Raw genomic sequence first — 104778 nt, 5'->3', positions numbered from 1 at the left:
GTACGGGCTCCTGTCAGGTATATATTATTGTAGATATAGACTGTACGGGCTCCTGTCAGATATATATTATTGTAGATATAGACTGTACGGACTCCTGTCAGGTATATATTATTGTAGATACAGACTGTACGGGCTCCTGTCAGGTATATATTATTGTAGATACAGACTGTACGGGCTCCTGTCAGGTATATATTATTGTAGATATAGACTGTACGGGCTCCTGTCAGGTATATATTATTGTAGATACAGACTGTACGGACTCCTGTCAGGTATATATTATTGTAGATATAGACTGTACAGGCTCCTGTCATGTGTATATTATTGTAGATATAGACTGTATGGGCTCCTGTCAGGTATATATTATTGTAGATTCAGACTGTACGGGCTCCTGTCAGGTATATATTATTGTAGATACAGACTGTACAGGCTCCTGTCAGGTATATATTATTGTAGATATAGACTGTACGGACTCCTGTCAGGTATATATTATTGTAGATACAGACTGTACGGGCTCCTGTCAGGTATATATTATTGTAGATACAGACTGTACGGGCTCCTGTCAGGTATATATTATTGTAGATACAGACTGTACGGGCTCCTGTCAGGTATATATTATTGTAGATACAGACTGTACGGGCTCCTGTCAGGTATATATTATTGTAGATACAGACTGTACAGGCTCCTGTCAGGTATATATTATTGTAGATATAGACTGTACGGGCTCCTGTCAGGTATATATTATTGTAGATATAGACTGTACGGGCTCCTGTCAGGTATATATTATTGTAGATACAGACTGTACGGGCTCCTGTCAGGTATATATTATTGTAGATACAGACTGTACGGGCTCCTGTCAGGTATATATTATTGTAGATACAGACTGTACGGGCTCCTGTCAGGTATATATTATTGTAGATACAGACTGTACGGGCTCCTGTCAGGTATATATTATTGTAGATATAGACTGTACGGGCTCCTGTCAGGTATATATTATTGTAGATATAGACTGTACGGGCTCCTGTCAGGTATATATTATTGTAGATATAGACTGTACGGGCTCCTGTCAGGTATATATTATTGTAGATACAGACTGTACGGGCTCCTGTCAGGTATATATTATTGTAGATACAGACTGTACAGGCTCCTGTCAGGTATATATTATTGTAGATATAGACTGTACGGCCTCCTGTCAGGTATATATTATTGTAGATACAGACTGTACGGGCTCCTGTCAGGTATATATTATTGTAGATACAGACTGTACGGGCTCCTGTCAGGTATATATTATTGTAGATACAGACTGTACGGGCTCCTGTCAGATATATATTATTGTAGATATAGACTGTATGGGCTCCTGTCAGGTATATATTATTGTAGATACAGACTGTACGGGCTCCTGTCAGGTATATATTATTGTAGATATAGACTGTACGGGCTCCTGTCAGGTATATATTATTGTAGATATAGACTGTACGGCCTCCTGTCAGGTATATATTATTGTAGATACAGACTGTACGGGCTCCTGTCAGGTATATATTATTGTAGATACAGACTGTACGGGCTCCTGTCAGGTATATATTATTGTAGATACAGACTGTACGGGCTCCTGTCAGATATATATTATTGTAGATATAGACTGTATGGGCTCCTGTCAGGTATATATTATTGTAGATACAGACTGTACGGGCTCCTGTCAGGTATATATTATTGTAGATATAGACTGTACGGGCTCCTGTCAGGTATATATTATTGTAGATATAGACTGTACGGGCTCCTGTCAGGTATATATTATTGTAGATATAGACTGTACGGGCTCCTGTCAGGTATATATTATTGTAGATATAGACTGTACAGACTCCTGTCAGGTATATATTATTGTAGATACAGACTGTACGGGCTCCTGTCAGGTATATATTATTGTAGATATAGACTGTACGGGCTCCTGTCAGGTATATATTATTGTAGATATAGACTGTACAGACTCCTGTCAGGTATATATTATTGTAGATATAGACTGTACGGGCTCCTGTCAGGTATATATTATTGTAGATACAGAATGTACGGACTCCTGTCAGGTATATATTATTGTAGATACAGACTGTACGGGCTCCTGTCAGGTATATATTATTGTAGATATAGACTGTACAGACTCCTGTCAGGTATATATTATTGTAGATACAGACTGTACAGACTCCTGTCAGGTATATATTATTGTAGATATAGACTGTACGGGCTCCTGTCAGGTGTATATTATTGTAGATACAGACTGTACGGGCTCCTGTCAGGTATATATTATTGTAGATATAGACTGTACGGACTCCTGTCAGGTATATATTATTGTAGATACGGACTGTACGGACTCCTGTCAGGTATATATTATTGTAGATACAGACTGTACGGGCTCCTGTCAGGTATATATTATTGTAGATACAGACTGTACGGGCTCCTGTCAGGTATATATTATTGTAGATATAGACTGTACGGGCTCCTGTCAGGTATATATTATTGTAGATATAGACTGTACGGACTCCTGTCAGGTATATATTATTGTAGATACGGACTGTACGGACTCCTGTCAGGTATATATTATTGTAGATACAGACTGTACGGGCTCCTGTCAGGTATATATTATTGTAGATACAGACTGTACGGGCTCCTGTCAGGTATATATTATTGTAGATATAGACTGTACAGGCTCCTGTCAGGTATATATTATTGTAGATGTAGACTGTACGGGCTCCTGTCAGGTATATATTATTGTAGATACAGACTGTACGGACTCCTGTCAGGTATATATTATTGTAGATATAGACTGTACGGGCTCCTGTCAGGTATATATTATTGTAGATACGGACTGTACGGACTCCTGTCAGGTATATATTATTGTAGATACAGACTGTACGGGCTCCTGTCAGGTATATATTATTGTAGATACAGACTGTACGGGCTCCTGTCAGGTATATATTATTGTAGATACAGACTGTACGGACTCCTGTCAGGTATATATTATTGTAGATATAGACTGTACGGGCTCCTGTCAGGTATATATTATTGTAGATACGGACTGTACGGACTCCTGTCAGGTATATATTATTGTAGATACAGACTGTACGGGCTCCTGTCAGGTATATATTATTGTAGATATAGACTGTACGGGCTCCTGTCAGGTATATATTATTGTAGATATAGACTGTACGGGCCCCTGTCAGGTATATATTATTGTAGATACAGACTGTACGGGCTCCTGTCAGGTATATATTATTGTAGATATAGACTGTACGGGCTCCTGTCAGGTATATATTATTGTAGATATAGACTGTACGGGCTCCTGTCAGGTATATATTATTGTAGATATAGACTGTACGGGCTCCTGTCAGGTATATATTATTGTAGATATAGACTGTACGGGCTCCTGTCAGGTATATATTATTGTGTATACAGACTGTACGGACTCCTGTCAGGTATATATTATTGTAGATACAGACTGTACAGGCTCCTGTCAGGTATATATTATTGTAGATATAGACTGTACGGGCTCCTGTCAGGTATATATTATTGTAGATATAGACTGTACGGACTCCTGTCAGGTATATATTATTGTAGATATAGACTGTACGGGCTCCTGTCAGATATATATTATTGTAGATATAGACTGTACGGACTCCTGTCAGGTATATATTATTGTAGATACAGACTGTACGGGCTCCTGTCAGGTATATATTATTGTAGATATAGACTGTACGGGCTCCTGTCAGGTATATATTATTGTAGATATAGACTGTACGGGCTCCTGTCAGGTATATATTATTGTAGATACAGACTGTACGGGCTCCTGTCAGGTATATATTATTGTAGATACAGACTGTACGGGCCCCTGTCAGGTATATATTATTGTAGATACAGACTGTACGGGCTCCTGTCAGGTATATATTATTGTAGATATAGACTGTACGGGCTCCTGTCAGGTATATATTATTGTAGATATAGACTGTACGGGCTCCTGTCAGGTATATATTATTGTAGATATAGACTGTACGGACTCCTGTCAGGTATATATTATTGTAGATACAGACTGTACGGGCTCCTGTCAGGTATATATTATTGTAGATACAGACTGTACGGGCTCCTGTCAGGTATATATTATTGTAGATATAGACTGTACGGGCTCCTGTCAGGTATATATTATTGTAGATATAGACTGTACGGGCCCCTGTCAGGTATATATTATTGTAGATACAGACTGTACGGGCTCCTGTCAGGTATATATTATTGTAGATATAGACTGTACGGGCTCCTGTCAGGTATATATTATTGTAGATACAGACTGTACGGGCTCCTGTCAGGTATATATTATTGTAGATACAGACTGTACGGGCTCCTGTCAGGTATATATTATTGTAGATACAGACTGTACGGGCTCCTGTCAGGTATATATTATTGTAGATATAGACTGTACGGGCCCCTGTCAGGTATATATTATTGTAGATACAGACTGTACGGGCTCCTGTCAGGTATATATTATTGTAGATATAGACTGTACGGGCTCCTGTCAGGTATATATTATTGTAGATATAGACTGTACGGGCTCCTGTCAGATATATATTATTGTAGATATAGACTGTACGGACTCCTGTCAGGTATATATTATTGTAGATACAGACTGTACGGGCTCCTGTCAGGTATATATTATTGTAGATACAGACTGTACGGGCTCCTGTCAGGTATATATTATTGTAGATATAGACTGTACGGGCTCCTGTCAGGTATATATTATTGTAGATACAGACTGTACGGACTCCTGTCAGGTATATATTATTGTAGATATAGACTGTACAGGCTCCTGTCATGTGTATATTATTGTAGATATAGACTGTATGGGCTCCTGTCAGGTATATATTATTGTAGATTCAGACTGTACGGGCTCCTGTCAGGTATATATTATTGTAGATACAGACTGTACAGGCTCCTGTCAGGTATATATTATTGTAGATATAGACTGTACGGACTCCTGTCAGGTATATATTATTGTAGATACAGACTGTACGGGCTCCTGTCAGGTATATATTATTGTAGATACAGACTGTACGGGCTCCTGTCAGGTATATATTATTGTAGATACAGACTGTACGGGCTCCTGTCAGGTATATATTATTGTAGATACAGACTGTACGGGCTCCTGTCAGGTATATATTATTGTAGATACAGACTGTACAGGCTCCTGTCAGGTATATATTATTGTAGATATAGACTGTACGGGCTCCTGTCAGGTATATATTATTGTAGATATAGACTGTACGGGCTCCTGTCAGGTATATATTATTGTAGATACAGACTGTACGGGCTCCTGTCAGGTATATATTATTGTAGATACAGACTGTACGGGCTCCTGTCAGGTATATATTATTGTAGATACAGACTGTACGGGCTCCTGTCAGGTATATATTATTGTAGATACAGACTGTACGGGCTCCTGTCAGGTATATATTATTGTAGATATAGACTGTACGGGCTCCTGTCAGGTATATATTATTGTAGATATAGACTGTACGGGCTCCTGTCAGGTATATATTATTGTAGATATAGACTGTACGGGCTCCTGTCAGGTATATATTATTGTAGATACAGACTGTACGGGCTCCTGTCAGGTATATATTATTGTAGATACAGACTGTACAGGCTCCTGTCAGGTATATATTATTGTAGATATAGACTGTACGGCCTCCTGTCAGGTATATATTATTGTAGATACAGACTGTACGGGCTCCTGTCAGGTATATATTATTGTAGATACAGACTGTACGGGCTCCTGTCAGGTATATATTATTGTAGATACAGACTGTACGGGCTCCTGTCAGATATATATTATTGTAGATATAGACTGTATGGGCTCCTGTCAGGTATATATTATTGTAGATACAGACTGTACGGGCTCCTGTCAGGTATATATTACTGTAGATACAGACTGTACGGCCTCCTGTCAGGTATATATTACTGTAGATACAGACTGTACGGACTCCTGTCAGGTATATATTATTGTAGATATAGACTGTATGGACTCCTGTCAGGTATATATTATTGTAGATATAGACTGTACGGACTCCTGTCAGGTATATATTATTGTAGATACAGACTGTACAGGCTCCTGTCAGGTATATATTATTGTAGATATAGACTGTACGGGCTCCTGTCAGGTATATATTATTGTAGATATAGACTGTACGGACTCCTGTCAGGTATATATTATTGTAGATACAGACTGTACGGGCTCCTGTCAGGTATATATTATTGTAGATACAGACTGTACGGGCTCCTGTCAGGTATATATTATTGTAGATATAGACTGTACGGGCTCCTGTCAGGTATATATTATTGTAGATATAGACTGTACGGGCTCCTGTCAGGTATATATTATTGTAGATACAGACTGTACGGGCTCCTGTCAGGTATATATTATTGTAGATACAGACTGTACGGGCTCCTGTCAGGTATATATTATTGTAGATACAGACTGTACGGGCTCCTGTCAGGTATATATTATTGTAGATATAGACTGTACGGGCTCCTGTCAGGTATATATTATTGTAGATACAGACTGTACGGGCTCCTGTCAGGTATATATTATTGTAGATATAGACTGTACGGGCTCCTGTCAGGTATATATTATTGTAGATATAGACTGTACGGGCTCCTGTCAGGTATATATTATTGTAGATATAGACTGTACGGGCTCCTGTCAGGTATATATTATTGTAGATACAGACTGTACGGGCTCCTGTCAGGTATATATTATTGTAGATATAGACTGTACGGGCTCCTGTCAGGTATATATTATTGTAGATACAGACTGTACGGGCTCCTGTCAGGTATATATTATTGTAGATACAGACTGTACGGGCTCCTGTCAGGTATATATTATTGTAGATACGGACTGTACGGGCTCCTGTCAGGTATATATTATTGTAGATACAGACTGTACGGGCTCCTGTCAGGTATATATTATTGTAGATACAGACTGTACGGGCTCCTGTCAGGTATATATTATTGTAGATACGGACTGTACGGGCTCCTGTCAGGTATATATTATTGTAGATACAGACTGTACGGGCTCCTGTCAGGTATATATTATTGTAGATACGGACTGTACGGGCTCCTGTCAGATATATATTATTGTAGATACAGACTGTACGGGCTCCTGTCAGGTATATATTATTGTAGATACAGACTGTACGGGCTCCTGTCAGGTATATATTAGTGATGATATCAGAATGTATGGGCTCCTATCAGGTATATATATCAGTGACGGTATCAGAATGTGTGGGCTCCTGTCAGGTGTATATTAGTGATAATATCAGAATGTATGGGCCTCTGTGAGGTATATATTACAGTAGTGATGATATCAGAATGTATGGGCCCCTGTCAGGTATATATTAGTGATGATATCAGAATGTATGGGCCCCCGTCAGGTATATATTAGTGATAATATCAGAATGTATGGGCTCCTGTCAGGTATATATTAGTGATGGTATCAGAATGTGTGGGCTCCTGTCAGGTATATATTAGTGATGGTATCAGAATGCTTGGGCTCCTGTCAGGTATATATTAGTGATGGTATCAGAATGTAAGGGCCCCTGTCAGGTATATATTAGTGATGGTATCAGAATGTATGGGCCCCTGTCAGGTATATATTAGTGATGATATCAGAATGTATGGGCCCCTGTCAGGTATATATGCTGCGATTGTTCTCGTATGCTGATTCAGCATGAAAAAATAATCACAGATGTGATCTGCCCCATAGATTAACACTGGTCCGAGTGCCATGCGATGCTTTCTCACATAGCGCTCGTCCGTATTCTACGCTAGTGTGACCCTGGCCTTAAACTTATGAAGCGACACAGACCACCTGCAGTTCAGCCATCAATATTTAAATTACAAGTTTTTCACCATCCAAAAAAATGCTAATTTTAACCTAGTTCCATAGGTTTCTTAAAGGGAACCTGTCACCAGGTTTTCCCCATATGTAGTACCACCAGCACCTATATGCCCTTATACACACCCTTCTAGAGTGCTGTTCATACCGTATATACTCAAATATAAGCCAACATTTTCAGCCCACTTTTTTGGGCAGAAAGTGACCCTCTCGGCTTATACTCGAGTCATTGTTGGCAGAGGGGTCAGCGGGGGAGCGGCGGCTGTCACATACTCACCTGCTCCTGGCGCGGTCCCTGCATGTCCGATGGTCTCCGGGCAGCTTTTCCTGTGTTCAGCGGTCACGTGGTTCCGCTCATTAAAGTAATGAATATGGACGCATATTCATTACCTTAATGAGCGGAACATGACCGCTGAACATAGGAAGACACTGCTGGCTCCCGGAGACCATATGACTGACAGTGAGAAGCTGCCAGGGACCGCGCCGGGAGCAGGTGAGTATGACGGGGGGAGGTGAGCATTGCGCAATACTCACCTCTCCCTGTTCCACCGCAGGGCGCCGCTCTGTCTTCCGTCCTCTGGCTATGGCTGTTCAGGTCAGAGGGCGCAATGACATAGTGTGCACGCCACCCTCTGCCTGAACAGTCAGTGCAGAGGATGGAAGACAGAGCAGCGCGCAGCGGTGGAATGTGGAAGGTGACTATCGCAAGTGCCGGGGGCCTGAGCGAAGAGAGGTATGTGATTTTTTTATTTTAATCGCAGCTTCAGCATATGGAGAATAATGTGTAGAGCATCTCATAGGGCATAATCAGTGGAGCATCTCATGGGGCATAATCTGTAGAGCAGCTTATGGGGCCATCAACCTTTATGCAGCATTGTACGGGGCAAAAGTTTCTATGGAGCATCTCATGGGGCTATTAACATTTGTGCAGCATTATATGGGGCATATTTTAATATGGAGCATCTTATGGGGCCATCATGAACTGTATGGAGCATTATATGGGGCTCCTGATTCAATATGGATATTCAAAAACACAACCTACTGCTGTCTCAATTAATTTTACTTTTATTGGTATCTATTTTATTTTTGACATTTACCGGTAGCTGCTGCATTTTCCACCCTAGGCTTACACTCGATAAGTTTTCCCAGTTTTTTGTGGCAAAATTAGGGGGGGGGGGGGGTCGGCTTATACTCGGGTCGGCTTATACTCGAGTATATACGGTACTTAGTTAACACGTTTTTTTGATTAAAAAAAATTGCAAAAGCAATCCCACCACTTCATGGTGAACCTAATTGTGACAGTCCTAACTAATATTAAAAACCTTAATATACACTGCTCAAAAATATAAAGGGAACACTAAAATCCCGCATCCTAGATATCACAGAATGAAATATTCTAGTTCTAAATCTTTATTCATTACATAGTGGAATGTGTTGAGAACAATAAAAGCTCAAAAAGAACAATGTAAATCACAACTAATATAGCACGGAGGTCTGGAGTTGGAATGATGCTCAAATCAAAGTGGAAAATGAAGTTATAGGCTGATCCAACTTCAGCGGAAATATCTCAAGACAAGGAAATGATGCTCAGTAATGTGTGTGGCCTCCGCGTGCGTGCATGATCTCCCTACAATGCCTGGGCATTCTCCTAATGAGGCGGTGGATGTTATCCTGAGGGATGTCCTCAGACATGGAATAAAGCATCTGCCAACCCCTGGCCAGTCTGTGGTGCAACGTGACATTGGTGGATGGAGCAAGACATGATGTCAAAGATGTGCTCGATAGGATTAAGGGCTAGTGGATGGGCGGGCCAGTCCTTAGCATCAATGCCTTCATCTTGCAGGAACTGCTGACACACTCCAGCCACATGAGGTCTGGCATTGTCATGCATCAGAAGGAACCCAGGGCCCAATGCACCAGCATGTGGTCTCACAAGGGATCTGAGGATCTCATCTCGGTACCTAATGGCAGTCAGGCTACCTCTGGCGAGCACATGGAGGACTGTGCGGCCCTCCAAAGAAATGCCACCTCACACCATTACTGACCCACTGCCAAACCGGTCATGCTGAAGGATGTTGCAGGCAGATCTCTCTCCATGGTGTCTCCAGACTCTGTCACGTCTATCACATGTGCTCAGTGTGAACCTGCTTTCATCTGTGAAGAGCACAGGGCGTCGGTAGTGAATTTGCCAATCCTGGTGTTCTGTGGCAAATGTGAAGCATCCTGCACGGTGTTGGGCTGTGAGCACAACTCCCATCTGTGGTCATCGGGCACTCAGACCATCCTCATGGAGTCGGTTTCTAACCGTTTGGGCAGACACATGCAGACAGACACATGTTAAAACGCATGCGGAGGCATCCGCTTGGCCTGCCTACCCAATATTAAAGATAGGGTATGCAGGACGCATGCAGACGTAGGCAGAACTGAATGAAGAGTTGTGGCAGTGAGCGGGGCTTAGGCTACTTTCACACTAGTCCGTCGGTACGGGCAGTCGCAAACCGTCGGCTCGACGGACAGTGTGTTTCATGTAGAACAACGTGGGCAGCATAGGCAGTTTTACAACGCATCCGTGGCCCATTGTGAGTTCCGGGGAGGAGGGGGCGGAGTTTCGGCCGCGCATGCGCGGTCGAAAATGGCGGACTCGATGCACAAAAAAAGCGTTACATGGAACGTTGTTTTGTGCCGACGGTCCGCCAAAACACGACGCATCCATCGCACGACGGATGCGACGTGTGGCAATCCATCGCTAATGAAAGTCTATGGAGAAAAAACGCATCATGCAGGCAACTTTACAGGATGCGTTTTTTTCTCCAAAACGACGCATTGAGACGTGCGTCACACGACGCTAGTGTGAAGGTAGCCTTAACGGAGGAAGAAGGCTGCCGTCCGCAGCCCTGCCGAACACTGGTGTGAAACCAGCCCAAGGCTGTTATGGCACCTTCCATGTGTTACACAGATACATCATGGGCTTGTCCTACCCTACGCATGAAATGAAAGGCTAAAATACAATGTGGAGACTTAATCAGAGCAATGTTTTATTTACATTCAGAACTGGTTTAAGAGGAACAAATGACCATTTCCCACAGAAATCTCAGACTTTTACTTAGATATAGAAACATTTCTAATTTTATAAAACTGCATTTTTTTGCATTGAATAACTATGCCTTTGCTTGTTTCATTTTATGCATTTCTAAAGTATTGTAAAACTGTAACATGCTGTTGGTGCCTGCGGACAGGACTGTTGGTTTGGTATGTGGCTCTGCCTCCCCAGGCCTGCCTCCGGTGTGTGAGGTTTCAGTGTCCCAGACCAGAGATCATAATACCGGCCTTGAATAGTGAAGGACACGGCAGCCGACCCTGAGAAACATCCAAGATGGGAAAGCCCCATCATGTTGAAGAGAGTCTGCTAGATCCAGGCCTAGCAGACCAGTGCTGGTGGGTTCATGGATGCCAGGAGGGGGCTGGCCTAAAGGAAGGTCTCGTCTTTCCTGGCGGGTCGGAGAGTTGTCCAGTCGGTTTTTTGGACAGAACATTTCCAAAACAACCAAAATTGAACAGCAGATCTCTTGGGAGGCAGACTTTAGTCCTCTGCGCCTATCAGTTTAAGAGTACTTCGCTTGTGCAACAGAGTAGGACGCACTAGAAAGTTGGCGTGCATGATTGTTCAGGGCGCTGGCGGTGTGGACCGGCCACCACCAGAGAAGGCCTAGGCCGAAGCCTGGATATTTTAAGAGCAGGGTCACAGGAGCCTCTGGAAAACATGGAGGCTGCATGAATAGGAAGGTTTCCCCAGTAGATGTCCATATTGCTCTGGGGCAAACTAGGACATATTTGTCCTGTCCTTTCCATTTTTTTTTCTTTTTTTTTTTAAAGTAGCCCCCTCACTGCCTGGTAGGATATACCTGTCCTGAAGATCACAAATCCTTCTTCGCAGACCAATGATGAAGATGGGCATGGAATAACCTGGATGCAGACCTTTCGGCGGCTGGCACATAACGGATTCGTCTTCCCTCCCTACTCTATCTGGCTCTATGGGGGCGAGAGGGTAGGGGGATTCGTGGCATGGTCCGTCCTCTGGGAAACCACAAACAATCTTGATGTGTTAGGGCCTTGCCTCGTAGACCACAGATGATACGGTAGTGACAATTCTAGGTGGGAGATTAGAGCGACAATTGCACTGTCGCCCTCAAAAGCAAGTCAGAAACTGGGCTGGGCGGTCCAGACCCATGTCTGCCTCCTACTGACATTAAGCTAAAACGGATTAGCTTCGTGCCAGTTGGTGGTGTAGCCTACTCTACAGGGAAATACCTAAATTTTATTTTTGCATAGCATAAGCAGCATACACTCATTTTTTTTGTGTACCCCAATGAAGCATTAGCCCCCCACATCAACCAGATGGCCACACAGCATAACCTCGCTCCCCCAGTCAGAAACCTCCACCTCACATTAACCAGCGGACCCCACAGGATAAATCCAAAGCCCACCAGACATTCCCTCCCCTCAAGTGTAAATCCAAATATGACGCCCCCTGCCCCAACCATAAATCCCATCAGACACCCCCCCAATCGAACGCCACCCCAGCTTAAACTCTCATCGGACGTGAAACCCCCATCGGACGTCAAACCCCCATCGGACGTCCAACCCCCACAAACCCCCATCGGACGTCCAACCCCCACAAACCCCCATCAGACGTCCAACCCCCCACCCAGCACAAACCCCTATCAGACGTGGACCCCCCCACCCAGCACACACCCCAATCGGACGTGGACCCCCCCACCCAGCACACACCCCCTTCGGACGTCCAACCCCCACAAACCCCCATCGGACTTCCAACCCCCATCGGACATCCAACCCCCCCACCCAGCAGACACCCCCTTCGATGTCCACCCCACACCCAGCTTAAACCCTCTTCAGCCCCCCCAAACCCAACCCATAAGCAGGTCGCCCCCCAATAAAAGGGATCCCCCAGTAAGCAGCAGGTCACCCCCCAATAAAAGGGTTCCATCTGTAAGCAGAAGGTCGTCCCCAAATCCCACCACGGGATCCCCCCCAATAGCCAGCAGCAGATCGCCTCCCCACATTCCACGACAAGCAGGTCGCCTCCCCACATTCCACGGCAAGCAGGTCGCCTCCCCACATTCCACGACAAGCAGGTCGCCTCCCCACATTCCACGACAAGCAGGTCGCCTCCCCACATTCCACGACAAGCAGGTCGCCTCCCCACATTCCACGACAAGCAGGTCGCCTCCCCACATTCCACGACAAGCAGGTCGCCTCCCCACATTCAACGACAAGCAGGTCGCCTCCCCACATTCAACAACAAGCAGGTCGCCTCCCCACATTCAACGACAAGCAGGTCGTCTCCCCACATTCAACGACAAGCAGGTCGTCTCCCCACATTCAATGACAAGCAGGTCGCCTCCCCACATTCAACGACAAGCAGGTCGCCTCCCCACATTCAACGACAAGCAGGTCGCCTCCCCACATTCAACGACAAACAGGTCGCCTCCCCACATTCAACGACAAGCAGGTCGCACCCCACAAGCAGGTCGCCCTCAAATCTCACCACAGAGGTCCCCCCAATAGCCTGCAGCAGGTCACCCCTCACATGCAGGTCACCTCCCCACATCCCACCACAAGCAGGTCACCCCCACATCCCACCACAGGGGTCACCCAATAGCTTGCAGCAGGTCTCCCCCTACATCCACCACAAGGGTCCCCCCCAATAGACAGCAGGTCACGCCCTCCCAAAACCCGACCACAAGCATGTCGCCCTCAAACCCCACCACCAGGGTCTCCCCAATAGCCAGCAGCAGGTCGCCCCCACTAAAAGGGGTCCACCCCGTAAGCAGCACGTCACCTCCACACCCCACCACAGGGGTCCCCCCCAATAGCCAGCAGGTCACCCCCAAACCCCACCACAGGGGCCCATCAATAGCCATCAGCAGGTCACCCCTCCACAAGCAGGTCGCCCCCAATAAAAGGAGTCCCGCAACAAGCAGGTCGCCTCCCCAAACCCAACCATAAGCATGTCACCCTCACTAAAAGGGTTCCCCCGCACTCAGGTCGCCCCCACATCACACCACAGGGGTCCCACCATAGGGGTCACCCCAATAGCCAGCAGCAGGTCTCCCACCCCAAACAGGTCACCCCATAAGCAGCGGAGCCCCCCAAAATCCCACCGCAGGGGTCCCCCACAATAGCCAGCAGCAGCGGAGCCCCCCAAAATCCCACCGCAGGGGTCACCCACAATAGCCAGCAGCAGCGGAGCCCCCCAAAATCCCACCACAGGGGTCACCCACAATAGCCAGCAGCAGCAGAGCCCCCCCAAATCCCACCGCAGGGGTCCCCCACAATAGCCAGCAGCAGCGGAGCCCCCAAAATCCCACCACAGGGGTCACCCACAATAGCCAGCAGCAGCGGAGCCCCCCAAAATCCCACCACAGGGGTCACCCACAATAGCCAGCAGCAGCGGAGCCCCCCCAAATCCCACCGCAGCGGTCCCCCACAATAGCCAGCAGCAGCGGAGCCCCCCAAAATCCCACCGCAGGGGTCCCCCACAATAGCCAGCAGCAGCGGAGCCCCCCAAAATCCCACCGCAGGGATCCCCCACAATAGCCAGCAGCAGCGGAGCCCACCAAAATCCCACCACAGGGGTCCCCCACAATAGCCAGCAGCAGCGGAGCCCCCCAAAATCCCACCGCAGGGATCCCCCACAATAGCCAGCAGCAGCGGAGCCCCCCAAAATCCCACCGCAGGGGTCCCCCACAATAGCCAGCAGCAGCGGAGCCCCCCAAAATCCCACCGCAGGGATCCCCCACAATAGCCAGCAGCAGCGGAGCCCACCAAAATCCCACTGCAGGGGTCCCCCACAATAGCCAGCAGCAGCGGAGCCCCCCAAAATCCCACCGCAGGGATCCCCCACAATAGCCAGCAGCAGCGGAGCCCACTAAAATCCCACCGCAGGGGTCCCCCACAATAGCCAGCAGCAGCGGAGCCCCCCAAAATCCCACCGCAGGGATCCCCCACAATAGCCAGCAGCAGCGGAGCCCCCCAAAATCCCACCGCAGGGATCCCCCATAATAGCCAGCAGCTGCGGAGCCCCCCAAAATCCCACCGCAGGGGTCCCCCACAATAGCCAGCAGCAGCGGAGCCCCCCAAAATCCCACCGCAGGGATCCCCCACAATAGCCAGCAGCAGCGGAGCCCCCCAAAATCCCACCGCAGGGATCCCCCATAATAGCCAGCAGCTGCGGAGCCCCCCAAAATCCCACCGCAGGGGTCCACCACAATAGCCAGCAGCAGCGGAGCCCCCCAAAATCCCACCACGGGTCACTCCCCACACAGACAGGTCGACCACCACAGGGCCTCCCCCCAATAGCGAATAGCGATCGGCAAGTAGCATTTTTCACCCTGAAACCACTGACCTCCATGGCATCCACAAGCTGTCATGCTGTTTTCCTTTGCCGCCTTGGAGAACACGCCCCCCTCCCGATAGGACACGCCCCCGGAAATGACATCACACCTGGAAGGAGCCCATACACTCTAGCATCTACCCCCTCGCTACTGGCACAATCACCTCGCGCCGCCTTTTCTACACAATGTTCTGTGTGGAATGTAACGTGTGATTTCTCTGGAGACAAATAGACCCCACACATGAGGGAATTATCACCGGTTACCGGACGTCTAGTATATGGCGGCATATGATTGTGCTATCGCCTCCACACCAGGAGCTAAAATGCTGAAATCTCGCTTATTCACCCCCTTCCAGTGTCCGGCTAAGGGTCATATACGGCCATGCCCCTCTCCAGTCGCTGTGGGGGTTTTGGTAATAGGATGGAGGGCGGCGTCCATGCTTGGACCTCAGAGAGAGTAATAAAATCACAGCTCACCTTCCCTGTCCTTTACCCCTTACACCTGACCTGTTTAGCCAATGACCTGGAGATAAATGGTTTTACAGACGTAACGTGAGAGGGGCATATAACCTTATACGTATCGCCATGGTGACGGATGGAAGACCGCACACAATACACCTGAGGGGCAGATTGAACATTTGATGCTGCCATTCAGGGTAACCAATGCTCCGGCAGTCTGTGAAAATGTCATTAATTATATTTTTTCTCACTGATTGGTAGATTTCTGGTAATTTTCCTGGATGATATATTGAGTTCCTCACGTACTCTGGAGGAGCATGGTGAGCATGTCAGACAGGTTCTCCAGGTTCTACGTGACAACTATTTATTTGTTAACCTGGAGAAATGGCAATTTGTGGTACAGCAGGTCCAGTTCTCAGGACATTTGGCTTCTGCATTGGGCTTTCAGATGGACCCCGTTAAGGTCCAAGCAGTCCTTGATTGCTTCTAACCAAGTAACCTGAAAGTGTTAAGGTACCATCACACTAAGCAACGTCGCAGCGATATAGCCAGCGATGCGACTGAAACGAGATTGCTAGAGCGTCGCTGTTTAGGTCGCTGTAGAGACGTCAAACACACCAACGCCAGAGCGATGCAGGAGCGATCCAGTGACGTAGCGGCAACCAATTTATCGCTGTCGCTGGTTGCTCGCTCCATGTCAAACAGCCAGAGTGTATTGACTTGACACACCCAAAGGGGCGTTGTAGTGTAGCCAGATAGGCGTGTTTTAGTATAGGGAGACCCCCAGGATGTGACGCGTCGGCGTCCTGTAATATAAACCGCGACTCTGCAGCGATGCAGAACTTGTATATTTGCAAGCGTTATCGTCCCGTTGCACCTTTCAGCGTTCACAGTGACACGACGTCACTGACCCATATTAACGCCGAGCCATCATCAATAGATTTTGCTGTAAGTTCCCTCTCAGGTCGTCGCGGATGAGGGCGTCTCCTTTTTTAATAAAACACGCCTCTCTATCCTTTTATGTCAAACACGGCGATACACGGCGACCTAGCGACCAAATAAAGTTCAGACCTTCCAGCAGCGACCAGCAATTTCACAGCGGGATCCAGATCGCTGCTGCGTGTCAAACACAGCGATATCGCTACCTAGCACGCTGCAACGTCACAGATCGCTGGCTATATCGCTGCGACGTTGCTTAGTGTGACGGTACCTTTACAGAGATTTCTTGTAGTCGAGATACTGAGGAACAAACAAGCGAAAAATAGGGTCTTATCTGATAACAAGATCTAATGAGAATAGAGGAATATTACACTCACCTGATAGAGCGGCACCTCAGCAACATGTTCAATGCATAAATCAGCTGCTGCAGGACACGGGGCCAAAGACCGAGCAGAAGAGCTGATCCGGGTATAATGTGTCTGTACCTGCACTGCTCATGAAGACTATCAGATATGGAGAGTTCCTTAAAATCGTTTATTCAAATAGGTTTTCAAAGTCAACGCGCTTCACAGTCAAGCAGGACCTCTTCCTCAGGACAAAACCTGATAGCGGATGAACAGGTCAAGCTTGGAACATTTTATATGCTGTCTTTTGAAAAAAAAAAAAAAAAAGCCAAACAAAGCACGATATGTCAAAGTTCATGAGAAAGTCCATCAAACAAAGATAATGGGGAGATGGGGAAATCAGGGACCACCTTGATATATTCTTATAATTCACACATACACTCACTGGCCACTTTATTAGGTACACCTGTCCAACTTCTTGTTAACACTTAATTTCTAATCAGCCAATCACATGGCGGCAACTCAGTGCATTTAGGCATGTAGACATGGTCAAGACAATCTCCTGCAGTTCAAACCGAGCATCAGTATGGGGAAGAAAGGGGATTTGAGTGCCTTTGAACGTGGCATGGTTGTTGGTGCCAGAAGGGCTGGTCTGAGTATTTCAGAAACTGCTGATCTACTGGGATTTTCATGCACAACCATCTCTAGGGTTTACAGAGAATGGTCCGAAAAAGAAAAAAAATCCAGTGAGCGGCAGTTCTGTGGGCGGAAATGCCTTGTTGATGCCAGAGGTCAGAGGAGAATGGGCAGACTGGTTCGAGCTGATAGAAAGGCAACAGTGACTCAAATCGCCACCCGTTACAACCAAGGTAGGCCTAAGAGCATCTCTGAACGCACAGTGCGTCGAACTTTGAGGCAGATGGGCTACAGCAGCAGAAGACCACACCGGGTACCACTCCTTTCAGCTAAGAACAGGAAACTGAGGCTACAATTTGCACAAGCTCATCGAAATTGGACAGTAGAAGATTGGAAAAACGTTGCTTGGTCTGATGAGTCTCGATTTCTGCTGCGACATTCGGATGGTAGGGTCAGAATTTGGCGTAAACAACATGAAATCTTTGGGATGTGGTGGAACGGGAGATTCGCATCAGGGATGTGCAGCCGACAAATCTGCGGCAACTGTGTGATGCCATCATGTCAATATGGACCAAAATCTCTGAGGAATGCTTCCAGCACCTTGTTGAATCTATGCCACGAAGAATTGAGGCAGTTCTGAAGGCAAAAGGGGGTCCAACCCGTTACTAGCATGGTGTACCTAATAAAGTGGCCAGTGAGTGTATATATATATATACTTTTTATCTAGCAGGATATATCCAGACATGTCCAGCTTTGCTAAGTTATTCTGCTGACAAGGGAGAGGCTAATCAAGATGTACCTTTGGGTCCTTGCAAAACAACATATCTGTCGACAGTGCACTTCTTATGTAAAAATCCCCTGATGAATCAGGAATGATCTCATGTAATAAACAGCTGATTCGCGCACAACATAATGTATACACCTACTCAAAAGAGTATATAACTGATTGCAACCATTAAACTTTATGGCATCTGAAACAGATTACGTCTGTCTCTGTCCATCATTGCTCGAGCATCCTCATATCTGGCAACCATCCAATATTCCTGAGGGTCTGACTTGCAGACCACCCTAACATCTTGGCATCCCTGGATGGGCTGGCTGAAACTGAAGACCCTCCAATATCTGGAACTCGGCAGCAAACAGACCTGAAGGTCAGAGGGAAGCACAGACAATATTACCGGTGAAGGCAAGCACCTTAGCTTCTTACAATCTCTCTGTGTCTCCATTTGTCTCACAGTCTTCAGACCGGATTCTAGGTATGCTATAGTCAAGTCTTCTTACATGGCCAGCTCAAATTATTTGACAAAGAACTGAAGAATATGCTAAGTGATACTTAAAAGGCATATTGGTTTGGTCAATTTCATGTGCTGCTATCCCTGTTATATGTTCTGTTATATGTCTAGCACATGACTGAAGTGTGTGAGTCAACCTTGAGGAGACGTCCTCTTGGAGTGTGATAGAGATACGGTGTAAAAAGCCGATCAAATCGGGATAGGGCCTCTGCAGTTCCCTCCGGTGACTCCTTGGGGCACCCTGGGTCAGTCTGTCTGTGTCTATCTGTCCTGCCTTGTATGTACGCACAATCTGCCCCACCCAGCTGGTGCTAGTAGATCGGGAGAGAATTTTGATCACATTAATCTGCCTGCTGCCAGTTAGCTTTGTTCTCTGGTTAATATATAGGGTTTCTGTGTATGCCATATTACATCTAAAGGAGGTGCCATTGTCAGACTAGGAGGCCTGAGTGGGATTAGTGAAGTGACGCTGCGGCGGTCACAAGGGAGGAATCCCCCACATGGAGGGTGACGAGGACTGCGCAGACTCCACCTGCAGAGCCGCACACCGGATTCAAGGAGGAGATGACGTCACGGGAACGGGCGGGGTCTCGCTCACCCTGTGCTTGATGCCCAATCGCAGCATAGATCTCGTTCCCTGAGGCCCCTGATCATGTGACCCCTGACTCCTCCCCCTGTGACCTCATCACAGGTCCTGTGCGCACAGAGCAGCCATATCTGTGGAGTGCGGCTCTGCAGGTGGAGGTATGTGGAGATTCCCCAGTACTGAGCGCAGCCGGGGACATTAACCCCTTCTGCACGGAGGAGACTCTTTTGGGGTTGTTGTTGCCCCTTTATAAGAACCATAACGTTGTTGTTCTGTTTCCTGTAATAGATACATACGAGCCAACTATGGAGGACAGGAAGTGAGGGAGCGGAGTGTTCTCCTAGTACAGGGCCCCTTTCTTGGCCCCACACAGTGTAATGCCCCCATTATGCCCTGTAAGCAGGTTCTGCCCCACACCCAGCTGCCTCGGGCACTTTACCAGGAGCTGGTACCTCAGATTCTTCCCCGCACCCCTTTCCTTTGTTGGCGCCAAATCTGTTCTGCCTTTGGGGCTCCGGCCTTTATAATATCAGTAACTGCGCCATCAAGGCCTCCTGACCAGGTGCACCCTCTAGACTCTTCCCTCCGGAAACCCTCCCTCTCCCCATTGGTGTCACATGGTCCCGTCTGGACGGCAGATAGCAGTCTGTACAAATGCAGCACAGCCCTGAGGAGGCTTTTTTATGACTCTCCTTCTTACACCCCTTATGTAATATATATGATGGCGCTCACACAGTATAATGTTCCCACAGTACTGGCATCTCTCGTAAAAAAGGTATTTTCACACTACCGCCATTCCCCCCCACATAGTATAATGTTCTCATAGTACCGCCATACCCCCACACAGTATAATGTTCCTACAGTACCTCCATCCCACCACACACAGTATAATGTTCCTACAGTACTTCCATCTCACCACACACGGTATAATCTTCTCATAGTACCGCCATACCCCCACACACAGTATAATGTTCTCATAGTACCCACACAGGGTCTAATGTTCTCATAGTACTGCCATACCCCCACACACAGTATAATGTTCTCACAGTACTGCCATACCCCCACACACAGTATTATCTTCCCATAGTACCACCATACCCCCGCACACAGTATAATCTTCCCATAGTACCGCTAAACCCCCCACACACAGTATAATCTTCCCAGAGTACCGCCAAACCCCCACACACAGTATAATCTTCCCATAGTACCGCCATACCCCCACACACAGTATAATGTTCTCATAGTACCATCCTCCCACCACACACAGTATAATCTTCTCATAGTACCGCCATACCACCACACACAGTATAATCTTCTCATAGTACCACCATACCACCACTCACAGTATAATGTTCTCACAGAACCGCTATACCCCCACACACAGTATAATGTTCCTACAGTACTGCCATCCCACTACACACAGGATAATCTTCTCATAGTACCACGATACCCCCACACAATTATAATGTTCCTACAGTACCACCATACCCCCCACACAGTATAATGTTCCTACAGTACCGCCATACCCCCACACACAGTATAATGTTCTCATAGTACCGCCATACCCCCACACACAGTATAATGTTCCTACAGTACTGCCATACCCCCACACACAGTATAATGTTCTCATAGTACCGCCATACCCCCACACACAGTATAATGTTCTCATAGTACCGCCATACCCCCACACACAGTATAATGTTCCTATAGTACCGCCATACCCCCACACACAGTATAATGTTCCTACAGTACCTCCATCCCACCACACACAGTATAATATTCTCATAGTACCGCCATCCCACCACACACAGTATAATCTTCTCATAGTATCGCAATACCCCCACACACAGTATAATGTTCTCACAGTGCCGCCATACCCCCAAACACACAGTATAATGTTCCTACAGTACTTCTATCCCACCACACACAGTATAATGTTCTCACAATACCGCCAAACCCCACACACAGTATAAAGTTCTTACAGTTCCTCCATCCCACCACACACAGTATAATCTTCTCATACTACTACCATACCCCCACACACAGTATAATCTTCTCGCAATACTTCCATCCCACCACACACAGTATAATCTTCTACAGAAGAAAAAAAAGAGACAAAACCAGCTCACCTACTAGGCATTTGTTGTGGGGAAGCCCGGATGACGTGCAGTCTTCACGTGAGGCAATAGAACAAATAGAGGAGAAAATCCAGCTTCCAAAAATATCAAAATTTATTAAAGATAAAATCCAAAGTCCAAAAACATGGTTCACAGGAGAAGAAATAGCAGCAAGCTACATGTTTCGAACAATAAGTTCTTTTTCAAATGCTTTGAAAAAGAACTTATTGTTCGAAACATGTAGCTTGCTGCTATTTCTTCTCCTGTGAACCATGTTTTTGGACTTTGGATTTTATCTTTAATAAATTTTGATATTTTTGGAAGCTGGATTTTCTCCTCTATTAGTATAATCTTCTCATAGTACCGCCATACCCACCACACAGTGTAATGTTCTCATAGTACCGCCATACCCCCACACACAGTATAATGTTCTCATAGTACCGCCATACCCCCACACACAGTATAATGTTCTTACAATACCTCCATCCCACCACACACATTATAATCTTCTCATAGTACCGCTACACCCCATACACAGTATGATGTTCCTATAGTACCGCTATACTCCCACACACACAGTATAATGTTCCTACAGTACCTCCATCCCACCACACACAGTATAATCTTCTCATAGTACCACCATACCCCCACACACAGTATATTGATCTCACAGTACCTCCATCCCACCACACAGTATCATCTCATAGTACCGCCATACCCCCACACAGTATAATGTTCTCAGTACCGCCATACCCCCCGACACAGTATAATATTCTTACAGTACCTCCATCCCACCACGCACAGTATAATCTTCTCATAGTACCGCCATACCCCAACACACAATATAATGTTCTCACAGTACCTCCATCCCACCACACTCAGTATAATGTTCTCACAGTACCTCCATCCCACCACACACAGTATCATCTCATAGTACCGCCATACCCCAACACAGTATAATGTTCTCAGTACCGCCATACCCCCACACACAGTATAATATTCTTACAGTACCTCCATCCCACCACGCACAGTATAATCTTCTCATAGTACCGCCATACCCACCACGCAGTGTATTGTTCCCATAGTACCGCCATACCCCCACACACAGTATAATGTTCTCACAGTACTGCCATACCCACCACAGGGTAATGTTCTCATAGTACCTCCATCCCACCACACACATTATAATCTTCACATAGTACCGCCATACCCCTACACACAGTATAATCTTCTGTCACGGGGTCCTTCTCCGGTATCAAACAATCAACAGAGCTAGAAAATAGTGAGCAACTCCAAGACCTTAATTTAGGCAAAAATACGAAAAGTCCATATACGATCCACCACACAAAGGATTAAACAGTCCAGAAAACGAATGCAGTTCGGTAACAGGATAAAAGTCCTACAATCCAGCAGACAGAGGATAGCATAGTTCATATACTCTTCTTTCTCTCTGATATGCTGTATCCACATCATTCCACACAAGACTGATTTGTGTCACCTCCCTGATATTTACAAGTCCCTCTCCTCATTCACAGGTTAGGGGTGTGGGTCGCAGGGGCTCATTGTTTGAACAAGCTAGTTCAGTATGTCATTAGCATATTAGCAAACAACATTATTTACTGACCCTGTGGAGAGATAACAGTACAGGACTGTGGGGGCTGATATCAATTGGCAAATAACTCATCCTACAAGAGAACACCATGATAATAAGTAAAATATAAATATACACAAAATGATACCCACATAACATATCCCACCATCACACTTCTCACAGTACCGCCATACCCCCACAGAGAGTATAATGTTCCTACAGTACCTCAACCCCACCTCACACAGTGTAATATTCCTACAGTACCTGCATCCCACCTCACACAGTATAATCTTATCATAGTACCGCAATTCCCCCACACAATATAATGTTCATACAGTACCTGCATACCCCCACACACAGTATTATGCTCCTACAGTACCTCCATCCCACCACACACAGTATAATCTCATAGTACCGCTATACCCCCCCCACACAGTATAATGTTCTCACAGTACCACCATACCCCCACACACAGTATAAAGTTGCCCCAGTACCAGCATCCCACCACACACAGTATTTTGTTCCTACAATAGTGGCCTCCCACAGACACAGGATGTTTCCACAGGACTGGCATCCCCCTCACACACAGTATGATGTCCCCACAGTACTGCCATCCCCCCACTTTTTAATGTTCCCACAGTACTGCCCACTACACGCACAATATGGTACCATCCACTTCACTGACTACCACTGACCGTTAATTAATAAATACTCACTTAGCCTCATTCTTGGTGCAAATACAATTGAACCCAGGATCTATGAGATATTTGCCATACGATAGTGGGATAGGCAGGAGTGTATCATCCAAAATGGTAGCCCACTCGGTTGCTATGATGCCTATGAATGGACAGGGCTTGGTGGGGTGTGGTATTGGTCACCGTGTCCTTCCCATCATCATAATTTCAGCGATATCCACTAAAGGGCAATTGGGAAGAGAGATGCTAAGTGCCAGAATTGGCTGGTTATTAAGTATAGGGGGACCCTACATCACTTTTTTGGGTGCTCCCCCATTTTAATAGCCTGGGAAGCTCCACGGTTATTACCCCCTTCCTATGCTATAAGTAAACTTCTGTGTGAATCAGCGCTGAGATCTAACGTGCTAGAAGATTACAGTGCGGGGAAGACGGGAAACCTTCACATAGACGGCCGGTGGTGATGGATTCAGTGACCGACTCTGGCCACATATGTCTCTAGAGCCGTAGTAGAAGATGAAGATGTCGTCCTCATCATGAAGTAGTTATTTCTTATGTCGCGTGTAATGAATATCTCCTGCAGTATTGCTAATGCCGATTCCAGGGTCGGTAAATAAGACGAGAATTAGCGTTATGGAAGATGAGTCTATGAGAAACGTATTCAGCTGCCGACTCCGAGGAAGAAACTGCTTGTTGTCTGTGGCCTAAATATATAGGTTTTATTAGTAGATGTAAAGAAGGAAACTAAATACTGTAAAATAATAAATCTCCTCATATGTTTCCCTTATTATCTCCAGTAATTGTATTATTACACAGGATTCTTATGATGTTACATCGGCTCATCTTCTCATTCAGGTCTCTACAATATTGGATCCTCTCAGTGAAGATCTTCCACAAAACAAAATTTTCCTGATTTACCGATCAAAGATGGATATGGACAGAGACAAGATGGCGGAGAGGATATTACACCTCACCCTAGAGATCCTCTTCCGGCTTACTGGAGAGGTGAGAGATTCTGATGACGTCACATTACATCATTCTTATCTATGGGAATAACAGATGGACAGAACTGGAGAGGTGAGGACTCTGGAAATGTCTGTAGTGAGATTTATTAATGTGTCTCTCCATTACCAGGATTACACAGTGGTGAAGAAGACCTCTAGTGATCGCTGTCAGGACCCTATGTCTGAGGGATGGGGAAGACCCCTGAGCCCAATCACGGGGCCTCCACCTCACCCCCTGATCCATGAGGACATCAATGACCAGAAGATCCTAGAACTCATCTACAAGATGATTGAGCTGCTGACTGGAGAGGTGACAGTGCTGGGAATGCTGGGACATTATACAGTAACACTATGAAGGGATCGGGGGGATGACGGTATCATTGTATGTGTCAGGTTCCTATAAGGTGTCAGGATGTCGCTGTCTATTTCTCCATGGAGGAGTGGGAGTATTTAGAAGGACGCAGAGATCTGTACAAGAACGTCATGATGGAGGTTCCCCAGCCCCTCACATCTCCAGGTAATAGGACTAAATACACACGGCCTATAATTATCTGTATGTAAAGAATGAATTCACTCCCTGTATGTGTTTCCTCCAGATCTATCCAGTAAGAGGACAACACCAGAGAGATGTCCCCGTCCTCGTCTTCCACAGGACTGTAACCAAGAAGATCCCAATGCTCCTCAGGATCATCAGGTAGATGGAGAGAAGGTGTCAGGAGATCTCCCCTATGATGTGTAGACGCCGGTGAAGGTCTTGTGCTCAGTCTTGTTTTATCCACCAGTATTATATGTTTTATATTTGTGTAATGAGAACGGTGGAGATGGCAGGATTAGAGCTGATCATAGATGTGACTTCTCCATCTGTCGGTGACTTTTATAATATTTGTTTCAGGGTGAAGACCTGACCCATATTAATACTACAGAGACATATGTGAGGGATGATGAGTGGTGTAAAGAGGAGATTCCCACATATGACTACCCAGGTGAGTAGTAATCACTAAATGCAGAGAGGTCACAGATTCTTCTCAGTCACCGGCTGTGGCTGCTTTATGGGTGGTGTAGTCCGGCTGTATTACCATGATCACCATTTTGCCTCTAGACCACAACATTCTCCTTCTATACACTGACCTGAGAGACTTCCTGATCATCACTGCGCATGAGAGGAAGCCTCTCAGGTCTGGAGAACCGGATGTCGTCATGACTACATCGGGTCTCCATGGCAGCGATCGAGACCACGCGTCATGCCACAGGGTCTAGGATCCAAAGGCAGAGGGGCTGTCGGCCCATATAGTGAGGGATCAGCGACCTGTCATAAGCCAATACAGATGAATATGTAATCAGAGCCCCACATAAAGCCCCGCCCACAGCCCCGCCCCAGAGCACCACATAAAGTCCCACCCACAGCCCCGCCTCAGAGCACGAGAATCTCATTAACTTAAAACTACAAATACAGATTAAACAACAACCACAAGACGGATTTCATCACCATGTATCAGCGTAATCAGTATAACGGCACCGACCTGACAGTGTCTGTAGGTTACTGAGCATAATCCTGCTGACAGGTTCCCTATAAGACATCTCCGCTCTGCACTATTATACACAGTTCTCTTTAAATGTGTAATATTTCGTCTTGAAACTCATCTGACAGAAAATATTGGAGCTTCCGATAGTTTAGATTGTGAAGTCACCGAGCCCCGTGCTCTAATTACCCAGAGAGGTTTCACCACTAGCTCCTCATTTATTACTGATGGAGACTGTTCAGTTTGAGCATTTCAGTAGATGTTATTGTCTATAGTCAGTTTTTGATTACAGTAGTGTCCAGAATACTCTGATTTATCCTCTTCCCGCAGTCCAGTTCTGTGTTCTTAATCAGGCCCCATTTTTACAATCTGACGTGTGTCACTTTATGTGGGGATAACTTTGGAATTCTTCACAAAGGATAATAGAAAACAAATGGCTCTTACAAATTATTTTCCAACTTCTCACAATACCCTACATACGATTGTACACTACTCTCTGGGCACATGGCAGTGTTCAGAAGGGAAGGCGCGCCATTTAGCTGTTTGAATGCAGATCTAGCTGGAATAGTTTGCAGATACAATGTATTGGGAGCACTGTTTGTGGTCTACTGGCAGCTCAAAAGATCTCCACCATGAACATGCTTGGCACTATCTTCTCTGCTTTCCATATCCCAAGGATTGCCTTGCTCATCGCCCTTTAAACTAAACTAAACTACATGTTGAGAAGCCACAAAGATTCTGGGAGAATATCCTATGGACAGATGAGACAAAAATGGAACTTTTAGGCAAGGCACATCAGCTCTATGTTAACAGACGGAAAATTGAAGCATATCAAGAAAAGAGCACAGTCCCTACTGTGAAACATGGAGGAGGCTCTGTTATGTTCTGGAGCTGCTTTGCTGCATCTGGCACATGGTGTCTAGAATCTGTGCAGGGTACAATGAAATCTCAAGACTATCAAGGGATTCTAGAGAGAAATGTGCTGCCCAGTGTCAGAAAGCTTGGTCTCAGTCACAGGTCATGGGTCTTGCAACAGGATAATGACCCAAAACACACAGCTGAAAACACCCAAGAATGGCTAAGAGGAAAACATTGGACTATTCTGAACCATCTTTGGAAAGAGCTGAAGCATGCCGTCTGGAAAAGGCAACCTTCAAACAGTAGACAACTGGAGCAGTTTACTCTTGAGGAGCGGCCAAAATACCAGTCGAGAGGAGCAGAAGTCTCATTGACAGTTACAGGAATCGTTTGATTGCAGTGATTGCCTCAAAAGATTGTGCAGCAAAATATTAGCCCTTTCGTGCCAGAGCCTGTTTTTGCCTTCATGACCGGGCCAATTTTTTCAGTGTCACTTTGAGGTCATAACTCTAAAACTCTTTAACGAATCCTGGTGATTCTGAGATTGTTTTCTTGTGACATATTGTACTTTATGATAGTGATAAAATTTATCTGATAGAACTTGCGTTTATTTGTTAAAAAAATGGAAATATAGCGAAAATTTTGAAAATTTCAAAATTTTCATTTTTATGCCCTTAAATCAGTCATATCACACAAAATAGTTAATAAATAACATTTCCCTCATGTCTACTTTAAATCAGCACAATTTTGTGGGAAAAAAAATTTTGTTAGGAAGTTATAAGGGTTAAAAATTTACCAGCAATTTCTCATTTTTACAACAAATTTACAAAACCATTTTTTAGGGACCACCTCGCATTTGATGTGACTTTGAGGGGATCAATATAACAGAAAATACCCAAAAGTGACACCATTCTAAAAACTGCACCCCTCAAGGTCCTCAAAACCACATTCAAGAAGTTTATTAACCCTTCAGGTGCTTCACAGGAATGAATGGAATGTGGAAGGAAAAAATAAACATTTACTTTTCTTTCACAAAAATTTTCTTTTAGACCTAATTTTTTTCACTTTCTCAAGAGTAACGTGACACCATTTTGGAGAATAGACCCCTTAGGGAACTTATCTGGATGTGTATTGAGCACCTTAAACCCAGAGGTGTTTCACAGAAGCTTATAATGTAGAGCTGTGGAAAGAAGAAAAAAATAATTTTTCACAAATCTTTTTAGCTCCGTATTTTGCATTTTCATTAGGGTAACAGGAGAAATTGCTCCATACAATTTGTTGTGCAATTTCTCCTGAGCACGCCGATACCCCATATGTGGGGGAATACTACTGTTTGGGCGCATGGCAGAGCTCAGAATGGAAGGAGTGCCATATTGAGAGCAGATTTTGCTGGAATTTGTGGGTGACATGTCACATTGTCAGAGCCCATGAGGTGTCTAAACAGTGGAAACCCCCGTCAAGTGACCCCATTTTGGATACTAGACCCCCAAGGAACTTATCTATATGTGTGGTGGGCACTTTGAACCCTCAAGTGCTTCACAGAAGTTAATTACTTAGAGCCGTGAAAGTAAAAAATCATATTTTTTCCACAAAAAATATCTTTTCGCCCTCAATTTTTTTTCAAAAGGGTAACAGGAGAAATTGTACCCTCAAATTTTGTTGTTCAATTTCTTCTGAGTATGCTGACATCCCATATGTGGGGGTAAACCACTGTTATGGCGCATGGCAGAGCTCAGAAGGGAAGGAGCGCCATATTGGAGAGCAGATTTTGCTGGAATTGTTTGTGGGTGACATGTCACATTGTCAGAGCCCCTGAGGTGCCAGAACAGCATAAGCCCCCAAAAATGACTGCATTTTACAAAATACTTCCCTGAATGAATTCTTCTAGTGGTGCAGTGAGCATACTGACACCTCAGGTGTTCCATAGAAAATTTATACCATTGGGCAGTGAAGAAAAAATAATTACATTTTTACCACTTAAATGTTGTTTTAACCCCAGATTTTACATTGGAAAATAGTTAGATAGGTAAATGTTCACTACACCATTGATGAATTCCCAGAGGGGTGTCATTTCCAAAATGTGGTCACTTCAGGGGGGATTCTGCTGTTATGGCACTTTGGAGAGCCGCTAAGTAACAGAATCCCCCTGAAGTGACCACATTTTGGAAATGACACCCCTCTGGGAATTCATCTATGGATATGGTGACCATTTTCACTATACGGATGATTTCCAGAAACACATAGTGGAAGTTTTAGAGCAAAAATTGCAAAAAATGTCATTGTAGTGCCCAATATATTGTGCCCAGCTTGTGTCTCTGGAGACATCCCCCCACCTACCCCCGGAAATTGTTAAGTCCGCTCTACTCAAATGTCTGTCACTAATTAAACCAAATGCTTGAATGTCAAAACAGTCTAAAAACGTGGTTCTGTGTGGAAGATTATAAATCAGTCATGGAGTCCTAAGGCCGGGAATGATGGGCACTTTTCATGCTTGATTTTACAGCATCTTGCGATACTTCACCCCTCTCCTCCTGACCGGAGGGTCATACTTGCCATAACCACCCAAGGTAATCCTACCTAGTAGTGAGCACCAGAGGTGTCAAACTGCATTCCTCGAGGGCCGCAAACAGGTCATGTTTTCAGGATTTCCTTAGCATTCCACAAGGTGCTGGAATCATTCTGTGCAGGTGATTAAATTATCACCTGTGCAATACAAGGAAATCCTGAAAACATGACCTGTTTGCGGCCCTCGAGGAATGCAGTTTGACACCTCTGGTGAGCACTACTCACCACCACCGACCTCTGAAAAACAGCACGTGAATACAGAATATTTGATGGTTCCCTATCGCGGACTTGAGATTTCCATATATAACATACGACCACACGACTATTTGTGTATATACCTTTGTTCGGTTTTTCTCTGGTTTTCCTGTTTTTCTATTTTTTCCCTCCCCCCCCCCCTTTCAGTTTTTCCTATTTTTCATGTTAACAGGCACCTTAGTCTGTACCCCATGTCTGTAACATTTTGTGAACTGTGTTATGTCACGTTGTCTGTACCTCTGAATTACTGTTCTCTCGATTATTGTAGCAACTTAGGAAGGTTTCCTAGACCGAAGCTTTTTATTGGTACTACAATAAAAATACGGAGTTACTCACACTTAAGTTGAGTGCCAGGTTCTTTTTGTATCTGTGAACTCGTAATGACCTGGAGAATCAGAATAACAGGTCAGTTTTAGCATTTAGTGAACCTAGCAAAAAAGCCAAACAAAAAAGCAGTGTGGGATTGCAATTTTTTTGCAACTTCACCGCACTTGAAATTTGTTTCCCGTGTTCTAGTACATGATATGGTAAAACCAATGATGTCATTAAATGTACAACTTGTCCCGCAAAAAATAAGCCCTCACATGGCCAAATTGATGGAAAGATAAAAAAGTTATGACTCTGGGAGTGAGGGGAGCGAAAATCCGAGAAAAGCTGGAGTCATGAAGGGGTTAACAAAACAATATTCTATCTGTGTATCTGATTTCTGGATACATTAGAGGGATTAGGTCTCTGGTCACTGGATCCCTGAGATGTTCACTGAGGCTGCCGGAGTTCTCGTGTTGTGCAGCCGATATAGGAGAGATCACAGATACTGCAGGTAACCATGTACAGTGCCTTGTGAAAGTATTTGGCCCCCTGGAACTTTTCAACCTTTTCCCACATATGCTTCAAACATAAAGATACCAAATGTAAATTTTTGGTGAAGAATAGTGTTGAGCGATACCGTCCGATACTTGAAAGTATCGGTATCGGAAAGTATCGGCCGATACCGGCAAAGTATCGGATCCAATCCGATACCGATACCCGATACCAATACAAGTCAATGGGACTCAAGTATCGGACGGTATTCCTGATGGTTCTCAGGGTCTGAAGGAGAGGAAACTCTCCTTCAGGCCCTGGGAACCATATTAATGTGTAAAAGAAAGAATTAAAATAAAAAATATTGCTATACTCACCTCTCCGACGCAGCCTGAACCTCAGCGAGGGGACCGGCAGCGTTGTTTGCTTAAAATTCGCGCTTTTCTTTCCTTACGTGAAGTCCCGGCTTGTGATTGGTTGCGTCGCTGTCAACCAATCACAAGCCGGGAGGCTGGACACGCGCTCATTTTACAATGCGCGCGTGTCCAGCCTCCCGTGACGTCCCGGCTTGTGATTGGTTGCGTCGCTGTCAACCAATCACAAGCCGGGAGGCTGGACACGCGCTCATTTTAAAATGCGCGCGTGTCCAGCCTCCCGTGACGTCCCGGCTTGTGATTGGTTGCGTCGCTGTCAACCAATCACAAGCCGGGAAGCCATTTTAAAATGCGCGCGTGTCCAGCCTCCCGGCTTGTGATTGGTTGAACGCGACGCAACCAATCACAAGTCGGGACGTCACGGGAGGCTGGACACGCGCACATTTTAAAATGGCTTCCCGGCTTGTGATTGGTTGACAGCGACGCAACCAATCACAAGCCGGGACGTCACGGGAGGCTGGACACGCGCGCATTTTAAAATGAGCGCGTGTCCAGCCTCCCGGCTTGTGATTGGTTGACAGCGACGCAACCAATCACAAGCCGGGACGTCACGGGAGGCTGGACACGCGCACATTTTAAAATGAGCGCGTGTCCAGCCTCCCGTGACGTCACGGCTTGTGATTGGTTGCGTCGTCCATGTGACTGCGACGCAACCAATCACAAAGCCGGGACGTAATTTTAAAATCCTTAAGGACCTGAAATTACGTCACGGCTTGCTGTGATTGGTTGCGTCACCCATGTGACTGCGACGCAACCAATCACAAAGCCGGAGCGTAATTTTAAAATACTGAATGACCTGAAATTACGTCACGGCTTGCTGTGATTGGTTGCGTTAAGGCCACATGGGCGGCACGCAACCAATCACAAGCCGGGACTTCACATAAGGAAAGAAAAGCGCGAATTTTAAACAAAGAACGCTGCCGCTTCCCTCGGTGAGGACCAGGCTGCGTCGGAGAGGTGAGTATAGCAATATTTTTTATTTTAATTCTCTCTTTTACACATTTTTACATTAATGTTGTTTCGATACCGATACCCGATACCACAAAAGTATCGGATCTCGGTATCGGAATTCCGATACAGCAAATATCGGCCGATACCCGATACTTGCGGTATCGGAATGCTCAACACTAGTGAAGAATCAACAAGTGGAACACAATTGTGAAGTTGAAAGAAATGTATTGGTTATTTTAAATTTTTGTGTAAATACAAAAACTGAAAAGTGGGGCGTGCAATATTATTCAGCCCGTTTACTTTCAGTGCAGCAAACTCACTCCAGAAGTTCATTGTGGATCTCTGAATGATCCAATGTTGTCCTAAATGCCTAATGACGATACATATAATCCACCTGTGTGTAATCAAGTATAAATGCACCTGCTCTGTGATAGTCTCAGGGTTCTGTATGAAGCACAGGGAGCATCATGAAGACCAAGGAACACAACAGGCAGGTCCGTGATACTGTTGTGGCGAAGTTTAAAGCTGGATTTGGAAACAATGATTTCCAAAACTTTAAACATCCCAAGGAGCACTGTGCAAGTGATCATATTGAAATGGAAGGAGTATCATACCACTGCAGATCTAACAAGACCCGGCCGTCCCTCTAAACTTTCATCTCAAACAAGGAGAAAACTGATCAGAGATGCAGCCAAGAGGCCCATGATAACTCTGGATGAACTGCAGAGATCTACAGCTGAGGTGGGACAGTCTGTCCATAGGACAACAATTAGTCAAACACTGCACAAATCTTGCCTTTATGGAAGAGTGGCAAGAAGAAAGCCATTTCTCAAAGATATCCATAAAAAGTGTTATTTTAAAGTTTGCAACAAGCCACCTGTAATAATTATAGGGGATAACTCAGGAGACTCTTTGCGTGGAACAAGATAACTACAGGACACAGTTTTATAAGTGGTAAAGTCTATATTATCACACGGTGATTCAAACAGGTGCAGAGAGAAACTCAAGTCGGCAACACTTGGTGCAAATAATAAACGCAGCTTAGCAGTCTATAGGAAACTTCAGAGAAACAAGCAATCAAGCAGAAAGTCTATGAAGTACAGTTATACTTGAGGATACTTGACACGAATAAATCCTTGACTTAGTCCAGACACAGATAGATATGCTTATAAGGCAGTTCAAATCATATCTTAGCTCAACCAGGGAGGCCTGGTTAATAGTCTCAGGTTATTGCAGCAGCAGCTTACATGTCCAGCAAATGCAGATGAAGTAAACACGAGCAGCAGATGGAGGATTACTGGAGACTTCTGTATGGAGCAGGAACTCAGAGCAGAGTAGCAGGATCACCACACAGGTTCACAGGAGCAGGGGTATAGCCAGGGAGTAATCAGAGGTCAGGAGCTGGATGCAAGGCAGAATACTCTAGCACAGACTGAAGGCTGGGGTGGAGTTTTATAGCAGGAAGACAAGTGCACATGAGACCAAAGACGCCATGTTGGAAAAGGGCAGTGATGCACAAAAGGTAAAAAAATGTTCAGAGTCCTGACATTACTCCCTCCTTAGAAGCGGCCTCAGGAAGATCATGGACCTGGTTTCTCAGGGAATCGAGAAATCTTCTGTTGGGCATTGATGTTTTCCACAGGTTCCCAAGAGTCTTCCTCAGGGGGATATCCCTGCCATCTTATCACATATTGGAGCCGATTCCTGCGAATCCTGGAATCAATAATTTCCTCCACCACAAATTGTTCTTGCCCATCAATCACCACAGGCTGCGGAGGTGGCATAACACGTCCCTGGAAGGTATTAGGAGATACAGGCTTTAGTAAAGATACATGAAAAACTGGGTGTACCTTCATAGTCCTAGGCAGCTTCAGCCGGCAGGCCACAGAGCTCACAATACCGTTCATCTTGAAGCGGCCAATGAATTTCTGTCCAAGTTTTTGTGAAGGAACGTTTAACTTCAGATTCTTAGTTGCTAACCACACGGAATCTCCTACCTTGAACATGGGTACAGGTTTACGGAATCTGTCAGCCGATCTCTTATAACGTTCTTGAGCTGTGGTCAGGGATTCCTTCAGAACCTCCAGATTTTGTCTCATCGCAGTCAGCCTTTCCTCCACTGCTGGAACCGGAGAATTAATTGGAGACCTAGGTAAAATACACGGATTATAACCCAGATGAGCAAATAAAGGTGTAAATTTAGTGGAGGCGCTCTGAGAATTATTGTATGAAAATTCAGCTAACGGCAACAACTCCAACCAATCATCCTGGAGATGGCTGACATAGCATCTTGGATATTGTTCCAGCATCTGGTTGGTACGCTCAGTCTGACCATTTGTCTGGGGATGGTAAGCAGAAGAGAGACAGACATTAATATTGAGTGTAGAGCAAAACCCCTTCCAGAATCTTGAAGTGAACTGTACTCCACGGTCAGAGATGATCTCATCCGGCACCCCATGCAACCGAAAGACATTCTGTATAACCAAGTTCACTGTATCTCTAGCTGAGGGGAGGCCGGTGCACGGAACAAAATGAGCAACTTTAGTCAGGCGATCAACTACCACCATGATTGTATTCATGCCCCCCGATGTAGGCAGCTCCACAATAAAGTCCATTGATATAGACCCCCAAGGGCGGGACGGAACAGGAAATGGTTGTAGAAGACCTGTAGGTGCCACATGAGGAGTCTTGTAACGAGCACATACCTCACAAGAGAGAACATAGTCCTTGGTATCCTTCAGGCAAGTTGGCCACCAGAACAATCGGCTCAGGAACTCTTGTGTCTTCTGTACCCCCCTGTGACCAGCCAACTTGGAGTCATGTACCAACTTGAGGATCTGCAGACGAACGACCTCAGGGACATAGATACGTCGATTTCTGAACCACATGCCACCCTTAAAGACAAGATTAATATCCACAGGTGGGTTGGCCAGAAATACATCACCTTCATAGGCCTCCCTGCACTCCTTCCACAAGTCCTGATCGTGGATAACCGATGAAATTGGCATCAGATAGAATGGTCTTGGACGGGGCTCCAGGTACGGAATCCGCAGCATGGATTCGGGATAAAGCATCAGCCTTCCCATTATGAGAACCTGGACGGTACGAGATAACAAAGTTAAATTGATTTAAAAATAAGTTCCAACGAGCCTGCCGAGGAGAAAGCTATCTAGCGGATCTAAGGAACTCTAAATTGCGATGGTCAGTTAGCACTATAATCTGTTGTGCAGCTCCTTGCAGATGATGCCTCCATTCTTTGAAAGCCGCAATAATAGCCAGCAATTCCTTGTCTGCCACATCGTAATTCTTCTCTGCTGAGGTTAGTCTACGGGAAAAGAAAGCACAAGGATGTAGCAGACCCTTTTCTCCAGTTCTTTGGGAGAGAATAGCCCCCAAAGCATTATCAGAAGCGTCCACCTCCACAATGAAAGAAAGTGTTGGATCTGGGTGTATCAACAGCGGTGCTGATGTGAAACAGATCTTAACCCGATCAAAAGCTTCTTGAGCCTGTGATGACCACTTAAAGGGCTTTTCCTTCTTTGACAAGGAAGTAATGGGACGGATAGTATCAGAAAAATTTCGAATGAAGTGTCTGTAGAAATTTGCAAAACCAATAAAACGTTGGACCTCCTTAACGTTCTTGGGTGCCGGCCAGTCAACGATAGCCTGAATCTTACCAGATTCCATGTTCAGCTCCTGGGGAGAGATGATATAACCTAAGAACTGTATCTTATAACGATGGAACTCGCATTTCTCTGGCTTAATATACAGATGGTTCTCTTTCAGACGTCTTAAAAGAGTTTTGACATGTTCTTCATGTTCCTGTAGAGAGTCAGAAAAGATTAGTATATCGTCCAAATAGATCACTACAAACTGGTCCAACAAATCTCTGAAAATGTCATTAGCAAGGTGTTGAAACGTTGCAGGGGCGTTACAAAGCCCGAAGGGCATCACAAGAGATTCAAAGTGTCCATACCGGCATCTGAATGCTGTCTTCCACTCATCCCCTGGACGAATACGCACCTAACTATAAGCCCCACGAAGATCCAGCTTAGAGAACACCTTAGCATGGCAGACTCTTTCCAGTAATTCGGGAATCAGGGGCAAAGGGTAACTGTTTCGTACGGTCACCTTATTGAGTTCCCGATAGTCAACACAGGGTCTCAGGGTCCTATCCTTCTTCTTTACAAAAAAGATAGGTGCCCCTGCTGGTGAGGAATAAGGACATATGAATCCTTTGGCCAGATTTTCATCAATATACTCCTTTAAGGCTTGAAGCTCAGGTGCCGCCAAAGGGTATACGTTACCAAAAGGAATATCTGCCCCAGGAAGCAGCTCAATGGGACCGTCATAATGCCTGTGTGGAGGAAGCTGATCTGCATTCTTCTTGTCACAGATGTCAGAGAACTCTTTATATGCTGGAGGTAAAGAAAATACCTGTACATGTGGTTCCGTAGCCGTGGACTCAGGGACAGCTTCTGTTAGCGCTGAGTTGCTCCTTGTTGGGAAAATAATCTTCTTGGTCTCCCAGTTGATAATTGGGTTTTGGGAACGCAACCAAGGAATGCCTAAAATCACAGGAAAATGAGAAGAGATTAGCAAGAAAGAAAGTTGCTCCTGATGATTAGGCTCCAACAAAATTTCAAGGGTTACAGTCTCCTGATCCACAGGCCCAGAGATTAAAGGTGACCCATCCACTGTTTCCATGGTAATTGGAGAGGCTCTTTGCTTAATTTTAATACCATGTTCCTTGGCAAATGCGATATCCATGAAATTGACTCTGGTGCAGGTGGCAATCATAGCTGAACTGGAAATCCACTGTCCTGAACACAGGATCTTAACCCCTTCATGACCCAGCCTATTTTGGCCTTAATGACCTTGCCGTTTTTTGAAATTCTGACCAGTGTCCCTTTATGAGGTAATAACTCAGGAACGCTTCAACGGATCCTAGCAATTCTGAGATTGTTTTTTCGTGACATATTGGGCTTCATGTTAGTGGTAAATTTAGGTCGATAATTTCTGAGTTTATTTGTGAAAAAAAACGGAAATTTGGCGAAAATTTGGAAAATTTTGCAATTTTCACATTTTGAATTTTTATTCTGTTAAACCAGAGAGTTATGTGACACAAAATAGTTAATAAATAACATTTCCCACATGTCTACTTTACATCAGCACAATTTTGGAAACAAATTTTTTTTTTGCTAGGAAGTTATAAGGGTTAAAATTTGACCAGTGATTTCTCATTTTTACAACAAAATTTACAAAACCATTTTTTTTAGGGACCACCTCACATTTGAAGTCAGTTTGAGGGTTCTATATGGCTGAAAATACCCAAAAGTGACACCATTCTAAAAACTGCACCCCTCAAGGTGCTCAAAACCACATTCAAGAAGTTTATTAACCCTTCAGGTGTTTCACAGCAGCAGAAGCAACATGGAAGGAAAAAATGAACATTTAACTTTTTAGTCACAAAAATGATATTTTAGCGAATTTTTTTTTTATTTTCCCAAGGGTAAAAGGAGAAACTGGACCACGAACGTTGTTGTCCAATTTTTCCTGAGTACGCTGATACCTCATATGTGGGGGTAAACCACTGTTTGGGCGCACGGCAGGGCTCGGAAGGGAAGGAGCGCCATTTGACTTTTTCAATGAAAAATTGGCTCCAATCTTTAGCGGACACCATGTCGCGTTTGGAGAGCCCCCGTGTGCCTAAACATTGGAGCTCCCCCGCAAGTGACCCCATTTTGGAAACTAGACCCCCCAAGGAACTTATCTAGAAGCATAGTGAGCACTTTAAACCCTCAGGTGCTTCACAAATTGATCCGTAAAAATTAAAAAGTACTTTTTTCCTATCGCCACGACAGCACCCCTACGAGAGAGGGGATCCGCCCACCTTCCGGACAGGAACCTACAGGATTTAAAGGGGCGGTCCCCCTCACCACTCCAGTTTGGGTTCCTTTCCGGACGGCGGGAGCCTGCAGAAAAGAATTTACCCGGGTCCGCCATGCCTCTGTGCGGTGTCCGTAGAGAACGACAGAATCGGGGGCCCGGAAGCAGCGTCGGGTGTGTCCTGCGTGCAGACCCCCCCTCGTCTGGCCACAAGGAGCACGTTCCAGGGGTCGGGCAGTGCCGTCCTGGTCCACAGTGCAGGCGCGGTGTTCAGCGCTCACACCGGCGCAGGTGAACCCGGAAGTAGTTCTCACACTTCCGGGGTAAGCTGGAGGAGGAGCGCTGCAGCGTTTCAAAAGAGCGGCGGCTGTACAGGGAAGCGTGCAGCAATGTCTTCAGTAGGAGACACCGAGCACCCTCAAGGAGAGGGATCGGAGCAGCGCAGCGGTAGCCGTTCTAGAAGCAGCGGCAGCGTGGTACGGGGGCAGCAGCGTGCGAGCACCTCAGCGTCACAAGTGGATCGTTCTCCTCCAAAACCGGTATTCACAGTTCAGCCTCAGGGTGAGTGTTATCAATGCTCCTGGTGCTGATATGGTCTGTTGTTTGTGCTTTGTTTTAGGGGAAAAAATCATCTAAATCTAAGCACAAGCAATGTGCGTTATGCATGACCCCAATGCCGGACAGTTATACTAAGAGGCTTTGTCAGGCATGCATCTGTCAGACCTTAGAAGAGGAAGCTCCCCTTCGTTCTTCAGACCTTAGAGAGGTCATCAGGGAAGAAATAAACTATTCCCTTAGAACCAGTCGCCATGGGAGGTTAAGCAGGGACATATCTCCAGGATCTAGTCCGTCCCTACAAGAAGGTGAATGTTCCCGCTCCTTGTCACCATCCTCCTCAGAGGAAGAAGGAAGGCCATGTTTTTCGGTTGACAACATGGATATATTGGTTAAAGGAGTCCGAGCAACCATGGGGGTTACTGAGAGCAGGGAACCGAAATCTGCACAAGACTTAATGTTTGCGGGCTTGTGCCAGAGGAGTCGTAAATCATTCCCGGTCGTGGATACAGTGAAGACCCTTATAAAACGGGAATGGGATAAACAAGACAAAGGTTTCCTACCGTCGTCAGCAAAAAGAAGGTATCCGTTTGACGATGATGATCTGACGGTATGGATGAAGGTCCCAAAAGTAGACGCAGCGGTGGCCTCTTCATCTAAAGCCGGAGCCTTACCTCTTGAGGATGTCGGCCTTCTGAAAGATCCGTCGGATAGGAAAGCGGACATGTTTTTGAAGAAGGTGTGGGAGTCGTCTGCTGGTGCTTTCAAACCGGCAATCTCCAGTACTTGTACGGCTAGATCTGTCATGGTTTGGATTACCCAGCTGGAGGAACAGCTGAAATCCAAAGTGCCCAGAGACAAAATACTAAACTCCCTATCACAAATACGGGAAGGAGTGGCATATTTAGCGGACGCATCTGTGGATTCGCTGAAGTTAGCAGCCCGATCGGCAGGTCTTTCAAACGCCGCTCGACGAGCCCTGTGGCTTAAGACCTGGAAGGGAGATACCCAGGCAAGAGCAAAACTGTGTACGATTCCATGTAGGGGTGAGTACCTGTTTGGCCCGGTATTGGATGACATTCTAGCTAAGGCTGAAGATAGAAAAAAGGGCTTTCCTAAAGTGTTTAATCCTACCTTTAGGAATACCTTCAGGAGGCGCTTCCAATACAGAAGACCTTATCAGAACCGGGACTGGGAACCAACAGACCCGAAGAAAAAAGGTTCGGACTCTAATGCCCCATCATCTTCATCAAGAAGAAGAAGAAATTACCGCTAATAGTGATTTCCCAGTAGGGGGCAGGCTAAAACACTTCTATGCTCAGTGGGCCAAAATATCATCGAGTAACTGGGTTTTGGGCATAATTAAATCGGGGTTAAAATTAGAGTTTAGGGAAAAACCTGCAAATTTCTATATCTTAACTACCCCTGATTCCTTAGACCAACAAAAGGCCCTTGAAAAGGAAGTTCATATGTTGAAACAGAAAAAAGTTATTATAGAGGTTCCAAAACAACAACAGGGGAAGGGGTTTTATTCCCCTTTATTTTTGATTCCCAAACCGGATGGTTCCTTTCGAACCATCATAAATTTACGGAAATTAAACAAGTATCTACAATATCATGCCTTTAAAATGGAATCTATTAAATCAGCAATTAAACTTCTCTTTCCCAGATGTTATATGACAGTCCTGGATTTAAAGGATGCGTATTATCATCTGCCCATTCATCAGGAGCATCAACAATTCCTCAGAATGGCGGTGCGTTTAAACGACCAGGTCAGACATTTTCAGTTTACTGCGATGCCATTTGGTCTGTCTATGGCACCGAGAGTGTTCACTAAGGTCATTTCGGAAGTGATGGCCTATGTCAGAGAACACGACACGTTAGTTGTACCCTATTTGGATGACTTCCTAGTAGTGGGGAATTCGTTTTCTCAGTGTAAGAATCGCCTAAATCATGTAATATCTTCCTTGCAGGACTTAGGTTGGCTAGTCAACTTGGAAAAATCAAAGTTGATTCCATCATCGACTCAGACTTTCCTAGGCATTCTGCTAAATTCAGAAGAGCAACTATGTTTCCTTCCGGAAGACAAAAAGCAGAAGATTGTGCACAAAGTCAGTACTGTAACAAAAAGGCCAGATCTGACTTTGAGAGACGCCATGTCCCTTCTAGGATCCTTGACATCGTGCATACCGGCCGTCCAGTGGGCTCAGTTCCACACTCGAGTGTTGCAGGCCCAGGTCTTGGGTGCAGAGAAGAGTCTTCAAGGACAATTAGGCAAAAGACTCAGGCTATCCACTGCCACTCTAGACAGTCTGAGATGGTGGTTAGACATGGATCATTTAGGGAGAGGAGTAAACTGGAATATAATACCAGACAACACGGTCACAACCGATGCCAGCCCGATAGGATGGGGAGCTCATATAGGAAAAGTTTGGGCTCAGGGACAATGGTCTCTCTTAGAGGCTCAAGAGTCCTCGAATTGGAAAGAGCTTACGGCAGTCAAAAAGGCCCTACTCAGGTTGCTACCATCTCTGCGGGATTCACATGTAAGAGTCCAGTCAGACAACACAACAGTAGTGGCGTATCTCAACCATCAAGGGGGTACAAGATCAAAATCCCTAATGAACACCGCCACAGACATTCTCAACATAGCCGAAGCTCATTTTCGCTCTCTATCGGCCGTTCACATTCGGGGAGAGCTCAACACAGAAGCAGATTACCTCAGCCGTCATTCTCTAAGACAAGGAGAATGGGTTCTAAATCGACGGGTGTTCAGACAGATAGTAGATCTTTGGGGGTTGCCCGTCATAGACCTATTTGCAACGAGAGAGAACAGACAGACCAGGAAATTTGCTTCGCTTCAGGTGGCAGACAAACCCTGTGTGATAGACTCCCTTCAGATGCACTGGAATTTCCCTCTAGGGTATGCATTTCCCCCAATGTGTCTGATCCCTATAGTCCTCAGAAAAATCAGAGAGGAGAGGGCGAGAGCGATCCTGATTGCCCCCTTCTGGCCCAGGAGGGCATGGTTCTCGCTACTCAGAACAATGTCTGTGACCGATCCCTGGGTATTGCCAGTCACTCCGGAGCTTCTTTCTCAGGGTCCATTCCGTTACCCCAATGTGGAATCCCTACATCTGACGAGGGAGTTATTGAGGGGAAGAGTGTTTTCAGAAGCTCTCATTTCTACTCTGTTAAACAGCCGGAAAGAAGTTACTACCAAGATCTATGCTAAAACTTGGAAAAAGTTCCTTGCCTTCTACCAACAACCCTTTTCAGGCAAGGTTCCAATTCTGGCTATTCTGGAGTTTTTACAGAAGGGCCGAGAATTGGGCTTGGCAGTAAATACTCTTAGAGTCCAAATTTCTGCTCTGGGGGCGTTATATAGTAGTGATGTGGCAGGGAACAGATGGGTATCCAGATTTGTTAAGGCCACTGAACGTGCTAATCCAGTGTATGTGCCCAGTCTGCCACCATGGGATTTAAGTTTAGTTTTGGATGCTTTAACTGAACCCCCCTTTGAGCCAATTGATTCAATCTCCATTAAATATTTAACCTTTAAAACCGCCCTCCTAGTGGCCCTAACTTCTGCTAGGAGAGTGAGTGATTTACAGGCTTTATCGGTAGATCCCCCTTATTTGATGGTCTTTCAGGATAGGATCGTGTTAAAACCAGATCCAGCATATCTACCAAAAGTAGCTTCCAAGTTTCATAGAGGCCAAGAGATTGTGTTACCATCATTTTGTGACAATCCAGTCTCAGCTGAAGAGCAGAAATACCATATGCTAGACGTTAGAAGAACGCTGTTAGAATACCTCCACAAAACAGAGCCAGGGAGGCAGAGTAGGGCTCTGTTTGTTTCCTTTCAGAACCCAGGAAAGAGGGCGAGTGTAACGAAAGCGTCTATCGCTAGATGGATAAGAGATGCCATATGTCTTGCTTATATTGCCAAAGGCCAAACACCACCAGATGGCATCAGAGCCCACTCCACTCGAGCCATGGCCTCATCCTGGGAGGAAAGAGCGGACGTCTCCATAGACGTGATATGTAAGGCGGCAACCTGGTCATCTCCTTCCACCTTTTATAGACATTACCGTCTTGACTTGTCAGAGGCCAATTTAACTTTTGGCCGTTCAGTACTTAGTACTGTAGTCCCTCCCAGGTGATTGATCTTTGAAAGTCTCTCGTAGGGGTGCTGTCGTGGCGATAGGAAAACCGGTTTTTACGTACCGGTAATAGGATTTTACGGAGCCACGACAGCACCCGCACATTCCCCCCCGTAGTTAATCACTGGTTTCCTGCACTCTATTGGAAGGTGTGCAATCAGTTATCACTCTTTAGAGGTGATGGTATTTAGTAATGTTTAAGTATATATGTTTATGTACTAACTCAATGGGCGGTGTCCCTTATACTCTGAAACACAAACTGGAGTGGTGAGGGGGACCGCCCCTTTAAATCCTGTAGGTTCCTGTCCGGAAGGTGGGCGGATCCCCTCTCTCGTAGGGGTGCTGTCGTGGCTCCGTAAAATCCTATTACCGGTACGTAAAAACCGTTTTTTTCACAAAAAAATTCTTTTAGCCTCAATTTTTTCATTTTCACATGGGCAACAGGATAAAATGGATCCTAAAATTTGTTGGGCAATTTCTCCTGAGTACGCCGGTACCTCATATGTGGGGGTAAACCACTGTTTGGGTGCACGGCAAGGCTCAGAATGGGAGGCGTGCCATTTGACTTTTTGAATGGAAAGTTAGCTCCAATCGTTATCTAGAAGCATAGTGAGCACTTATAACCCCCAGGTGCTTCACAGAAGTTTATAACGCAGAGCCATGAAAATAAAAAATAATTTTTCTTTCCTCAAAAATGATTTTTAGCCCAGAATTTTTTATTTTCCCAAGGGTAATAGGAGAAATTGGACCCCAAATGTTGTTGTCCAGTTTGTCCTGAGTACGATGATACCCCATATGTGGGGGTAAACCACTGTTTGGGCACACGGAAGGGAAGGCATGCCATTTGGCTTTTTGAATGGAAAATTAGCTCCAATCATTAGCGGACACCATGTCGCGTTTGGAGAGCCCCTGTGTGCCTAAACATTGGAGCTCCCGCACAAGTGACCCCATTTTGGAAACTAGACCTCCCAAGGAACTAATCTAGATGTGTGGTGAGCACTTTGAACCCCCAAGTGCTTCACAGAAGTTTATAACGCAGAGCCATGAAAATAAAAAATAATTTTTCTTTTCTCAAAAATGATTTTTTAGCCCACAATTTTCTATTTTCCCAAGGGTAACAGGAGAAATTGGACCCCAAAAGTTGTTGTCCAGTTTCTCCTGAGTACGCTGATACCCCATATGTGGGGGTAAACCACTGTTTTGGCACACGTCGGGGTTAGGAAGGGAAGTAGTGATGTTTTGAAATGCAGACTTTGATGGAATGCTCTGCGGGTGTCAGGTTGCGTTTGCAGAGCCCCTGATGTGCCTAAACAGTAGGAACTCCCCACAAGTGACTCCATTTTGGAAACTAGACCCCCAAGGGAACTTATCTAGATGTGTGGTGAGCACTTTGAACCCCCAAGTGCTTCACAGAAGTTTATAACGCAGAGCCGTGAAAATAATAAATGTGTTTCCTTTCCTCAAAAATATTTTTTTAGCCCAGAATTTTTTATTTTTGCAAGGGTAACAGGAGAAATTTGACCCCAAAAGTTGTTGTCCAGTTTCTCCGGAGTACGCCGATACCCCATATGTGGGGGTAAACCACTGTTTGGGCACATGCCGGGGCTCGGAAGGGAAGTAGTGACGGTTTGGAATGCAGACTTTGATGGAATGGTCTGCGGGCATCATGTTACGTTTGCAGAGCCCCTGATGGTCCTAAACAGTAGAAACACCCCACAAGTGACCCCATTTTGGAAACTAGACCCCTCCAAGGAACTTATCTAGATGTGTGGTGAGCACGTACAACCCCCAAGTGCTTCACAGAAGTTAACAACGCAGAGCCGTGAAAATAAAAAATCATTTTTCTTTCCTCAAAAAAGATGTTTTAGCAAGCAATTTTTTATTTTCACAAGGGTAACAGGAGAAATTGGACCCCAACAGTTGTTGCCCAGTTTGTCCTGAGTACGCTGGTACCCCATATGTGGGGGTAAACCACTGTTTGGACGCACGTCGGGGCTTGGAAGGGAGGGAGCACCATTTGACTTTTTGAACGCAAGATTGGCTGGAATCAATGGTGGCGCCATGTTGCGTTTGGAGACCCCTGATGTGCCTTAACAGTGGAAACCCTTCAATTCTAACTTCAACACTAACCCCAACACACCCCTAATCCTAATCCCAACTGTAGCCATAACCCTAATCACAACCCTAACCCCAACACACCCCTAACCACAACCCTAACCCCAACACACCCGTAACCCTAATTCAAACCCTAATCCTAACCCTAATCCCAACCCTAACCCTAATCCCAACCCTAACCACAACTGTAATGCCAACACACCCCTAACCCTATCCGTAACCCTAACCACAAGCCTAATCTTAACCCTATTTCCAACCCTAGCCCTAATTCCAAACCTAACTCTTATTCCAACCCTAACCCTAAGGCTATGTGCCCACGTTGCGGATTCGTGTGAGATTTTTCCACACGATTTTTGAAAAATCTGCAGGTAAAAGGCACTGCGTTTTACCTGCGGATTTACAGCGGATTTCCAGTGTTTTTTTTGTGCGGATTTCACCTGCGGATTCCTATTGAGGAACAGGTGTAAAACGCTGCGGAATCCGCACAAAGAATTGACATGCTGCGGAAAATACAACGCAGCGTTTCTGCACGGAATTTTCCGCACCATGGGCACAGCGGATTTGGTTTTCCATAGGTGTACATGGTACTGTAAACCTGATGGAAAACTGCTACGAATTCGCAGCGGCCGATCCGCTGCAGATCCGCGGCCAATCCGCTGCGGATCCGCGGCCAATCCGCTGCAGATCCGCAGCCAATCCGCTGCGGATCCGCAGCCAAATCCGCACTGTGTGCACATGCCATAACCCTAACCCTACCCCTAACCCTACCCCTAACCCTAACCCTACCCCTAACCCTAACCCTAGTTCTAACCCTAACCCTAGTGGAAAAAGAAAAAAAAAATATTTTCTTTATTTTATTATTGTCCCTACCTATGGGGGTGATAAAGGGGGGGGGTTAATTTATTATTTTTTTATTTTGATCGCTGTGACTGGCAGATTCGGCGGGCGCACTGAGCATGGGCCCGCCATTTTGGAAGATGGCGGCGCCCAGCGAGGAGGCGGACGGACACCGGGAGCCTCGGTGAGTATAAGGGGGAGATCGGGGCACGGGGGGGGCGTCGGAGCACAGGGGGGTGGCATAGCAGCACGGGGGGAGCGGGCAGGAGCACGGGGCAGCGGAGCACAGGACCGAGGGGAGCGGAGCACAGATCGGTCGCTTGGGGGGGCGATCGGTGGGGTGGGGGGGGTCACATTAGTGTTTCCAGCCATGGCTGATGATATTGCAGCATCGGCCATGGCTGGATTGTAATATTTCACCAGTTTTTCAGGTGAAATATTACAAATCGCTCTTATTGGCAGTTTCACTTTCAACAGCCAATCAGAGCGATCGTAGCCACGGGGGGGTGAAGCCACCCCCCCTGGGCTGAAGCACCACTCCCCCTGTCTCTGCAGATCGGGTGAAATCGGAGTTAACCCCTTCACCCGATCTGCAGGGACGCGATCATTCCATGACGCCACATAGGCGTCATGGGTCGGATTGGCACGGGTTTTCATGATGCCTACGTGGCGTCATGGGTCGGGAAGGGGTTAATAGGGAGAGAACAGTGAGCGTTCTTTTCCTTCAGCTCCTTGGGGGTGAAGTCATAGAAAGTACAATAAATAAATAGATGATTGCACAGAATATGCTTTCATCAATATCCACGCTAGTGAATGTGCCTGTCTTCTTGGATTCAGATGATTATAATCAGTGAACAAAGTTTTCTGGGTTGGACACTTAAGGTACCTTCACACGAAGCGACGCTGCAGCGATAGCGACAACGATGCCGATCGCTGCAGCGTCGCTGTTTGATCGCTGGAGAGCTGTCACACAGACCGCTCTCCAGCGACCAACGATGCCGAGGTCCCCGGGTAAACATCGGGTTGCTAAGCGCAGGGCCGCGCTTAGTAACCCGATGTTTACCCTGGTTACCAGCGTAAAAGTAAAAAAAAAAAAAACAGTACATACTCACCTGCGCGTCCCCCAGCATCTGCTTCCTGACACTGACTGAGCTCCGGCCCTAACAGCACAGCGGTGACGTCACCGCTGTGCTTTCACTTTCACTTTAGGGCCGGCGCTCAGTAAGTGTCAGGAAGCAGACGCTGGGGGACGCGCAGGTGAGCATGTACTGTTTGTTTTTTTTACTTTTACGCTGGTAACCAGGGTAAACATCGGGTTACTAAGCGCGGCCCTGCGCTTGGTAACCCGATGTTTACCCTGGTTACCAGTGTAAAACATCGCTGGTATCGTTGCTTTTGCTTTCAAACACAACGATACACAGCGATCGGACGACCAAATAAAGTTCTGAACTTTATTTAGCGACCAGCGACATCACAGCAGGATCCTGATCGCTGCTGCGTGTCAAACGAAACGATATCGCTAGCGAGGACGCTGCAACGTCACGGATCGCTAGCGATATCGTTTCAAAGTCGTTTCGTGTGAAGGTACCTTTAGGGGATTAATAACCAATGGTCATAATGAGCGAGAAAACAATCTCAAAGCAAAAGATTGTATCTGCAGGCTGCAGCTCAAATTACTGCGGTCAGCACCAGATTGTGTAGATAGTGAACCAAATCTCCTGAAAAAAGTTGGACCAAAGCTCCCAAAAATAACCCCCTAGGAGTTTAATGTCTCATACACCATATTCATGATCAGCGTGGAAACCGTTACAATATAAATAGAAGTTCTTACCTGTTATGACCCCAGTGGACAGGGTCTCAGAGGAACGTGTAAGTCTGCGAGATACAAAAAATCCAGCTCATAGGGCAGTGGTAACTGGGTTGACCAAATATCTACTCCTAACGCCAACACTAGAAGTAGCCGGGGATCATGCCTACGGTGATCGCTAGATGACTCGCGCCAGCCGGAGAATCTAACTACCCCTAGGAGAAGAAAACAAAGACCTCTCTTGCCTCCAGAGAAAGGGACCCCAAAGCAAGATACAAGCCCCCCACAAATAATAATGGTGAGGTAAGAGGAAATGACAAACACAGAAATGAACCAGGTTCAGCAAAGAGAGGCCAGCTTACTAATAGCAGAATATAGCAAGATAACTTATTTGGTCAACAAAAGCCCTATAAAAATCCACGCTGGAGATTCAAGAACCCCCGAACCGTCTAACGGTCCGGGGGGAGAACACCAGCCCCCTAGAGCTTCCAGCAAAGGTCAGGATACAGATTTGGAGCAAGCTGGACAAAAATACAAAACAAAACAAAAACAAAAAACAAGGAAGCAGACTTAGCTTAAACAAACAGGAACCAGGATCAGTAGCCAAGAGCACAACAGATTAGCTCTGATTTCAACGATGCCAGGCATTGAACTGAAGGTCCAGGGAGCTTATATAGCAACGCCCCTGAACTAACGGCCCAGGTGAGCATATAAGAGAAGACAGACGCTCCAGAGTCAAATCACTAATGACCACTAGAGGGAGCAAAAAGCAAATTCACAACAGTACCCCCCCTTAGTGAGGGGTCACCGAACCCTCACCACGACCACCAGGGCGATCAGGATGAGCGGCGTGAAAGGCACGAACTAAATCGGCCGCATGAACATCAGAGGCGACCACCCAGGAATTATCTTCCTGACCATAGCCCTTCCACTTGACCAGGTACTGAAGCCTCCGCCTGGAGAGACGAGAATCCAAGATCTTCTCCACCACGTACTCCAACTCGCCCTCAACCAACACCGGAGCAGGAGGCTCAGCAGAAGGAACTACAGGCACAACGTACCGCCGCAACAAGGACCTATGAAACACGTTGTGGATAGCAAACGACACAGGAAGATCCAGACGAAAGGATACAGGATTAAGGATTTCCAATATCTTGTAAGGACCAATAAAACGAGGTTTAAATTTGGGAGAGGAAACCTTCATAGGAACAAAGCGGGAAGAAAGCCACACCAAATCCCCAACACGTAGTCGGGGACCCACACCGCGGCGGCGGTTGGCAAAGCGCTGAGCCCTCTCCTGTGACAACTTCAAGTTGTCCACCACAAGATTCCAGATCCGCTGCAACCTATCCACCACAGAATCCACCCCAGGACAGTCAGAAGGTTCCACATGACCCGAAGAAAAACGAGGGTGGAAACCAGAGTTGCAGAAAAACGGCGAAACCAAGGTGGCGGAACTAGCCCGATTATTAAGGGCAAACTCAGCCAACGGCAAGAAGGTCACCCAATCGTCCTGATCAGCAGAGACAAAACACCTCAAATGAGCCTCCAAAGTCTGATTAGTTCGCTCCGTCTGTCCATTAGTCTGAGGATGGAAAGCAGACGAAAACGACAAATCAATGCCCATCCTACTACAAAAGGATCGCCAGAATCTGGAAACGAACTGGGATCCTCTGTCTGACACAATATTCTCAGGGATGCCGTGCAAACGAACCACGTTCTGGAAAAACACAGGAACCAGATCGGAAGAGGAAGGCAGCTTAGGCAAAGGAACCAAATGGACCATCTTGGAAAAGCGATCACATATCACCCAGATAACAGACATGCCTTGAGACACCGGAAGATCAGAAATGAAATCCATGGAGATATGTGTCCAAGGTCTCTTAGGGACAGGCAAGGGCAAGAGCAACCCGCTGGCACGAGAACAGCAAGGCTTAGCTCGAGCACAAGTCCCACAGGACTGTACAAATGACCGCACATCCCTTGACAAGGAAGGCCACCAAAAGGATCTGGCCACCAGATCTCTGGTGCCAAAAATTCCTGGGTGACCTGCCAACACCGAGGAATGAACCTCGGAAATGACTCTGCTGGTCCACTTATCAGGCACAAACAGTCTGTCAGGTGGACAAGAATCAGGCCTATCAGCCTGAAATCTCTGCAACACACGTCGCAGATCTGGAGAAATAGCTGACAAGATAACTCCATCCTTAAGAATACCAACAGGTTCAGCGACTCCAGGAGCATCAGGCACAAAGCTCCTGGAAAGAGCATCGGCCTTCACATTCTTTGAACCTGGTAAATACGAGACAACAAAGTCAAAACGGGAGAAAAACAATGACCAGCGGGCCTGTCTAGGATTCAGGCGTTTAGCAGACTCGAGATACATCAGATTTTTGTGATCAGTCAAGACCACCACACGATGCTTAGCACCCTCGAGCCAATGACGCCACTCCTCAAATGCCCATTTCATGGCCAACAACTCCCGATTGCCCACATCATAATTTCGCTCAGCAGGCGAAAACTTCCTAGAGAAAAAGGCGCAAGGTCTCATAACAGAGCAACCAGGGCCTCTATGCGACAAAACGGCCCCTGCTCCAATCTCTGAAGCATCCACCTCAACCTGAAAGGGAAGCGAGACATCAGGCTGGCACAAAACAGACGCCGAAGTAAACCGACGTTTCAATTCCTGGAAAGCCTCCACGGCAGCAGGAGCCCAATTAGCCACATCGGAGCCCTTCTTGGTCATATCCGTCAAAGGTTTCACAATGCTAGAAAAATTAGCGATAAAACGACGGTAGAAGTTAGCGAAACCCAAGAACTTCTGAAGACTCTTAACTGACGAGGGCTGAGTCCAATCAAGAATAGCTCGGACCTTGACTGGGTCCCTCTCCACAGCAGAAGGGGAAAAAATGAACCCCAAAAAGGGAACCTTCTGTACACCAAAAAGACACTTTGAGCCCTTGACAAACAAAGAATTTTCACGCAAAATTTTAAAGACCATCCTGACCTGCTCCACATGCGAGTCCCAATTATCAGAAAAAAACAGAATATCATCCAGATAAACGATCAAAAATTTATCCAGATAGTTCCGGAAAATGTCATGCATAAAGAACTGAAAAACTGAAGGGGCATTAGAGAGCCCAAAAGGCATCACCAAGTACTCAAAATGACCTTCGGGCGTATTGAATGCGGTTTTCCATTCATCTCCTTGCTTAATGCGCACAAGGTTGTACGCACCACGAAGGTCTATCTTGGTGAACCACTTGGCACCTTTAATCCGGGCAAACAAGTCAGACAACAGCGGCAAAGGATACTGAAATTTGACAGTGATCTTATTTAAAAGCCGATAGTCAATACAAGGCCTCAAAGATCCGTCCTTTTTAGCCACAAAAAAGAATCCCGCACCAAGAGGGGAAGAAGACGGACGAATATGTCCTTTCTCCAGAGACTCCTTGATATATGAACGCATAGCGGTATGTTCAGGTACCGACAGATTAAACAGTCTTCCCTTAGGAAATTTACTGCCTGGAATCAAATCTATTGCACAGTCACATTCCCTATGAGGAGGCAATGCACTGGACCTGGACTCGCTAAAGACATCCTGATAATCAGACAAATACTCCGGAACTTCCGAAGGCGTAGAAGAAGCAATAGACACAGGCAGGGAATCCTCATGAATACCACGACAGCCCCAACTTGACACTGACATAGCCTTCCAGTCTAGGATTGGATTATGGGTCTGTAACCATGGCAGCCCCAAAACAACCAAATCATGCATTTTATGTAGAACAAGAAAACGTATCACCTCGCGGTGTTCAGGAGTCATGCACATGGTAACCTGTGTCCAATACTGCGGTTTATTTTCTGCTAATGGCGTAGCATCAATACCCCTAAGAGGGATAGGATTTTCTAATGGTTCAAGAATAAAACCACAGCGCTTAGCAAATGAGAGATCCATAAGACTCAGGGCAGCACCTGAATCTACAAACGCCATAACAGGATAAGATGACAGTGAGCAAATCAAAGTTACAGACAGAATAAACTTAGGATGCAAATTACCAACGGTGACAGGACTAACAACCTTAGTTATACGTTTAGAGCATGCTGAGATAACATGTGTAGAATCACCACAGTAGTAGCACAAGCCATTCCGGCGTCTATGAATTTTCCTCTCATTTCTAGTCAGGATTCTATCACATTGCATCAAATCAGCTGTCCGTTCAGACAACACCATGAGGGAATTTGCGGTTTTGCGCTCCCGCAACCGCCGGTCAATTTGAATAGCCAGGGCCATGGTATCATTCAGACCTGTGGGAATGGGAAAACCCACCATAACATTCTTAATGGCTTCAGAAAGGCCATTTCTAAAATTAGCGGCCAGTGCACACTCGTTCCAATGTGTCAGCACGGACCATTTCCGAAATTTTTGGCAATACACTTCAGCCTCGTCCTGGCCCTGAGACATAGCCAGCAAGGCTTTTTCTGCCTGAATCTCAAGATTGGGTTCCTCATAAAGTAAACCGAGCGCCAGAAAAAACGCATCAACATCAGCAAATGCCGGATCTCCTGGCGCCAACGAAAAAGCCCAATCCTGAGGGTCACCCCGTAAGAATGAAATAACAATTTTTACTTGTTGAGCAGAGTCTCCAGACGAACAGGGTCTCAGGGACAAAAACAATTTACAATTATTCCTGAAATTCCTAAACTTAAATCGGTCTCCTGAAAACAGTTCAGGAATCGGTATCTTGGGTTCAGACCTAGGATTTCTGGTAACATAATCTTGTATACCCTGCACACGAGCAGCAAGCTGGTCCACACTTGTAATCAAGGTCTGGACATTCATGTCTGCAGCAAGCTTAAGCCACTCTGAGGTAAAGGGGAAAAGAAAAAAAAAAAATGAGAGAGGGAAAAAAAACCTCAAAATTTTCTTTCTTATAATCCCACTTCTGCAATGCATTAAACATTTAATACTTTCCTGGCATACTGTTATGACCCCAGTGGACAGGGTCTCAGAGGAACGTGTAAGTCTGCGAGATACAAAAAATCCAGCTCATAGGGCAGTGGTAACTGGGTTGACCAAATATCTACTCCTAACGCCAACACTAGAAGTAGCCGGGGATCATGCCTACGGTGATCGCTAGATGACTCGCGCCAGCCGGAGAATCTAACTACCCCTAGGAGAAGAAAACAAAGACCTCTCTTGCCTCCAGAGAAAGGGACCCCAAAGCAAGATACAAGCCCCCCACAAATAATAACGGTGAGGTAAGAGGAAATGACAAACACAGAAATGAACCAGGTTCAGCAAAGAGAGGCCAGCTTACTAATAGCAGAATATAGCAAGATAACTTATTTGGTCAACAAAAACCCTATAAAAATCCACGCTGGAGATTCAAGAACCCCCGAACCGTCTAACGGTCCGGGGGGAGAACACCAGCCCCCTAGAGCTTCCAGCAAAGGTCAGGATACAGATTTGGAGCAAGCTGGACAAAAATACAAAACAAAACAAAAACAAAAAACAAGGAAGCAGACTTAGCTTAAACAAACAGGAACCAGGATCAGTAGCCAAGAGCACAACAGATTAGCTCTGATTTCAACGATGCCAGGCATTGAACTGAAGGTCCAGGGAGCTTATATAGCAACGCCCCTGAACTAACGGCCCAGGTGAGCATATAGGAGAAGACAGACGCTCCAGAGTCAAATCACTAATGACCACTAGAGGGAGCAAAAAGCAAATTCACAACACTTACCCCTGTTTGAAGTCCACAGGGAGAAAGGTGAAGAGGCGTAGATGAAATCTGCTATGCTGTTTCGCTGCTTGAACAGATGGCAGCTCGTTGCTCCAAGGTAGACTGAACGAAACAGTGTCTCGACGAGGAGTATGATCCCCCCCTAGTGCGTGCGGTACGAGCGGCGCCTGTACAGGATCTGTGTACCGGGGTGAGCAGCGTGACCGCGCACGTGACAGGGGATGTAGTACGGATAGCGGTAGGGACCAAAAAAGAATGAACAACGCGTTTCGGAGACGTCTGTCTCCTTCCTCAGGTATGGTCCCCATCTCCGCATGTCGGTCCCTATATACCTGCCACCCGTAACGTGAATTACTGAAAACCAAATAGTTCCACCCAACAGTTTAACCCCTTGGGGATAGTAGTGTCCAGAATGAAGATCCATCTCATTTCTGCTCTTGACATTGTCTTTATAAAATTTCCTCCTCTCCAATGTGGATGTATTCTCTCAATTCCTGTAATCTTCATACACTGTATCTTTCCATTATGGTGCTCTATAAAGTGTTTGGAAAGTGGGTGCCCCATAAATTTATTGTTAATATTTCGCATATGTTCGTTGATTCTCACCTTTAGGGGTCTTTTAGTGCGCCCAACGTATAATTTGTTGCAGGGGCATGTTATGGTATAAATAACCCCTGTGGAGGAGCACGTAATAAATTCTTTGATCGTGAGTTCAGTATCACCAATCTTCAATTGTTTATGTGTTTGAGCTTTTTTGCACATATTGCATTTTTTACATGGAAAAAACCCTCTCAGAGTATTTTGTAGAAGGGTAGTTTGTCTGGAAACCAATTTATTTTGTTTTTGCAGAAACGAGATGGATCTTCATTCTGGACACTACTATCCCCAAGGGGTTAAACTGTGGGGTGGAACTATTTGGTTTTCAGTAATTCACGTTACGGGTGGCGGGTATATAGGGACCGACATGCGGAGATGGGGACCATACCTGAGGAAGGAGACAGACGTCTCCGAAACGCGTTGTTCATTCTTTTTTGGTCCCTACCGCTATCCGTACTACATCCCGTCACGTGCGCGGTCACGCTGCTCACCCCGGTACACCGATCCTGTACAGGCGCCGCTCGTACCGCACGCACTAGGGGGGATCATACTCCTCGTCGAGACACTGTTTCATTCAGTCTACCTTGGAGCAACGAGCTGCCATCTGTTCAAGCAGCGAAACAGCATAGAAGATTTCATCTACGCCTCTTCACCTTTCTCCCTGTGGACTTCAAACAGGGGTAAGAACTTCTATTTATATTGTAACGGTTTCCACGCTGATCATGAATATGGTGTATGAGACATTAAACTCCTAGGGGGTTATTTTTGGGAGATTTGGTCCAACTTTTTTCGGGAGATTTGGTTCACTATCTACACAATCTGGTGCTGACCGCAGTAATTTGAGCTGCAGCCTGCAGATACAATCTTTTGCTTTGAGATTGTTTTCTCGCTCATTATGACCATTGGTTATTAATCCCCTAAGTGTCCAACCCAGAAAACTTTGTTCACTGATTATAATCATCTGAATCCAAGCAGACAGGCACATTCACTAGCGCGGATATTGATGAAAGCATATTCTGTGCAATCATCTATTTATTTATTGTAATTCCATTTTTTTCAATCCTTGGTGGTGATTGTTATATCCGCAGCAGGTGAATCGCCTGGTGTGTTGTAGCGCCACTCAAAGCTATTTATTTTAAGTCATAGAAAGTGAATGGAATACAGCGTTTAAAGGCAGGCTACATTCAGAGATGTCAGATTCATCATCACAGTTGTCATACTCCCCTATTGCTGCTAGCACCTTGTTAGGCCATCTAGGACACTTAGGACAATTGATCAAGAAGTGGTCAGACTGGCCGCAGGAGAAACATAGACTTTCACGAAGGCGATGCTCCCGGCGCTCATTGATCTCGCACCTCTGAACGGAATCAATTTGCATGGGTACCTCCTCCACCTCCCGGGAAAAGTTAGAAACACTGTTATATGTAGCAAAAGACCCTTTTTAAAAATAGGCAATTGTGCATAACTGTCCCAGTTGGTATCTACCGCCAATCTCCTGAATTCAGTGGCATACTCAATAACAGAACGTTTAGCCTGGCATAAAGACAACAAAGCAGATTCAGCGGTTGCACGGCGATTAGGGTAATCAAACATTAATGCCATAGCGGCCAAGAAATCATCCAAGTCATTTAACCGTGGGTCACGAGACTCAATCATCGGATTCGCCCAGGCAAGCGCTCGTGAGGTCAGTAGCATTATTACACACAATACTATCAGTAGGAAAACGGTCAGCTTGCACATCAAAATATAGCATACATTGATTCACAAAGCCACAAAATTTGTCACGATCACCATTAAATCTGAATGGGGGCAACTTAGGTGGGCTACCTGGTGGCGGTTGCCCAGAGGGTAAAGTCACTTGTGCAGCCATTTGCGTGCTTATGTCCTGAAAAGCCCATCCATACTGGGACTCTAGGCCACCAAGTTTGTTTTCCTGGGCTGCCATGCAGTTGCTCAAGTCCTGCAAAGTTTGTCCAAACACCTGTTGATTGTGTTCAAAGCTTCCAAACTTCTTTTGCAGACCTTCCAAATTTTTCTGCAGTGATCTAATTATGGAAAACACCTGCTCTAATCTGCTCTCTGCAGTCATTGTTCCAGCAGTCTCCTTTTTTTTTTTTTTAGGCTAGATTATACGGTAATAATTATATAATAACTCAGGAGACTCTTTGCGTGTAACAAGATAACTACAGGACACAGTTTTATAAGTGGTAAAGTCTATATTCTCACACGGTGATTCAAATAGGTGCTGAGAGAAACTCAAGTCCACAACACTTGGTGCAAGTAATAAACAGAAAAGAAAAGAATGTCCAGCTTCACCGAGTCCGTAAAAAAGAGTTTTCTTTATTCACAAACTTTAAACATGGAGGATACAGACTTCAGCACGAACCATATGGGTAAGAATTTCAATGCGTTTCTGGAGACTAAGCTCCCTTAATCATGACATGATGAAGTCTGTATCCTCCATGTTTAAAGTTTGTGAATAAAGAAAACTCTTTTTTATGGACTCGGTGAAGCTGGACATTCTCTTCTTTTTTGGACTTTATACGCCTGGACACAGCGGGTCCGTGCTCCTGAGGTTTGGTTCTTGCATCACGGGTGAGCTGGTTTATATTCCTTCTTGCAAATAATAAACGCAGCTTAGCAGTCTATAGGAAACTTCAGAGAAACAAGCAATCAAGCAGAAAGTCTATGAAGTACAGTTATACTTGAGGATACTTGACACGAATAAATCCTTGACTTAGTCCAGACACAGATCCTTGACATAGTCCAGACACAGATAGATATGCTTATAAGGCAGTTCAAATCATATCTTAGCTCAACCAGGGAGGTCTGGTTAATAGTCTCAGGTTATTGCAGCAGCAGCTTACATGTCCAGCAAATGCAGATGAAGTAAACACGAGCAGCAGATGAAGGAGGATTACTGGAAACTTGTGTATGCAGCAGGAACTCAGAGTAGAGTAGCAGGATCACCACACAGGTTCACAGGAGCAGGTGTGTAGCCAGCGAGTAATCAGAGGTCAGGAGCTGGATGAAAGGCAGAATAATCTAGCACAGACTGAAGGCTGGGGTGGAGTTTTATAGCAGGAAGACAAGTGTACATGAGACCAAAGATGCCATGTTGGAAAAGGGCAGTGATGCACAAAAGGTAAAAAAATGTTCAGAGTCCTGACACCACCTGGGAGACACACCAAACATGTGGAAGAAGGTGCTCTGGTCAGATGAAACCAAAATCGATCTTTTTGGCAACAATGCTAAACGATATGTTTGACGTAAAGGCAACACAGCTCATCGTCCTGAACACACCATCCCCACTGTCAAACATGGTGATGGCAGCATCATGGTTTGGGTCTGCTTTTCTTCAGCAGGGACAGGGAAGATGATTAAAATTGATGGGAAGATGGATGGAGCCAAATACAGGACCATTCTTGAAAAAAACCTGTTGTAGTCTACAATGGAATGGTTCACAAATAAAAGTATCCAGGTGTTAGAATGGCCAAGTCAAAGTCCAGACCTGAATCCAATCGAGAATCTGTGGAAAGAGCTGGAAACTGCTGTTCACAAACGATCTCGATCAAACCTCACTGAGCTCAAAATGTTTGCCAAGGAAGAATGGGCAAGAATTTCAGTCTCTCGATGTACAAAACTGATAGAGACATACCCCAAGCTACTTGCAGCTGTAATAACAGCAAAAGGTGGCCCAACAAAGTATTAAGTTAACAGTGCCAAATAATATTGCACGCCCCACTTTTCAGTTTTTGAATTTCCACAAAAATGTTAAATAACCAATACATTTCGTTCAACTTTACAATTGTGTCCCACTTGTTGCTGACTCTTCACCAACAATTTACATTTGTTATCTTTGAAGCGTGATATGTGGGAAAAGGTTGAAAAGTTCCAGGGAGCCGAATACTTTCGCCAAGCACTGTATATGACACATGTACTACTGCAAATCATAAAGTCACCAATAACCATTGTTTCAGGCCTCACTTAATAAATTGCTTGGTATTTCCTGCTTATTTACATGCTCCACATATGTCCCCGAAGCTGAAGAAACCTTTAGTAGACAACCAGGTCATTCTACCAGGACCATCCATTACCAGACTAGGGGTCAGCAGATTAGGAAGGGTGGGAGCTCTCCTTGTGGGGAATAAACCCCCTCCTGAAGAATATTCTCCAGAGCAGGATCGCTTCTGAGCGTTGGCGAGTATTTATTGAGAATCATCTTTGGGTGTATTCTCTGCTATAGGTGGTGACAAATGTGGGTTTTTGATTCTCCTGCTTTTTTGTTCTTTTTTATGGAATTTTACCAAGTCAGTTCTGGGTATTTTTTTCCACAGTCTTTTTTTGCTTTTTCCAAAGCCCAATTCTGATGACCTCTTTCTCCATCGCCACATTGGGGGACACAGGACCGGGGGTGTATGCTGCTGCCACTAGGAGGCTGACACTAAGTAAATACAAAAAGGGTTAGCTCCTCCTCTGCAGTATACTCCGCCCACTGGCTCCGGATAATACCAGTTCTTGCTTAGTGTCCGTAGGAGGCACACTGCGTCTGACTTTTTTTTTTCCAGATGTTTTATTTTTTAATTTTTATCTTTGCGCAAGAGGACGAAAGGGGCGACGGACCCTTTTTTAAGGGGGCTGATCTCCCCTGAAACACCAACAGGCGAGCACGGCGAGTTTATTCCCCGTACCCTTTCCTGCGACGTGGGATGTTCAGCCGTGAACTAGCCCTGTGAAATCCTAGGGGAGCGAACCCTTAGGATATACAGAGGCGGTGGATTGAGGTTGACTGCACTTTCCCTCGTACCTCACCTGAAGAGGACCACAAGCGGTGAGTCTGATAGGGTGGGGGGGGTTCCCGAGCGCACCGCGGGCTCGGCCGCATTTCGCGGCTGCATTTCGTGGCCGGGCACCGCTAATTTAGTCCCCGGCTTCGGCCTCAGCTAGGCCGCGTTCCGCCCACAGCGTGCGTCATGTACGAGGTCCCTGCCCACCACTTCAGCGCTTCACGCACACTGCGAGAAGCGCTTCTCAACTCTCGGCAGCCATCTTGGATGGAAGATAGAGCTCCCGGTGTCTCTCAGGAGCCTCAGAACGCCACCAAATCAAGGAGTACGTCTCTCTTCGGTCTCAGTGCGGCATCCGGACACAGGACCTGGGTAGGTGTGCTGTATACTGACACAGGCCCTCCTACTCCTGCACACAGTGCTCCGCTCACTAGCTGCACAGGTGCCCCACAGCCCTGCACGGAGGTTAATTGACAACATGTCCCTGCATAAACCCAAAAAGTCTGCAAAAACACATACAGTGTTCTTCACTCCTTGCACCTCCTGTCAGGCTGCGCTACCAAGCGGGCATACTGCTCCGCTCTGTAAAGCTTGTGACCCTAAATGCGCTCAGGAGCCCCCCGCCGCAAACGAGCCCGCGGTGACCAGTCCCCCTGAGTGGGCTTTGTCACTTTCGCAATCTATGGCTTCTTTGACCAAAGCTATCGAGTCCCTCCAGGATCCAACCAGGAGCAGGACCACTAATCCGCCTATTCAGGATGTTTCCCCTACGGCTGTGGAATCTTCAGCCTGCAGGGGCCGCTCTCATTCTAAGCACAAGCGGTCATCCAGGAAGCGCGTCCGTAGCTTGTCCCCCAGGCCCTCCGGGGCCTCGGCGTCTGTTAGCTCTGCTTCCCGCTCTCGCTCCCCAGGCACCTCTTCTGACCAGGACTCTGATCCTGAGTCTGATGGGCCTCTAGATCTGGAGTTGCCAGGTTATCAGAGAACTATAGATAGTCTCATCGAGGCTGTCAACCAGTCTCTTCAGGTTGATGAGGAACCGGCGACCTCCAGTACGGATAATTCGGTGTCTTTCAAAAGGATGAAACGTACTCACAGGGTGTACGCCAATCACCCAGAGTTCCAGGACATAGTGCAGCGACATAGGGAGTGTCCAGACAAATGCTTTTAGGGCCAGAAATCTCTGGAGTCCAAATACCCATTTTCTCCTGATCTCCGCAAACCGAATGGACAAAATGGACAGAATCCCCTCCTGTGGATCCTCCTGTCTCACGTTTGTCCTATAAAACTGTCCTATCCGTGCCGGACGGATCTTCGATCAAAGATCCCACAGATCGCCTAGTTGACAGTCTCGCCCGCTTAGCTTTCGAGGCTTCAAGCTCGCCACTCTTTCCCTCCTTCGCTGCTACCTGGGTAGCCAAAGCCGTGACTTCGTGGGCACACTCCCTGCACAAGGCCTTACAAAGCAGTGATCTTCCTTCTGACTTAGCGGAGCTAGCAAATCAAATCTCCCTGGCGGTCGATTACTAAATAAACGCTTCCCTGGACGCGGCGAACTGCTCTGCACTTATGACTTCATACGCTGTGGCGATTAGGAGAGCGCTATGCCTGAGGAATTTGCGAGCGGACTCCGTCTCTAAAAAGTCCCTCACGTCTCTGCCATATCTCGGTGGCCGTCTATTTGGCGAAAAGCTGGACAAACTGATTTCAGACACTACTGGGGGTAAAAGTACTTCCCTTCCCCAGCAGAGGTTCAGACAACCGTTCCGACGACAGCCGCAGGCTCGTTTTCGGCCCTTTCGTGGATCTTATGCATGGCATTCCTCAGCCAATTCCCCTGGCTCGGGGCACCACGCCGGCTGAGACAAAAGCCCTCAGGCTCCATACAGGACCAACCATTCCTGGAGGGGCCGCTCCACACAGTCTAGGTCCAGGGGATCCAGACCCCAACCGTCTTCCTCTAAAGACTCGCAATCTCTTCCGGACGACACCAGCAAAGTAGGCGGACGCCTTCTCTTGTTTCGTCATGTCTGGCTCACAGTCGTTCATGACGAGTGGGTCAGGGATCTGGTGTCCTCCGGTTACTAAATCGATTTTTCCTTCCCCCCCCCCCCCTCCAACCCGGTTTTTCGCTTCCCGCCCTCCCGAAGCGTGAATGCGCGCTCGGGCTTTTTCCAAGGCCATTCAGTCGCTCCAACAAGATTGTCCCTGTCCCAGATGACGAAAAGTTCCGTGGTTTTTATTCAAATCTGTTTATAGTCCCCAAAAAGGATGGAACAGTAAGGCCCATCCTGGACCTAAAGCTCTTGAACAGATTTGTCAAAGTCCGTCATTTCAGGATGAAATCTCTCCGATCCGTCATTGCCTCGATGGAACAAGGTGAATTCTTAGCATCCATCGACATCTGGGATGCATACCTCCACATCCCAATCTTCCCACCTCATCAAAGGTTCCTTCGCTTCGCCAATGGCAAAGAACATTTTCAGTTCACGGCGTTGCCTTTTGGTCTCGCCACTGCCCCCAGAGTTTTCACAAAGGTCATGGCGGCTGTCATGGCCATTCTGCATTCTCGGGGTCTACTCGTGCTTCCCTACCTAGACTTACTGGTCAAAGGCCCATCTTTCCGAGCCTGCAAGGAGTGCGTCCGCATTTCCTTGGATACTCTTTCTCGGTTGGGCTGGTTGATCAATCTAAAAAAGTCATCTCTTGTTCCAGCTCAACGGATCTCCTTCCTGTGCATGACCCTGGACACCTCCCTAGGGTTGGTGCTTCTTCCTCGGGACAAGGTCCTGGCTCTTCAACAGGGGGTCTGGAAGCTTCTTCAGCCGTCCCCTTGTTCCATCCGTTTCGGAGGATTCTCGGAAAGATGGTGGCTGCAATGGAGGCAATTCCATTTGCGCAACTGCACCACCGTCCCCTACAGCATGATCTGCTGGACGCATGGGACGGGAGTCCCTTTTTCCTCGACCGACTGTGTCCTCTCTCCTCGGGTCAAGCAGTCACTCCAATGTTGGATGCTTCGATCCTCTCTCCTCCAAGGGAGGTCCTTCCTCCCAGTCCATTGGCTGGTAGTCACTACCGACGCCAGCCTCCTAGGCTGGGGTGCGGTCTTTCACCATCACACGAGTCTCATCTTCCCATCAATATCCTGGAGATACGTGCGATTCGGCTATCCCTAAAGCGGTTCCATCATCTCCTAGCAGGCCGCCCCATCCGTATCCAGTCGAACAATGCCACGGCTGTGGCTTATATAAACCATCAAGGGGGAACCCGCAGAAGAGCTGCAATGCGTGAGGTAGAGCACATCCTTCGCTGGGCCGAAAACAACCACTCGGTCATATCGGCAGTTCACATTCCAGGAGTGGAGAATTGGGCTGCGGATTTCCTCAGCTGGCAAGGTCTTGCCTCAGGAGAGTGGTCTCTCCATCAGGACATATTCCAACAGATTTGCCTTCGTTGGGGTACTCCGGACGTAGACTTGATGGCTTCCTGATTCAATGCTAAGGTACCTCGGTTTGTAGCCCGGTCCCGGGACCCCAGAGCAATCTGGGTGGACGCGCTAGTCCTTCCTTGGAGTCAGTTTCGTCTCCCTTACCTTTTCCCCCCCCCCTGCCCCTGCTTTCCAGAGTAATAAGGAAGATCAGTGCAGAGGGTGTCCCGGTGATTCTCATCACCCCGGATTGGCCTCGCAGGGCGTGGTATGCAGAGCTGGTCCAGCTCCTCGCAGACGTTCCTTGGCGCCTACCAGATCGTCCAGATCTATTTTCTCAGGGCCCGATTTACCACCAGAACTCAGGGGCCCTGCGTTTGACGGCATGGCTGTTGAATCCTGGGTTCTGAGTCAAGCGGGTTTTTCCTGTGAGGTAGTTTCCACCTTGATCAATGCCCGAAAGCCAGTGTCATCGTGCATCTACCATCGGATCTGGAGGATCTTCTTCGATTGGTGCAGAAGCAGAGGTCGCCCTCTAATTGTTTTCAACATCTCTACCATCCTGGATTTCCTCCAATCCGGTCTGGACTTGGGGCTTTGGCCGAGTTCCCTTAAAGGGCAGGTCTCGGACTTGTCAGTCCTTTTTCAAAGAAAAATCGCTTCCAAGTCTCAGGTCAGAACATTTTTTCAGGGAGTCTCTCACGTGGTGCCTCCCTACAGAGTGCCTCTAGAGGCTTGGGACCTTAATCTGGTCCTAGGTGTCCTGCAGGAATCTCCCTTCGAGCTGTTGCAGGACATCTCTCTATCTCTTCTTTCATGGAAGGTGACCTTCCTCGCCACCATTACCTTGATCAGACGAGTCTCGGAGTTGGCTGCTCTTTCCTGTCGAACGCCGTTCCTTACGTTCCACCGAGACAAAGTGTGTTGTGAATTCCGTTCTCGGGCTCCCTCCTGTGGTCATGAATGAGACTTTGGTGAGTTCTGTTCGTGGGCTCCCTCTGGTGGCTTTGAGTGGTACTGCTGATCTTTAGCTGGGCTCCTCAGCTGCCTCGTTTTCTGCTATGCAGGCTGCCTATTTAACTCCACCCAGGTCTTTACTTGTTGCCAGCTGTCAATGTATTCAGTATTGGTTCAGATCTCTCTGGGACTTCTCTTGTGACCTGTCTCCTTCAGCAGAAGCTAAGTCCATGCTAGTTCATTTTTGCTCATTGCTTTTTGGAAGATGTTTCTCAATATATGATTAGTTCAGTCCAGCTTGCTTATATGCTATTTTCTTGCTTGCTGGAAGCTCTGGGATGCAGAGTTGCATCCTCACATCGTGAGTCGGTGTGAGGGTCTTTTTGCATTCTCTGCGTGGATATTTTTGTAGTATTTTAAACTGACCGCACAGTTCCCTTGCTATCTTCTTACTATTTAGTATTAGTGGGCCTCCTTTGCTAAAGCCTGTTTCATTCCTGTGTTTGTATTTTCCTCTTAACTCACCGTCGTTATTTGTGGGGGGCTGCCTTTACTTTGGGGAAATTTCTCTGAGGCAAGTTAGGCTTTGTTTCTCTTTAGGGGTAGCTAGCTCTTAGGCTGTGAAGAGGCGTCTAGGGAGAGTTAGGTACGCTCCACGGCTGCCTATAGTGTGTGTGATAGGATCAGGGTTGCGGTCAGTAAAGTTCCCACTTCCCAGAGCTTGTCCTATATTTCAGGTTTACCTTTCAGGTCTATCCAAGTGTTCCTAACCACCAGGTCCATAACAAAAGTGGTCCTCAGACCGTCCCCTACTTTCCTCCCGAAGGTGGTGTCTTCCTTCCACCTCAATGAAGATATTTTACTTCCGTCTCTTTGCACTACTCCAACGCACCGCGTGGAGAAGGCTCTTCACTCCTTGGATCTTGTCAGAGCTCTCAGGAAGTATGTGTCCAGGACGGCATCTTTTCGTCAGACGGAGGCTCTGTTCATGCTCCCGGCGGGACACCGGAAGGGACTGGCCGCTTCTAAGTCGACAATCGCCAGATGGATTCGGTCGACCATTCAAGAGGCTTACCGTGTCAGAGGCAAGCCTATCCCTGCAGGCCTCAGTGCACACTCCACTCGGTCGGTGGGTGCTTCCTGCGCCATTCGGAATCAAGCGTTTGCAGAGCAGGTTTGCAAAGCTGCGACCTGGTCTAGCCTGCACACCTTTTCAAAGCATTACAATGTCCATACTCAGGCATCCTCAGATGCAAGCCTGGGTAGGTGTATTCTGCAGGCAGCAGTTGCGCACCTGTAGACAGCAGGTGCCATTAGTTTACACTGTTGGGTTGTTATTCCCCACCCACGGACTGCTTTTGGACGTTCCACGGACCTGTGTCCCCCAATGTGGCGATGGAGAAATAGGGATTTTTGTGAACTCACAATAAAATCCTTTTCTCCGAGCCACTCATTGGGGGACACATCACCCACCCTTGTTTTTGGCTTGTTGCCTATGATGAGTGTTTTAGTCTTCGAAATGTTGTTACTACAGTTATATCTTGTTAATCTCCTACTGCTTGGCTACAAACTGTTATTATCCAGAGCCAGTGGGCGATGTATACTACAGTGGAGGAGCTAACCCTTTTTTTATTTACTTAGTGTCAGCCTCCTAGTGGCAGCAGCATACACCCACGGTCCTGTGTCCCCCAATGAGTGGCTCGGAGAAAAAGATTTTATGGTGAGTACACAAAAATCCCTATTTCCCTCCAGCATGCACAGATTTCTCCTCTCTTGAATATAGAATTCATGGTCACTGCAGATTCTTTTAGATCTATATAATTCTCCCCTAGGGATTTTAACCCTCACATGTCTGGGATGACAGGAGTCAGCTCTCAGAATGATGTTGCCCATAGTTTCCTTGTGGAAAGAAGTAGTTTTTACTTTATTCCTGTCATCCACAGAGATAAATAAGTCCAAAAAACTGATGCTAGTTTTATTATGGGTGTGGGTAAAAAAAAGGTTACAGTTATTATTGTTCAGATAACTCATAAATTTGGGAATCTCCGAAATGTCAGTACCAATGCTCAGAAACGATCCTGCTCTGGAGAGTATTCTTCAGGAGGGGGTTTATTCTCCACAAGGAGAGCTCCCACCCTTCCTAATCTGCTGACCCCTAGTCTGGTAATGGGTGGTCCTAGTAGAGGGTCCTGGCTGTCTACTAAAGGTTTCATCAGCTGCGGAGGCAAATGTGGAGCATGTAAATATGCAGGAAATTCCAAGCAATGTGTTAAGTGAGGCCTGAAACAATGGTTATTGGTGACTTTTTGAATTGCAGTAGTACATGTGTCATATACATGGTTACCTGCAATATCTGTGATCTCTCCTATATCGGCTGCACAACGAGAACTCCGGCAGCCTCAGTGAGCCCTTCAGGGATCAGTCACCAGAGACTCACCTAATGTATCCAAACATTTTATCAGGCACACAGTGGCGATTTGAGCGGTTTCCAGTTTTTCGGAATGGAAAAGGGTCAGTAAGCCCAGAAAGGGCAGAGCTTGGTGACAAAAACGTCTTAGCCGAGAAACCCATTGGATCCTGATGATGGAGACCACCCATCCCACCGGTGTAAATAAGAGCACAGATAGAATATTGTGTTATTAATATTGTTCACCGCATCATATTATTGGGTTTAAGTTTGAATTTTCGTACTGGTAAAAGAGTTTTAATGTTGTGGGTGTGAAATAACTGAACCATGTGATGGGGCGTTTTATATTATTATTTATATATATAGCACCATTGAATCCATGGTGCTGTACATGAGAATGGGTTACATACAAATTACAGATATCACTTACAGTAAGCAAACTAACAATTACAGACTGATACAGAGGGGCAAGGACCCTGCCCTTGCGGGCTTACATTCTACAGGATAGTGGGGATGGAGACAATAGGTTGGGGGTTGCAGCAGCTCCAGTGTTGGTGAGGCGGGATCTCCGGTAGTGGTGAGGAGTCAGCGGGGTCAGTGCAGGCTGTAGGCTTTCCTGAAGAGGTGAGTTCTCAGGTTCCGTCTGAAGGATCTGAATGTGGTTGATAGTCGGACATGTTGGGGCACAGAATTCCAGAGGATGAGGGATATTCGCGAGAAGTCTTGGAGGCGGATATACTGTATAAACCCTGACTCAGTTGTATAACACAAGGTTATGACTAAGGGGCATATTTGGCCCTGAAACGCGTAAACCAGTGTCTTGGACCCCTGCTATTTATGCCACTTTTCTATTCTCGGTTGTCCATACTTTTAATGAAGATTTTTGCAATAAAGCTTATTGGACTGCAACCTCTTAGTGCTGGATTTTTTACTACTTGTTGGATTTTCCTGGGATTGCAGTCATGCACAGAGTGGACAGATGAGCTGAAAAAATACTTTTTTTATTTACTTAAGAATTTCAATCACCTTTTCCCGATAATCAAGGAAAGTATCTGCATTTCCGGCTTTTTTGTATAACACAAAATAATTATATGTGGCCACCTGAAACAAATAAATGACTAACTTCTTATACTAGATATATGATTTTCTTGATACCTGGTATGGCTGTAGAACCTGGTCTGCAAGGTTCGCACCCCCCATATATTTGTTGTAGTCAATTACAGACACAGGTTTTGGAGTAGTGGATCCCTGTTGGTCTGCAGTGGCCCTTGTGGTATCTGTGTGGATCGAGCTCAGGATAAAAATATCTTTTTTATCCTTGTGCTTGGGGGCAAGCATCTCTCCATTGCGTAAAACCCCTGACTGGCCCTTTCGGAACTTTTCATTGACCAATGATTGTGGAAACCCCTGACTGTTTTTGCGAATGGTCCCATAAGCCCCCATGTTATGTTCAAGCAGACTTTTAAAATAGGGGTATGCTGGTGTAGTAGTTGTCAACATACAAATTGTAGCCTTTATGTAATAATGGAGTTATCAGCTGCCCAAAAGTTTTTCCAGATGTCCCCAGATAAGTAGGGCATCCTGGTGGGTTTAGTTGGCTATCTTTCCCCTCATAAATGCAAAAAGCTGATGTGTATCCGGTTGAAGTCTCGCACATTTTATTGAGCTTTATTCCGAAACTTGCCCTCTTAGAACGAATAAATTGCTTGAGGTGCAGTCTTCCTTTGAATTTTAAAAGGGACTCCTCAATGGAAATGTTTTCTGTTGGGGTGTAAAGCTTTAAGAACTTTTCTGTCAAGTCTTCGAAGATGGGTCTGATTTTGAATAGTCTGTTATGTTCTGAGGCATTTCTGTGTGGGCACTGACTATTGTCGCTAAAATGCCAAAATCTCATGAGCATTTCAGAATGGGTCCTAGCAAGAACGTCAGAAAACATTGGGGTGGCTTGAACAGGGCGGTTGGACCATTAGGACCGAATGCTCATTTTTTTTAACAAGCCCCATAGCAAATGTAAGTCCTAAAAATGTTTTCATTTCTAGGACATTAGTTGATGTCCATAAATTTGACCTAGCATGATAGGATCATAGATTCTGGCTGATGAATTGGGACACATATAAATTTGTTTGAAGGACAATATGCTCTAGCAAGCTATCGGTTAGAAGCAAATTAAAAAAGTAACTGGTCCAAAATTTTCCACCTCCACATTTATACCAGGAATGGCATAAAAATTAGGGATGAATGGAGTAGTCAAATCTGAAGCCTCCCATCTTGGAAATGCTACACCAAGAGGCAAAGCCCCTTGGACATTGGTGTGTGCAAATTCTCGAGCACTAGGGACAGCGCTAATACTGGGCATTGTTCCCTGAGTTGGAGATATTTCTCCAGAAGCGCTATTTGTCCTTCTTGTTGTACTGGTCCTTGTGTGTGAGGATGGACCAGAATCACTGCTCATTTCTGAGCTATCACTGTCGCTGCTACTAAAGCCCTCGAAATCCACATTGCCATCTGGCTCTGCACTTTCTTCACTGTCGGAACATAAAAGTGCATAAGCCTCCTCTGCACTATAATACTGACGGGCCATTTTATTTGTTTTTTTTTTCCGGAAATAGAAAACTCTGTGACGATCGTGACCAAATTATTGGGGAGACAATTGAGAAAAGCCTAATTCTTTAGCCTAACCCTATCTTTAGAATAAACCTTATCTCTAACTTTAGCCTCACAGTAACCTTAACCTAACAGTAACCCTAACTTTAGCCCCAACACTATCCCTAACTATGGCACTAACCCTAACCTGCCTTATGTTTTTTTTTTACTATATAGCAAAATTGCTGACTGACTCAGCTGTTGCCAGCAGCACTTGTAACACTGATTCTACGCTAATGTCTCACTGACAGGAGATCTGAGGAGAAACAGCATTTTTATGAGACAGATCGCCTGAGAAAGTTCGTTGCTACATCAAACTTTCCTAGTGATTTGTCTCATTAGTTGGTGTGACGCTGACGTCATCAGGACCTGAACCAATCAGGTCTCGATGAGGTTGCAGGGGTCACAGTAAGTGTTGTGTGCCGGAATCCCCTCGTTATAAGGTACATGGGGTCCTGATGAGGGCTGCACAAAGCCCTGCTAGCGCTGACGTTTATCTACTATTGGCGGTCACAAATCAGTTAAGTTAAGGGTATCATAATTCCTGTCCAGGCATATTTCAAAAGTTTTTTTGTTGTTGTTTCTAATTCTGTGTAAATATGGTTGAAAAGCAATGTCTGACTTTCATTTGTTCATTTTCATAGATTTCTTATTTATTATTACTTTTGTCAGATTCAAGTTATTTCTATCATTGTGGGTTTTTCTGTCATTAAACGAGGTGTGTAGGAGGAATGAATATTTTGATTCCACAGCCACTTTCTGGAAATTAACACGCAGTGGATGTTGGAGAGTGAAAATTATACATTTGCCAATACATTTACCCAGCACATAGTGCCCAGATTGTGCTCCAGTAGACACACTATAATATTGCTAATTACAGGGATCCTAAATGTTGTTTGGGCACACTGCAAGACTCAGCAGTGAGAGCGGATTTTGCTGGATTGGTTTATAGAAACTGTTACTTTTCAACAGCCTTTGAGCCACTAATAGTGTGGGAACCTCTGTTTTTCCATTGACAGATGATGGACCTGAGTGGGGACTTGTTTTTTGTGAGAAGAGAATTGGTATTATTTTTGCCTACATAACATTGATTCATTTGGTTTCTTTTTATTCGATATTTGGGAGGCAGAATGAACAAACGGTTGATCACTACACACTAATGGTTCATCCAACAAGGTTTGCTATTAGTGTATAAAAAAATTCCCAATAATTAACCACAAGGCACTTCAATAATACATACTCACAAAAAAAGACCTACAATAAGGTAGTCAAAATGAAGCAAACCAAATTATAAAAATAACCATATTTATTGAAAACACATTTTGTATATAAAAAGGACAGACTAAGAACATAATCCAAGATATTCAACAGAAGGGACTCCGGACAGTATGCCCAATTCAGTACTGAAGATGGTAAATATATAGCTCCAACCAAAATATCATATGCTGTAATACTCCCTAAGCCATAATATGTGCATATGAGGCTGGTTTCACACTTGCGTTTTGATCCGCAGCGTTTTAGCGCTAAAAAACGCATATGTTTTTTTTCCTATACTTAACATTAAAAACGCATGCGTTTTTTAGCGTGCGTTTTTTAGCGTTTTCGGCAACGCATGTGTTATTTGACGCGTGCGTTCAGTTGCAGAAATGCAACATGTAGTAATTTCTAGCGGCGTTTTTTTGCCGCAAAAAAACGCATGCGTTTATTGGCGGCAAAAAAATGTATTGCTGTCTATGTAAACGCATGCGTTTTTAAGCACATGCGTTTGCTTGCATTAAAAAGGCATGCGTTTTTATAGAAAAACACAAGAAAAAACAAGAAAACCTAACCCTAACCCTAGGGTTACTAGGGATCCTAACCCTAAACCTAACCCTAGGGATCCTAACCCTAACCCTTAGGGTTAGAGTTAGGATCCCTAGGGTTAGGATCCCTAGGGTTACTAGGGATCCTAACCATAACCCTAACCCTAGGGATCCTAACCCTAGCTATTTCTGTTTATAGTGGGTTTTCTAGTTGATTTTGATGATTGGCAGCTGTCACACACTTTTCAGCATGCGTTTAAAAAACACAAACGCAGGAAATAACGCATGTAAATCCGGCAAAATGCCGCGGTTTTTTTTCTGCATGCAAAAACGCATGCGCCTAAAAAAACGCGGCGTTTTGCCGCGTTTACATGTGTTTTTTCACCACCTGTGTTTTTTTTTCAAAACGCTGCAGATCAAAACGCAAATGTGAAACCAGCCCGAGACATTCTCGGGGATAAATTTAGTACCCAGACTTAATGAACAGGGACCTGGAGCTTAAAAGGGAAGGGTAGAACCGCAGGCACAGAGCACAATACAACGCTATACCCAAATTGGTAAATGACACTTGACACATACAAGGAATTGTTCCTATCCACACAAAGGGCCCGGATCACCATGGACCAATGTGCTGAAAACCAACAGTGTCCATAAAATAGCATAAATTCAAGGTTCCATTACCTGTCAACAGCGCTGTAGTAAAGTGCCGATGTCTGAGGGAATACCCAGGACTGCCACGGATACCCTCCTCACCCCAACGCACGTTTCGCCCTGGCTTCTTCCAGGGGCGTATTTTGACTACTTTATTGTAGGTCTTTTTTTTGTGAGTAAGGTTTGCTATTAGCCTGTGAGCTGTCATTGTCTTGGTAAATAAAGTTTTTTTACATAGCTTGCTATTTTATGGACCGTTTAAGTAGAAATGTTCAAAAATATAAAACTCAAAAAACAATTATATTTTTTAATAAAAATATTCTTATCTTCGCAGATGACTGTACCAGAAGATCAGAAGGACAGCTGACATCTTCAATTTTTAAATCTGATGATCTTGAAATCCTACAAGATACAACTGAAGTGATTGCTTTTACTCCCGATATACCATCATCCATTCACAGCAAAGATCTGTCATCTGATCCTATGAAACAGGTCCCATCTTCTGATTCATTACTGACTACTAAGGAAAGTCAAAGTCAAAAAAGAGGCATTAAAAAACAAACTGCTCCTAAAGCAAAGAAGTCATTTTCATGTTCAGAATGTGGCAAATGTTTTGCACATAAATCACTGCTTGTTACTCACCAGAGAACTCACACAGGGGAGAAGCCTTTTTCCTGTTCAGAATGTGGCAAATGTTTTGCACATAAATCACTGCTTGTTACTCACCAGAGAACTCACACAGGGGAGAAGCCTTTTTCCTGTTCAGAATGTGGAAAATGTTTTAAACAGAAATCAGAATTGGTTTATCACCATAGAACTCACACAGGGGAGAAGCCTTTTTCCTGTTCAGAATGTGGAAAATGTTTTAACCAGAAATCAGAATTGGTTTATCACCATAGAACTCACACAGGGGAGAAGCCTTTTTCCTGTTCAGAATGTGGGAAATATTTTCCATTTAAAACAACTCGTGATATCCATCAAAGAACCCACACAGGGGAGAAGCCTTTTTCCTGTTCAGAATGTGGGAAATGTTTTAGCAAGAAATCAGAATTGGTTTATCACCATAGAACTCACACAGGGGAGAAGCCTTTTTCATGTTCAGAATGTGGGAAATGTTTTGCACGTAAATCACTGCTTGTTAATCACCAGAGAATTCACACAGGGGAGAAGCCTTTTTCCTGTTCAGAATGTGGGAAATGTTTTAACCAGAAATCGAATCTTGATGAACACAAAAGAACTCACACAGGGGAGAAGCCATATTCATGTTCAGAATGTGGGAAATGTTTTAAATGGAAAATAACTCGTGATAGCCATCAAAGAACCCACACAGGGGAGAAGCCTTTTTCCTGTTCAGAATGTGGGAAATGTTTTATCCGGAAATCACATCTTGTTAGCCATCAAACAACCCACACAGGGGAGAAACCTTTTTCCTGTTCAGAATGTGGGAAATGTTTTGTACGTAAATCACATTTTGTTAGACACCAAATAACTCACATGGGGCAGAAGCCTTTTTCCTGTTCAGAATGTGGAAAAAGTTTTAACCGTAAAAGTAATCTTGTTACACACAAAATAACTCACACGGGGGAGAAGCCTTTTTCTTGTTCAGAATGTGGGAAATGTTTTAAATGGAAAGCGCTTCTTGTTAGACATCAGAGCAGTCACACAGTGGAGAAGCCTTTTTCATTTTCTTAATGTGGGAAATATTTTACTTGGAAATCAACTGTTAATAAACATCAGAGACATCACATAGGGGAATGTTGGAATAGTTTTAACTAGTGATGCGCGAGTACTAAAATGCTCGTTGCTCGGGTCGAGCAAATTGGAATACTCAGGTACTCGACCAGAGCAACGAGCCCAATGTAAGTCTATGGGAAACCCAAATATTTTTACCTTGACCCCCTCAGGGGTCCTTTTCAGGTCTAAAAACGTCTAAAAATGAAAACTGCTCAAGTAACAAAAGGAATATCATGGGGATTGCCCCTGGAAGCATTTCTGACTCCTAGGTCACAGCTGTAAGCAATGTTGTCAGAGTTTCACGCCATTTTTACAGGTGCACAAAAAACATACGAAAAGGAAATGCATTTTGCTGGGAAATATGTTAAGGTGCATCCTTTCCAGGGTAATGACTTGAATAGAGGGCAAAATAATTAACCCCAGACCTCCATCACTTGGCCTATGTTCACACGCAGAGTTTTTGATGCGTTTTTCAACTGTAACATTGCTTTCAACCAATACAAATGCATTCACTGGGAAATGTCATTGTAACACGTAACAACCCTAGCTGGCCATGTGGTGTGTGACACATAAGCAGACCCATCTTGTTTCATTTATGAAGAAGGGACTCTTAAAGTCACAAAGCCTATTTTTAGAGGGGCATCAGGCGGCATTAATATTCTTAAAGGGCCATTATTAAACAGTGAGTCTCCTATGCTGTTATTGCCTATGAAGTGAGTGGCTGGTCTGCCAAGAATTACAGCGCACCCCAATACCCCTTTCACGAGAGGTACAGGAGGGCTTCCTTAAAAAATGTTGAATTGAAAGCAAGGCCTGCCCTGCTTTCAAGTCATATGCACCCCAATAAGTCTTTGCACCCAGGTACTGGATGGCCACAGGAAAGCCCACTTCACATTATTCAGTTGGTCCTGCCATACTGTTTTCTTATGCACTGAATGCAAGAGCCGCCTTGCACATGCTGCTGAAAAAATCACGTGGAAACGCTGCGTTGTTTATTCCACAGCATGTCAATTCTTTGTGTGGATTCCGCAGTGGTTTACACCTGCTCCATAATAGGAATCCGCACAAAAAACGCCACAATTTCGAAGTAAATCCTGCAGATTTACCAAAATCATTGCGGAAAAATCTGCACATCCTTCCGCAACGTGTGCACATACCCTAAGTGTATGGGCTGACAAACATTTCCCCATGGGGGGGTAAATTTTTATTTTTTTTTTTACATTCAGCCCAAAATATTGTTTACTGTTTAGAGCTAGGGTAACACACAGCAAAAATAGGTGAATGGAATCTTGAAAGACACAGTTTGTAGACCAAAGATACATGAGGCGTGTCACGGAGATACCACACTAAAATGTGTGGCCTGTGTTTTTATTTTGGCCCCAAAATAGTGTATAGGAATTAGGTCAAAGGCAGCAAACACAGTGGAATATAGCTCTGAAATGCCACAATTTGTAGGCCCCAGATTCATCTGGCGTTTGAGATACCGGATTCTTCAATATGTGGCCTATAATTTTTTACTGCTAAATAGTTTTTATAGCTAGGGTAACACACCGCAAAAAAAGGAGAATGGAAGCCTGAAAAGCACACTTTGTAGCCCACAGATAGATGAGGCGTGTCATGGAACTACTACACTGTAATATATGTTGTTTTTTACCAAAATAGTGTATAGCAGGCAGGGTGGATAAAAATCAATGTTTTTTTAAACAAAATCAAAAAAATCGGATTTTTTTAATTTAAATCTGATTTTTTTCAATAAACTGCTTTTTGAGGAAAATATTTTACCATCCAAAGGTTCTTCCATCATGAGATAAAGCTGAGTTGTTTAACTCAGCAGAATAAAGGCTGTATATGTGTAACATTCACAATGCCATGCTCTTCCAGAGGTTTCTGTAGGATTAGTGGGCAGTTTCTCTTCTATATTATCACAGACGCTCGCTTTACTTACGCAGTTCTCAAAACTGAATTTGATTCCGCAGAGGTCCCAGCCTCTTCTTCACGGCAAAAATGTTACAACATGAACAGAGTTGAGAAAAAGACCTTAATCCTATTGTTCTACAAACCTATGAATACAGAATCAACCCCTTCAGTGCCAAGTCCAAGAAGTTAGACAATATGTTTCTGATTGTTTGGAGTGGAATAGATCTGCACAACACAAGAAGAATGTGAATCTAAGTGTGAGGAGGAGGAAGGGCAAGCAGACAAGAAAATGAAAGTGAAACTTTGAGCACAATACTGCAGCATAGCCACAGACAGACAAGTCTGGATCTGTTTGTGTGTACGATCTGAGGTTTATTACATTCTTTCCTTATAATGGCAGCAGGCTGTAAAAGAGACCCAGTTTGGGAATATTTTAATGAAGCTCCTTCGCCTATCGGTAAGGCAGGCATGCGTGCAAAATGCAAACGATGCAACAAAGAGATGCAAGGCCCGGTGGCGCGAATGAGGCAACATCATGAGAAGTGCGGTGATGAAGATCACCAAAGAAACACTTCTGAACAGGCAGGATCTTCAGGTTGGTAAACATTTTTATTGAATCCTATTTCTAAAGACTGAACTGTCATGTGTGAGAAAAATTATATTTCTTATTATTACTGCATGTTACTGTCATTTGGTACAGTTATGAAGAAAAACAAATATTCCTTTTGGGGCAGGGGCAGTGATGTGTTGTGTACAATAAGCAGAAATTGTATAAACAATAAAATAACAGCATTGACTTTTTTTGTTTAGGGGAATTCATGGATTCTGGAAACTATCCACCTCCAAGATCACCATCATCCTGTTCTACAGTTTCAGAGTTATCCATCCAGGATAGTGCTTTATTAGCAGCAGCATCATCATCAGACACCCACAGCCACATATCACCCAAAAGGAAGAAAAAACCTTTACCTCCTGGAACCACCATAGATAGGTTTGTGATAAGAACTAGCAGATTAGAAAAAGAGTTGATTGATGAAAAAATTGCCCAGTTTATTTATGCAAGGAACTCTTCTTTCCGTCTGACTGAGAACCCACATTTCAATAATATGGTTCAGTCACTGAGACCAGGATACAGTCCACCCAGCAGAGCTGATGAAACTGCTGGATCAAGTGTATGACAGAGAAATGGAGCAATGTGCAACAGCTCTGGAGGGTAAAATTGTTAACCTAAGTATTGATGGGTGGAGTAATGTCCACAATGATCCTATTGTATGTGCTTGTATAACAACAGAAGAAGGTAAAGTCTTCCTTGCACAAACAACTGATACATCAGGAAATGCACACACAGCAGAATACTTACAAGAAGTGGCAGTAAAAGCTATAACGACATGTGAACACAAATTCAAATGTCTAGTACGCAGTTTGGTCACTGACAATGCTGCAAACGTATCCAAGATGAGAAGAGATTTAGAAGAGCAGGCAGGGAATACAAAGCTGCTAATAACATATGGTTGCAGTGCTCATTTGCTGCACCTCTTAGCCAAAGACTTAAGTGTTCCAGAAATAAAGGCTAATGTTGACATTGCTAAATACTTCCGTAATAATCATTTTGCTGCAGCAGCTCTGAAAAGGATGGGTGGAACCGAGCTAACGCTCCCACAAGATGTTAGATGGAACTCTGTGGTGGACTGTTTTGAGCAGTATATCAAAAACTGGCCAATTCTGATGACACTTTGTGAAGAAAATCGAGATAAAATAGATGGCACTGTCATGGCCAAAATCCTCAACATTGGGCTTAAGAGAAATCTTGAACATATGCTGAGCTTCCTGAAACCCATCTCTCAAGCTTTAAACAAAATACAGAAAAATAGCTGTTTTATTGCGGATGCTGTTGAAATTTGGAAGGAACTGAGTGAACACTTAAAAACAGAACTACACATGGACAGAATTAAATTACAAGCAGTAAACAAACGAATGGGACAAGCACTGACTCCAGCTCATTTTTTGGCAAATATTGTCAATATCCAATATCAGGGTCAAAACCTAAGTGCTTAGGAAGAGGAGTTAGCTATGACATGGGTATCCAGCAATCATCCATCTTTAATGCCAACTATAATAAACTTCAGAACTAAGGGGGAACCATTCAAGAAATATATGTTTGCTGAAGATATTTTAAGGAAGGTCACACCAGTAAACTGGTGGAAGTCACTTAAGCGCTTGGATTTAGAGACTGTTCAAGTAATGATTTCACTTTTAACAGCAGTAGCTTCTTCTGCAGGCGTTGAAAGAATATTCTCTTCCTTTGGACTCATTCATTCTAAATTGAGAAATCGGTTGGGACCCAATAAAGCAGGAAAGCTTGTTTTTCTTTTCCAGATTATGAATAGGAACAAAGAAGAAGATGATGATGAAGATGACGACAAGTGAGCTACAGAGGACAGCAAGGACAGTAGTATTTAAGTTTTTCATGTGTCGGCTGGGCTGACAGTCTAAGTTTCTTAAAATATATATATATTTTGTTTAGCCAAATTAGTTAACAAACATGGATGTTTGTTTAAGCAAATAACTTATGCTGTAATGTTGTTATTGTTTCAGTTGAATAAATCTATTTAAATTGTTATTAAGGTCAGGATTATTTTTCTCCTTCCTAAGTACAACAGAACAGTGGTGTCCAAATATGAATGATTAACCCATTAAACTGGGGAGAAAAAAAGTAATATAAAAAGTGATTCTGAAAATCTTCATCTACTTGCATGTTAAAGTAGCAAGAACTAGTTTAGGTAGAAACTTTGATTTAAATCACTGATTTAAATCAAGCCTTACTGACTAGTGATTTAAATCAGTTAGATTTAAATCAAACCCACCCTGATAGCAGGGGTGTCAAACTGCATTCCTCGAGGGCCACAAACAGGTCATGTTTTCAGGATTTCCTTGTATTGCACAGGTGATAATTTAACCACCTGCACAGATAATGATTCCAGCACCTTGTGCAATGCTAAGGAAATCTTGAAAACACGCATGGTTTGAGGCCCTCGAGGAATGCAGCTTGACACCCCTGGTGTATAGACCTAGGGTATAGACAGACCAAAAATTGGAATGTATGCATGAAAAACAACTATTTTTAGACCACACATAGAACTGGCATCGGACGGAGGTAACAGACTGTTTCAATATGTGGCCTGTATTTTTCACAATTTTAACCCCTTTACCCCCAAGGGTGGTTTGCACGTTAATGACCAGGCCAATTTTTACAATTCTGACCACTGTCCCTTTATGAGGTTATAACTCTGGAACGCTTCAATGGATCCCGGTGATTCTGACATTGTTTTCTCGTGACATATTGTACTTCATGATAGTGGTAAAATTTCTTTGATATTACCTGCGTTTATTTGTGAAAAAAACAGACATTTTGAAAATTTTGCAATTTTCCAACTTTGAATTTTTATGCAATTAAATCACAGAGATATGTCACACAAAATACTTAATAAGTAACATTTCACACATGTCTACTTTACATCACCACAATTTTGGAACCAAAATTTTTTTTGTTAGGGAGTTATAAGGGTTAAAAGTTGACCAGCAATTTCTCATTTTTACAACACCATTTTTTTTTAGGGACCACATCTCATTTGAAGTCATTTTGAGGGGTCTATATGATAGAAAATAATCAAGTGTGACACCATTCTAAAAACTGCACCCCTCAAGGTGCTCAAAACCACATTCAAGAAGTTTATTAACACTTCAGGTGTTTCACAGGAATTTTTGGAATGTTTAAATAAAAATGAACATTTAACTTTTTTTCACAAAAAAATTACTTCATCTCCAATTTGTTTTATTTTACCAAGGGTAACAGGAGAAAATGGACCCCAAAACTTGTACAATATGTCCTGAGTACGCCGATACCCCATATGTGGGGGTAAACCTCTGTTTGGGCGCATGGCAGAGCACAGAAGCGAAGGAGCGCCATTTGACTTTTCAATGCAAAATTTACTGGAATTGAGATGGGACGCCATGTTGCGTTTGGAGAGCCCCTGATGTGCCTAAACATTGAATCCCCCCCCACAAGTGACACCATTTTGGAAAGTAGACCCCCTAAGGAACTTATCTAGATGTGTGGTGAGCACTTTGACCCATTAAGTGATTCACAGAAGTTTATAATGCATAACCGTAAAAATAAATCATATTTTTTCACAAAAATGATCTTTTCGCCCCCAATTTTTTATTTTCCCAAGGGTAAGAGAAGAAATTGGACCCCAAAAGTTGTTGTCCAATTTGTCCTGAGTACACTGATACCCCATATGTGGGGGTAAACCACTGTTTCGGCGCATGGGAGAGCTCGGAAGGGAAGGAGCGCCGTTTGACTTTTCAATGCAAAATTGACAGGAATTGAGATGGGACGCCATGTTGCGTTTGGAGAGCCACTGATATGCCTATACATTGAAACCCCCCACAAGTGACACGATTTTGAAAAGTAGACCCCCTAAGGAACTCATCTAGATGTGTTGTGAGAGCTTTGAACCCCCAAGTGTTTCACTACAGTTTATAACGCAGAGCCGTGAAAATAAAAATTATTTTTTTTCCACAAAAATTATTTTTTAGCCCCCAGTTTTGTATTTTTCCAATGGTAACAGTTGAAATTGGACCCCAAAAGTTGTTGTCCAATTTGTCCTGAGTACACGCTGATACCCCATACGTGGGGGGAACCACCGTTTGAGCGCATGGCAGAGCTCGGAAGGGAAGGAGCTTCATTTGGAATGCAGACTTAGATGGATTGGTCTGCAGGCGTCACATTGCGTTTGCAGAGCCCCTAATGTACCTAAACAGTAGAAACTCCCCACAAGTGACCTCATATTGGAAACTTGACCCCCCCAAGGAACTTATCTAGATGTGTTGTGAGAACTTTGAACCCCCAAGTGTTTCACTACAGTTTATAACGCAGAGCCGTGAAAATAAAAAATCCTTTTTTTTCACAAAAAATGCAGGAGAAATTGGACCCCAAAAGTTGTTGTCCAATGTATCCTGAGTATGCTGATACCCCATATGTTGGGATAAACCCCTGTTTGGGCGCACGGGAGAGCTCGGAAGGGAAGGAGCACTGTTTTACTTTTTCAACGCAGAATTGGCTGGAATTGAGATCGGACGCCATGTCGCGTTTGGAGAGCCCCTGATGTGCCTAAACAGTGGAAACCCCCCAATTATAACTGAAACCCTAATCCAAACACATCCTTAACCCTAATCCCAACAGTAACCCTAAGCACACCCCTAACCCTGACACACCCCTAATCCCAACCTTATTCCCAAATGTAATCCAAACCCTAACTTTAGCCCCAACCCTAACTATAGCCTTAACCCTAGCCCCAACCCTAACTCTAGCCCTAACCCTTGCCCTAACCCTAACAGGAAAATGGAAATAAATACATTTTTTTAATTTTTCGTTAACTAAGGGGGTGATGAAGGGGGGTTTGATTTACTTTTATAGCGGGTTTTTTAGCGGATTTTTATGATTGGCAGCCGTCACACACTGAAAGACGCTTTTTATTGCAAAAAATATTTTTTGCGTTACCACATTTTGAGAGCTATAATTTTTCCATATTTTGGTCCACAGAGTCATGTGAGGTCTTGTTTTTTGCGGGACGAGTTGACGTTTTTATTGGTAACATTTTCAGGCACGTGACATTTTTTATCGCTTTTTATTCCTTTGTGAGGCAGAATGAGCTATTCATGAATTTCTTTTGGGGAGGCGTTTATACCGTTCCGCGTTTGGTAAAATTGATAAAGCAGTTTTATTCTTCGGGTCAGTACGATTACAGCGATATCTCATTTATATCATTTTTTCATGTTTTGGCGCTTTTATACGATAAAAACTATTTTATAGAAAAAATAATTATTTTTGCATCGCTTTATTCTGAGGACTATAACTTTTTTATTATTTCTTTGATGACGCTGTATGGCAGCTTGTTTTTTGTGGGACAAGATGATGTTTTCAGCGGTACCAGGGTTATTTATATCCGTCTTTTTGATCGCGTGTTATTCCACTTTTTTTTTGGCGGTATGATAAAGCGTTGTTTTTTGCCTCTTTTTTTTTAACGGTGTTCACTGAAGGGGTTAACTAGTGGGACAGTTTTATAGGTTGGGTCGTTACGGACACGGCGATACTAAATGTGTACTTTTATTGTTTTGTTTTTTTATTTAGATGAAGAAATTTATTTATAGGAACAATATTTTATTTTTGGGGGGGGGAATTTTTGGGGGGGAATTTTTAAATTTTTTTTTTACACATGTGAATATTTTTTTTTTTACACTTTAACATTGCCCCAGGGGGGGGCATCATGTTATAGTGTAAGATCGCTGATCTGACACTTTGCTGTGCACTGTGTCAGATCAGCGATCTGACGTGCACTCCTGGAGGCTTCCCGGCGCCTGCTCTGAGCAGGTGCTGTGAAGCCACCTCCCTGCAGGACCCGGATGCAGCGGCCATTTTGGATTCGGGCCTGCTGCAGGGAGGAGGTAAGAGACCCTCGGAGCAACGCGATCACATCGCGTTGCTCCGGGGGTCTCAGGGAAGCACGCAGGGAGCCCCCTCCCTGCGTCCAGGGCCGGTTTTAGACAAAGTGGGGCCCTAGGTAAAACTTTAAAGTGGGGGCCCCAAATGATAACATTGCACTGTGGCCCCCATATTTAGGGGCCTTATATCGGCCAACGGGTCTGCCACTATTAGCTGTATGCAGGGTCACTGCTGGCACTTTGAAAAGCAGCTTTTCGCCGTGGTCATATGCAGAATTTTTGCAGCTTTTTCTTCTGCAAATAATAAGTTTACAGCATTTTACAGCACAAGCAAAAACTGAGATTTTCAGAAATCTCCTGTGCACCCTTTTACTTTCCGTTGACTGAATTTCACAACTGCAGTGTTTTTTAAAGCTGCATCGTGTCACTTCTTTCATCAATTTTTTTCACCCGTAGAAAGCAATGAAAAAGTTTAAAAAATGTTGCAACTATGTTTTTCGCTGCGTTTTTTGTGAATTAGGCCATGTGCAGATGTTGCGGTTTTTGCTGCGGATCCGCAGTGTTTTTGACGCTGCGGATCCGCAGCAGTTTCCCATGCGATGTACAGTACCATGTTAACCTATGGAAAACAAAAACCGCTGTGCACATGCTGCGGAAAAAAACGCGCGGAAACGCTGCAGTTTATTTTCCGCAGCATGTCAATTCTTTGTGCGGAATCCGCAGCGGCTTGACACCTGCTCTATATTAAAAAAACGCAGGTGTAAAACCGCAGTAGAATCCGCACAAAAACTGCGGTAAATCCGCAGGAAAAGTGTTTTTGCCCTGCAGATTTATCATAATCAGTGCGGATAACTCCGCAGACCAGTCTGCAGCGTGTGCACAAAGCCTAACACTAACTTTATTAAACATGTACTATAGACAAAATCCATACTGTAAAAAACAAACAGCAAAAGCTCTAAAGGTGTGTGTCCACAATCAGAAAACGCTGCAGGTTGGCTGCTGTGTACTTGTGCAGCTTCTAAGCCACAGCGGCCACACGTTACAGTACAGTGGATGGGATTTCAAGAAATTCCATCTCTACTATGCGTGCACTGACACCCGCACCTCACCTGCGGAGACGGACAGGGGGCGCGTCTCTCCAGACCCCAGCATGTCAATTTATATGACGTAGACGCGAGTCTCCACAAGAGAAATCTCACCCCTGCAATGTATAGGACGCAGGGATTCCACACGGTTCAATGACCACGTGCGGAATCACCTGTGTTAAAAAGATGGCAGCACTTTGGACGCAGCACATGTCCACTGCATCCAAAGGGCTGCCATTTCCAGATCCTCTGCACATACCCTAAAAATGGGTGCTTTGAAAGCAGTGTTTTTACTGCCAAGAGAGCAGGCTTTGGCTGCAAAAAAAAATGCACCAAAAACGCTGATCCTATGCACACCTGTACTATATGAGTATGGTTTACCCTTATTATTTCACGTGGGAATTCATTTATTTCTATATAATAAATACCCTGATTCAGCAGACAATATTCCTGTCTTGTGTCATCCAGACAGTAGTGACAGGAGGTCGCCCTGTCAGATTACAAGCAGTGACTGTGGTCAGAGCCTATGCTTATCCCTGCTGTATGTGACTGTGAAACCTGATCCTACAGCAAACAGCACAGACCTCCGGGACCACATGAGTAAATCACAGCACTGAGGGGGTCTCAAGGGGGGTTTGGCAGAGGCATTCCAGAATAGAGCAATGCACAGCACTGCTGTACACCCTCTGGGCACTTCATACAGGGGCTGCAGAGGCAGGGGGCCCCCTTTCTAGGTGTTGGCCCCAGGCGTCTGCCTGTGCCAAATGCCGGCCCTGCCTGCATGATGCTTCCCTATACCGCCGGAACACTGCGATCATGTTTGATCGCAGTGTGCCGGGAGTTAATGTGCCAGGCCGGTCCGTGACCGCTCCTGGCACATAGTGCCAGATGTCAGCTGCGATAGTCAGGGGGGGAGCGCGGCCGATCGCATATGACGTACTATCCCGTCGGTGGTCATACGGGCCCACCCCACCTCGATGGGATAGTACATCTAATGTCAGAAAGGGGTTAAAAAACAACAAAATACTGTATACACCAAGGGTAGCAGACTAAAAACTGGAATGTGTGCCTGAAAAGCCAAGATTTGAAGACCACAGATAGACCAGACGTGTGACTGAGATAAGGCTTTCAATATGTGGGCTGTATTTTTTACAATTTTAAAAACAAGAAAATACTATATACATCAAGGGTAGCAGTCTAGCAGACCAAAAACTGGAATGTATGCCTGAAAAGCCAATATTTGAAGAACACAGATAGACTGTGTCTGACTGAGATAACAGACTTTCAATATGTGGCCTGTATTTTGTAAAAAATGTAAAAACAAAATTCTGTATACAGCAAGGGTAGCGGACCAAAAAATGCAATGTATGCCTGCAAAGCAAGGATTTGGACACCACAGATACACCGTGCATCCAGGGCCGCCATAAGGGCATTACTGCCCTGACTGGCATATGGGGCCCGGTGGGCAGAGGGGGCCTGCATCGGGCCCTGTCTCATCTGCTCACCGGGCCCCTACCCGCAGCCGCAGGCTAAACCGGGCCCTTAGGGTACTGGCTGAGCACGGAACCCACGCCCACTTATCATTCATGAGTGAGAAAAAAAAGACTCGAGGTGAAAGGTTTCTGCCCATCCTGACATCACTGCCGCTTATTGGCTGCCTATACTTGACTGTTTGGCGGCAAAAGAGAGCGGAGTCTTCCTTTTTATGTGGCTGCTGTGAGGTAAGAACGGGCCGCAGGGACAAAGGACGGGCCCATGTACAGTGGGGGGATGCAGGATGTGGAAAATGCAGGATGGGGGGAGCCGCTAGTGTGGACAGCGGATCGAGCAGGGCTGCGCATACCGCAGATTATATGAGCTCGGTCACCAGGTCGGAAGTGGTCTGTCAGTGCACATGTCTCATTTCCGCTGGGCATGCTGCCTCCATGTTATTACCCCCTGGTCCCAGAGACATGGGCCGCTGTAGTTAGTGCTGATGGTCATCATGGTCTTACAAGGGGGTGTGTCCAAGTAATATTCTGGGGGCGTGCCTTTTGACTGCGCCGCATTATTACAATGTGAGCCACGCCCTTTTGTATTTTTAGCTCTATGTAAAAGGTCCTTGTGTGTGGGAACATGGCAGAATGCTGGACACAGGGGCAGATCGCTGGACACACTGGGGCAGAACGCTGGACACACTGGGGCAGAACGCTGGACATTGGGGCAGAACGCTGGACATTGGGGCAGAATGCGAGGCATGGGGCAGAATGGAGATACGGGGCATGATTGGAGACACAGGGGGCAGGATTGCAGACATGGGGGCGTGACTGTAGACACTGGGGGTATGACTGGAGACAGATGGGGCAGAATGGAGCACAGGGAAGGATTGCAGACATGGGGGCATGATTGGAGATGGGGCAGAATGGAGATATGGGCATGATTGAAGACACTGGGGGCAGGATTGGAGACTGATGGGGCAGGATGGATACGATAGGGAGATCATATGGGGCAGAATGGATACTCATGAGGGCAGGATGGGAGAACATATGGCTGACCGCCAGGAATGAGACACACGGGGGCCAGGATGGGGAATATTATTACCATAGATGCTAATTAAAGAATATTATTACTGCAGTGACGTATTTATTTTATTTTTTGAGTACACTTTTAAATGGGGGGGCAGGCCTGTTACTGTGTAGAGTGATACTATGTTGCCTTTTTTTTCTTGATGTGGTGTAATGTAGAAGTTGGGAAAAATAAGTAATGTGTTCTGCAAGCGGAGCTCGAGATAACTGTTATTTACTGCAGAGATGAGCCCTGGCTGGAAGAAATGATAGCGGTCTGTGCTGGATGAAAGATGAAGGACTTCACCTAGAGACGTCAATGGTGAGTCAGTGTGTTACCTATACACTGGCACTATACTCTGTCTACTATATACAGCTCTCCTGTGTATAATATCACCAGTGATCACTGGATTACCTATACACTATATACAGAGCTCCTGTGTATAATGTCACCAGTGATCACTGTATTACCTGTACACAGACACTGCATATTAACTACAGATCTCCTGTGTATAATGGCACTGATGGTGATAGTATTGTGTTTTGGTTTTTTTATATTACTGATCAGTATTGTAGTATTCAGTATTTTCCTCAGAGTTTGTAAGCTTGCGAGCAGGACCCTCGTTCCTCTTGGTATCTATTTTGAACTGTGATTTCTGTTATGCTGTAATGTCTATTGTCTGTACAAGTCCCCTCTATAATTTGTAAAGCGCTGTGGAATATGTTGGCGCTATATAAATAAAATTATTATTATTATTCAGTCAATATGTGGTGGTAATATGTGGTCTGGTCATGGTGTTGTGGTATTTGTTCCTTGTATTTGATATTATTTGATCATTGTGGTGGTAATATGTGGTCTGGATATGGTGTGGTGGTATTTGTCCCTTTGGATGTGATATTATTTGTCATTTTAAAAATTGAAAAATAAATTAAAATATACCTAAATTGTATTGCATATTTTAACAAATATTTAATAGGTTAGCATAGATTAGGGCCCGGCCAAAAGTGTCTACCTTGTCATTTTGGCGGCTTAAAAAAATCTTTTGGCCAAAACAAAAGCTGCCGGCTGTGTGTGTGATCTGGTGATGGGAACTGTAAATGTGTGATAGGTGAGAAGTGGAGTTTTTCCAAGAGAGAGCGGTGGGACTGTGGACAGTTCGAGGGGTGGAGGCGGGGCTGGGGTGGAGCCTGGGCAGAGTCTCAAGGGGGCCCCGAAAATTTTGCCAGTATGGGGCCCCGAAATTTCTAGTGGCAGCTCTGCGTGCATCTGACGGAGATGATAGACTGATCAAAATGTGGCCTTGATTTTTTGGGGGACGACCCAAATTATGTCAATAAGTAGGCTATGACACTAAAATAAAAAATGTGGAGTAATAAAATTGTACAATATTTAGTGCAATGATATGCGATGTGTGTGGTGTACAAATCACAGTGCTAAATATAAAAACTAGCTAAATATTTTTTTGCCAGCTAAAGATTTTTTGGTCACCAAAATGTTGCCAAAAATGTTGTAAGACACTGCAAAAAAAACTATAGTACCCAAAAAAAGGCCAGAATTTTATGCCCACTCACATCTGATGCCTGGGACAAAAACAACCTTTTTAAATTGTTCAATTTTAATGCTCTTGTATTAAAATTACCTGACTGTATCCTGCAGTGTGACCAAGCAAATGTTGAAAAAATGGGTCTCTGGATTGCTTTGTTCTAAAATTTGCAGGTTTAAGGTGCCAAATAAAAAAAATCATGGCCACGGATGCCTGCAGCTAGGTATATATAAAATATGCAGCAGCAGACAGTAATGGAGCCTTTTGATGTATGCAGGGAGATCTATAGACTCACATACAGCGCCTGCAGGCCTTGCAGTGATGGGGATATGTGCACATAGACTCCCCTGCCTACCTAGCACAATGATCTATATACCCCCGAAATAGCCCTAAAAAGTACTGCTGGTTTCTCAGGATTTGTGGATTGAACACTAGTAGACCCACACTAACTAATAAAAGAATAAATCTGACCCTATCTCAGCAGTAGCTCTCCCTACACTAACTGAGTCCGGAGCAGAGTGCACCGAGCAGGGTGGCGCCTGGTCTCTTATAGACCTGATGACTCTGTGCTGCCAGCCAATCACTGTAATACCACAACAAAGATGGCTGCGGTATTACAGTGCATGGCAGACAATCCCTGCAGGTTCATTGGCACTGTAGAGAGCGCCAGAATTGCAGGGCGGAGACACAAGCTCCTGCCTAATAATTCCGGAAATGCTCGGTACTCACCGAGCACAATGATACTCGGGCAAGTACAGAGTAGTGGCGAGCATGTTCGCTCATCAGTGATCACTAGCGGTGGATGATGAGACGTGGAGGAAGGCCTCATTAAAAACTAGACCCAATGTAAAGGAGTGTGTCTCCTACACTTGTAATGCCCATACATGAAGTGCATGGGCTGACAAATGTTTCCCCATGGGGAGGGGGGGTACATTTTTTTTAAATATTTTAGGGCCATCATAGACACCCTTGCACAAAAAATGAGTGACTTTTGCATCACGGAATACGTTCACCCTGGTGTTCGTATGTAAAGTGGATGATGAGGATGAGGATAACACCAAACAGACCAAATCAGGAAGCGTATATCCATGTGTGGTTGTGAAGAGGTGCATGAGAATACACCTCCACAAAAAAGACAACGTATTTGAGGTTATGTTTTGCTGTTTTCACTTGGTGGTGTACAAAAGTCTTGCCAAATCCAGCCCTTGTTCATTTTTATGAAGATACTATATAGCGATCAAAGCTCAAATGCACTCTAAAAATAACAAGATTGGTGCTCTTAAAGGGAACCTGTCACCCCAAAAATCGAAGATGAGCTGCGGCTACCGGCATTAGGGGCTTATCAACAGCATTCTGTAATGCTGTAGATAAGCCCCTGATGTGTTATGGACCTGGTGGTTAGGAACACTTGGAATGACTTGATAGGTAAACCTGAAACATAGGACAAGCTCTGGGAAGTGGGAACTTTACTGACCGCAACCCGCAACCCTGATCCTATCACACAAACTATAGGCAGCCGTGGAGCGTACCTAACTCTCCCTAGACGCCTCTTCACAGCCTAAGAGCTAGCTACCCCTAAAGAGAAACAAAGCCTCACGTGCCTCAGAGAAATTTCCCCAAAGTAAAGGCAGCCCCCCACAAATAATGACGGTGAGTTAAGAGGAAAATACGAACATAGGAATGAAACAGGTTTTAGCAAAGGAGGCCCACTAATACTAAATAGTAAGAAGATAGCAAGGGAACTATGCGGTCAGTATAAAACACTACACAAAATATCCACGCAAAGAATGCAAAAAAGACCCTCACACCGACTCACGGTGTGAGGGTGCAACTCTGCACCCCAGAGCTTCCAGCTAGCAAGAAAATAGCATATAAGCAAGCTGGACTGAACTTATCATATACTGAGAAACATTTTCCAAAAAGCAATGAGCAAAAATGACTAACATGGACTTAGCTTCTGCTGGAGGAGACAGGTCACAAGAGAATTCCCAGAGAGATCTGAACCAATACTGAATACATTGACAGCTGGCAACAAGTAAAGATCTGGGTGGAGTTAAATAGGCAGCCAGCATAGCAGAAAACGAGGCAGCTGAGGAGCCCAGCTAAAGACCAGCAGTACCACTCAAGACCACAGGAGGGAGCCCGAGAACGGAATTCACAACACTGATGTATCCTGAAAGATAAGACAAGAGGTTATATTATACTCACTCAGGGGCGGTCTCGCTATGTCCGGGTCCGATGGGTGTCGCGGTCCACTCAGGGGCCTCCCATCTTCTTACGATGACGTCCTCTTATTGTCTTCACGCCGCAGCTCCGGCGCAGGCGTACTTTGTCTGCCCTGTTGAGGACAGAGCAAAGTACTGCAGTGCGCAGGCGCTGGGCCTCTCTGACCTTTCCTGGCGCCTGCGCACTGCAGTACTTTGCTCTGCCCTCAACACAGCAGACAAAGTACGCCTGCGCCGGAGCTGCCGCGTGAAGACAAGAAGAGGACGTCATCTTTGAAGATGGGAGGCCCTTGACCGGACCGCGACACCCATCGGATCCAGACAGCAGCAGGGGCCGCGTTTAGGGGTCGCGCTAACATCCCCGCTCTTGCAGATCCCCGATCTGCGAGAGCGGGGAACGGACCTCGGGTGCGCCGCAGACGCTGCAAGCAGTGTCCGAGGCGCGTCACAAAATAACAGCACATCGCTAGCGCGAGCCGAAAAAGGCACACGCTAGCGATGCGCTTCAGGCAGGAACAACATTGCAGTCAATGGGTGCGCTAACGGACCCGTTGCACAGCGTTAATTGCGACATTTTCGCAGTGCAATGCTGTCCATTAGCGATCACCCAATAACGCAATGTGAACCTAGCCTTATATTCTAGGTTCTTCAAAGTAGCCACATTTTGCTTTGATGACTGCTTTGCACACTCTTGGCATTCTCTTGATGAGCTTCAAGAGGTAGTCACCAGGAATGGTTTTCACTTCACATGTGTGCCCTGTCAGGTTTACAGGGACCCTGTCACCCCCAAAATGGAAGTTGAGCTAAGCCCACCCACATCAGGGGCTTATCTACAGCATTCTGTAATGCTGTAGATAAGCCCCCGATGTATCCTGAAAGATGAGAAAAAGAAGTTATATTATACTCACACAGGGGCCTTCCCGCTGCGGTCCACTCCGATGGGCATCGCGGTCCGGTCTTCTTACGATGACGTCCTCTTCTTGTCTTCAGGCCAGGCTCCGGCGCAGGCTACTTTTGTCTGCCCTGTTGAAGGAAGAGCAAAGTACTGCAGTGCGCAGGCGCCGAGCCTATCTGACCTTGCCCGGCGCCTGTGCACTGCAGGACTTTGCTCTGCCCTCAACAGGGCAGGCGAAGTACGCCTGCGCAGGAGCCGCAGCATGAAGACAAGAAGAGGATGTCATCATAAGAAGATGGAAGGCCCCAGACCGTAACGCCCATCGGATCGGACCACCCGCCCTGGTGAGTATAATCTAACCTCTTTTTCTCATCTTTCAGGATACAGCGGGGGCTTATCTACAGCATTACAGAATGCAGTAGATAAGCCCCTGATGCTGGTGGACAGGTTCCCTTTATTAAGTGGGATTTCTTGCCTTATAAATGGGGTTGCGTGCATCAGTTGTGTTGTGCAGAAGTCTGGTGGATACACAGCTGATAGTCCTACTGAATAGACTGTTAGCTGCTTTTTTTGCCATAATACAAATTCTAAGTAAAGAAAAACGAGTGGCAGTCATTACTTTAAGAAATGAAGGTCAGTCAGTCCGAAAAATTGGGAAAACTTTGAAAGTGTCCCCAAGTGCAGTTGCAAAAACCATCAAGCGCTACAAAGAAACTGGCTCACATGAGGACCACCCCAGGAAAGGAAGACCAAGACTCACCTCTGCTTCTGAGGATAAGTTTATCCGAGTCACCAGCCTCAGAAATCGCAGGTTAACAGCAGCTCAGATTAGAGACCAGGACAATGCCACACAGAGCTCTAGCAGCAGACACATCTCTACAACAACTGTTAAGAGGAGACTTTGTGCAGCAGGCCTTCATGGTAAAATAGCTGCTAGGAAACAACTGCTAAGGACAGGCAACAAGGAGAAGAGACTTGTTTGGGCTAAAGAACACAAGGAAAGGACATTAGACCAGTGGAAATCTGTGCTTTGGTCTGATGAGTCCAAATTTTAGATCTTTGGTACCAACCACCGTGTCTTTGTGCGACGCTGAAAAGGTGAATGGATGGATTCTACATGCCTGGTTCCCACCGTGACGCATGGAGGAGGAGGTGTGATTGTGTGGGGTGCTTTGCTGGTGACACTGTTGGGGATTTATTCAAAATTGAAGGCATACTGAACCAGCATGGCTACCACAGCATCTTGCAGTGGCATGCTATTCCATCCGGTTTGCGGTTAGTTGGACCATCATTTATTTTTCAACAGGACAATAATAATAATTTTTTATTTATATTGCGCGAACATATTCCGCAGCACTTTACAATTAAGCGGGGACATGTACAGACAATAAATTCAATACAAGTTAAGACAATTTAAACAGTGACATTAGGGGTGATGTCCCTGCTCGCAAGCTTACAGTCTACAAGGAAATGGGGGGACACAATAGGTGAAAAGTGCTTGTTATTTCAGGTCTGGCAATTATAATAAATAGGGATTTTCATATAAAGCTGCATGATCCAGTCATCAGCCCATGTGTTTAAATCAGGTATCAAGTGCAGTTATCATGTGCATGGAGGGTGTGGAGACAGATGAATAGTAGGGTGCAGATTCAGAATAATATTTGGAAGGAGGGAACAGGGCAAAGTTAGTTTACTGAGTAGTTGATGTGGTAGGCTTGTTTGAAGAGATGGGTTTTCAAAGCGCGCTTGAATAGGTCGGGGCTAGGTATCAGTCTGATCGTCTGGGGAAGTGCATTCCACAGAGCTGGCACAGCACGAGAGAAGTCTTGGAGACGGAGGTGCGAGGTTCTGATTACGGGGGATGTTAGCCTTAGGTCATTTGTAGAACGGAGGGCACGTGTAGGGCGATAGAGATGAGAGAGGAGATATAAGACGGTTCAGAACTGTGGAGAGCTTTGTGGGTGAGAGAGATGAGTTTATACTGGACCCTGTAGCGAATGGGTAGCCAGTGTAATGACTGGCACAAGATGGAGGCATCGGTGAAGCGGCTGGACAGAAATATGACCCTGGCTGCCGCATTCAAGATGGATTGGAGAAGAGAAAGTTTGCTAAGAGGGCGACCGATCAGAAGAGAGTTGCAGTAGTCCAGACGAGAATGAATAAGAGCGACAGTAATAATCTTAGTAGTTTCAAAGGTGAGAAAAGGTCGGATTCTGGAGATGTTTTTAAGATGCAGGTGACAAGAGTGAGTGAGTGATTGGATGTAGGGAGTAAAGGAAAGTTTGGTTTCGAATATGACCCCAAGACAGCGGGCATGCTGCTTGGGAGTTATGGTTGAACCCTCCAGGGTAATTTCGATGTTTGGTAGAGTGAGGTTAGTAGAAGGGAGAAACACAAGAAGTTCCATTTAGGAGAGATTTAGTTTTAGATAGATGGAGGACGTGATGTTAGAGACAGCAGACAGACAATCCTTGGTATTTTGAATTAGGGTTGGGGTGATGTCAGGGGAAGAAGTGTATAATTGGTTGTCGTCAGCATAGAGATGATACTGGAACCCAAATCTGAGAAAAAAACCAAATCACCAGAAGATGGATATACCAAGGGGACCAAGTTGGATCAATTATATTCCTTTTATTAAGCAGTGATACAATATATTAAAAATTAAATATATTTAATATTAAAATACGAAAAATGCAATATATTATATAAAAATTGTGCAGCATGGACGGCAATTAGCAATAAATATGCAGATACCCATTGTGCACCATAAAGATTACATATATATTGGTGCAAGGTAAATATTGTTTCCTGGGATAAATTCAACAGTGTAAAAAACTATGTGGAAAATATATAAAAATATATATAATAAAAAACTCCAATACAATAGTGTATAATGTGCAAACAATGCTCCATCCCCTGACGAAGGAATATAATTCCGAAACGCGCGTCGGGCGTGTGTGTGCAGGCTGGTTAGGCACGGTCCCCAAGGTATTGTAAATGGTATATCTTGCCCTCCTGGGATTTTCTTTATTTTGCACTTAGCACTTTGTGGTGTCTATCACTGTGCTGGGTTGAAATTTTACTCAGCCATTTAATAATAATTTTCTCCTTCCTCTAGCACTTTAGCAATTGTTTGCACATTATACACTATTGTATTGGAGTTTTTTATTATATATATTTTTATATATTTTCCACAGTTTTTTACACTGTTGAATTTATCCCAGGAAACAATATTTACCTTGCACCAATATACACTCACCGGCCACTTTATTAGGTACACCATGCTAGTAACGGGTTGGACCCCCTTTTGCCTTCAGAACTGCCTCAATTCTTCGTGGCATAGATTCAACAAGGTGCTGGAAGCATTCCTCAGAGATTTTGGTCCATATTGACATGATGGCATCACACAGTTGCCGCAGATTTGTCGGCTGCACATCCCTGATGCGAATCTCCCGTTCCACCACATCCCAAAGATTTCATGTTGTTTACGCCAAATTCTGACCCTACCATCCGAATGTCGCAGCAGAAATCGAGACTCATCAGACCAAGCAACGTTTTTCCAATCTTCTACTGTCCAATTTCGATGAGCTTGTGCAAATTGTAGCCTCAGTTTCCTGTTCTTAGCTGAAAGGAGTGGTACCCGGTGTGGTCTTCTGCTGCTGTAGCCCATCTGCCTCAAAGTTCGACGCACTGTGCATTCAGAGATGCTCTTAGGCCTACCTTGGTTGTAACGGGTGGCGATTTGAGTCACTGTTGCCTTTCTATCAGCTCGAACCAGTCTGCCCATTCTCCTCTGACCTCTGGCATCAACAAGGCATTTCCGCCCACAGAACTGCCGCTCACTGGATTTTTTTTCTTTTTCGGACCATTCTCTGTAAACCCTAGAGATGGTTGTGCGTGAAAATCCCAGTAGATCAGCAGTTTCTGAAATACTCAGACCAGCCCTTCTGGCACCAACAACCATGCCACGTTCAAAGGCACTCAAATCACCTTTCTTCCCCATACTGATGCTCGGTTTGAACTGCAGGAGATTGTCTTGACCATGTCTACATGCCTAAATGCACTGAGTTGCCGCCATGTGATTGGCTGATTAGAAATTAAGTGTTAACAAGAAGTTGGACAGGTGTACCTAATAAAGTGGCCGGTGAGTGTATATGTAATCTTTATGGTGCACAATGGGTATCTGCATATTTATTGCTAATTGCCGTCCATGCTGCACAATTTTTATATAATATATTGCATTTTTTGTATTTTAATATTAAATATATTTAATTTTTAATATATTGTATCACTGCTTAATAAAAGGAATATAATTGATCCAACTTGGTCCCCTTGGTATATCCGTCTTCTGGTGATTTGGTTTTTTTCTCGGCTTTAGTGGTTCCCACTTCTTTGACCTTTTAAAAGACACCCTGGGGAATAACAATATCACACTCATACGAGATATATATAGATTGGTGAAATATTGGGTTGTTCTTTTATAAGTGTAATTTCTGGAACCCAAATCTGCTGATTGTTTGTCCAATAGGGGCCGTGTTGTTGTGAATTCTGCTTTTGGGCTCCCTCCGGTTGTTGTAGGTGGTAATGCAGTTGTTTCTGGGTTGCAGCCCTGGTCAGGTTTTTCTGCTGATTGCAGTTCTGACTGGGGTATTTGGGCTAGCAGGATTCATTAGTCTTTGCCAGTTGTCCATTGTTTTTGGAGGTTTTGTCCTTGCCTGGTTCCTTCTGCCTTGCTGCCAAATCTGCAAAGATAAGTGTCTGGTTTTTGTGGCACACATGCCGTGTGCTTTATAATTTAGTGCTATTCAGTGTTTTTTTGTCCAGCTTAGATTGTATCAGTAATTTCTCAGTCTGGTTTGATTCTCAGGAGCTGCAGATATACATTCCATGTCTTTAGTTAGATTGTGGAACTTTTTGTATTTTCTGCTGTGGATATTTTTAGAGTTTTAATACTGACCGCTTAGTATTCTGTCCTATCTTTCCCTGTTTAGCTAGAGTGGCCTCTTTTGCTGAAATCTGTTTTCTGCCTGTGTGTGTCTTTCCTCTCCTATTCACAGTCAATATTTGTGGGGGCTGCCTAACCTTTGGGGGTCTGCTCTGAGGCAAGTTAGTATTCCTATTTCTATCTATAGGGGTATTTAGTCCTCTGGCTGTGTCGAGGTGTCTAGGGTTTGTTAGGCACACCCCACAGCTACTTCTAGTTGGGGTGTTAGTTCAGGGTTAGCGGTCAGTACAGATTCCACCTCTCCTGAGAAAGTCTCATGTGGCTCCAAAGTCACCGGATCATAACACCGTGTATAGAGGGAAGAGGAGGGGGCCTAGGACTGAGCCCTGCGGCAGGGCCGGCTCTAGGTTTTTGAGGGCCCCGGGCGAAAGAGTCTCAGTGGGCCCCCTCCCCCCTTTAACACATACCACGATTCATGATGCCCAGATACAGCAGAGAAATATAGGTATAGTACAATGCCAGATTTCACTTCTTACATGAGTGATAGCTATTGTAAATTCAGCAGTGTATACATACAGGAGGAGACGTACTGTGCAGTGTATATATACAGGATGAGAGGTACTGTGCAGTGTATATATACAGGATGAGAGGTACTATACAGTGTATATATACAGGACAGGAGGAGTGGTACTGTGCAGTATATATATACAGGACAGGAGGAGTGGTACTGTGCAGTGTATATATACAGGAGGAGTGGTACTGTGCAGTGTATATATACAGGAGGAGTGGTACTGGGCAGTGTATATATACAGGACAGGAGGAGTGGTACTTTGCAGTGTATATATACAGGGGAGAGGTACTGTGCGGTGTATATATACAGGACAGAAGTAGTGGTACTGTGCAGTGTATATATACAGGAGGAGAGGTACTGTGCAGTGTATATATACAGGACAGGAGGAGTGGTACTGTGCAGTGTATATATACAGGACAGGAGTGGTACTGTGCAGTGTATATATACAGGAGGAGTGGTACTGTGCAGTGTATACAGGAGGAGTGGTACTGTGCAGTGTATATATACAGGAGGAGTGGTACTGTGCAGTGTATATATACAGGACAGGAGGAGTGGTACTGTGCAGTGTATATATACAGGAGGAGTGGTACTGTGCAGTGTATATATACAGGAGGAGTGGTGCTGTGCAGTGTATATATACAGGGGAGAGGTACTGTGTGGTGCATATATACAGGGGAGTGGTACTGTGCAGTGTATATATACAAGGGGAGTGGTACTGTGCAGTGTATATATACAGGGGAGAGGTACTGTGCAGTGTATATATACAGGACAGGAGGAGTGGTACTGTGCAGTGTATATATACAGGAGGAGTGGTACTGTGCAGTGTATATATACAGGGCAGGAGGAGTGGTACTGTGCAGTGTGTATATACAGGGCAGGAGGAGTGGTACTGTGCAGTGTATATATACAGGAGGAGAGGTACTGTGTGGTGTATATATACAGGGGAGAGGTACTGTGCACTGTATATACTTCAACAGCCGCCCAGCCCATATTATATACACTGTATCTATACAGGCTGTGCTGGGGGCCTGGGCTGGACGGCTGCTGTAGTATATATATATATATATATATATATATATATATATATATATATATATATATATATATATATATATATATATATGCAGCGCCCCAGAGTTCTGGTCGTTGCAGTACTGTGGCTTCGCCGCTAAGGGGAGCCATGGTAGGTTCGATGGCACCGAAGGAGTTCCTCCAATCAGGTATCACAGACACCAATATGTTTCACAGCTGGGCCTCCGGGGGGAGCTAAGGGTGCTATTCATTAGGCCACTCCCCACCATAGTGGGTAAACTGGGGGTCAGGCAGAAAGTTAGAGAGAACGCTGACGGGATTGAACGGAGCAACACCCTGTGGCAGGGGGTGTTGTGAAGGGAGAGACTGTAGGGTCTCTGCCAGGGGTGGGATCCTGGCAGAGGCTTGGCATTGAAAGAACGTAACGGGTCCGCGCAGGCTCCTGGAAGCGGCGGGACTCAAGGAAAGGACTAGAAGCGAGACAGATTGTGCTGAGTGAGAAACGAGATCAAGTAGAAGGAGAATACCAGCAGGGGTTTTGTTGAAAGAGGCAGCACCCTGCTGAGGCGCAATACCGGTGGCCGGAACGCCGAGGGAGTGGATTAGAATACAGCTTCAAGCCATACTCCAAACAGCGGCAGGACAGTCGGTCTCAGGCGGGCTGTCTACCACATATCACCTATGAAGTCTTGGGGGGCAATTGCGGGAGAGGGGCGACTCTAGGGTCCCGGAAGAACTCCAGGCCTACCTGACAAACGGGTGCCATTCCAACCTGAATACAGGGAAGGGGTGGATTACAGAGGAACATCAAATCGAGTTGTGAGGGAACTTAAGAAACAGACACAACCGTTGTGGGGTTACTTTCCGTAAGCACAGCAGGGAAGGACTACAACACATAGCGCTAGAAGGAAGGCACAGATTTCCACCTGAGAGGAGAACTCTGGAGGTGCCATTGGACCGGCCGGACTTGCGTAGCCTGGTGAACCGTGTTCTGGACTGAGGACTCAGAGATCTCCAGTAAAGAGGTAAAGAGACTGCAACCTTGTGTCCTCGTTATTTACCGCGACTTACACCCCACAACCGCACCGCTCCACCGCTATCATTACTACCACCTATTACACCGGACGTCCCCCACTGACGGACAGGGCCACGGACCGGGTCTAGCCACCGTGACAACCCCAGGACTGAGATCCCAGAGGCCCGGCTCCGGGTACCCCTCGGCCCTGCGGCGGTGTGGGGGCGCTCCATATATATGTCAGCTGCAGCTGCCCAGCCCATGGCTGCCCCAGATCACCCACACTGTCAGAACATACAGCGATATAGCATTGCATTGCACTCACTCAGGTGCTGGTAGGAACTCAGTCTCCTCCGGAATCTGCCTGTGCCTGATAAGTTCAGCACTGAGAGCAGAGCAGGAGAACATTCCGCCCACAATGTCACGCTGGCTGTGTCCTTAACCCCTACGTGCCTGGCCCTGAACTGACAGTGAGAAGATGCTTGTGCCAGCTCAAATTGAAAGGGTAGAAAGGGTTAAAGCGGCCAGATGGATCTATGACTGTGTGAGTGGGCCCCCCCTGTCTCGTCAGGGCCCAGGCACTTGCCCGGGTACGCCGGGTGCTGACGCCGGCCCTGCCCTGCGGAACCCCAATAGTAAGGGGACGAGGAGAGGAAGAGGAGCCAGCAAAAGATACAGTGAAGGAGCGATCAGAGAGGTAGCTGGAGAACCAGGAGAGGGCTGTGTCTTTGAGGTCTATGGAGCGGAGCATAGTGAGAAGGAGCTGGTGATGCACAGTGTCAAATGCGGCAGAGAGATCGAGGAGAATCAGCAGAGAGCAATGACCTTTTGGATATAGCTGTTATTAGATCATTAGAGACTTTAGTGAGGGTAGTTTCAGTGGAGTGTAAAGAGCGGAAACCAGATTGTAAGGGGTCGAGAAGAGTTATCCGAGAGATAGCGGATTAGACTGGAGTGGACCAAGCGTTCCAGGAGATTAGAGATGAAGGAATTGTTAGAGACAGGTCTGTAGTTAGCAGTGCAGTTCTGGTCCAGGGATGGCTTTTTAAGTAAAGGGGTTATGATGGCATGTTTAAATGAGGAGGGAAAGATACCTGAAGAAAGAGAGAGATTAAATATTTTAGTCAGGTGAGTGGTTACCACTGGTGAGAGAGACTGCAGGAGATGTGAAGGAATGGGGTCACCGTTGCAGGTTGTAGGCCGAGCAGAAGCGAGGAGCTTGGAAACTTCTTCTGAAACAGGCTCAAAGATGTCTAGTGAGCTTGGGGTGTGGCAGGGAAGGGGAACCAGGCACTGAGGAGATTGGGCTGAGATATCCTGATGGATGTGGTTAATTTTTTCTAGGAAATAAGTGGCCAGATCCTCACCATTGAGGTTGGTGATGGGGGCCTGTACTTTAGGTTTCAGGAGGGAGTTTAAGGTTTCAAAAAGTCATTTTGGGTTGTTGGATAGTGAGGTGATGAGGGTGGTGAAGTAGGATTGTTTGGCCAGATAAAGGGCAGAGTTATAGGTTTTGAGCATGAACTTATAGTGGATGAAGTTTTCTGCTAAGAGATTTTCTCCACTGCCGCTCTGCACACCTTGAGCAACGCTGAAGAAAGCGTGTTTGCATAGTGTGCCAGGGCTGCCGTTGTCTGTGTCAGGTCTTTCTTCATGTAGAAGGTGCTGCTTCATCTAGGGCATTCTTCAGTGTATTATTGAAGTGTGACAATGTTAAGTCTGGACAGGAGAGGGAGGAGAAGGGGGCTAAAGATGTGTGGAGGTTGTCCATAAGCTGCTGGGTATTAATGGTACGGGTATTCCGATAAGTGTGGGTGTTCTGGGTGAGGAGACAATTCTTGGCAGAGAAGGAAAGAAGGTTGTGGTCCGAGAGCAGGAGAGGGTAGTAAAGTCGGGCAGCGATCCGGGACGGGAGAAAACCAGGTCCAGAGTATTCCCGTCCTCATGCGTAGGAGAATTAGTAAACTGAGAGGCCGAATGAAGAAGTTAAGGTACCTTCACATGAAACGACTTTGTAACGATATCGCTAGCGATCCGTGACGTTGCAGCGTCCTCGCTAGCGATATCGTTTAGTTTGACAGGCAGCAGCGATCAGGATCCTGCTGTGATGTCGCTGGTCGCTGAATAAAGTCCAGAACTTTATTTGGTCATCCGATCGCCGTGTATCGTCGTGTTTGAAAGCAAAAGCAACGATACCAGCGATGTTTTACACTGGTAACCAGGGTAAACATCGGGTTACCAAGCGCAGGGCCGCGCTTAGTAACCCGATGTTTACCCTGGTTACCAGCGTAAAAGTAAAAAAAACAAACAGTACATACTTACATGCGTCCCCCAGCGTCTGCTTCCTGACACTTACAGAGCGCCGGCCCTAAAGTGAAAGTGAAAGCACAGCGGTGACGTCACCGCTCTGCTGTTAGGGCCGGAGCTCAGTCAGTGTCAGGAAGCAGACGCTGGGGGACGCGCAGGTGAGTATGTAGTGTTTGTTTTTTTTACTTTTACGCTGGTAACCAGGGTAAACATCGGGTTACTAAGTGCGGCCCTGCGCTTAGCAACCCGATGTTTACCCTGGTTACCCGGGGACCTCGGCATCGTTGGTCGCTGGAGAGCGGTCTGTGTGACAGCTCTCCAGCGACCAAACAGCGACGCTGCAGCGATCGGCATCGTTGTCGCTATCGCTGCAGCGTCGCTTCGTGTGAAGGTACCTTTAGAGTAAGAAGATGAGAGGCAGATTGGGAGTGGGGATCATTGATGGGATGTTAAAGTCTCCCGTGATGAGGGTGGGGATGTCACAGAATAGAAAGTGAGTAAGCCAGGGGGCAAAGTGGTCTAGAAACAGGCGGGAGGAGCCTGGAGGGTGATAAACAACCGCCTCTTGCAAGGTGAAGGGCTTAAAGAGTCTGACGGCATGGACTTCAAAGGAAGGAAATGTAAGTGAGTGAACCGGGGGGATGACCTGGAAAGCACATTGTGATGAAAGGAGCAAACCAATATTTCCACCCTGTCTGTTCTCAGGTCTGGCGGTATGTGAAAATTTCAGCCCACCAAACGAGAGAGCAGCAGTGGTGGTGGTGTCTGAGTGCTGGATCCAGGTTTCTGTAATAGCCAGAGGGTTAAGGGAATTAGAGAGGAAAAGATCGTGAATGTAAGTTAATTTGTTTGTTACACACAGACCGTGCATTCCAGAGAGCACAGTGGAAAAGAGAAGGCATGCACTGAATGTTAATAAGATTAGCAGGGTTTCTATATGCAGCTGAAGAGGAATGTATGCTGGTGGAAGGAGGCCCAGGGTTGGGGGAGATGTCTCCTGCAACTAGTAGAAGGAGAAAAAACAGAAAGAGCAGGTGGTGGGATGATTTGTATGAACATTTTGAGTGCTGCATGGAGGTAGTGGCTGGTTTGGAGTGGGTAAGAAATGTCAGTAGAGCCTCAGAGTTATACATGGGAGAGCGGAGAAGGGAAGGGTGGATATAGAGAGAGTGCCGAGAATGTGTTAAAGGGTGGGCGAGTTGTGAGAAAGCAGAAGTTAAAACAAATAAGAAGCAGATTGATATGATCAATGCATAATGTAGTATGACTGACCAAGAAGCATGATTGTTTGAAAAACTTATGCACCTTACCTGTCTCCTGCCCTGTCCAACTGCTATTGTCTAACTGCCAAGCACTTTATACTGTTGCACACGCGACCCCATGCGCATGCTATCCCAGCCAGACTAAATATATATGAAATGACTGCTGGCATCAGGAACCAAATGGCCACAATCAGCAATTAACCAATTAGCATAAGGCCAGAGCAGGCATTACCATGCAGGGTAAACAATCAATGCTGAACAAGGCCATAAAACCGTGGGAAAAAAGGAAAAAAAAGCTTTGAACACTTTAAATCAGAAACCAAAAACAGAGGAAAAAAAAAGCAACACAGGAGTGATGGATAAATTACCATGAGCAAAGCTTGCTAGACATGGTTCTGTTCACACTTGCAGTCAGCACACAAATGGATGATGGATAAATTACCATGAGCAAAGCTTGATAGATATGGTTCTGTTCACACTTGCAGTCAGCACACAAATGGATGATGGATAAATTACCTGTGTGAAGATGAGGAACATCAGCTTCAATGCCATTGTCTAACTGCCAAGCACGTTATACTGTTGCACTTAATATCGGTTGCACATGCGACCCCGCGCGCGTGCTATCCCAGCCAGACTAAATATATATGACCCCAAACACACCTCCAGGCTGTGTAAGGGCTATTTGACCAAGAAGGAAAGTGATGGGATGCTACGCCAGATGACCTGGCCTCCACAGTCACCAGACCTGAACTCAATCGAGATGGTTTGGGGTGAGCTGGACTGCAGAGTGAAGGCAAAAGGGCCAACAAGTGCTAAGCATCTCTGGGAACTCCTTCAAGATTGTTGGAAGACCATTCCCGGTGACTACCTCTTGAAGCTCATCAAGAGAATGCCAAGAGTGTGCAAAGCAGTCATCAAAGCAAAAGGAGGCTACTTTGAAGAACCTAGAATATAAGACATATTTTCAGTTGCTTCACACTTTTTTGTTAAGTATATAATTCCAAAAGTGTTAATACATAGTTTTGTGTTATGACCTGGTGGTTAAGGAGCAACATGGGACGAGCTCTGAGGAGGTGGTATCTGTACTGACCGCAGTTCCTAATCCTAACACCAACACTAGAAGTAGCCGTGGGATGTTCCTGTCACTCCCTAGACACCTCGTCACAGCCTGAGAACTAACTACCCCTAAAGATGGAAACAGAAAGCTATCTCGCCTCAGAGAAATTCCCCAAAAGGAAAGATAGCCCCCCACAAATATTGACTGTGAGTGGAGAGGGAAATGACATACACAGAAATGAAAACAGATTTTAGCAAAGGAGGCCACTACTAATCTAGATAGACAGAATAGGAAAGGATACTGTGCGGTCAGTATTAAAAACTAAAAGTCCACGCAGAGTTTACAAAAATAATCTCCACACCGACTCACGGTGTGGAGGGCAAATCTGCTTCCCCAGAGCTTCCAGCTTGACTGAATATATCATACTGATAAGCTGGACAAGAAAAAACATAACATGAGCTGAGAGATTAAGTCCACAGCAAATGGACAACAAAAGAACTAGTAAGAACTTATCTTTTGCTGAAATGGACAGGCCATAAGAGAAATCCAAGGAGAGATCTGAATCCAACCCAGAAACATTGACAGCTGGCATGGACTGAAGGCCAGAGCCAGGTTAAATAGCAAAGCCAGGAAAGGCGATCAGTGAAAGCAACTGCTAATGCTAAACCCAAGAAGCAGCAGTTCCACTTGAAACCACCAGAGGGAGCCCAAGGGCAGAACTCACAAAAGTGCTATGCACAACAGTACCCCCCCCTTGAGGAGGGGTCACCGAACCCTCACCAGAGCCCCAGGCCGATCAGGACGAGCCAAGTGAAAAGCACGAACCAAATCGGCAGCATGGACATCGGAGGCAACAACCCAAGAATTATCCTCCTGGCCATAACCCTTCCACTTGACCAGATACTGAAGCTTCCGCCTCAAAAAACAAGAATCCAAAATCTTCACCACATATTCCAACTCCCCCTCAACCAACACCGGAGCAGGAGGGTCAACAGAGGGAACCACAGGCACCACATATCTCCGCAACAAAGATCTATGGAAAACATTATGGATGGAAAAAGAAGCTGGAAGGGCCAAACGAAAAGATACCGGATTGATAATTTTAGAAATCTTATAAGGACCAATAAGGCGAGGCTTGAACTTAGGGGAAGAAACCTTCATAGGAACATGACGAGAAGATAACCAGACTAAATCCCCAACACGAAGCCGGGGACCAACACACCGACGACGGTTAGCAAAACGTTGAGCCTTTTCCTGAGACAACGTCAAATTGTCCACCACATGAGTCCAAATCTGCTGCAACCTGTCCACCACAGAATCCACACCAGGACAGTCAGAAGTCTCAACCTGCCCTGAAGAAAAATGAGGATGAAAACCAAAGTTACAAAAAAAAGGCGAAACCAAGGTAGCCGAACTAGCCCGATTATTAAGGGCAAACTCGGCCAACGGCAAAAAGGTCACCCAATCATCCTGATCCACAGACACAAAGCATCTCAAATAGGTTTCCAAGGTCTGATTGGTTCGCTCAGTTTGGCCATTTGTCTGAGGATGAAATGCTGAAGAAAAAGACAAATCAATACCCATTCTAGCACAAAAGGACCGCCAAAACCTAGAAACAAACTGGGAACCTCTGTCAGAGACAATATTCTCCGGAATGCCATGCAAACGAACCACATGCTGAAAAAATAATGGAACCAAATCAGAGGAGGAAGGCAACTTAGGCAAAGGTACCAAATGGACCATCTTAGAAAACCGGTCACAAACCACCCAGATGACAGACATCTTCTGAGAAACAGGAAGATCTGAAATAAAATCCATGGAAATATGCGTCCAAGGCCTCTCAGGGACCAGCAAAGGCAAAAGCAACCCACTAGCACGGGAACAGCAAAGCTTGGCCCGAGCACAAGTCCCACAGGACTGCACAAAAGAACGCACATCCCGCGACAAGGAAGGCCACCAAAAGGACCTAGCAACCAAATCTCTGGTACCAAAAATCCCAGGATGACCAGCCAACACCGAATAATGAACCTCAGAAATTACCTTACTAGTCCAACTATCAGGAACAAACAGTTTCCCCACTGGACAGCGGTCAGGTTTATCAGCCTGAAACTCCCGAAGCACCCGCCGTAAATCAGGAGAGAGGGCAGAAAGAATCACCCCCTCCTTGAGAATACCAACCGGCTCAAGGACTCCCGGAGAATCAGGCAAAAAATTCCTAGAAAGGGCATCAGCCTTCACATTCTTAGATCCCGGAAGATACGAGACCACAAAATCAAAACGGGAGAAAAACAGGGACCATCGAGCTTGTCTAGGATTCAACCGCTTTGCAGACTCAAGGTAAATCAGATTCTTATGATCGGTCAAGACCACAACGCGATGCTTGGCTCCTTCAAGCCAATGTCGCCACTCCTCGAATGCCCACTTCATAGCCAACCACTCCCGATTTACGGCATCATAATTACGCTCAGCAGGCGAAAACTTTCTGGAGAAGAAGGCACACGGTTTAATCAAAGCGCCATCAGAACTTCTCTGAGACAAAACGACCCCTGCCCCAATCTCAGAAGCATCAACCTCAACCTGAAAAGGAAGAGAAACATCCGGCTGACGCAACACAGGGGCAGAAGTAAAACAAAGTTTAAGCTCCTGAAAGGCCTCAACAGCTGCCGAGGACCAATTCATCACATCAGCACCTTTCTTCGTCAAATCGGTCAGGGGCTTAACCACACTGGAAAAGTTAGCAATGAAACGGCGATAAAAATTAGCAAAGCCCAAAAATTTCGGAAGGCTCTTCACAGATGTGGGTTGAATACAATCATGAATGGCCTGGACCTTAACAGGATCCATTTCTATAGCCAAGGGAGAAAAAATGAAACCCAAAAAAGAAACCTTCTGAACTCCAAAAAGGCACTTAGAGCCCTTCACAAACAACGCATTAGCACGAAGGATCTGAAATACCATCCTGACCTGTTTCACATGAGACTCCCAATCATTGGAAAAAAACAAAATATCATCCAAATATACAATCATGAATTTATCAAGATAATTCCGGAAGATATCATGCATAAAGGACTGAAACACAGATGGAGCATTAGAGAGTCCGAATGGCATCACAAGGTATTCAAAATGGCCTTTGGGCGTATTAAATGCTGTTTTCCATTCGTCACCCTGTTTAATACGAACAAGATTATACGCCCCTCGAATGTCGATCTTAGTAAACCAACTAGCCCCCTTAATCCGAGCAAACAAATCAGAAAGCAAAGGTAAAGGGTATTGGAATTTGACCGTGATCTTATTGAGAAGGCGATAATCTATACAGGGTCTCAAGGAGCCATCCTTCTTGGCAACAAAAAAAGAATCCCGCTCCAAG

At 45.4% G+C, this 104778-nt stretch overlaps 1 protein-coding gene across 1 annotated transcript; it reads left to right on the top strand.

Annotated features, from left to right (window-relative positions):
* Positions 1–19693: 19693 nt before the first annotated feature.
* Positions 19694–74825, top strand: LOC143766832 (uncharacterized). Its single transcript, XM_077254816.1, has 7 exons — positions 19694–19755; positions 24853–25002; positions 25132–25311; positions 25395–25518; positions 25598–25695; positions 25894–25984; positions 71110–74825. The coding sequence occupies exons 2-7, from the start codon at positions 24925–24927 to the stop codon at positions 72465–72467; spliced, it is 1929 nt and encodes a 642-aa protein (XP_077110931.1). The 5' UTR covers positions 19694–19755; positions 24853–24924; the 3' UTR covers positions 72468–74825.
* The last annotated feature ends 29953 nt before the right edge of the window (positions 74826–104778 follow it).

This window comes from Ranitomeya variabilis, chromosome 4 (assembly GCF_051348905.1).
Source record: "Ranitomeya variabilis isolate aRanVar5 chromosome 4, aRanVar5.hap1, whole genome shotgun sequence".
Lineage (NCBI taxonomy): Eukaryota > Metazoa > Chordata > Amphibia > Anura > Dendrobatidae > Ranitomeya > Ranitomeya variabilis.
The sequence above is the reverse complement of the archived record's forward strand: the minus strand, read 5'-3'. Positions and strand labels throughout refer to the sequence as shown.

What these genes read in the sequence shown, in the direction of transcription:
- LOC143766832 (XM_077254816.1), top strand. Translation starts at nt 24,925, where the DNA reads ATGGATATGGACAGAGACAAGATGGCGGAGAGGATATTACACCTCACC. An exon ending in CCAGCCCCTCACATCTCCAG is followed by an intron (nt 25,519 to 25,597) that starts GTAATAGGACTA and finishes TGTTTCCTCCAG; the next exon opens with ATCTATCCAGTAAGAGGACA. An exon ending in TCCCACATATGACTACCCAG is followed by an intron (nt 25,985 to 71,109) that starts GTGAGTAGTAAT and finishes TTATCTTCGCAG; the next exon opens with ATGACTGTACCAGAAGATCA.